At 42.3% G+C, this 120,977-nt stretch overlaps 1 protein-coding gene, 1 long non-coding RNA gene and 2 pseudogenes across 2 annotated transcripts; 1 reads left to right on the top strand and 3 right to left on the bottom strand.

Moving 5' to 3' along the window:
- The first annotated feature begins 6,636 nt into the window (after positions 1 to 6,636).
- On the top strand, positions 6,637 to 9,452 carry LOC132871419 (uncharacterized). The gene is made up of 2 exons (XR_009651287.1): positions 6,637 to 7,088; positions 7,213 to 9,452. It is a non-coding gene; the product is annotated as an uncharacterized LOC132871419 (long non-coding RNA).
- Positions 9,453 to 13,865: 4,413 nt separating this feature from the next.
- Positions 13,866 to 106,001, bottom strand: LOC132885507 (splicing factor 3B subunit 2-like; annotated as a pseudogene).
- LOC132890049 (uncharacterized) lies at positions 16,296 to 35,854 on the bottom strand (the record flags this gene model as incomplete). Its single annotated transcript, XM_060926852.1, has 3 exons — positions 16,296 to 16,656; positions 20,909 to 21,063; positions 35,300 to 35,854. Coding segments are annotated over 3 exons (1,071 nt in total), but the record flags the coding sequence as incomplete, so codon positions are not given.
- LOC132896997 (U1 spliceosomal RNA) lies at positions 52,913 to 53,067 on the bottom strand (annotated as a pseudogene).
- Positions 106,002 to 120,977: the final 14,976 nt, after the last annotated feature.

Genomic DNA, 120,977 nt, shown 5'->3' with positions numbered 1-120,977 from the left:
TTTACAAAATGGCTTTAAAGATTTTGGACAAAAAGCCAAGATATTATCATCATTGTGCTATTATATCAAAATACAACATGCTGTCCTTTGAGAGTTTTATTTGTTTTGCTAATATGTGTTTATTGTATAAACTTTTCCATGATCTTGCACCATCACCTCTTAGGCAGTGTATAGCACTGTGCAGAGACAATTTAAGAGTTTCAAGGTCCTCTGTGAGAGGTGATTGCTATGTGGGTTATAGGAAAACCTCCTTTGGTCAATCAGCTTTTTCTGTTAGTGCAGCTGAAAAATGGAATGCAATTCCAGTTCACATTAGAAACAGTGCAAGCTTTAGCCAGTTTAAATTATCATTAAAGGCATGGCTTAAGGCTAATCAAATATGTGATCATTAATCAGTGTGCTGTTTTATAGTAAGTATTGTGAAATGGTATGTGTATTGTTTTATATGACGATGTCTATTGTTGTATGTGTATTGTTTTTATGTGATGTGATAGTATATGTTTTTTATATGTTTTAGTATGATGCATGTTTTAGAATGTTGTTGCTATTTTAGTGTGTACTTCATATTGGCAACAGTAAGTCATGTGTGTATGTTTGTGTTTTTATAGCTCCCTGCCCAGGGACCACAGATGCAAATTAGCTTTCTAGCTAACTCTGGTACTAGCGATGTCTTGTACATGGTCCCTGTCAAATAAACTAAACTAAACTAAACTAAACTAAACTAAACTAAACTAAACTAAACTAACTCCGCCCTTCTGTCACAGACTGGCGCTTGACCACGCCCCCGCTGCCACAGGTCACTAACTTTGTTGAACATTGTAATGGTCCAAATTTAAATATTTTTCATTTCTTACTTGTACAAATAAGTACAAAAAATGTCAAACAAGGTTTTACTGTGGCTGAGAAAACCTGTTGAAAAAGCTGTGTTACTGTTCAGAGTGATTGTGTCTCATGTCAGTCATTTTATCGATGCTTCCCAAAACCCATTCACTTCGACCCCATCTCAGTTTGTACAGAAAGGAAAAATGTGTTGAAACTCAAGGAGCACCCAGTTGGTCCACCTTTCATCCACCCCAACACCACGTGCACGTCCATGATGAATGATTTAAAGTGCAGCTTAAAACAGCGCGTTGGTGAAGTCAAAAGCTGAAGTCATCAGTCAACCACAGCCTTTAATTTATCACAAAACAATTCCTATAAAACTCATTTATCATGTTGAAGAAGATATTAAGGTCAACTGAAAAACTACAGAACACTATTCCTGAGAATAATTTGTGGAGATAGAACTAAAAATGGAGGTTTGGCTCAGTCTCCTTTCACTAACATGGGAATGGGCGGGGTTAAAAACTGTACTGTAACCAGCGAACAGACCTCAGACACATTTGGGCTTCACTTTTGTTCCCCTGTTAGGACGTTCACTCAAATATACACTCACTGGTCTGGACACTGTGAAAGTGAAAAGTGGTCATGAGTGAGCCATGTGCTGTGGTTTATAGTTGTTCAGTTGCAGAGCATTCTGGGAAGTGTAGTTCTTGGTTCAGTGGTGTTCAGTGGTGCTGAGAGCCTCCTGACTTTGAGTGAACAGCTCACATCACAGCTGCTGTTTATACAAGTTGTGTATTGAACAATCAATCACTGAGCACCATTTTCCCCAACAATCAATCACTGAGCACCACTGTTCCCAACACCGCCCTTATCCAGAGCGACTTTCCTCTCATTTATACAACTGGGGCTATTTCAGAAAGCATATTTAACAAACTCTGAGCCGAACCCTGAACTCTGAGTTGATGAACCCTGAGATGGGAAACTCCATGTTTTTGGTTCCAGAACAGCTGATCTGAGTTTGTTCAGTCAACTCTTGAGTATGTTCAAGTGCATGCATGATGAATATAAAAAGCCATCATCAATGGTGCTTGGATACTATGAGTCACCATGGCAAGTAGTGAGAAAGTTCTTCCTACTTCCAGGTTTCCCAAAGTGTGGTACAGGTACACCAGGGGGAGCACAGACTGGCTCGAGGGGGTGCGCAAGGGAAAAAAATAGTAATGGCAGAAGTTAAAAATAATAATTTTAAAAATCCAAAATAAACTTGTTAAAGTGTTTTGTTGTTGTTGTTGTTGTTTTTTTAGTTTGCAACCATTTATTAATATAAAATTTCAGTATACTGTAGTCTAATCATTCGCATTTGGATCAGCAGTCCAAATGTCTTAACCACTGAGCTCCCACTGCTCAACAACTAATCACTGGCCACCATTGAGCCCACTGACCAATGACTGATCACCATTGTTTTGGCTCTTTGCACACTTTTTTGTACTTCATTTTCAATCACAGGTTCTCAACCTTGTGGTCACCTGAGATGTGGATTGGGTCGCAGAAAACTAGGCATGTCACCAAACCCTTATTATTAATAAATAATAAATTAGGGGATAAATTAAGGATAAAATTACATTCACACACACATTATCTCTAGCCGCTTTATCCTTCTACAGGGTCGCAGGCAAGCTGGAGCCTATCCCAGCTGACTACGGGCGAAAGGCGGGGTACACCCTGGACAAGTCGCCAGGTCATCACAGGGCTGACACATAGACACAGACAACCATTCACACTCACATTCACACCTACGGTCAATTTAGAGTCACCAGTTAACCTAACCTGCATGTCTTTGGACTGTGGGGGAAACCGGAGCACCCGGATGAAACCCATGCGGACACGGGGAGAACATGCAAACTCCACACAGAAGGGCCCTCGCCGGCCACGGGGCACGAACCCGGACCTTCTTGCTGTGAGGCGACAGCGCTAACCACTACACCATCGTGCCGCCCTGCTTCCACTCATCCCCCCTTTAAACATATTGTACTAGTGTCACCACCTATTGGTCTAACTCCAAATAAATACAGACCAAATCGAATTAAATGTGTAACAAATTACTCACCATTAAAAATGTCCCTTTCTGCACTTTCTGGATGCAAAATCATCAATAATATCATCATATGATATTTGCTTCCCCACATCATGGTTGATGCTCATGATGGCCAAACCACTCAGACGTTCCTGGCACATGGAAGATCTCAGGTAGTTTTTGATCATTTTTAACTTGCTGAAGCTCCTCTCAGCTGAGGCAATTGTCACAGGCAGAGTGACAGCAATTCTCAGGGCTCTCCAAAGGTTAGGATAGAGTTCCTCCAGATTTTTCTCACAAAGGAAAGAAAGCAGCTCAAAGGCAGTCATATTAGCTGATGGTAGGTCAGGTAAATTCTTGATTTTGTTTGCCAGATCCAACTCCACTGATTGAAGGTTGAAGGTCAGAGTTTTCTCAAGTTCCATACACTGAGCCTTTAAGGAGTCACTGGACATCTGACATGCAGTGCTGAAGTTCAGCACTACTCCATATTTAGTCTTCACCTGGTTCAGAGTTTCAAATTGTTCATCAATGGATGCTATTGTGGAGTCAACCACAATATTGAAGAAGTTGACCTCAAGATTCCGCAGTGCATCAGCTACTGGCTCATCAGGTGCTTCGGAGCTAAAATGCTTTTTGCTGGTTCTCAGCCTCTTGTCCTTCAAAACAGCTTCTACATTCATTTCCTCACAAATGCTTCTGGCTGTTGTCTGGGCATCTGAGAATCCAGTGTCCCGATATTGAGTGAGAGAGGCTTTTGCATTTGAGATTAACTGCACAGCTATGTCAAGCTGCATTGAAGCAGATTGGAGGAGCTTGTTCACTGTATTTGTTCTTGACAGTATCTCACACCACACTATACAGCAAATCAAGAAGCGGTAAGAACCAACTTCCTCTGCAAGTGACTGTGTCTCCATTTTCGCCACAGGATCATTAATCTTCTGTCTGGCTTCCAGTAAGGCTTCTCGAATCTCAGAGGCCTGATACCTGACTGCATGGACACTTTGAAGCCTGCTCTCCCATCTTGTGTCAGTCCATGGCTTCACTGTTATGTTCACATGTTGTTTCAAGATATTCCACCTTTGTGTGCCAGCAGAAAAAAAGGTGAACAGCTTTTGTACATAGCCAAAAAAAACCAACAGCATCTTTGGAGGATTTGGCAGCATCTGCAATGACAAGGTTTAATGTGTGTGCACCACATGGAACAAACACAGCTCTGGGATTCATTCTCAACAGTCTGGCTTGTACTCCTTGGTGTTTACCTTTCATATTGGCCCCATTGTCATAGGCTTGCCCTCTGCAATTGTCAAATGGAATTTTCAGATCAGTCAGCTTGTCCAAGATGACTGTAGACAGACTTAAGCCAGTTGTAGCCTCAACATTCACAAAGCCGAGGAAGTGCTCCTTTATCTCTGGCTGTCCCTTTAAAGCCACACTTCTGAGGATAATGGACATCTGCTCCTGGTGACTAATGCCAGGTGTACAGTCTAAGATAATGGAGAAGTATTTTGAATCTCTCACTTGAGTCACAATAGTTGTGAGAATCCTGTCACTCACAAGCTGTAGCAGCTCATTCTGTATGTCCTTACTAAGGTAATGAGCATGTGTCTCTCCATCTTTAATTCTGCTGACATTATTTTCCAAAACAGGGTCAAATTTAGCTAATAATTCAACCTATTTTAGAAAGTTTCCATTATCTGGTTGGAAGAGCTTATCTGATGAACCTCTGAATGCTAAGTTTCTTTCAGCTAGAGACTGTGTGATACTTATGAGGCGTGTAAGGACATCTCGCCATCTCTTTCTTTCAGCCTCCAAAGCTGTCATTTCTATGTGGTCAAGTGTTTTTCCACGACTTAAGCGCAGATCAAGTTCTCTCCACTTAATCATATTGCTTGTGTGTTCAGGACTACCCTCATGTTGCTTCAGAATGGCGTTGGTATTTGACCAGTCATTAACACCTTCTCCTATTATTTTGTGGGTTTTTTTGTGGAAAAGAGCTTACAGCAAAAACAATACACATCGTTGTTTTTCACTGAGTATGAAAGCCAGCTCCTGGTAATCTTTTCACCATTTGACAGCCGCCCCTGTAATAATCCTGGATGGAACCCTCTTCTGGACTTGTCTTTGGGGTAAGAAAAATCTACTCCTGGCTTGAATGGACCTCTGCGCACTAACTCAGTCCGCATACAGTCCGTTAAGACTGGGGGCCAGTCTGCTGGATCATTTGGTGGAGCAGAGACTGTTGCTTTAGGACCTTAGCTAGCTTCTGATGCTTGCTGTGTACACGTGGTTGTGTGAATAGTGGCTGAGGCTGCCTGTTCTTCCCCTGTATCTGTACTTGACAACGGTGGCTGTACTGGACCTGTGCTGCTGCTTGTACTGGCTGAGGCAGCTGCATATGACTCATCTGTGCCTGTCCTATCTGGTTCTGTCCCTCCACTGGCTGACTGGCTGGACTCTGTGCTGCTTGTTAGAAACTTAAGCATAGCACCTGTAAAATATAGATAAAGCTACTATTAATTCAGCTCCATCAAATTGGCTGCACTTGTTTTACCTTCAGATACTGTACTTAAAATGTAGGTGATTTAGATTATTATTTAGTCTATTTAGCACCATTTGTCATAATATTTCACGAGTTTTATTTATTCACTAATATATCTGCATCTATATTTGCCTGTGGGCTATCCAAGCAAACAAAATTCAATCTTAGTTAATATTTATCCATTACTTTCCATTTTGTATAAGTGCAGTTGTAACTACACTCAGAACGACTGATATAACACAAATTGTCGAAGCCAGCAAGACGCACACAGAGACCGTCCGGGGTTCACCCAGGGCTCACCGCCCTGTTATGTAGGTCAAACACCGACTAGCCCCGTCCTTCCCACTCTCCCACCCGGAGAGGAGACTTACCTGACTGCTGTTCCTGCTGTTCATTTTCATGCAGTTTCTTTTTCCTTTTTTCACTCCCTGAGGGATAACTCCGCTTCATCTTGCTAGGTTGATGCACATGCACTGGGAATCTGACATGCGCGAGCAGCGCAATGGACGGTCACGTCGTCACGGTTTTTTGTTCCCACGGGGCCCCTATGAGTTTGCGGGGCCCTACGCAACGTGCGTATTGGGTGAACTGGTACTGTGTCACTGGAGCACCAAATAATGTTAGTTGTTTGAACACAGCTTTTACCCTGGTATAAGGATACATCAGTTCCCATCTGATCCGGCTCTGAGACAAAAAAGGGTCAAATCTGTGCAGGGCATCTCCTGGCCTTTCGTGAACCTCTGAGCAAATATACTTCACTATACTCAGCACATTTCAAAGAGAGCTGATATGAAAAAAGGTATTCTGCCTTGATGGTTGGTGAAAATAAACTACAGGCCATTCTGCGAAATCATTAGTGAACGCCAAAAACGACGAGTAAGTTTATACACCAAAATGTTTTATTTTATGTAGATAGTGGGTGAACAATCTGCGTCGCATGATTTATTGTTCTTACTGTTCATTTCACAGATCTTCCTTACAGGTAAGACTATTAAGACCTATTCTTGTAGAGCTGGAATAATGAATAAACATTCAGGCTAGCCCATTTATTATTCATTATGCAAAAAAAAAAAAAAAATCTAGGTATTTTTTCGTAAAGAGCCTCATCTGTACCACTAAAAGTAAAATGGAAATGAAGGGCTGGGTTTCATGTTGTAGTTCATGCTGTTATGCCAGTGGTAATATGGCATAAACATTAAAATAAATGTAGCTTAATTTCACCAGAAAGACAAGTGAGAACAAAGCACTTTGTTTGCAATGAAATATAATTTTAAAACAATTTCTATGCACTTTTATTTAGCACAAGAGAGATACAGGATCTGGTCTGGTTGGTAACAAAAAGCAAAAATCTACTAAATTGTCAGTGACAGAATGGCCTGAAGATGAAACCAGCAGTAGCATTGACAAGGAAACGACATCAACACCTCCCCAACCATGTCCATCAACTACTCTTCCAGGAGATATCCCCTAAACATCAACACCAACAGAGACCCAAGCAACACCCACTGCCCTTGGAGAAGCCCTGACACCTTTGGGGCAAACACCACTTTCCAGCACAAGTGTTCGCACTCCGAGTCCATGGATGATGAATAAAGTATAACTGATGGGACAGAGAAGGAAAACTGAACTTGGAGACAACAATGTGAGGTAAGAATTTTGAATTTTGTTTGTTGGAGAAATTATTGTTTTTCTCATGCTCTTTAGCATAATAATAATAATAATAATAATAATAATAATAATAATCCAGTTTTTTCTTTTTTCTTTTTTTAAGGGTTGTTCCAACAATTCCAGAATGCAATGAGCCAAAGTTCAATGTACTTTATAGTTTGCTTTTTAGGGTGTTTTCTCTTTTCTGCTTCAATTGTAAAGAGGAAAAGCCCAAGGTGTGGATGAGGGAATGGAACGATGGTCATCGTTACACAACAGTGTACACATGGCACTGTCAGCTTTGTCTGGTAATCTCAGCCATTTGTCTTGGAGCGACATCCAGCTGGTAACATCATGCTAAGTTTTGCTGTGCTGAAGGCTGGAGAATCAATCAGCAAAGTTTTGTTGATATTTCCAAATAGGGGTCTTGCTGTGTATTCTGCTCGTCCATTCTTTGCTCACCAGAAACAACTTCTATTCCCATCTGTATTTCACTACTGGCAGACAGACAGAAAAAGTCTTGTGGACAATGTGAAGGGGATGAGTCGAGTGGTATGGTCTGGAGATGGCCATTTCATTTCCATGGGACACTCGGCAAAATATGATGTTTACACCAGGTATTGTCATCCATCAATGAAACTGTACATTTTGAACTTGTTCAGGTGAGTTTCCTGCTACTTGTGGAGTTAAAGTCAACCAGTAGATACCAAAACACACTATTTTTGGTTTATTTGTAACCACAGACCCTGTAATAAAAGCCCATCTAAAAAAAATTCATTTTTAAATACCCAAATCCCAGCTGACTGCAATATTCAGTTTCATAATATGATTTTCATTTGATCAAATCAGTGCTATAATGCCCCATTTATGTGCAACAACAAATAATTTATCATCTTCTTGAACATCTCATCTCATTATCTCTAGCTGTTTTATCCTGTTCTACAGGGTCGCAGGCAAGCTGGAGCCTATCCCAGCTGACTACGGGCAAAAGGCGGGGTACACCCTGGACAAGTTGCCAGGTCATCACAGGGCTGACACATAGACACAGACAACCATTCACACTCACATTCACACCTACGGTCAATTTAGAGTCACCAGTTAACCTAACCTGCATGTCTTTGGACTGTGGGGGAAACCGGAGCACCTGGAGGAAACCCACGCAGACGTGGGGAGAACATGCAAACTCCGCACAGAAAGGCCCTCGCCGGCTACGGGGCTCGATCCCAGGACCTTCTTGCTGTGAGGCGACAGCGCTAACCACTACACCACAATGCCGCCCCTTCTTGAACATTTTACAGGCAAATGAAACTGGTGGCAGTCAACAGACAGAACTGGAAGGAGCAAAAAGGTCTTTTGCATCACTAACTAATGATGAGGTGTCCATGAGGACATTTATATCAGACCGGCATCGAGGGCTTGAAAAGTGGATAAGTGAAGAATGCAAGGAGACCAATCATTTTTATGATTTTATGTGGCGAGATCAGTCACCAAGAAGCTCCTCCAAGCAAGCAAAGAAAAGAGGTGCCAAAACATTAGTGAGTGGATGAAGGGTATTCGCCGGCACATGTACTGGTGTGCAACATCTACAGCACCTGGGTTTGGTGCTCTTATCAAAGTAAAGTGGCTCACTTTCATGTAACATCTTGCAAACAAACACAACAATCACCCTGATCCCCTGTTTAAGAACTGTAATCATGGAGCTTCAACCAAGGAAATGGATTAAAACTGCTGTTTTTATTCTATTTTAACCCTCGTTTCTTCTTGTAAAACCAGTTTCCCATAATTTACAGGGTTCCTTAGCTGTTTTTAGTCCACACCAGGAACCCCTTTTTATTCATGAGCACATTTGTGGAGCTTTTTTCCCTCAGGAACACCTGCTTATGGCAAACTGAAGAGCAAATTAACAAAAACGACTCTCCTCAGTGATATTGAGAAACTTTCACCTGATGCACAGACAAGCTGCATTGAGGGCTTTCATGCCACCCTTAATCACTGGCACCCAAAGATGATTGGCTTTTCATGATAAGGGACATTTTGCAGGTCCAGTATGTATAATTTACTGAATTAAGAACTGAGATTGGTATCTCGACATACAATACCTATACTTTTAGATCATGAAAATCTCAGAATTACATTTCTATTATCTTTTAATAATCAACTTTTTAGACACGTGCTTGTAAGTCTCCGTTTTATTGAAAATGTGCACCAGGATTGTAAGTTATCTAAACAGGGGACAAAGTACTTCAGAGTGATGTTTCCCAAATCTTAACCTGGAGAGGAAGTGGTTCGAGAAGTGCCTGTACCACCTATTTATAGTAAGAATCAACTTGTTATCCAATAAACAGATGTGTGTTCAGTAGTAAATCTGTGTAAACATATCACTTATGGTTTGATTTGAACCTGTTGCCAACTCTTGTAATAATCTTTCTGTTCTTGTACAGATTTCATTGGACAAATTAAATACTAGAGGTTAAAAATTATGTGTTTAGACTATGTGGATTGCATAAAGACAACTTTTTAGTCCAGAACAAGCAGAGCTGGAAATGGTGTATCAGAAATATGATCACATCCACCCCAGCCACTGAACACTCAGTTCCCAGAACGAGTCACAAAGAATGCTGCTGTTCAGAGTGACATGGAGAGATGCCAAAGAAACAATGACAGCAGCTTTCACAACAAGTACGATTACTGCAGAACCTGTTTCACAGGTTGTTACTTTGAACTACTGTGTGGTGCAATTAGTTCCCTTTGTGCAGTCCATGTCATACTTCAACTTTTTTCTCCAACCCCAATTCCAAAAAAGTTGGGACACTGTGTAAACTGTAAAGGCCCGGTCCCACTGCACTTACGGATGCAAAGAGGATGTAAGAGTGATTCTTAGAATTTGTGCACTTTTAGAGTCTCTGGTCATATTTTTAAAAATAATAGCAATTTTGGACAAATTCCTCTTTCTATGTGAAAAAGATAATAAAAAACTCCTATAAAAAATTTACCACCTCTTAAATACAATTTTTTAATACTTTTCACCCTCCTGGAAGTTGCAAAATCACTGTTTTTCCCTTGTCACACCCCCAGAGTTTCCAACCTCAACAATGCAAAAAAAGGTTAAAAGTATCAGTTATATGAGAAATGTTGATGCAGTTAAATTAAGAAAGACTAAAATAAATAAAATATAGTGTAATATTTCATTTAAGTCCACTGTCAATATTATATTTTATACAAAATGTACCTGTCACACACCATTGGCATCATTTCCACCACAACGCCTACTTTCCCTTTAAAAAAGTTCTTGTGAAAGATTGTTTGGGTAGTTTCCATGGAAATGTGAAGTGACATCAGAGCACATGTTGGACATGGAGGCCAGTTAAATTTCCACCCACAACTATTGAAGAAAAATCAAGGTAAATATTGCTTGATCAGCAAATATATTTATTGTATGTCATTTCCAAACATGCTGTAGTTCCATTGTTGTTTTGAAAAAGATTGCAATTTTTGCATAAAAAGAATAATGTTGCATGCATGAAATGCTATCAATTCAAAGCTAATCAATGAAGCCATCATCCATTTTTCATGAAAAAAAGTAGAAATGTCATTTCCACCACACTGCCATCTGATGCGTATGGTGGCGCTCTAGTGAAAACTATGAGCCGAATTGGTGAAAATCGATTCTTTTGGCCCCTACGTGATATCATTTGGTATGAAACCATGAATGTCCTAGGCCTTATCCCTGAGCCTGTACCGGTCACTAAAAGGCACAAGGAAATTATTGTGCCCGTTTGGAAAGAAATCTGTGAGGCACTTCATAAAATGGAGCTCTGAACAGAGATAAAACACACTCTCTCTCTCTCTCTCTCTCTCTCCCTGTCTCACACAGACACTCACACTCAAACACACACATACTCATACACACAGTTGCAAAATACAGTAGTTTATACTGCAGTTAAAAGTTTTTTGTATTGTTAAGAATTAAGGTCAAGAGTTCATTGATTTCCTCAGTACACACACACACACACACACACACACACACACACACACAGATTGAGAACAAAAAAAAACAGTTGTCTATGACACTAAAGTTACTGAAATAATCTTTTATTTGAAGTACTGTTGCCAACCCCCTGTTTTTGGGTTATTTACAGCATGTACTGTTACGGTTCTGTGAAAGTTTGAAGATTTTTTGAACAAGCCATAATTTAAATGTTAACCGCAACACTGAAGTGGACAGGTGTGCTCAGTTTTTTCACATGGTGTTGTAAAACGAAGTTGAATGATTGACATTTTTTTCTAATAAATATATCTACGTGTTCTCTATGTGTTAAGTCATTGTCATTTCCACAACACCATGTCATTTCCATCACAGCTTGTCATTTCCATTACCACACATATTTTTCAGAAAATTTCCAAAAACTAGTCAGTTCATATTAAAATCACATATACATTTCTTGATGGTTTGCCTTACTTTATGTAACAAGACAGATTATTCATTATTTACAAGGACCTACTCAAAGTAATATTGAATTTCACGCTGTGGAAAATGTACCTTTCAGCATTTGATCCTTAGAACTGTTAATTTACATCATTCAGAAATTAATGATTGTTGTAAATACTGGTAACTGGTACAACTAGTTAAACTAATGGTCCTAGAAGGATCCTGGGATGTTTAAATTATTGCACTGTTTATTTATTTCTGTTAATTGAAATGTGGTGGAAATGACAGTTGTTTATTCCGGGTCAGGTAAAATGTGAAAAATAACAATTATTCTTGTAAATTTAGTTTGAAATCTTATGGATCTCAATACTATAATGGTTATTTAAACATATGAATCTGTGAGAGTTCAAATTGGATAGTCTTTTTTTCACTCAACTTCACAAGGCCAAAGGTGCACATAATCTAAGAATCACCCGTAAAACGTAAAAAAATCTTTGCCATCCGTTGGAAAACGCTATGCATCCGTTGTGTACTCATTGCATACGTGCTTCATACGCTCTATCCATCGAGCATCCGTCCACTGTGATTTCATCTGCGCAAAAAGTTTTGAGCTGCACAAAACTTTTAGAACGGATGAACTTTCCGCCGTGTACGATGTAAATCCGCGACATATACGAGCAACAAACGTTCTATGTCCGTTATCATCCGTTAAACGTCTCTGCATCCTCTGGGCATCCTCGCAACTCACATCCGCTGCAGCTGAAAACGGAAAGAGGGAGGAAAGATAAGGTACATGAAACGTCTATTCACTGTTAGTAGCACGGAAATAGAAAGGATGTAAGCGTATGCATCTCGTATATCAAGTATTCAAAACGGACAAAGCGTTTATATCTGGGATGTATCTCGTATATTTAGGATGTCTGGAGTATTGCTGCATTCATGTGCTATGGGAATTATGGTAAATACCAAACGCCGACATGGAAAGCACACATGAACGCCCCCTCTTGTGGTATTTTCCACTGGGCAACTCGTAGAAAGTTTTGATACACGAGTTGCCGAGATGAGATGAACTTTAACCTTTTCAACATGGCGGCGAGAGGTACAAGACTAGCTTATGAACCAAGAAAGAAGTGGTTTTCACCTACGGAAAGCTGACCCTCACCTTTTAAACGAGTCATGTTATGTATATTATATGATTATAATATGTATATTATAGCCTAATACAAAATATTCTGTGGCTGTCTAAAGAACGCCAACAATGATCTAGATACTGGCTACTCTCATTGTGGCTACAGCCAAATTTCCAAAAACTGCATGGCATTCAATGTGTTAAGAAAATCTCTACTTGTCATGATCAGGAAATATTCAGCATTATTTACCTTTTGATAACTCATATTCCTGCTGCAGCTGATGAACAAGGCAATCTATAATTGTTTTAGCCAAATAACAGGCCTGATTCTGAATCTGGTCCACCATCTTTAATTTGCCAACAACAACAAAAGCATGTGAATACAACACACTGGTAAATACCACTTCCCAACTGGAAAATATCATCTTCCCATAGCACATGAACGCAGCATATGTCTAGAGTATGTAGAAGGACACCTAGCGGACAATCGGTCTGCATCCAATATGCATCCGCGCAACATCCCCTTTGTTTCCGTTAGGCGTACGTGATGCATCCCCTTCATCCGCTATGCATCCGCTCTTTCTGCTATGCGTCCGCTTCTCAGTTATCACCGGTAACCCCTTTGGAGCTGTCATCCACTTCCATCCGCTAGGCTTCCTATGAACATGCGTTTAACATCCCCGCTATATACTACCCACGTCCGTTCTTTTCCGTTCTGTTTTCGCAAATTTTCGCCAATTTTGTCCATTTCTGGAGCGGATGAAAACGGATAGAGCCACCCCCGAAATTTTGCTCGTCCGCTGTGTCCTTTTTGCATACGTTTTGTGTCCATCGGCCAGTGGGACCGGGCCTTAAATAAAAACAGAATGCAATAATTTGCAAATCATGGAAACCTGATACTTCATTGAAAATGGTACAAAGACAACATATCAAATATTGAAACTGAGAAATTTTATTGTTTTTTGAAAACTATATGCTCCTTTTGAATTTGATGTCAGCAACATGTTTCAAAAGAGTTGGGACAGGGGCATGTTTACCACTGTGCAGCATCACTTCTACTTTTAATAACACTCTGTAAACATTTAGGAACTGAAGAGACCGACTGCTTCACAGTAGGGCTGCATGGAAAACAAAAACATGAGTGATAAAAACTGTCAGAGGAAAGAAGCTTTTTCAGACGTTTTCCAAAGACATTTCATGCAAAACTCCTCAATTCAGAGCCCTTCATCCACATCAGGTTTTACTGCAGTGATGACTTTGGTGATTCAGGTCCCTTTTCCATGGAAAGCTGTGAAAGTGAGAGCAAACACTGTTCTGTTATTTATATTCACACTGGAGTAATATCTGGAGGCTTGACACAGGACGTTTGACATCCTCTTGTCGGTTTATTCCATACTTTATTATGCTCCTCCGTGCAACACAATACAAGCCCACAAGGTTCCTACCCAGGTATTTTACCGAATACTACATCCCCCTTTCTAAATACAGGATCTTCCCTGGGAAGATGCATGAGTAGGCCTTAGTAAACAGTATGAAAACTGTAAATGGAGAAATATTCACTTTACAGATGTAACATATATGACAGTGTTTTAACTCAAGTATTAACCGGATCAATATTAATAAGAACACTTATGGCTTACCCTGCCTTTTACCATAATGTTTAGCTGTGAAACACTATTGCTAAGTCAACAACAAAACACTTTTCAGCCTGTGCTGATGTAAACATTTTAACTCCTTTCAGCATAAGTGCTTGGTAAGCAATGAAACATGTTTCAGTGTATACTTCAGTAAACACATCTAGCGTTTCTTTATAGGAGGTTCTTATTATAACAACAAAATAATGAAATAGTCTTTAAAAGGAGTCTTTTCAGCAATCAACTGTTCTTCTCCTCCTATCTACGAGGGATGGGGTGGATGACCCAAACCCTCCACTTGAGTGTGGGAATTATTCTGTCCCATCGCTCACTCAGATTCTAAATCTATGAACAAACAAAGTCTTTCAGGTACGCTGGAGACGCCCTGATTCTGGTAGGAAAGCATTGCTCACACACTGGAGTCTGCTGACTGCCATCTTGCTGGACCTCAGGTGTGACATGAGTAGTCACTGCATCAGGAGCAGTATTTTCAGGTGTTGTCTCAGGTAAGTTAGTCGGTGTTTCAGGCCCTCCAGGGGTTGGCGAGAGGTGGTATCTGTTTCTACACAAGGTGCCTCTAGGTGTCTCAATGAAGTAGGACCTTGGCGTGCCTGCCGTAGACAAAACTGTGCCTATTTCGAGCATATCTCTGACCCACACCTGATCTCCAGGTCGCAGGTGCGGCATGTCATGTGCTCGCTGTCTGCAATCTCAGTTTTGTTGCTGTTTTTGTCTGTATCTCTGTTCTGTTGTTTTCAGTTTTCCATGTCTGCACATCTTGGGTTGAGCTAGGATGGAATGACAGGAATAGTTGTTCTTATTCTCCTCCCCATGAGGAGTTCTGTGGGACTATATCCATTCGCCAGAGGTGCAGCACGGTAGGCCATAAGGCCGAGGTAAGGATCGCTGGATTTCTTGAGAAGACTTTTAATTGTCCTTAAAAGCGTGCTCAGCCTCCCCATTGCTCTATGGGAAATGGGGACTGGATGTCATATGTCTGAAGCTCCAATCCTGAGCAAACTTTCTGAAGGGCTCAGAAGCAAACTGTGGCCCGTTGTCCGAGCACACTTCTGGTATCCCGTGATGTGCAAAGATAGACTTGAAGCACTTGATCACTGCTTCTGACATTATGGATGTTAGTCTGGCCACTTCAAAGTATCTTGAGAAATAGTCTACAATGATGCTTGTTTCCTGTCTGAAACAGATCTGCTCCTACAGTGGACCACAGCCTTGATGGGAACTCTATAGGTAGCATCGTTTCTCTGAGATTTGTTCTCTCGCAGGCACATGTCACAATTCTTGATCATTTTTGTCAGTTCTCTGCTGAGGCCCAGTCACCACACCAAGTGCTTAGTTCTCTCCCTGCATTTGGTTATTCCCAGGTGACCCTCGTGCAGCTTGGACAGCACGTCTGCTCTGAGTCATGCTGGGATTACTATCCTGCTGTCATAGAGTAGCAGACCGTTATGGGCTGTGAGCTCACCTGAGAATGGCAGATAGAGCTGGAACACTCATTCAATAGAGAACTTATCTGGCCATCCCTCCACACAGAACTTCTTTAGCTGCTGGAGAATGGTGTCGTTGTCCTGATGTGTCTGTATTTCTCTGAGTCTCTCTTCTGTCGCTGGCAGGCTTGCAATGACAGAATCAACATACAGGTTGAGTTCTTCCTCTTGCAGACCGTCTGCCATGTTGCTGACAGGAGCTCTGGATAGCACATCTGCAGTTGCGATGTTTTTGCCAGCCACATGTGAGATGGTATAGGAGAACCTCATTAGTCTCATGCGCAGATGCTGTATGCGTGATGGGAGTTCATCTAAGCTCTTGGAGTCCAGCAGGGGAACTAGAGGTTTGTGGTCAGTCTCAATATGGAAGCTTTTCCCTATAAGGAACTCACCAAACCTCTCACAGGCCCATGTTGAGGTGAGTACCTCCTTCTCGATCTGGGCGTATTGCTGTTCGGTGCTGCTGAGGGCTCTCGAAACATATGCCACTGGTTTCCATCCTGTGTCTGCCTACTGCTGGAGAAGTACGGTGCCCAACCCAAATGAGGATGAATCGGCAGAGACGAGTGTTTCAGCATTCGGGTCATACAGTGTCCGCCCTGTAGGTGACGTCAGTTCTGCTTTGATGTGATCAAAAGCCTGCTGCTGCTGTGGCCCCCAGGCCCACATGTTGGACTTTTTCAGTAGGTCTCTGAGGGGACGTGTTTTCTCCACCAAGTGAAACAGGAACTTCCCAAGATGGTTTGTCATCCCCAGAAAGCATCTCACCTTGCTGATGTTGTTTGGCTCCTTCATGGCTCTGACAGTGTTCACCTCATCAGAGTCTGCGCTGACCCCTGATGCCTTAATGACCTGCCCCAGGAACTTTATCCTGCTCTTTGAGAACTCACTTGCCTTTTAGTGTGACTAAAAAGCCAGACAGACTAAAAAGCTTTGGAAACTCCTTTTTTACAGTCTCTTTAGAGCTCAGGCTGATGTTCTCCACTCTAGCGACCAGCTGCAATGCTGTGGCAGCTATTCGGCCTTGCAGTGGCGCGCTCAGCCCTTTCACAACATAGATGTCCTCTGTGGTGCTCTTACTGTTCTTCCTGAGAGTGGCTGTGAACATGTCTTTTACCTTGAGATGTGTGCCTCCTGGCCCCTGCAGAATTTTTGTAGGCTTCACCAGCCTGCTGAATTGGCCCTGGGTGGACAGAGTTTCTGGAACTGCTGTGACATCCGCTCCAGGGTAGATTTTAAACACTGCATTGTGGTTGTCCACCTTTCTGTCTGTCATACATGGACTGGCCTTTGCCTCAGCTGACAGTAAGCCCAGGAATGTGACTTCATCATCATCATCCTCAGTCTCAGTAGCAACACTCACTTCATACAGTTTTTTTTTGTTCTGCACACTCTCGGGTTATGTCCCTTTTTTCTGCAGTGATTACACACTGCTTCTCTTGCTGGGCATTGTTGCCAGCTGTGCCCTTTTGTAGCTCCACATCTTTTGCATCATGTCTGTCTGTCCTGCAGTGCTTTCTTGCCTGTCTGTCTGTATTGTGGCTTGGTTTGTTTTGGCTGCACATCTCCACATTAGCACACGTGCACATGGTCAAGCTGTGTGTTGGAGATTTCTGCTTTAACTCTTTACCCCTTAAAGCAGTTGCTACAGCCACCCTTGTATATGTTTCTACTGTTCCCCCTTAGAACATAATCCAGCCACTGGGGATGCATAAGCGTACGCTTGGTGCCGGTACCAAGCCAGGATAAATTGGAGAGGGTTGCGTCAGGAAGGGCATCAGGCGTAAAACTGTGCCAAATCAAACATGCAGATTGAAAACAGAAATGCCATACTGGATCGGTCGGGGCCCGGGTTAACAACGACCACCTCTGGTACTGTTGGTCAACAGGGTGCCAGTGGAAAGTGTGCTACTGTTGCCCCAAAACAGAGGAGAAAGAGAGGGGGAGGCGTGTTAGGAAACAGCATGAAAGATGGAAGGGAAGGAGCTTAGAATTGAGGGTAGGAACACTGCATGTGGGAACATTGACTGGCAGAGCGAGAGAGTTAGTAGGTATGATGGAAAGAAGGAAGTTGGACGTTTTGTGTGTGCAGGAGATGAGGTGGAAAGGAAGCAAGGCCAAGAACATTGGAGGTGGATGTAAGTTGTTTTATTCTGGAGTTGATGGAAAGAGAAATGGTGTTGGTATTGTTTTGAGGGGGGAGTTGGTCAACAGTGTGATTGATGTGAAGAGGGTGTCAGATAGAGTGATAGGCATGAAGTTGGAGATTCAAGGAGTGTTAGGTCAATGTTGTGTGTGCGTACGCCCCACAGGTTAGATGTGAGAATGAAGAGAAAGAGTCTTTCTGGGAAAAGATGGATGAAGTTGTAGAAAGTATACCGAGGGAGGAGCGCATGTTGATAGGAGCAGATTTCAACAGACATGTTGGCGATGGAAACAGAGGAGATGAGGACATGATGGGCAGATATGGTGTAAGAGAGAGAAATTTAGAAGGGCAAATGGTGGTTGATTTTTCAAAGAGGATGAATTTGGCAATAGTCAGTACATACTTTGAGAAGAAAGAGCAGCACAGGGTGACGTTTAAGAGTGGAGGAAGATCTACACAGGTGGACTACATACTCTGCAGAAGGGGTAACCTGAAGGAGATTAGAGACTGTAAAGTGATGGCAGGGGAGAGTGTAGCTAGACAACGTTAAGTGGTCGTGTGCAGGATGAGCTTGAAAGTGAAAAAGAGGAAGCGTGAAATAGTGGAGCCAAAGATTGAGTGGTGAAAACTAAGGGGTTGAACATCAGAAGGAGTTTAGGGAAGAAACGAGACAAGCATTGAGTGATCATGGAATCTGCCAGAAGATTGGAATACTACTGCTGTACTAGTAAGAGAGGCAGCAAGGAAGGTGCTAGGGTGGTCATCAGGAAGGAGGAAGGAAGACAAGGAGACATGGTGGTGGAACAAAGAAGTGCAGGAAATTATAAAAGAGAAGAGGCTAGCAAAGAAGAATTGGGATGATCAGAGAGATGAGGAAAGCAGGCGGTTATACAGAGAGACAAGACAGAAGGCAAAAAGAGCAGTAGTGAAGGCGAAAGCAGATGCATACCAGGAGTTGTACGAAAGACTGGAGACCAAAGAAGGAGAGAAAGACCTGTACAGACTAGCTTGGCAGAGAAACAGGGAAGCGAGGGATGTACAGCAGGTAAGAGTGATGAAAGATGCAAATGGAAATGTGCTGACAAACAAAGAGAGTGTATTAAGAAGGTGGAAAGAGTACTTTGAGGATTTATTAAATGAGGAGAATCCAAGAGAGGAAAGGTCAGATTCATTGGAGACAGCAAATCAGGAAGCAGAGTTGGTTAGTAAGGATGAGGTGAGGGCAGCCATGAAAAGAATGAAGACTGGGAAAGCAGTCGGACCAGATGGTATCCCGATTGAGACTTGGAGATGTTTGGGTGAGATGGCTGTGGAGTTCCTAACGAGATTGTTTAATAAGATCCTAGAGAATGAGAAAATGCCAAATGAATGGAGAAAGAGTGTGCTAGTCCCAATATACAAAAATAAGGGAGATGTACAGAGCTGCAGTAATTACAGAGGGATAAAATCGATGAGCCACACCATGAAGCTATGGGAAAGGGTATTGGAGGCGAGATTGAGAAGAGAGGTAGCAATCTGTGAACAGCAGTACGGGTGTATGCCAAGGAAGAGCACGTCGGATGCAATTTTTGCTTTAAGAATGTTAATGGAGAAGTACAGAGAAGGCCAGAGAAAGCTACATTGTGTGTTTGTAGTCCTGGAGAAGGCATACGATAGAGTGCCGAGAGATGAGTTATGGTATTGTATGAGAAAGAGTGGCGTGAATAAGAAGTATATTAGAGTGGTGCAAAACATGTACAACCCCGAGTCCAAAAAAGTTGGGACAAAGTACAAATTGTAAATAAAAACAGAATGCAATAATTTACAAATCTCAAAAACTGATATTGTATTCACAATAAAACATAGACATATGTTTCATACAAAACTTTCGACATATCAAATGTTGAAAGTGAGACATTTTGAAATTTCATGCCAAATATTGGCTCATTTGAAATTTCATGACAGCAACACATCTCAAAAAAGTTGGGTCAGGGGCAATAAGAGGCTGGAAAAGTTAAAGGTACAAAAAAGGAACAGCTGGAGGACCAAATTGCAACTCATTAGGTCAATTGGCAATAGGTCATTAACATGACTGGGTATAAAAAGAGCATCTTGGAGTGGCAGCGGCTTTCAGAAGTAAAGATGGGAAGAGGATCACCAATCCCCCTAATTCTGCGCTGACAAATAGTGGAGCAATATCAGAAAGGAGTTCGACAGTGTAAAATTGCAAAGAGCTTGAACATATCATCATCTACAGTGCATAATATCATCAAAAGATTCAGAGAATCTGGAAGAATCTCTGTGCGTAAGGGTCAAGGCCGGAAAACCATACTGGGTGCCCGTGATCTTCGGGACCTTAGACGGCACTGCATCACATCAAGGGAGTAACTTTGATTTTGACATTGGTGGGGACACAAAAGCGATCTAAGGCAGAGCTTCCGGAAGGTGGTTTTTTTTTCCATTAGCAATCATAATTTCATGTCATGCAGATCTTATAGGTTAATGAGGGCAGCTGTGGCCTAATAGTTAGGGAGTTGGTCTTTGGATCCCAGGGTTGCAGGTTCAAATCCCACCCTTACCTCTCCCTACATCGCCATCTATGGCTGAAGTGCCCTTGAGCAAGGCACCTAACCCAACATTGCTTCAGGGACTGTAACCAGTACCAAAATAGTAACATTAAGTTGCTTTGGATAAAAGCGTCAGCTAAATGTAATGAAAGTCAAGGAGGCAACTTCAGAGTTCTCAGCTTTACTCATGCAGGATGTTAAGGGGTGCAAAAGTGCAACATACTGTCAATTAACATACATCAAGAACATTGAAACACATAACTACAACATGTAAGTACACGTAAATGTGTTGGTTACTGATACTCAAACATGAAGCTCTGATTTTAAAGCCACATGGGTGAAGCATTGTTATTCAGATCAACATCACACTAACAAACATTTGCCACAGTGGGGCTGAATCTCATGACTGACATATCCATCATTAACCTCACCTGTGAATTTCCAACCTCTCTTTCTGCTTCTCCATCTCCTCCAGCTGTGGATTCCCCTCCTCTACCTCCTCCATCCTCCCCTTCAGCCTCTGCTCCTCTTTCTCTTCCTCTACCTTCTCTGCACTGTCTTTAATCTCCTCCAGCTTCTCTGCTGTCTGTCACCTTACAAAAATGTTGATGCATGACATATGAACAGATTAGGGGTAGAATGACTGTAGAGTTTAATGGTAAGGTTGTAGCCTCAGCAAAAAGGGCTAGCCAAAAAGGACAAAATTATTACATAGACTATAATTTATTCCCCACAAAAACATGGATGCATAATATCACATGATCTTCTAGAATCTGATGATTTATTACTTTTACACCACACAATTCCTAATTTGTGTTTAAGCAGTCGTTCTGTCTGTTCCACAGAAATACATGAAAATAAGACTTAAAAACTTTAAGCATTTTTAGCATTAAGTATTGGTTTTTTTTTTTAATTCAATATCTGTCTTGTTTGACATGGGGGGGGGGTGTCTCAAAATTCACTGACTGCCTTATTGAGACACTCATAAATAGGTGCTACTGGTGGCATTTTCTATTCTGTAATTAAGCTCAAATTTAGTTAAAATGATATGTGGATATATAATTTAGTGATTGCCTATTATAGCATGATTATGATTACATTAGTATTGCATTTGTAGTATACTCCCCATTTTTTTGTCTTTTTGTTGCCCCTCCATTTTCCATATTATGTCTTTTTGTTGCCTGTTTCTGTGTTCGTAACGTGTTATGATTTTCACTGCAGATGTGCTTGTGACTTTTTATGTTCATGCTGCAGTTACCAATATTCGTCTGTAGGTGGCAGTAAAGGACCATGGATTTGTTGTATCTAGCCTAGTAGTAGTAGAAAGATGTCTCTGTAAAACGGTGAACGCAGCAGACTCAGCGGCTGTCACGCTGTTGATTCTGAAATGCAAGTCGCACGTCTGCATGGCCATGCAGTAGCCTACATCTGACTACTTACATTCTGTAAAACCATTAGGTCTATAAATTTAACATTCATTCATCGAGGATATTATCTAACACCAAGTTACATTGCTCCAGCATTCCTTTTCTCTGCAGCTATGCAGTAGCCTAGCTCTGATGCGTCCTGTCACGTTGCTAAACCTGCCTAAGGAGCCGCAGCAATACTTTTATGAAGGGTTTCCATACATCAAAAGGATTTTGTTGAGTTTTTAAAGCTCGACGGAAACCCTGCACTTACATTCTTGACTTTGAAGAAGAATGAACGAATGTCTCGTTTCTTGTGAGGGGGGCCGTCATCCATGATACTCAAGTCAGCATGCGAGTCGTAGGGCAAGCATGCATGGACATCAAAGTCCAGCTCAATTTGTAGGCTGATGGAGAGTGGGGGGTGCGTGGGGTAGGTCAGGTGTGTACATGTGAGATACGGGGGGTTGATGGGCGGGTAGTCACGGCTGCTGTGGGAAGTGTGCTGCTTTTACAGTAGATGGAGTGACAGCTGAGATAGCCAACCATGTAAGTTAGCAAGAAACAGGTAGCTAATCAGAGAATGTATATCTACGTTAGAGGGGGGATTATTAGCAGTGTCATACATTTAACCCTTTGTGTGCCATATAATCATTGCTCAGGTTAGGACATCGGTTTTATTGATCGTGATTACACAGTAGCGGCTGAATATTGGTAGGGACACGTCCCTAGCGTCCCTACCCAAAATTACGCCCTAGCATCACATACTACAGGCATGCTTCTGTATTGGAAATCACAAAATGGGTTCAGTAATATTTCCAGAGAACATTATCTGTGAACACAATTCACCGTGCCATCCGCCGTTGCCAGCTAAAACTCTATAGTTCAAAGAAGGAGCCGTATCTAAACATGATCCAGAAGCGCAGACGACTTCTCTGGGCCAAGGCTCATTTAAAATGGACTGTGGCAAAGTGGAAAACTGTTCTGTAGTCAGACGAATCAAAATTTGAAGTTCTTTATGGAAATCAGGGACGCCGTGTCATTCGGACTAAAGAGGAGAAGGACGACCCAAGTTGTTATCAGCGCTCAGTTCAGAAGCCTGCATCTCTGATGGTATGGGGTTGCATTAGTGCGTGTGGCATGGGCAGCTTACACATCTGGAAAGACACCATCAATGCTGAAAGGTATATCCAGGTTCTAGAGCAACATATGCTCACATCCAGATGACGTCTCTTACAGGGAAGACCTTGCATTTTCCAACATGACAATGCCAAACCACATACTGCATCAATTACAGCATCATGGCTGTGTAGAAGAAGGGTCCGGGTACTGAACTGGCCAGCCTGCAGTCCAGATCTTTCACCCATAGAAAACATTTGGCGCATCATAAAACGGAAGATACGACAAAAAAGACCTAAGACAGTTGAGCAACTAGAATCCTACATTAGACAAGAATGGGTTAACATTCCTATCCCTAAACTTGAGCAACTTGTCTCCTCAGTCCCCAGATGTTTACAGACTGCTGTAAAGAGAAAAGGGGATGTCTCACAGTGGTAAACATGGCCTTGTCCCAACTTTTTTGAGATGTGTTCTCATCTCATTATCTCTAGCCGCTTTATCCTGTTCTACAGGGTCGCAGGCAAGCTGGAGCCTATCCCAGCTGACTACGGGCGAAAGGCGGGGTACACCCTGGACAAGTCGCCAGGTCATCACAGGGCTGACACAGAGACACAGACAACCATTTACACTCACATTCACACCTACGGTCAATTTAGAGTCACCAGTTAACCTAACCTGCATGTCTTTGGACTGTGGGGGAAACTGGAGCACCCGGAGGAAACCCACGCGGACATGGGGAGAACATGCAAACTCCGCACCGAAAGGCCCTCGCCAGCCACGGGGCTCGAACCCGGACCTTCTTGCTGTGAGGCGACAGCGCTAACCACTACACCACCGTGCCACCCCCTGAGATGTGTTATGAAATTTAAAAATCACTTAATTTTTCTCTTTAAATGATACATTTTCTCAGTTTAAACATTTGATATGTCATCTATGTTCTATTCTGAATAAAATATGGAATTTTGAAACTTCCACATCATTACATTCCGTTTTTATTTACAATTTGTACTTTGTCCCAACTTTTTTGGAATCGGGGTTGTATGAGAACAGTGATACAGCAGTGAGGTGTGCAGTTGGAACAACTGAATGGTTCAAGGTGAAGGTGGTACTCCATCAAGGATCTGCTTTGAGCCCTTTTTTGTTTGCCATAGTGATGGATAGCTTGACGGACAAAGTGAGGCAAGAGTCACCATGGAATATGATGTTTGCAGATGATATTGTGATATGTGGTGAAAGTAGAAAGGAGGTTGAATTGGGTTTGGAGAGATGGAGGGATGCATTGGAACGAAGAGGAATGAAGGTGAGCAGTAGCAAAACAGAATGCATGTGCATCAATGAGAATGGGGATGAGAGTGTAGTGAAGATGCAAGGAGTAGACGTAAAGAAAGTTGGTGAATTCAAGTACCTGGGGTCAACTGTGCAGGAAAATGGGGGCTGTGATAGTGAGGTGAGAAAGAGAGTCCAGGCAGGGTGGAGCAGTTGGAGAAGGATTTCGGGAGTCATTTGTGATAGGAAAGTCCCAGCAAAAGTAAAAGGTAAGATGTATGAGACAGTAATGAGACCAGCTGTGATGTATAGATTGGAGACCGTACCCTTAATGAAGAGACAGGAGGCAAAGTTGGAAGTGGCGGAGTTGAGGATGTTAAGGTTTGCGATGGGAGTGACAAGGTTGGACAGGATAAGGAACGAGCACATCAGAGGGACAGCACATGTGGAGAGCTTGGGAATTAAGCTAAGAGAGATGAGACTGAGATGGTATGGGCACATCCTGAGAAAAGATGCAGAGCATGTGGGAAGGAGAATGTTGAGGATGGAGCTGCCAGGCAAATGAAAACTAGGAAGGCCAAAGAGGAGATACATGGATGTGGTGAGAGAGGACATGAAAGTGGCAGGTGTGGTAGAGAAGGATGCGGAAGACAGGGAGCAATGGAGACGAAAGATCCGCTGTGGCGACCCCTAATCGGGAGCAGCCAAAAGAAGACTGCACTCTTTTTGTTACTGTCTGTTCCTGACTCTTTTCTATCTGTGAGCTGCTGGAACATGTCAATTTCCCCACCGAGGGATGGATAAATCTTAAGTTTTGAGACTCTCCACGACACTGTAAGATGAACTTTCTTATCAACACTCCTAAATAACATGAGAGTAAAATGAGTGAATAGTTTTCGGGCCAAGGTCACTCACAGGCGGACCGCGGATCGATAACCGATCAATTAGCTATTGAGAATTATTCCATTTTGACGGAGAGTTTTTATTTTAACTGGTGCAGCTTTTCTTGCCTTTACGGCACTGGTTTAGTTGCCCAGGAAACTCATAAACCAGTTACATATGTTGATAAATCATCTCACGTGATGCGATTCAGCCAATCAAATCTGTGCAGTTCTCGGGTCAAGGCTGCGAGTCAGTGGCTGAATTCCAAACCGCTGTGCTGAGCACAAAGTGCACTACATAGGGCATGCAAACCTGATCTTCGGAGTGCACTTATCTAGGGAGCATGAAGAAAAAAAAGAACCACGGCTCTTCTCCTACCCCAATTAAAAAAAAAAACCTCCTCAGCTTTCCAAAAGCATCTCAGGGAACACTATAGATGGGTTTCATGTGCCGTATGCACACTAAAAGAGGCGCGTGAAAAAAACAAATTCAGTGTTGTTTACATCCGGGTTGTTGAAGTTATTGTTCTGTTGGTGTTTATCATTTATTTTACCAGACGAGAAGTAAAACTAGAGCAGGGTGAACTGGACGAAAACGGTGGCGGCGGTTGGTGACAACTGGGCTGGGAATGGTCTGGAGTTAGGTAGTGACGTACTAGGAAGTGAGGGTGAGGGAATGGAGGAGTCAGGTAGGAGTGGGGAAACAGGTAGTGTGTTTTCTTTGGATGAAGTAGGGCTTGCGGCGAGGAGAAATCACAAACAAAAAAACCCAAGTTGTATGGAGGATAGTTATTGTGAGGAAGGAAAAAAAGCAAGAGTTGAGAGGAAAGGAGCCGAGTATAAAGTTTTGGTGAAACTGCTAAAAGAAGGGACGAACTTCGATGACTGGAGCCCGGCTCTGCTAACGGTAGCATTAAAGAAGGCGTTTGGTGAGGTGAGTGCCAAAAAGATTAGAAGTGGACTGTTGATGAAGTGCAAGGATGAGGAACAGCAAAAGCGCGCAATTAAGGTAAACAAATTAAATGGCTTTGAAGTCAAATGCACAGTGGCGTATGACAGGAGACTGGTGAGAGGGGTGATCTCTGGCATTCCACTATCTGAATCGGTAGATGTTGTGAAAGAAAGTATCACCAATGTTAGGGTGAAAGAAGCAAAGAGACTGAAAACCAAACGTGATGGGGTGTTAACCGACAGCCTTTCCATTATGCTTGCATTTGATGAACCTGAACTTCCCAGAAGAGTGCTGTTGGGATATATGAGCTATGATGTGAGGCTATACGTTCCCACTCTGCTTAGGTGCTATAAATGCCAAAGATTTAGCCATGTAGCAGCCGTCTGCAAGAGTAAACAAAGATGCAGTAAATGCAGTGAGGGAAACGAATATGGACAATGTGATAAGGATGCTAAATTGAAATGCTGTAATTGTGGGGGAGAACACAGTTCTGCATATAAAGGCTGTGAAGTGAGCTAAAGGATGCAGGAGGTGCAGCGGGTTAAAGCTACTCAAGGATTGACGTATGCAGAAGCAACGAAGTCGGTGAAAAGGGTGGTAACTAATTCAAACACACCAGAAGTCAGAGAGAGGAAACAGTGCAAAAAGTGTGAGGTCATTACTGAAGATACAATGATTGTTTCCAAGAGTGACTTTGTTTTGTTTATAGGTACAGCTATCAACTGCACTGCGCAAGTTGACAGCCGCACTGAAAAACTACAAATCATTGTCAAAGCAGCCAAGAGGTTTTTGAATATTAAAGAAGACATGCAATGGGAATCAGTCAGGGACGCCCTGAACCTGGCTGAAAGCATTAGTCAATATCAAGGATGTCGTGGTGGATCTGGATAATGGGATTGACCATATTGCAATGGAATGCCAGGAGCTTGATAGCAAATGGTCAAGAATTTAAAAATTATGTTGACTGTATCAAACCTGGTGTCATATGCATTCAGGAAACCTGGCTAATCCCAAAATTGGATTTTAGTATCAAAGGATACTCCTCAGTTAGGAGAGATAGGGAAAATGGCAGGGGCGGGGGAATTGTAACATTAGTACAAAAAGGTATCCAATTTAGGGAAATCAAAAGGGGGAAGGAGTTGGAATATTTAGTATTAGAGGTCTGGACGGGTAAAGAAAGTATGATGATTATACATTTCTACAACCCCTGTAGGCAGTTGGATTTGGGCCAGTTGGGAGAAATTTGGGAGGGCACAAAAGGCAGAGTAATGTGGTGTGGCGACTTTAACGCCCATAGTATACTGTGGGGAGATAGGACCGATGGAAATGGGGATGTACTGTTAGAATTTATGGATGGGGAAGGGGTAGTTTGCTTAAATGATGGGTCAGGGACTAGATATGATATGGCAGGAGGATCAGAGTCAGCGATTGACCTCACGTTAGCCACAGCAACATTGGCAGAAAAGTGTGAATGGGAGGTACTGAAGGATCACTGTGGGCAGTGATCATTTCCCGATACGGATTCAAATAGGTATTGAAGTAGCAGTTGAGCGAGAAACTTTAGCTGAAAAATGGGTCTTGCAGAAAGCTGAGTGGGAGAAATTTAGAGAGGTTAGTGATGATATGCTGGCAGATATAGATATAAGCACAGATGTTGAAACACTAAGCTTGAACATTACTGCTGGTATACTTAGTGCTGCAGTGTCCACCATTCCAAGGACTAAGCCTAGAGAACTAGGAAAGATAGTTCCTTGGTGGAATAATGAGTGCAGGCAAGTAGTAAAGGGACGAAACAAAGCATTTAAGGTACTGAAAAGAACGCATAATTTTCAGGACTTAATTGAGTATAAAAAAGCGCAAGCAACTGTGAGGAGGACTGTAAGAACGGCCAAGAGGGAATACTGGAGACAATTTTGTGATTCAGTGGGCTGTGACACCCCAGTGGAGAAAGTTTGGGGCATGATAAGGAAAATGAAAGGGAGTGGGAAAGAATATGGCTATCCTGGGCTGATGGATGGTCAAAATATTGTCACTACTAGTAGTGGTAAAGCAGAGGTAATAGCTAAGACACTGAGTATGGTACATAGCTCAGATAATCTTAGCCCAAGGGAAAAGGCAGCAAGAGCTGAAACAGTGAGGAAATTCCAAATTAATACAGAGAGTGTAGGTATACTTGAGCAGGAGCTGGATATGTTATTTACGATGACAGAGCTGAATAATGCACTTAGGAAGTTGGGCAAATCTTCTCCTGGAGGTGACAGGATTTGCTATGCTATGCTGGAGAATCTATCTGGCAAAGGGAAGGAAATACTTCTCTCTCTGTATAATAAGGTTTGGGAAGAAGGAAGAATTCCAAAAGGATGGAAGGAATCCATAATTGTCCCCATCAAGAAACCTGGCAAGGACTCGCAGATTCCAAGTAATTATAGACCCATAGCCCTTACCTCTCAAATGGGAAAGACTATGGAGAGAATGGTTAATGATAGACTAACATACATTGTTGAATCTGCAGGCTTACTCAAACACTATCAGAGTGGTTTTAGAAGGGCTAGGAGCACTGTGGATCCTCTAATCATGCTGGAGGATGCTGTGAGGAGAGCACAGGCGAATAAGGAATCCGTAGTGGCTGTCTTTTTTGACCTCGAAAAGGCATATGATTTAATGTGGAAGGACGGCCTACTGATTAAACTGCACCAAATGGGGCTCAGGGGCAGAGTGCATGCATGGGTTAAGGAGTTTCTGACTGACAGGAGAATAATGGTGAGGATAAATGGGGTAATGAGTAAGCAGTATATTACAGAGAATGGAATTCCACAAGGGAGCATTATTAGCCCATTATTGTTCTCATTAATGATTAATGGTATTTTCAAAGATGTGGAGGGTTTTGTTGAAGTTGCATTATTTGCAGATGATGGCGCCTTATGGAAGAGAGGGAGAAATGTGGATTTTGTGACGAGCAAGATCCAACAAGCAGTGCATCTAGTAGATGACTGGGCTACCCAGTGGGGATTCAGAATCTCCATTGACAAAACCAAAATAATGATCTTCTCAAGAAAGAATCGTATCAAGGATATTCCTGTTAAAATTTCTGGAAGGGAGCTGGAAAGAGTAAATTCATTCAAATACTTGGGTATTTGGTTTGATCAAAAGCTTACATGGATTCAACATATCCAAACAATAGTGGATAGAAGCAAAAAAGTGCTAAATGTGATGAGATGCTTGTGTGGAACGGAATGGGGAGCAAGCAGGCCTGCGCTGAGAACTATATATATTGGTTTAATCAGATCTATTTTTGATTATGGGAGTATGGTTTATGGGTCTGCATCCAAAACATTATTGAAAAAACTTGATGTTATACAGCATCAGGCATTAAGAATCTGCTGTGGAGCTATCAGAACCACGCCAGTTGCAGCCATCCAGGTGGAAATGGGGGAAGCACCTTTGTGTCTCAGAAGAGAACAGCTAGCTGTTGTATATTGGGCAAACTTGAGGGGGCATTGTGCCAATCACATGAGTCAGGCAGTTTTGCAGCAATGTCAGGAGCGGCGAAGCACTAAGATAGGGAGCTTTGGTTGGAGCATTAAGGATACAGTGACAAAAATGGGCCTCTCAGAACTAAAATTAAGTCCCGCAATACCACTTCCTGCTGTTCCGCCATGGACTTTTGAAGAACTTGATGTTGACTTGGGTATACTGGAAAATAAGAACCAAGATGATATTGACAAATATTGGGTGCAGAGTTATCTAATGGAGAGGTATGAGGATTGTCTGAAAATATTCACAGATGCATCGAAACAAACAGATAGTAGAGTTGGGGTGGGATATGTCATTCCTACATTGAAACATGTAGAAGGGAAAAGAATCACTGATGACCTGGCAGTATACTCAGGGGAATTGATAGCTGTGTGGCTGGCTTTACAGTGGGTTGAGGAGAAAAGACCAAGGAAGGTAGTGGTGGCGTCAGACATTCAGCGCTGATCACCATCAAAACTGGACAATCAGAAACCAGGCAAGATATTGTCCTGGAAATTGTACTTCTTGCAAGTAATCTAATGAAGTCAGGGGTTGGCATTACCTTTGTGTGGGTGCCAGCTCATATAGGAGTTTTGGGGAATGACAAGTGTGCAAAAAATTTTGGGGGCTGACAAGTGTGCAAAAAAAGCGACTGAACATCCAAGCATAGATATGGCAGTAAACTTCAGTAAAGCAGAAGTGAAAAGTATGGTGAAACGCAAAGTAAAAGGAGAGTGGCAAATGTTGTGGGAGGATGGGCTGACTGGCAGACAGTTTTATTACATTCACAAAAAAGTAGGAGTACTTAGGCCTACAAGCAGGAGCAGGAGAGAGGAGAATGTATTTTCAAGGATGAGATTTGGACATGCCAGTTTGAATAGTAATCTACATCGAATACAGAAACATGCTGATGGTAACTGTGTTTACTGTGGTTATCCAGAAACTGTAGATCATGTTTTTATACAATGCCCAAGGTATCAGGAAAACAGGCAAAGTCTAATAGAACAGTTAGAGAGAGAAAAGATTCAATTTAATTTGCAAGATATTTTACAAAGGAGTACTGGAGAGGTTTGTTTAAATTTTGTTTTTAGATTCCTGAAGAACACAGGACTGTTTCATAGAATTTAGAAGAACAATTTAATTTTTTTTTTCTTTTTCCTCATATTATTTTGTATTTCCTTGTTAGGGTTAGACTTCAGATTCATACCCCAGTCCAGCTGGTGGCGGTAATGCACCATTAACGTTAGTTTGCCAACCGCCATAAAACCTAAAGAAGAAGAAGAAAACTAGAGCAGTCTGAGTAATCTATCAAATCCCTGCAGGATCGCATCCTTTTCAGCAAAACTGGTACCGACTTTGGCTCCGTGCAATAAACCGGGAAAACTGGACCGAGACACAAATTAAAAATGCCCGTGTTTGCAGTATTTTATATCAAATCAAATCAAGTTTATTTGTACAGCGCTTTTAACAATAAACATTGTCGCAAAGCAGCTTTACAGAATTTGAACGACTTAAAACATGAGCTAATTTTATCCCTAATCTATCCCCAATGAGCAAGCCTGTGGCGACGGTGGCAAGGAAAAACTCCCTCAGATGACATGAGGAAGAAACCTCGAGAGGAACCAGACTCAAAAGGGAACCCATCCTCATTTGGGCAACAACAGACAGCCTGACTATAATATTAACAGTTTTAACAGGTATAACCCTCAACTGTCCTCATGGGGCCGTCCTTCACAGGAGTGGGGCGATAAAACTCCGACCAGACACAGGGCACCAGGATGGATCAAGCAGGTCCGAGGGGCAGAAGAGGCCAGCATCTCAATCCCAGGATCAACATGTAACTCAGAGGGACAGATGGGGGGGGGGGGAGAGAGAGAGAGAGAGAGAAAGAAAACACGTTGTTAGGTATGCCCTAAAAATGACAAGTATTAAATCTGTGTGGTAGGCTCGCAGAGACGAGAGTCTTTACATCAGGCATGACGCACAATGGCATGTTAATATGGTAAAAAATATATCATGACCTGCTCTGGCTGGATGCTTGATTGGGTGATGGGAGCACACTCCTCAGCAATGATGAGATGCAGATGGGACCCTTAGGCCTGGCCAAGACAATTCAGTTACATTTCACCGGGTCTGGGACATGCGACAGAATGTCTGACGGCCGATTCCCTGCAGGCTACGATAGCCAGTCGAGGTCCCCACCGTCTCCACCAAAAGATTTCCTGTTGACTCCATGTAACTCAGAGGGACAGATTTGGGGTGGGGGGGGGGGGGGGAGAGAAAGAAAACACAGGTGGTTAGGTATGCCCAATGTCACCTGAATAAGTAGGAACAGTATACATATTGCACCGAGTACAAGCAGGGACTCCGGCAACTAACTATGACAGCATAACTAAAAGGAGAGAGCCAGAAGGTAACACAGGCATGAGGGAGCCCCGGGACATAAAGCAGCCAGCCACTGCACCATCAACAAACTCGAGTGAGCAAGCAAGTGGGGACTGACAGCATCCATACATCCCAGTTTACCAAAACACTCTATGTCTGAGGACCCTCCAGATCTACTCCTTTACCTCATAAACACCATTAACAAAAGGCTTGACTAAACAGATATGTTTTCAGCCTAGACTTAAATGCTGAGACTGTGTCTGATTCCCGAACATTACTTGGAAGGCTGTTCCATAACAGTGGGGCTTTGTAAGAAAAGGCTCTGCCCCCTGATGTAGCCTTCACTATACGAGGTACCAGCAGATAGCCTGCACCTTTTGATCTAAGTAGGCGTGGCGGGTCATAGAGGAGCAGAAGTTCACTCAGGTACTGTGGTGCGAGACCATTTAGTGCTTTAAAGGTCAATAGTAGTATTTTATAATCAATACGAAATTTGATTGGGAGCCAATGCAGTGTGGATAAGACAGGCGTGATGTGGTCATATTTTCTAGTTCTAGTAAGGACTCTTGCTGCGGCATTTTGAACTAACTGGAGCTTGTTTATGCACTTATTGGAACATCCAGACAGTAAGGCATTACAATAATCCAACCTGGAGGTAACAAAAGCATGGACTAGTTTTTCTGCATCATGCAATGACATTAAATTTCTTATCTTTGCAATATTTCTGAGATGAAAGAAAGCTATCCGGGTGATGTTATCAATGTGAGTTTCGAATGAAAGACTGGGGTCAATAATCACTCCGAGGTCTTTTACTGCTGCACGTGAAGAAACAGAAAGGCCATCCAGAGTTACTGTGTAATCAGAAAACTTACTTCTAGCTGTATGTGGTCCTAGCACAAGTACTTCAGTCTTGTCAGAGTTAAGCAGAAGGAAATTTATAAGCATCCAGTGTCTAATGTCCTTAACACATTCCTCAATTTTATTAAGCTGGTGTCTCTCATCAGGTTTTGCAGAGACATACAACTGTGTGTCATCAGCATAACAGTGGAAACTAATACAATGTTTACGAATAATATCGCCCAGAGGTAACATATATAGAGAAAAAAGCAGTGGACCCAAGACAGAACCTTGTGGAACACCAAACTTTACCTCGGTACGTCTAGAAATATCACCATTTATATCGACATACTGATAACGATCAGTTAGATAAGACCTGAGCCAGGAGAGGGCCATTCCCTTAACTCCCACAACATTTTCTAGTCTATCCAGAAGAATGGAATGATCAATGGTATCAAATGCTGCACTAAGGTCAAGCAACACAAGTAGCGAGACACAGCCCTGATCAGACGCCAACAGTAGGTCGTTTACTACTTTAACCAGTGCTGTCTCTGTGCTATGATGAGGTCTAAATCCTGACTGATACATTTCATGGATGTTATTCCTATGTAAATATGAGCATAACTGCTGTGCCACAGCTTTTTCAAGGATCTTGGAGATAAAGGGGAGGTTTGATATTGGCCGATAATTGGACAGCTGACAGGGATCAAGGTCAGGTTTTTTAATCAGGGGTTTGATAACTGCTAGTTTAAAGGATTTGGGTACATAGCCAATCATAAGAGAAGAATTTATTATTTTTAGAAGCGGTTCAATTACTCCAGGCATTATCTGTTTGAATAGATGTGTCGGTAAGGGATCTAGTACGCAAGTTGAGGCTTTTGATGTAGAGATTAATGAAAGTAATTCAGTTTCTTTTAGGGGAGTAAAACATTCTAACTGATGATCTGATACAGTTATATTGTTAACTACAAGGTCACTTTCATTGTCTAACCTTAAATTAGTAGTTTGAATTTTTTGTCGGATATTCTCAATTTTGTCATTAAAAAAATTCATGAAGTCGTTGCTACTACATACTGCAGGTGTGCATGTGTTGATAGTGGACTTATTCCTGGTTAATTTTGCTACAGTATTAAATAGGAATCTAGGATTATTTTTGTTATCTTCTATTAGGGAGGAGAGATATGTTGATCTCGCAGCACTAAGAGCTTTTCTATACTTCAGGAAGCTCTCCTTCCACGCCAATTTGAACACTACCAATTTTGTTTGATGCCATTTACGTTCCAATTTTCGAGTGGTCTGTTTTAATGTGCGAGTGTCATCATTATACCAGGGTGCTAATTTTTTGTCTCTGACCATTTTCCTTTTTAGAGGAGCTACATTATCTAAAGTATGGCGGAATGTTGACTCTAAGCATTCAGTTGCCTGATCGAGTTCTGCAGGGGCTGACAGTGACCCAATCAAAGTTGACAGCTCTGGGAGATCATTTATAAAGCTCTGTGCAGTAGTTGACGTGAAAGTACGTTTAATACAGTAGCGTGGTGAGGTGCATATATTATTACTCAGACATATTTTGAATGAGATGAGACAATGATCTGAGATAACTTCAGACTGTGGAAGTATGACTATATTGTCTACGTTTAATCTGAATGTTAGTATTAGATCAAGGGTGTGACCACCATTATGGGTCGGTCCTATGACATTCTGCTTAATCCCGACTGAATCTAAGATGGACACAAACGCTGTTTTTAAAGGGTCTTCTGGGTTATCAAAGTGAATATTAAAATCTCCGACAACTAAAGCTTTGTCTAAGGAAATAACCAGATCTGAGATAAAATCTGCAAATTCAGAAAGAAACTCAGAATATGGCCCCGGGGGCCTGTAAATAATAAGCAATGGAATTAACTGGGTAGACTTATTTTTCGAGGCTACATACATTATATGAGTATGAAGAACTTCAAATGTATTAAATTTATAACCAGGTTTGTGTGTTACACCTAGATAATCGTTATAAATAACCGCGACGCCTCCTCCTCTGCCAGTTAGACGAGGCTGGTGTATATAACTGTATCCAGGAGGACTCGCTTCATTTAATGCTATATATTCATTTGGCTTAATCCATGTTTCTGTTAAACACAGTACATTAAACTCCTGATCAGTAATGAGTTCATTAACCATTAGCGCTTTAGATGTAAGAGATCTAATATTTAATAGCCCCACCTTTAGATCAAAGGTGCTGGCAGCAGCTGTACAGTCAGTCTGATCTAATTTTATATTGATTAGGTTACTGGAACAAACTCTCTGAAAATTTCTACCTTTTTGTTGAGCTCGGGGAACAGACACAGTCTCGATGTAGTGGGCCCTGAGTGACGACTCTGTGCAGCTAGCAGACAGTCGGTTTAGCCTGTTCGTCTGCTCCCTGGCCTTGGCTCTGGATTGTCAGAAATTAACTAGGCCTGTTCTGAGACTATGACCTATGCTGCAGGAAATGAGAGCAGCACCTTCCCGAGTGGGATGGATACCGTCCCGCCCTAACAGGCCAGCAGTGCCCTCAAAATTAGCCCAATTATCTATAAAGCCCACACTGTTTTCAGAGCACCACCTGGACAGCCAGCAGTTCAGCGACCATAACCTGCTGTAAGCTACATCGCCACGCCACATTGGGATGGGGCCAGAGCATACTACAGCATCGGACATCGCCTTCGCTAATTTTAACACCTCTACAAAGTTACTCTTAGTAACCTCAGACTGACGAAGGCGTATATCATTAGCTCCTGCATGGATAACTATCTTTGAGAACCTGTGCTTGCCTAGGACCCTAAGATTACCTGCTATGTCCGGCGCCCTGGCTCCCGGTATACACCTGACTAAAGCTGCTGGTGCCCCTAAAGGCTGAGCTAATTTCACGTGCCGTATGATAGAGTCCCCTATAACCAGAGCTCTTTCAGGTTTCTCAGTGGGTGCATCACTAAGGAGAGCAAACCTGTTCGACACGTGACGCGGAGAGGAGTGGTGCTCCCGTGGGCGAGCCTCAGCGGTAGCTTTGGCTCTACGCTTATGCCGCCGAGCCGTCACCCATTCGCCCCGCTGTAAGGGCTCTAATGCCGGAGTTGGGGGATTGCTAACTCCACCTAGGGCGTCCAGACTTTCCCTAACAGAAACTACACTGTTCTCACGCTCACTAACCTGCTCTAAAGCCTGGACACGCACTTCTAGCACTGAAATCTTCTCCGTCAGAGAGCTAACTAATCTGCACTTATCACAAGTAAAGCTAATAGAGCTATCGCTAGTGACGGAGGAAGAATGACTAAACATCCTGCACTCAGCACACTGAACAGGCTGAAGGGGTGCCATGATGAAAAGATTCACGTACCTTAAATGAAGATCTGTTGATATTAAAGCAGATCAGATGGCCTCCGCTTGTGGACTTTACACAGGAGGAGAAAAAAAGAAAGCTTCCGGTCTCGGCGTTCTTCCGAAAAAAGAAAGAGAAAAAACCGGAAAAAAAACCGGAAAAAGGAAAGCGAAAGTGAAAAGTACAAAAATGAAAGCGACAGTATAATAAAAATGAAGACGATACTGGAAATTTATTTATAGAAAAAAAGTTAAAAAAGGATTAGTAATTAACGCCGGCACTCGCGGGAAAAAGGACTCGGCGCGAACAACTCCGGTGTTATATCCGGTGAAGTTTTCAGTGTAGTTTAATACAGATCTAATAAGTAACAGTGAAGTTGTTGTGAATGTAGCGATGCCTCAGCTTTCAGTAAGAGAGAGAAATTCCGCCGAACCCCATCTGTTATTACAGCATTAATACAGACCTAAACCTGTGTAGGTGATATTAGAGGAATATTACAGGACCCTGGCTGTTAAAATGCTAAATTCCCTTGACTCCTGCTGGAACACTTCACAGACTGAACATGTCCATAAAGGACATAATTATATGCGTCCAAAGACTGAAGCTTTCTTTAGTAAAAGCGCTGGGTTTGTCAGTGAGCTGTGTGTATATTTGGCCACTTGCTAATATCACTAGAACACTTGGCATTAGCAGCTGTGTGCGGATCTGAAGCTGCTCACCTCAACTTAATGTCTTTAAATAAGCCGCAGTGGCAGGTGAAAGCCTGTTTAAGTACTTTAAACTATTTAAGGTACGATTCATTTTATTTACTCTTGCGTGAAAAATCAATGCAATGTCCGGTAAGTGCACAAGTAAACATGTCAAAACCGGAAGCTTCTTTTGCCTCCATGCTGTGCGCGCAACTGCGTGATTAAGGCAATGGGAGGCAACTGGTCTTTCCTCAAGAGCAGAAAAAGGAACAGAACGGACAAGGAGGATAACAGGAGCAAACGCAAGAACATTGTCATTCCCTACATTTCTGGTCTATCTGAGAAACTCAGGAGGATCTTCTACAAACACAGCATTCCGGTACATTTCAGACCCAGTAACACCCTGAAGCAGAAACTGGTCCACCCTAAGGACAGATTAGCCAGACACAAACAGGACAGCGTACTGTATGCCATTCAGTGCAGTGAGGAATGCAGGGAAGAATTACAAATAATGAAAGAAAATGCTGTTCCGAATGGTGATGATACACGGGGCAACTTTTTGGGCAATGTTGCCGAGCAAAGTTGCTGGCAACGGGCAACTAGGTGAGACACAGGGCAACTTTTCAGGGCAACAACAGTTAGCAACGGCAGTTTACAGTTAGCTAAAAAAAATCGATGTCTTAATTTTTGCTGTGACCATTTAATCAAGCTGTCTGTTGTTTTTTAGAGCTTTGGTGAGGTAAATTCCTCCATATAGAATATTAAAATAACAACTTACCGGCGTAAAAACAGATGAGGAGTCTCTTCACTCCACTGACACTGATGGTGATGATACACGGGGCAACTTTTTGGGCAATGTTGCCGAGCAATGTTGCTGGGCAATTGCGTTTTGACTCTTTTCTATTGAGATTGGGCAACATTGCTTCTTTCTGAATGGTTTTGATAATCTCTGGCAACTTTTTGAGATAAGCCAATCAGAATGCGAGTATCGAGTCATGTGACCTCCGGTGAGGTTCGGATCAGAAATTTCAAACAAATATGGCGGCCGCTCAGTGTCAGTGGAGTGAAGAGACTCCTCATCTGTTTTTACGCCGGTAAGTTGTTATTTTAATATTCTATATGGAGGAATTTACCTCACCAAAGCTCTAAAAAACAACAGACAGCTTGATTAAATGGTCACAGCAAAAATTAAGACATCGATTTTTTTTAGCTAACTGTAAACTGCCGTTGCTAACTGTTGTTGCCCTGAAAAGTTGCCCTGTGTCTCACCTAGTTGCCCGTTGCCAGCAACTTTGCTCGGCAACATTGCCCAAAAAGTTGCCCCGTGTATCATCACCATGAGCGGCCGCCATATTTGTTTGAAATGTCTGATCCGAACCTCACCGGAGGTCACATGACTCGATACTCGCATTCTGATTGGCTTATCTCAAAAAGTTGCCAGAGATTATCAAAACCATTCAGAAAGAAGCAATGTTGCCCAATCTCAATAGAAAAGAGTCAAAACGCAATTGCCCAGCAACATTGCTCGGCAACATTGCCCAAAAAGTTGCCCCGTGTATCATCACCATAAAAGCACTAAAGATGCTCCGAATTTGATCTAAAACTATTCAAAGGTAAGGTGGAGTTGTGATTTATCGATTTCAAAACAAAGTATTTTATGTGAGTCGGCGTAGATAAGTGACAAGTCTGCGCTGTGACTTTATTACATTTGCGTAACACTTTTGAAGATTGAAAGAAATAATTTTTAATATGATTTATTTTTTAGAATAATCACCTGTGTATTGATACTAAAACAATTATCTGTCTCAGGTTCAGTGGATATCGTGATTATTACACATATGGGCCACTTTTTCCACAGAATAAAAACATATATTCTATTCCCGTCTAGTGGGTTTATTGATGGCATGCAATATTATCATATCGCTTATCCTCCATGTATTATGCCACTCTACCCAATGGAGAATGAGCGTGTAATATTGTTATAATATTGCACGCTGTCAAGACAACATGATGTCACACATCAGAGCTCATGTGAAGATCCAATTACAAAACTTTCCTGCTGCACATGCGCACAACCATTTCTTTGTCAGCCATGAAAGAGAGAAGACGGGGTTAATTCAGTGCTCGGATTAAGCACTAAATAAATAAACTGAAACTAAAGACGTGCTGAACACCTGAGAGGCAACCAAAACTTCATTATATATTTTTTATGCATATTTACAAGAGAAAAACAGACCAACGGATATCAAAAAACTGGGAGAGAGAGCAATTGCGGAAATATTGTCAAAGTCCTACTTGGAGGTGAGGAAAAGTGACGGAGACTTTTGCAAGAGGACTTCACTCGTGGACTTCACTCAGTAAAGCCCTTTTGTTTTGAACAACTGCAATGTAACAATTAACTACGACCAAAAGTAACTGTGAACTTGAACCGTCAAGCTGTATATTGCTTATATATCAGTTGGGTTGTTGTTTAGGCTTTTTGGACTTGCACCATTTTTATTGTTACAGTAGAACTTTGACTTTGTACAATACATTGGATTGAAAGAATATTGAATTACATTCGATCAGACTCAGCACTCAATATTGGTAAGTTCCCCACCGGTTCTTAACTTTTTGTAAAATCTATAATTGTTCCATCAAATGTATATGTAGTATAATAATAATAATAATAATAATATTGGCTGGCTTTTTTCGTGGTATGTCAGATATATTCCATTCAGCTACTCATCTTCAACTCGTTCAATATCATGCTAGCTGAATGGAATATATCTGATATACCACGAAAAAGCCAGCCAGTACTATTTAAATGATAACCTCGACTTCATCTTATTATTCACCTCCCCTTCGGTGAATAATTGTTAAATAATTGAAAGAGGGTGTGTGTCCTTTCACTACATACTGTACATGTCAACCTATACGGAATGTCCGTATTTTATACAGATTTGATTCAATAAACATAGTATACGGGCGTATAAATAAAGTTATACGGATTCTTTAAAAAAAACTTCAATATTTATTTAGAGCTATAATCAATTCCCACGATGATAAAATAATGCATAACATTTACAAACGTACTGTACACCACAGACAGCCAGTAAAGAGTCTTATGAAATCGCGCGTTATCTTGTGGTAGCGGCACACTGCATTGCGAGAATCCCGCCAACCGTGAAGTTATAGACATATAAACATAGACGCCGCCTTCTGCGGAGAATCATACGTCATCCTCGCCGCCATATTGGATGTGGCAAAGTGGAGATTCTTCAACCGTCTCTGGTATAGCATCCAGACAGTAGCCGAGAATAAAGATGCCTCATTCATGTGCTGCGTTTAACTGTACCAACAGGTTTACCGTCCAAACGAGATCACATGGGATTACCTTTCACAGGGGAGACTGGAAAAATACTTTTCATTGTATTTGGTCATTATAACGTAATTTTACGAACAGATTTTTCTGACTTTGTGGCTAATATGAAGTCTCGCGCATAATAGCCGCTCGATGAAACCTGTCCCCAAACAACAAAATATTTCCTTCGTAACTACGCTGATAACACTTTGTGTTTTTGTCAAACATTGGAGCTTTGTATTCATTCTGAAGGTTTATTGTTATTAATATTGAATAAAAAGTAACTGGGTTATATCATTAATTATCATTCAAATTTTAGGTAAATTATTTTAATTTGCATCTTATACGGATTTTATAAGGGAAATACGGATTTTGGAGGTTGGTTATACAGGTTTGATTGACCAAAGGTTGACATGTATGTCACTAACAAACTAAACCTGTTAAATTCTTAGTGAGCAACCCAACACCACTGGTATGATAGTCAGCTCCTTAGCCAAGATTAGACATAAATCATATTTAGGCTCCTGAGACAACAAAACACAATGTCAAAACAAAAATTCCACACACAACTTAGTGGTCATTTCTAACAAATTTAAGTCCATAATAAATCTTTAATATTCAGTAGTTTATTTGCCATTTTCTCTGTAATAAATGTTTATGATTTGCAGTATAGTGATCAGTGATGGCTAACTGAGGCTCTGAAGTGTGTATGGAGTATAAAGGGGCATGGCAGATGAAGATTCATGACTTGAAATCTCACACGAGTGCACTAGCGATACCTACTGCTCAGAGACGTGTACAGCATGTTTCAATATCTACATCACAGCAGTGTTCTGACACGTCACATTATTATTTACATGGACTTTACACAATGTTCTGTTTGAAAATAACTTATTACACAAGTGTTTTATGTGCCTTTTATTTGGTCTCTATGCTTTTTATTCTCTCTCTGTCTCTCACACACTTTTTGTATGAATTTATGCTCCGAATAATTGTATCTGCACAATAAAAAGGTGTCCATAAACATAAAGAGGGTAATGTTTGTGTTTATTGTGTGTGTGATGGACTGTGAGTGCTCCATGCAGGATACATAGTCATATTTAGGGGAACCTTTATTGATTATGTTCTTTAAAAAAAATAAATAAATAAATAAAAGTAATTGTTTTACTGTATTTGGATTGAGGCGGTTCATTTCTTAGAAATTCCCTCCCCAGCCTCGGAGAACACCCTTTCACATGGTACTGAGGATACTGGTGAACATAAAAACTGAAGTGCCAGCTGGTAGTGGTGGGGGTAAACATGTTTTTGTGGACTCCAATATACAAGTGGATCTACAATTTTTGGAAGGTTGGCCTCGTCCAAGTAACGTTCCCCTTCTATTGTTGCATCAGCAGTGGCATTTGAGCTTCTTCTGCTCTGATTCACTGTGGGGTCCAGCAGATGGTACAAGAAAACTAAGGAAAATTTTATATAAAACACTTGAGTGGTTAAAATACTTCACATTACATTTTAAAATATCTTTAGCAGAATAATAACACAAATCAACAGAACCATTTTATACTTACTACAGCTGTTTGCATCCCAGCTGTTTCAGAGGAGGCTGGCTGCTGGATTAAGGGCTCACTCGATCTAGCAGATTCAGCAATTGTAATTCTATTGGCCCACTCTACTTTCAGTTGCTTTACTGCTTCATGCATCTTATTTTGGCGTAGGAACCCAGTGGCTTTAAACCTCGGGTCGAGCATGGTTGTCGTTGTCATCGCACTAAGTGACTCCATTGTAGACAGGTATTTGAAGCAGATACCCTTTTCTCCTCAGATAGTTCTACAGTAGCCTGATGGATTGGAGCCAGAATATGTAAAGTATCTCCAACAGCCTCATGTTCATGAGCATTAACTGGGGAGATGTTGGTCTTTAAAGATGCCAGGGCTGCTCCCACTGGTTCGGTCTCATTATAAAGGAGTTCCAGCATGTGGAAAGTGCTGTTCCAGCGTGTATCTACCTCTATTCAGAGTCTGCCTCCCCATTTGCTTCTGTACCTGGCACAGTCTCTCTTTTGCTGTAGGACTTGTCCAGAAAAACAGAGAAGATTTTTCTGGCTTTGGGATGCATGTCATTAAAGGTGGGGTACGAGATTTTGGAATAACGGTTCCTGCAAGCCATATTTTGAAAAGAAACACGCCCGCCCTCGCCATGCTCCCCCCCGCGTCTCCACCCCTCCTCCCCCTTAGAGCAGAGTGTAGAGAGCTTGGAAAAATATCTCAAACTTTCTCATTTAAACTGTGTTTTCAGCCCCAATTTTCACTCCACACACAATTTTCTCAAAAGTAGTAGCCACACTTGTCCTGATTCACACAATGTGTCTACCTACACGATAGGACTTGCAGTTTTTGAATGAGAAGCCTGAAAATGAGGAGAGCACAGCCACGCAGCTCATAGACTTCCATTATAAAACTTGCCAGAAAAGTCACTCGTTTTTAACTTGCTCTAGTGACCTCATTTTTTACACTACAGACAAAAAAATTACATCAGTGTGTTCAGGAAAGCCTTGTGGCACTCACTGTCAAAGAATTTTGTGAATATCTACTTCCGTTTTCGTGTAAATCCCCGTTGTTTGGAGGAAGCGCACTGAGAGAATCCTGTGCTTTCTGTGTGACACTGCTCGCGCTCTCTCTCTCTCTCTCACACACACACACACACAGAAGGGCCGGGCTGCTCGGGCTTCAGTCTGATTGACGTGTCAGTATCCAATCATTTTGAGGTGGTATCTCGATATGATTGGATGGCATTTTTCCTTTATTTTACACTGTAGACTGGATTAAAATATTTCGTTTTTGGGTCAAACCTTCTATTGTACTGCTTGCAACATGGGTGTGAGGAGCTTTTCAAGCAATATGGTAAAAAATACTCCTGAAAAAAATCTCATACTTCACCTTTAAGGGCTGGGACATGGTCAAATGACTTTTGCACTATTAAATTAAGTGTGTGTGATGCAAACAGAATGTCTCACAGGCAATGCCTTGGCACAAGCTTATCATATTTGGTGCAGCATCAGTGATGAGACACTTCACCTTTTCTTTTATGTCCCACTCCTCCATCAATTTTGCTTTTGCCAGAGCCATATTTTCTGCTGTGTGACGACTTGGAAAATGTTCTGCTCCAAGCAAAATTGTTCCAAGTCTGTCATTGTCATCAATGAAGTGGCAGGTTACTGGAAGGCAAGTCTCCATATTCATGGATGTCCAGATATCAGAGGTGAGGCTGACTGTCACTACATTCTGACATCTTCCTAGTAGGGAGAAGATCAGTGGGTTCCAGTATGTGCATGAGCTCCATCAAACCCACATCTTCCACCACTGACAATGGCTGGGTGTCTGGAATTATCATATTAACCAAGGCCTCATCCATCATTTGTTTTTCTGGAATCTATGACACAAAGATGATATATTTAAGTTAAACATAGTTTGATTTTGATGACACAACTGAAACAGAAAAAGATTCTTACTGTCGCTTGTGTCTGGTCTGTTGGCAGGCTGCTGATTCTCATGAAAAGCTCTATAATGCCTCAGCACTGATGATATATTCTTGTTCTACACTCGCTCCTTCTGGCACAGCAAGCACTTCACCTTAAACCATGAATATGCAATCTGAATATATTTGTGCATGATGGTGATATAATCACAATAATAATAATTTACAGTGACAAACCTCATTGGGAGGAACCATTTCAAAATGCTCCACATGGGTGAATATTTCCTCATGTGTAAGCTCCATTTTTTGAATAAAGACAAGAAAAGGGGGGGGGGGGGGGGAGTGGATATTACCACTATTACAATCAGGAGATGAATATTATTTGACAACACAATCACTACTACTTAATAATACAGATTCCAAATGTTGGAATGATATAAAAACTTTGATCAAAAAAGTTGAGAGAGAGGGAGATTCTCTCCAACCAAACAACCCACAAAGTGTCAGCTGTTTTGCTGGCTTTTATCTGGGAATGAACACTCAGGATGAAATGCTGATGCGAACCAAACAAACCGAGGCCTTGCCTGTCATCGGCCACATTGTTTTTTTTTCTAAACGATACACGCCTCAAAGTGGGGCTTCATCAACCCTTATACTCAATACGCGCTTTGGAGTGTCGGCTTCCGACGGTCCATCACTATCTGTACTCAGGCATGGTGGCCAAGTGGGAAGGTGTCGGTTTCGCAAACCGAAGATCATAGGCTCAATCCACATTCATGCCATGTAAAAAAAAAATAAAATACAAGGGAGTGAATTGGTGGCGGATGCTGACCAAGATAATGATGTGAGGGCACGCTTTATCTGGAGCCGTGCACCTGAGACGTTAGAGAACAAGTGAAACACTACTTTAACATCGTACAATTAGTAAGACAGTGCTATGAGCATTCTGAAGCAGTAACCTCACTTCAGTGGCAGCATTACCTTTATACACCTGCACCTACCTGAGTGGACTGGCTGTGCTAATAGCATTAGCACTGTTAGCTATGCAGCATAGAGGCACGAAAGAACCCGCTTATGAACAATTTACACAACTACTGTTTGGTAGACCAATTTGTGCTGGTGGTTGTGGATTCAGAGCTTTCTCCCTCACCTGTGACACTGAGCAAAACTCTGGTATCAAAGAAAAGTCAGTCACAACGCTCTTTGATATGGACAGCACAGACATTGTGCAGAAGCTCTCACTGGTGTTTAATTGTAGAATTGATACACTTGAGAAGAACATAGAGGAGCTGATAAAAGACAAGAGAATGAAGATTGAAGGACGAAAGAAAACAGTTGACTTTGCTTGAGCTGAGATCCGTGATGTGAAAGGGAAAGTGACACGTGTTGAAGAATGAACCTGCATAGTAGAGAAGAAACTACACCTGATGGAGCAATGGATAGCTGAGCTGGAGAGTTACTCACAGCATGGGAACTTGTGACTCTATGAAGTAGCCAAACACATGGATCAAAATGTACTTCAAGAGGTGATGCAGATCTGCCAGACAGTCTTACCTGAGTACCAGGCCAAGTTTCCTGAGGTTATCAACACAGTACATCGGCTCGGTCAGCCAATGGAAAGACGACTCCAAACCTCGAGCGATTATCCTCCAGTTCACCTCACACAGCTACCAGGATGCAGTCTGGAAAACAGGAAAAAAAAATCAACTCTCCTCCAAAACAACAAACTGTTTTGCTGAGGACCTGTCCCAGACTGCCAGAGAGAGAGACGATGGCAGCTCTGGCCCTTGGTGGCCAAGAGACACCAAGAAGGGAAACGGCATACTTCATTGGTGGTTGGGCCTTTGTCAACGGGACTGAACTGACTCCAGCTACCTGAGGCCTGATGAACATCTACCATGACTGTACAAGTCGCACTGACCATGATGCTTTAAATAGTTAATATACTGTTGAGTTTGTTTCTTTCATAGCATGGGTCACCACCCGGTAAGTCTGATCAGCACAAACTGCTCAGGTGAATTTATGTTGATTGAGCTGGGGGGTTTATTTTTTATTTTCTTCTTACACAAAGCCTCAGTTCAATGTCACTGACTTTGGTTAATTGTTTTGAGTGATTAATACCTGATGCAGGTTGGATTTGCAATAGAAAACTTAAGGAACTGTGGTTAATTCGTTTAACTAAGACACTTCATAAAAATTTGAATGGTGCGGCCCTTGACAGTGGGTTCCCATATTCTGTTTTCTTCTGAACTTATTCTGTTCTCATTTTATTATTGTTGTTGTTAATACGTTCTTGTCTGATATTACTCTCAATGCCAGGGAGTTAAGAAATATTGCAAAGCATAATGCAATTTTTTTTGTCTCAAAACAGCATAAAACTGACTTGTTTTATTCAAGTCACACTCAGTTTCCAGTAATGTAAGATTATGGAGGGCCCAGTGGGGTAACGATCTCTGGCTGGATCATGGACCTGAACACTCTGCTGGGGTTGACACGCTAAAAATATACTTTCTCTGGTAGTATTCTACAGACTGTGACACAGCAGGACATTTTCTTTACCAGGTTATTCGCATTGAAAGGTTTACTTTAATTGTGAATATTTTGGCTAAAACTCAAAATCTGAGAATAATAAGTTGCTTGAAGTGCAAGAGACTCACACTGAATATACTCTGAATAAGTTTCCAAACACTGGTATCGTAATCGGAGGAGACTTGAACATGATTCTGGATCACAATAATGTATTTGCTCCAAACTGAGCGAGTGTATTTAACTTGCAATTTCTGTTGTATGTTGGTTTATGGCAGTCAGAATCTTTCTTTAGTCCAATTCCTATAGAACAGGGAGGAAGTTCAGCCATTTCTAGATGTCTAAGAACAAACTCATTTATACTGATCTCAAATTGAAAGCAACTACAATTAAATTCCCTAGTCAACTATTCAAAATATCCAATCCTTGCAAAGAAACACATTCAGTTAATAACATTGGTAAATTTTCTCAGTGCTCTGTATTACAATGCATTTAATATAATCCAAGCAATATAATGTTATCTGAACAAGTATGCAGTTTACAGACTCTAAAACTAGGATATGAGCCACCTGTTCTGGTATCAAAGGTCACCTATTGTGCTGTGTTGATATTGATAAGGCTGGCTGTTGACTGGTACACAATAGCTGGTCATTGATTGCTAATGTTACACAGTCTTAGATTAAAATCAATTTACAAATAATACTGAGCATCAATTGAAATTTTATTTAAAATTGAGGAAGAAACATGTCTCCTAACCTACTTGAGCCTTATTGAAGCATTTATTAACCCTCAAATATCAGTTATATGAAAAAATATAAAAAATTCGAATTTGCCTGTATCTCTGAAACAGTTGGAGATAGGAAGCTCAAATTTTGGGGATTAACTTCTTTTAATAGTATCTCTGAGCCTTCCAAATTTCATTAAAATCTGAGATGGTCGAGCATAACCTCTGGTTGATTTGGCATGGAATGACCCTGCTGTGACGAAAACTATTTCATTCAAGCTGTTGAATATAGAAGGTTTTAAGACATGCGAAAATGCCATTCACAAGGTTACATCACATGCTACATCATTGTACTTTTGGATTTCACTGAGAACTACTCTTTCTTGGTACAGGATGCAGCGCAGGGGTACCACTGGAACAACAGCCAGTGCACCCTTCATCCATTTGCTGTTTACATGAAGAAGAGCAGAGATGATGGGACATATGAAACAACATTCATATCTACGTGTCATAAGTGACTGCCTGAAGCATGATACTGTAGCCATTCACACATTCTTAAAAGCAGTGATTCCATACATTCAACAACTCGGTCCCCAAATTTCTAAACTTGTATACTTTAGTGATGGATCAGCTGCCCAGTACAAAAACCACAAAAACTGTACAAATCTGTTGCATCACCAGGAAGACTTGGGTATGACAGCTGAATGGCACTTTTTTGCTACTCCCTATGGAAAATCACCTTGTGACAGGATAGGCGGCACCGTGAAGCGTTCTGCAGCTAGAGCCAGCTTACAGGCAGTTACTTCACAACACATACTGACACCACGAGATCTCTGTGTGGGCAGAAAAAAACAAACATCCATTTCATTTGGATTGAAAAGGGGGAAGTAACAAGCAATGGAAAAGTTCTTCAGAAGAGACTTTCAAAGTCCTCAACAATACCAGGAACAAGGGACAACCACTCATTTGTTCCTATCTCAGAGAGCCAGTTGCAGATCAGCAGAGTGTCTGGTGGACCAAGCTTCATTGTGGACATGAGTGGCACTCATCCCCAGGTTGTAGATGATGCTGTGAAAGAAGGTTACACCCTGTCAGACATGATCCCAGGAAAATATGTTGCATGTTTGTATGACCAGCAATGGTGGATTGGTAATATCTGTGCAATATCGGAGGAGGAACAGGTGGGCAAGTACAATTTATGCACCTTCATGGTCCTGCAAAGTCTTACAGTTGGCCCAGAAGAGAAGATATCTGTTGGGTTCCACTGATACACATCATAAAGATCATAGATGCACCAATCACATCAACTGGTAGACAATATGTAGTTCCGTCTGGTGTGGTGAAAGAAAATGACCAGTTATTCAAACGCTTCAAATAGACATGCTAAGTCTACATACATAGAATTAAATTTGTGTAATTGACTTTTGTGAGATTTGTAAATCATTTGTCATATTTACAAATATACTACATATATGTATAGTCAAGAGAATTTGAATTAATAATGATGTAGCATGTGATGTAACCTTGTGAATGGCATTTTCGCATGTCTTAAAACCTTCTAGATTCAACAGCTTGAATGAAATAGTTTTCTTCACAGTACCAACTTCATATTTGGTACATATATCAATTAGACCTTGCTCTTTTGACTGATCCAATTTGTTTTCTGGTAGACCTTGTCAGATTTTTGCTATAAGCATTCAAATTACAGATGCGACAAGCTTTTTTCCATTTTTAGGGGCCTGTATATGAGACAAATAATTTGTCACAGATATAACATGTTTTCCTGATAATACTATAACATCTCATATATTAAAAAGAATCAGACATCTGGTGTCATTAAAACTGGAGATACAGAGAGCCAAAAGTGCTACCATGGACAAATGTGCATTCCAGGAAGCCATATTTGGCACGCCATAAATCTGCAAATATGTCACATACAAAGCTCTCCTTCTGTGTACAGAGCTTTATTATATCAAAGAATCATGTGTGCAAATTTGAGCCATTTAGTGTGAACAGTTCAAAAGTTATTAGCCATCAAACTATGGATGTTTGATTGTAACACTTGTCTCGTCTCGATCTGCTTATCTGGGGCCGGGTTGCGGAGGCAGCAGTCTGAGCATGGAAGCTCAAACTTCCCTTTCCCCAGACACCTCGGCCGGCTCCTCGGGAAGAACACTGAGGCGTTCCCACGCCAGCCGAGAGACATAGTCCCTCCAGCGTGTCCTGGGTCTTCCCCGGGGCCTCCTCCCGGGGGGACATGCCTGGAACACCTCCCCAGGGAGGTGTTCACCAAAACCCTTATGGAGAATCAATCAAGGACTGCGACATCGCCCGGTATGGCGCAGCCGGGGCCCCACCCTGGAGCCAGGCCCGGGGTTGGGGCTCGTACGCGAGCGCTTGGTGGCCGGGCCTTTGCCCATGGGGCCCGGCCGGGCTCAGCCCGAAGCGGTGACGTGGGCCCGACCTTCTGTGGGTTCACCACCCACAGAGGTAACCGTAGGGAGCCGGTGCAGTGTGGATTGGGCGGCAGTCGAAGGCAGGGGCCTCGATGACCTGATCCCTGGACACAGCGGCTAGCTGTAACACTTGTTTTTATGCTAAATATGGGGCCACGCCCCCTTTTTGAAGGCTTAATATCTCAGAAACTAGTGGAGATGTTGGCCTAAAATTTTGCACAGCGGTTATTAGCAACAAGGACATTAAAATAAAAAAAAAAGAACAAAATCTGAGATGGTCAGTCGGGAACTTTCTCTAAAATTTGGTGATTTGGCATGGAATTACTCTCACGCGGAAATTAGAGTTTTAGTAGTTATGATCTGTACAAAATTCCTCGAAACAGTTGGAGTGACAATGTAGCTATATGGCCTAGTGTTACCTCCATAGATGTTGGAATGTACATTCTCACTGCATTTTCTCTGTTTTAATTTTTTTTAAAGGTCCCATGGCATGAAATTTTCACTTTGAGGTTTAACGTTAAAATGAGTTCCTCTGACCTTCTTAAGTCACCCCAGTGGCTAGAAATTTCATGTGTAAACCAAACTATGCCCAATATTTGAGAATGGCGCGTCAAAATGGCGCGTTGAGAAGCTCTTCCCTTGCCAACGTCAGCAAGGGAGATGATCCCCAGCCCCGGATTCCCACCCACCGTATGGATTGCCCGCTCAGTTGTAGTGAGGAGACCATAGAGGACACAACAACATGGCACCACCTAAGCAAGCGAAACATGGACGTTGTGCTGTACATGGATGTGACAACACAGAAAGGAGTCTGTTTTTACTGCCGATGGGAGAGCCCCTGAAGATGCAGTGGCTTAAGTTTATTTACTTCAATAATACGCCGTCGAGTCTACCTAAGACGGTGCATGTTTGTCGGAAGCATTTTACTGATGAATGTTTCCACAACTTGGGACAGGACCGGGCAGGTTTTGCACATCAACTGTTACTGAAGCCTGGGTCTGTGCCAAGCATCCCTGCCGCATCAGCCTCGAACACCGAACAAGTGTATAACTGGTCGTTTTGCCGTGTTTTAAAATCGGTGCCACGTTAGCCTAGCAATGGCTACATTAGCTGTGCAACTAACCGCTTCCTGCAGTTAGCCAGGTAATCTGCGCTACAAAACTAAAGAGCATGCAGCATCGCTCTGTTAAACTGAGTTTAGTCTGGAAATTGACTGTAACTTATGAGCTTATGTTTGACTATTGCTCCGCAATGCATGTCTTCTGTTGGATAAGCAATATGTTGCTGTAGTTGCTGCTTCTATCCTCTTTGGTTATGGAGTGTGTGTTCAAGCCTAGGGTATTATACGTTCGTAAACTACCACTCCGAACACTCTCACTCTGTTCTCTGTGTCACGTTGAGTTTACGAAAGGAGTCCGAGGGAGAACGGGGTTTTGTCTTAGCAGCGTGGCTACAGGTGCTGATAGCAGCGAGTACGTGTGTGCACGCAAACACTATAGTGTTGTACACACATTTTCCCACTCCCTTATTTAGACTTGTGAAGCAGTTTGTTCAACTGCTTGCGCTTCTGCTTCGGGGTCGGACTCCGGGTCAAAAGCGAAAGCTTGGACTGTTGCTTGACCTGCCATTGCTACTGTTCACACACAGCCAGCATGGCCACAGCTTGGTCAAGCACCTCCCCCCATGGCCCGCCCCCACCCTCTACCCTTCCCATTAGCAAAACGACGCACTGGGAAAAGTGCTGAAATGGGGCTTTCTCCCAGGAGGCTATATTTACGTGCCGAGGGTTCATTTCGAGAAAGGCTGCGGATATAACATCCGGAAGCCTCCACGAGCCCGTTTAAAGCATCAACAAACCACCATGCCATGGGACCTTTAAATTGTTGTTTGCTGGAAGAGAAGAGCAGGGACTATTGAGAATCGAGCGGCTGTGGTTTATTTACACTTGATATTAAAACTTGTAGCATCCTAGCAACCACCACAAAGACACTTACAAAAAGCCCAGAAATTCCTCCTTACCCTGGCATAAACGATACAGGATTTATCTTGGTGTCCTGATCACCAGATCTTTAACCCAGCCACATATAAAAAGTTGTTCTCCTCCATGCTCTTCCAGGTTTTCATCTATTTGTCCGTGTAGAACGATGTCTGCAGCACCAGGGTGTTTGAGATGTCAGGGAACTCAACGGATGGATAATTTTCCAATTCATAGGAAAAATCCTTCTTTACTAGCGAGTAAGGATCTATCCCATCGCAAAGAGCAACTTTCTGAAGGTATCCTGACTGTGTATTGGCCTCTAAACTGTGAAAATTGTCAGAGACGGTTTCACTTGCTCTTTACATGACAACAGCCAAAACAGTTTGTCTGAACACTACTTCATTCACCGGAAGTAAACTCACAAGCAAAAGTCATGTGACTGAATACAACCTATATTCTATTCCAGGTTAACCATTCGCAAAGAACGACTGAAAAATCTTCAACTCCGTGGACTGTCAGTGAGGAAATTGGCAGGATGGTGGCTGCACACTGACTGTATGGCAGGCCTCGGAGAGAGCTGTTCTCACACAGCATCGTTATTGTGGGCTTGAAGCTGGAGTGAAACAAAGGGATTCACTGACAGTGACAGATAAAAAGGCGGCCTGGGTTCTTCGTACTGCTGTGAAAAAAAGTCTCCTAGTCCCGGATCAGAGATATTTCCTTTCTAAAGAAATGCCCAAGTCAAGTTCCTCAGCCACAATCAGAAGTTCAAGACAAAGTTCTAGGGAAAGAAAAGAAAAGAAAGCAAGCACAACTTTATTCATCACACACTTGTGAAATTTCCTCTCTGCATTTAACCCATCTGGGGCAATGAACACACACACACACGAGCAATGAGCACACACACAGTGGGCAGCCATTCTACCAGCACCCGGGGAGCAGTTGGGAGTTAGGTGCCTCGCTCAAGGCTGTCCCATATTAACCTAACCGCATGTCTTTGGATTGTGGGGGAAACCAGAGCACCCAGAGGAAACCCACGCAGACACGGGGAGAACATGAAAACTCCAAACAGAAAGGCCCTTGCCGGCCGCTGGGTTCGAACCCAGAACCTTCTTGCTGTGAGGCGACCGTGCTCACCCCTACACCACCGTGCCGCCATTATGTGAAAGGGGAGAGCGCAAACGCAGTCCCCCACTACCAGAAATTCTCTCATCTCATTATCTCTAGCTGCTTTATCCTGTTCTACAGGGTCGCAGGCAAGCTGGAACCTATCCCAGCTGACTACGGGCGAAAGGCGGGGTACACCCTGGACAAGTCGCCAGGTCATCACAGGGCTGACACATAGACAACCATTCACACTCACATTCACACCTACGGTCAATTTAGAGTCACCAGTTAACCTAACCTGCATGTCTTTGGACTGTGGGGGAAACCGGAGCACCCGGAGGAAACCCACGCGGACACGGGGAGAACATGCAAACTCCGCACAGAAAGGCCCTCGCCGGCCACGGGGCTCGAACCCGGACCTTCTTGCTGTGAGGTGACAACGCTAACCACTACACCACCGTGCCGTCACCAGAAATTATGCAGTTGAGAATTCACAAAGGTCAGCACAGCCTGAGTGCAATGGCTGGGCCTCACCTTGAGCAAACCACCTTCTTGATCATGGTGTTGCCCCTGCCAGGGAGACGGTAATACTGTTTATCTTTTTCTCTGTTTGAACGATTGGAACCACAAACAGCGCAAACATGAACCATATTTAAGACAGATTAATCCTTGCTTACAGGAAAGACGATGTCTGGTTGTCCCCCAGTAGACGCCATCATGTGATGTGTGACGTCATGTGCAAGGAGTCTATAATATCAGCCAAATTCATCCAGATGACAGACAACTATGTGATCAAAATATGACCATCGAAGAAGTTTCTTATGCAATTGACCATCTGAGGCCCAATCCCAATTCTAATTTCTACCCCTACCCCTCCCCCTTCCCCTCCGCCTTCCCCTTGGCCCTTCCCCTTGAAACTGAGCTACAAGGGATAGGGCTTGAAATTCAACCCTTACGTATTGGGATAGCCCTTCAACGATCGCATACGTCATCGCATACCTCCGTCAGCGTTTACGTTAGCAAAACGCAACCAAATGCGTCATTGGCTGCGACCAGCCGCTACAGTCAGAGCCAGAAATCTCTGCTGGCAGGGTGTGATTTGTTAACTAACACCACTGAATGGGATATCTTTGGCGCTTCGTGCACCACATCCGACAGAATGAGGTGTCAGAACACTCATGTAAACAATAAAAGCGAGAATAACAGAACAAAACGTACGCAGTAAAGCAACCGAAAACAATACTCACTCCCAAAGCTTTTTAGCAGCAGCTTGGATTTCAGAAATCGCTGCTCATTCTCAGCTCGAAAGCGAATCAAGCGGCGTTTTTCCTCTGGATAACAACTTAAAACACGTAAATAATGGAGAAAATACATTTATGACAATCTTTCGCCGCGGGAACCGCCATCTTTATGAAATCCGCATGAAATCTCGCTGAAATCCGCATGGCATTGTGGGAAATCACTCAAACCCCTTCGTTCGGAGTCTGCTCCAGGAAAATCTCCGTTTGGAGGGGTACAGAAGCCCTCCGCCTTCCCCTACCCCTCCGCGTTAACTGGGATTGGGATACCCCTACCCCTTCACGTGAACGCGCAAAATGGAGGGGAAGGGCCAAGGGGTTGGTCCAAGGGGTGAAATGGGATTCGGCCTAAAGGTGAACAGATCTCCCAGTGCTGATGGTCCCTCTGCTGAATTTGAGGAGACCTTTCCAGAAGAGTTGGCCCCCTTTATAACTGAAGTCATATTAGAAAGTACTGAAGTAGACACTCTCCCCCCTTCAGTGACTCAGGGCTTGATTACTTTAATTCCCAAACCCAAAAATCATCTCATGTCTATTGATAACTGGCGACCTATTTTCATTCCTGAATAATGACAAGATTTCTGCCTCCATAAGTGCTAAACAAATTAAAAATGTATTAGATTCAGTTATTGATGAAGTTCAGTCAGGATTTTTAAGAAAAAAATACATATTTCTAATAATATCAGGTTTGTCCTTGATTTGACTGATTATTCCTTCTTCTGTCCTGATGACCGCTAGATCCTCTTTTTGGACTTCTATAAACAGGGATGTGATTGGCCAAGGACAAAAAAAAAAAAGCAGGAAAATATATAGACCCATAATGCGACACGGCAGCAGTGTGGTGTGGTATAGCGCGGCAACGACGCGGTGCAGCAACAGTGCAGCCACTACACACAGTAACCTCATTTTGACACTTTTAATGACAAGTGCAATACGCAAACATTTAGTGCCAATTTTCATCATTGGAAAACAATTATTTTGAGGGCAAACAACCTCAAACATCAAACAATAGGTGCAGATATTAGAACAGGTGATGAGCACACACACATTTTTTTCAAAATATGCACAATAACAATGTCAGTAAGTGTAGTATAAAGTCAAGAAGTGTAACAAAGTACAAAGTCAGGAAGTGTAACATGGACATACAAGTGAAAAAACACTAAACTCCCTCATCAACAGCTTTAATGTCAGGGCTGTTCACTGCAAGTCTGGCCATAAGTCCAAAGTATGCTAGAAAAGATATAATAAAATAAATTGTACAATTATGACACAATCCCCGCATATTTTAGCCAATAAACACAAACTGCAGTACACATGAACTTGGTCTATCACCAGTATACTGACATTGTTATTATGCAGCATGTATGATAATGTGCTATGCAGCCAAGATGGACTATAATAATAGTTCAAGTTTTTCATCAGCATCAACGTTGATGTTATGTTGCCTACACTGTTATGTTATTATGAACCACATTGAACATTCTGTAATTAAGCAATATAACAAGGGTGGGAGTGTGGCTGTTCCTGGATATCCTCACAGGTGTGGTTTAGCTGCAGGCATGAAGCCAGGGCTGAGAGTAATCAATGAGTATTGCTATCTTGGCAAGGCATTCCAATCATCTCTACCAACTCAACTACAGAACAGGGTATACTGTACAGCAATCCTTAAATTAAATACCGTTTTTTTTTTTTTTACTACCTTTAGATTTTTACACCATCATGACAGAGTTGCAAGTGTTAATCAGCGACCTTTTGTAATGTGTACACAGATTTTTAACATATATGCTATACATACTAGTGTTTCAAATGACAAACCACCAGTGAATTGCTATGACGTCGGCATCAAACTGTTGAGACCTCAGGTTTGAGACGATAATCTTGATAGGCTAAAACCCACCATTTAAACAAACTGATGCGAATTGTAGCAGACAGAATTTCAATCAAATTAGGACACCTCATAGTCAAAAAAATAATACCTCTACAACCAAATTCAACACTTAATTGCTTTGTTCACTTAACGCTAACATTCTAAAACCTTAGTAACATTAGGAAGCCATCTCATGCGAACGGCTTGGCAATTGCTAGGCAAACAATTTTGTTAGCTGTGGCAAATCATGTTGAATGCTGACACACGAAACTTTCCTTTCCCAAAAACAAAAAAAAGCCTTTTTCCAACTAGACAAGTAAATCATCTAAACACTTTCAAGAGGAGAAATGTTTACTCACTGATACCTGCCATTTTCATTTTTTTCAACCTCGCCTGGTAGCTACACATTGACCAACCTGGCTAGTACCATAACTGGCTAACTAAGAAACATTTGACTAACGTTAGCATTAATACCACCGTGGCAAATCTTGGACATTGAGATCAGTGAAAAACTATTAGATAATAGACATGCAAACAAATACATGAAAACAATATTAGCATGCTACGTCACACACGAGAGTAGGGTGACAGCTGCATCCATTCCAACAACAAACTGACTACTAACGTGCGTGCGTCTTACATTACTTGACTCGGGTCACAAAGGTTACTCTCGCGTTATGCATAATGCGCTTTTCTTTTTATTATTATTGGCACCGCTTAACCTAGGGTAGGTTATTATGCGCACGCGTGGCTCATTGGAGTTGCCTATGGATAATGTGGTCCTACCCTAGTAAACTAGACCCACCCGCCTAGCGGCCAAAAATATTTTTGCCTACGAGTGGGTCTAGCCTCGGACCAGATCAACAACACACCCCGGGCATCAAATCGTGCCCGCCAATCACAACGCAAGGTTTTTGTTTGGATTCTTTGGGCGGGCTTTTGCAGGAGTGACAAGGCTGCGCGATGCTGGAGAAAGCACTATTGAACAGCGCTCGTTTGACTCCGGTTTGGAACCAGTTTTAGAAGAATTAGACTTGGAGTTTTCGTTGAAACATGAGCAGGAAGAGGCTCTCCGCTCATTCCATGATCGCTGAAGCTTCACCAAAACACTCGACGCTCCAATGGTGTCCCTCTCCACATGCTGTTTGTTTACCCCATAGACATATAAACATGGACGCCGCATTGAGCTGGTGGCCCATTGCTGGGATTCGTCAGAGTGTCCGCCATATTGGATGTGGCAAATCTTCCCCGTAAACCAATGTAAGTAAATGGACTGAACTTCATAAAGCCCCTTTCTACAATAATATTTAACTCGATGCCTTTTATTCACCCATTAAGACACACACGTCTATATTTGGGAAACAAACAGGCATCAAAACAACATGTATAACTTTTAATGTGATGGTTATAAATAGTGTGCGAAATACCCTGTACACTGCAAACTAGCAACAGATACGCGATAGATAGCTCAGGTAAGCTAATCAGTCAGCATACCATAGCAAGCTACCAAAACCTGAGGCCACAACAACCAGCCTTAATATGATAAATGACTTAACCAGACTGAATATGATAAATGATGGAAATAGTGGAAAAACTGGAAATAGTGAATGAAAATAAAAATTGCCCGTTTTATTTATTGAGTCACCACACAGACCTACTCTCGTTGAATAAAGTGAGCTGAATGAGCGCCAAACTGAGTTCGGCCAGGTTCTAACGTCATACCAAAACAAAATACATCACTGATTCCTTCACATTCAGAAAGGTTAAAAACGTTCATCATAGTGTGGCACTGTATTATCTAATTCTCACTGCTTATAACTATACACCTCCCCGGTGGAGATGAGCTGGGAAACTGAAGACTGAAGGAACAGTATTGAAAAGTATTTTTCCAGTCTCACCTGTGAAAGGTAATCCCATGTGATCTCATTTGGACGGTAAACCTGTTGGTACAGTTAAACGCAGCACATGAATGAGGCATCTTTATTCTCGGCTACTGTCTAGACGCTATACCAGAGACGGTTGAAGAATCTCCACTTTGCCACATCCAATATGGCGGCGAGGATGACGTATGATTCTACGCAGAATGCGGCGTCTATGTTTATATGTCTATGGTTTACCCTCCCCCACTGCTTTCTGTCACTCTGACTACGTCACAGTCACTGTTGCGCCGACTGGTCAGAGCATTGGCCTATACGCACAGAGACAGTTTGAAAGACAACGGGTTGTTCCTACCCACACCCTTCGGAAACGTCTACGACCGAGACCAGACTAAATATTCACATTTAGTCTGGCTTGCCAGGCTAGTCCTACCCCCCCCCAAAAAAACCCACGTATTTGCATGATTGACGAGGGTCGCATTTTTATGCCTGAAAATCTGGAGGAATCACATCCTCGAACAATACTGCATGCCATCAATAAACCCGCTAGAAGGGAATAGAATACGAAAAAAAAAAGTGTCCTGTATGCATAATATTTAAATAATATTGGCTGGCATCGAGTGGTCTATCAAATATATTCCATTCAGCGAGCATGATACTGAACAAGTCAAAGACAAGTAGCTGAATGGAACATAGCTAATAGATCATGAAAAAAGCCAGCCAATATTATTATTAATGCACATTCAATGGAACAATTATAGATTTTACAAAAAGTTAAGAATGGGGGCCTTTCAGGTGTTCAGTGCAGCTTTCGCTTTCAAAATTCTCTCAAAATTTTCTGCCTTTAACGAAGCAAACCTGGCGGCCATGTTTGTTTACAAACTGTCCCAGTTGCTCACTTGTGCGGAAGTTTTACACGTAATACGCATCTTATTGCATTTTCAATTCACTGCAACAGGTTACTGCGGGCGCCGCTGGCAGAACAGAGAAATGCCGATACACTTCTCATTGAATATTCGCATCATGTTGTCTTGACAACCATGCAATGTCGTAAACCATATTCAACGTTCATTCTCCATTGGGTAGAGTGACATGATAGACGTAGGATAAGTGATACGCTAACAATATTGCATGCTATCAAATCAAATGAATGAAACCTGCTAGAAGGGAATAGAACACGTTTTTATTCCATTGAAAAAGTGTCCTGGAAGTATAATAATTCCCGATATTTCACTCCGATGAGGTCACTCCCAGTGATTTCCTGTTGACTGGATGCACGTTTGTCAACATGGTGAACTGGTTCAAAATTACGATTCTTCTGATTAACTTGAGGATTTTTTTTTTGTGTGTGGATGTATCGATATATTATAGGGTTCCCAAACTTTTCCATGCCAAGGCCCCCCAAACAGCATTAGCTTCTGGCCGGGGACCCCCTTTGCAAACCCACAGACAATGCTACAAAATATGTAAAAGAAACATCAACTTTTAGAATCTTTTCTCTTACTTTTATTCAATAGTCAATAATTGTTACATTTGTTTAGCATAAGAATATTATTAACTAACATGTTTTCAACACAAATATTTTCGCACTGAACAATAAACCGTATAACCTCCTGTAGTACCCGATTCAACTCGTTATCCATCCTTTTTGCGACCAGTGCCTCGCGATGGAGCATACAGTGTGTGGCCACTACATGCGGGGCCTTCTGCTTAATGAGTGCGGTCACTCCACTGATCTTCCCGGTCATTGCCGTGGCTCCGTCCCAACACACCCCCACACAACGGGTCCAGTCCAATCCGTTAGACTCGATGAAATCGTCCAAAACTTGAACAATGTCTTTCCCAGCAGTTAATAGTATTTCCTCCACAAATCTTTCCTGTGAAATAAATCTGATGTACACAAGCAGTTGGGCCTCATTGGATAAATCTGTGCTCTCATCCAGCTGAAGTGCGAAGTATTCGCTGGCTCTCACCTGCTCCAACAGCTGAGCAGATACGTCTTGAGCCATGTCACCAATCCGTCGGCTCACGGTGTTATCAGAGAGTGGGACAGCATTTTCGATTTTTTTTTTTGGCAGCATCCTCACCAAGCAATTCTCGGACAATGACTTTGGTGGCTGGTAAAATCAAATCTTCTCCAATTGAGTGAGGTTTTTTCGCACGAGCAATGTGGTACGAGGCTAAAAATGATGCCTTCAGGGCCCGCTCGGGGACAGTAGCTTGCTGGGTGAATGCAGCAGATTGCCTGACCAAACGCTCTTCTTTGCGTCTGAAGAAATCTACTGTTTTTTCGGCATCTGTCGGATGTTTTTGTACCAAGTGACGCTGAAGTTTCGAAGGTTTTAAGCACTCGTTTGACAGGGTCTCCAGACAGAGGACGCGTTTCGGGCAATCATGGCCATTTTTCTGTACTTAAATGTACGCTGCCTCATATTTTCGGATTTTAGTTGGCCAGGACTTCTTAGTTTTTTTCGCAGCAGTGTCCTCCACAGCAGGGCTGTTGGTTTGTTCCTTCGGTCTCTTCTTCAAAAACCTGTCCATTTTGCGCTAGCAATACGCTAGCTTGAGGAGCAAAGCAGCTTGATAAATGGCGCAAACCGCAACGTCACAGGCAATCGGAGAGATGAGCATGGCAAACAACGTTTCGATATGATGCATTATTAATAATTATTATGAGTAGTACGCTGTGTGAGCACAATCGCTATCAGGCACGTTAAAATGTAAATAACTTTTCTAGAATTTCACCAAAACTCATTGAATTTTCAGCATTGTAAGAGAACTCCCTAAAGTATTATTCAGCAAAACCCCAGAATGATAGCACAAATCTAGAATTTTTAACAGAATTTTAGTTCTTAAAATTTAACGTAATTATGGACGTCACGCGTAACATTTACACACGTGAAAAATCACTTTGAATGCTGTTTTGAAAGTTTTGATCAAATATTCTCTATAATAAAAAAAAACGCTTAAATATTATAAACAGTCTTAATCGATCAAAAAATAATTTTGATAAAGCAAGGAAATTCGCAAGAAAATTTGTTTTTTCTTTTGCTTGTTGTGCACATCACGCTACCAAAATCTAACTAACCGCTTCACGAACAGTTCCAACTTTCATGGACTTGTAGCGCGAATAAACCTTTCAAAAAAAATATAATACTTCTCACCCAGTAAATTAGAATCCTGGTGATTTATATCCTCATAGCTTCAGTAGATCTAGAGATTTAGTCGATTTAGTAAATCCCAAACGCTGTGAAACACGCCAGCCATCTATGGTGAGAAGTGCTGCTGTCGTTGAGAAACTCTCATTTCTCCCACTTCCAACTAACTCCGTAACCCATACCAAAATAACAATGTCACGCTCCTCACTTAAGGATGATTTATGCCAAGTTTCACGGAAAAATACAGCGAAATAAACTTGCTAGAAGCATTTTTCAAAATCCCAAACATTATGAAACATTTCTTGTAGGGTTTCAGGTTACAAATTTCGAGAATAGAGAAATTGCGGCGCAAAAGTTTGCCACTAAACTTGCAAAAATACTCCTTCCTAGCGAGTTTCACAACCGAACTAGGCTACGTGACAGTCCGTGACCACCCAGGAATGTTCTAGAAGGTACGCTTCTAGGCCCGTGCGATCGAGAAAGACGCCACGTGAAGGTAGTAAAGGTAGTATTTCCACTGTCTTATGACGTTTTTGCTTGTTTTAGCGCAATAAACAATGCATTATGGGTAGTCATTAAAATGCTGATTTCAAGGTTAAAATGGGTAAAAACAACTAATTTATATAGATATTGTAAAAATTGTGCCTAATAGTTATTTCAGTACATAAAATCAAAACCTGAATTTTTAATTTTCCCTATGTTACACCATTGTGCATCTATAGCATGCTACTCATCTATATTTTATAATAATGATTAAAAAACTAATTACAATATATTTATTTTAAAAAAGTATTTTTTTCTGCAATTTTTTTGTTATCGTCCCTCCAACTTTCTGAGGCCCCCCTAGCGCCCCCTGGCGGCCCCCACTTTGAAAACCACTGATAAAGAACATTACACAGAGGCACAAAGATATGAAATTTATCTTCTTGTGAATATGTTCACCACTCAAACTTCATATCTTCGTGCAACTGTATAATATCCTCTCTATATATTTTTATACATTACATATAATTTATAATAAATGTTTTAAACACACTTTGAAGCCTTGTACTCAGATGGGTAAGCTTGACAATGTCTCAAAAGCATTTCCTTGTTCAACAGCCTTCATCTCTGGATATTTCTGTCTCTCAATTCCCACAAGCACTCGACTCAATTATGTATTTACACAAACCTAAAAATATCTGGTCTCCAGCGCAGGTTTCCGAGTCCTACAGTAGGCCATATCCTGCACATCCAAGTGTTAAAAATCACCCAAATCAAGTCAGAACTGGTTGTTGATTAGATAATTCATTTAAGTAAGGGGGGAAAAAAAAAGGTTTCAAATGTGCAAGTCAGGAAATATTCCATGACGAGGACTGAACCTGTGGTCTCCAGAAACCGGAGCATTTTTCTTTCATGGAGCTGGTGGTGTTTGGATGCATTTGCCACACACTAACCTCAGGAATAGGGGCGTTGAGGCCAGGAATCTTGAGATTGGGGTAGGACGGGGGAGGACTGTATCTCTGCATCGCAATAAGCCATGGAGGAGGAACCTTATGGGAGTTCTACAGAGAGAGAGATCGTTATTCACAACATAGCTGTGTCAGAAATGGAGATCATCAGGGGAAGAAACGTATGACAAAAGTCTGCTCATGCATGCGCACGCAGTTTGAAAACAGCAGAACAAGCAGTTCTCCACATCTGCAGCACCCTCTGCTGGATAAAGTGCACCAAGTGTTGAAAAGGGTGGGTACAATGGAGAAAGGTACCATTTGTTTTTCTTCTCCGAACCAAATAACGGCACCAAAAACACAATGTTCAGTAGCGAGTTGGAGCATTTCATCTGAACAACTACACTCAGATTTAACTTAAACCCTTCACTGTCTGCTTAAAATATAAGCGGTTACCTAAAAATCAGGAAAAGCCTTGGTGTACAAAAACACACAAAGTTATTATTGTTCCATTTATTTCCCCAAACAGTGGAAATGATCACGTCCCATCACCTCCACTTATGTATAAATGTCATTTAATTTCACAGTAAAGATATTGTTCTTTCAGGATTTACTTTAAGGGGAACTGAAGTCATTTTTAAACTTGCTTTATTTCTTAATTAATGTGTTCAATTGCGTTTTCGGTTTTAGTAACCTTATATCGTGACTTGTATTGGCAACTAATTGCAATTAAATGTTATACTTATCGGCCAATTCGGTTTTTAGCCATGCTGAATTTAGTTCGTTTGGTCCACGGCAGGCGTCGCTTATCCGCGCGATCTTCACGAGACTTGTGCAAGACTTCGAAACGTGAAGCGTCAGCCAGGTGTCAGTGCCGCCGTTCAGAAAACAGTTTGCAAAATGAAGTATTGCACAAAAATGAGTTTAAATGACGATTACTGCCGACTTTTTTCAAACTTTCCTGATCGCTATCAAAACAAACAAAACTTCCGGCTTGATTGCGTCAGCATTCGAAAGAGGGCACGCGCGTCTTTTGACAACGTTGGCAGATGTCAGTCGCTTTGACTTCCGTTGTACGTTTTACTTCCGTGCTACGATGTCTCACACAGGTCTCAACCAATCTCGTTTACGCCCATCGCTTTGACATATGGACTGATATGTATTACAGAGCATATTTCAAACACTCAACTTGCTATAGCAGCGACAAAATAGTGATCAGAAATGCATTCCGATATTTAATAAAATGAGAGAAATAGAATTTTGATAAAAAAATTTTTTTTGCCTTCAGTTCTCCTTTGATATACACGGTTTGCTCTAGTTACCAGCAAATTTGACATTTGAAACAGCACAGTAATATTTCACAAATTATGAAATTGAGCTTTTTGGGACTGTGATAGGTGGTGTAGTGGTTAGCGCTGTCGCCTCACAGCAAGAAGGTCCGGGTTCGAGCCCCGTGGCCGGCGAGGGCCTTTCTGTGCGAAGTTTGCATGTTCTCCCTGTGTCCGCGTGGGTTTCCTCCGGGTGCTCCGGTTTCCCCCACAGTCCAAAGACATGCAGGTTAGGTTAACTGGTGACTCTAAATTGAGCGTAGGTGTGAATGTGAGTGTGAATGGTTGTCTGTGTCTATGTGTCAGCCCTGTGATGACCTGGCGACTTGTCCAGGGTGTACCCCGCCTTTCGCCCATAGTCAGCTGGGATAGGCTCCAGCTTGCCTGCGACCCTGTAGAACAGGATAAAGCGGCTAGAGATAATGAGATGAGACTGTGATAGTGGAGAGGCGGGGTCTCCTTCGACACCTGTGTACAAACGGTGCCTCAAGTTGTGTGATAGGCGGAGGCAATATCTACCCTGATGAAACATTAGACGCACATACATCCCAATTTGTACAGAGAATTCCAGGAACGGAAGCTGCGCATTATGATGGGTACTGAACTTCGTCCATGGTTGGCTTGTTCAGGAAATTTCCTGTCCTGAATCTAGCTAACAGTTTAGCTGCTCTAAAGTTACACAGGGCTAACTGGCAGCCAGCCACTGTGATGATCGCGCATTAATACGCTTTAATTTTAAAACGCATCACTTTCACTACATTCACACGCAGCGTCTGCATCACTGCGGAGTTTTCAAGCTCCGAAAATGGAGACTTGGGGGGGGAAATGCTCCTGGATATCATTTTAGTGTGGACAGGGAAAAACAGGACGTTTGGAAACAATGGACGCAGAGACCCACGTTCGCTTCCTGATTGGGTCCCAGTCATGACACATCTTTCCCCAGATTTGTCAGCCATCACATGACCCTTTCCCAGAAGAAAACAAACAAGATCAGCTGTTTATCCCGGCATGCCCAGTGTACATGAATGGTCATGTGGTGTGCGCGCGTGTTTGTATCAACAGAGATCATTTCTGATACGGAGCTAAACACACTCATCTGAACAAAGACTCTATTTAAAACGCTGTTTTAAAACATTAACGCAGATGGATCCTTAGTCGATTTCGCAGTCTGCTCCTTCCTTAATTAATTCACGAATGAAAGAATAACGAGGCTTTGGAAATAACCTTAGGTCAGATATTTGTAAAGTTAACCGACTTATAAATCCTTCTTTCTACACCTGTCACTCATTTAATGCAGTGTTTAAACAACACAAATTTTGAAGTTTATTAACTTAACAGTTTGTATGAATATTTATTACACTGGTAGCAAACTAGTACCGTTACCGTTCTACCACGCCAGGTACCGAGCCAACACTAATATGCACATGGGGAACAAACACACCACGCAAACGAGATCAACATGATGAAGAACTCACAGGGCCAGTGGGCATGCCCAGAGCGATCCTCAGCTCATCAGACAGATCTCCAGGTTTCTTCTCCTTCAGCCGCGTCTCAAACTCCTTCCCCTGAGAGACGGAGCGCAAAGCAGAACCATGAGGAGGAGTCACACAAAAGGCACGAGAGAGAGAGAGAGACAGAGAGCATGAATATACGAAATCCTTTTTCTGAAAACATGTTCCAGAGAAAGGTCAGTGCTACTCAAACAGTCGGCATTTTTTCACTCAGGGTACACATTTGGAGAAATAAGACATTATGCAGGTGTATTTAAAAAAAAAAAAAGTCATGTTTCTTGTATTAAACTTATGTTTACATCAGGGATGAGAATGAAAAATATTTTAAAAGTCTGAAAAAAACGGGACGGGGCCCATGGGGCTAATTATTTTTGGCTTTTTTTTTTTTTTTTACCCCAAAACCATTAATTTTATCAGCAAAAATTTGCAATTTATTTCCCTTCTTGGTGGACTCCCAGGTGAAAATGATTAATATGGTACAAGAGACTTGTTTTTAATCAATTCACATTTGATTATTTCAAAAAATCAATGCACCTTTTAATATAAACGAGCTCTACAGTATTATATTTCTGCATTTTTGTGATTCATCTTTGAATACTCCAATCCTTTAAAATGAAGTGCAAACCAGAAAAAAGTTCTATCATATAATTCTCTGAAGCTTTCTTCTGATGTTATCATGGTAGCAGGAGCTCTTGCATATTAAGCAGGCAACATTCAACATCACTTATCACTTCCCTTTCAACTGTTGTGTGTACTAACTAGGTTTTATCTGGACAGGATGTTGTGTAATGTAACACAGATACCATATGGTCAATCTGAAGATCAAGATGGTGATTTTGAATTAAAGAACAGGCATGTACAATGGGCATTACATATTGGACATTTTTTTTTTTTTTTAAATCAAAAACTATAAGTTCATCTCGGCCTAAAAAAATGTGGGCAGACGCTCCCGCGCGGCACATCCCAGCAATTCCGTCCCCCTATGAAATGAGCAATAAGTAGGAGAGTTATACACGGTATCATACCTAAAATTTTATCAGAAATATAGATACGATACTATGATTCTCCCCAACATGCTACATTAGATAAGCTAACCCCATTTATAAAAAGTTACACACTTATATATGACGTGTAATTGATATATATTTTTGGGGCGCGCGCTCTCTCTCTGCCATGCCGATCCTGTAGGCTGCACTGACTCAAACTCCAGTCCTCGAGAAAAGGGATAAAAGCCCGCCCACACTAAAAGCTGATTGGCTTATTTTGCTGAGTAACCCAATCAAGATGCTCCTTGTCTGGCATGCGCTACATGAACAGGCACACAGGCAGTGTTGCCAGATTGGGTGCTTTTAAGTGCATTTTGGCGGGTTTTGAATATATTTTGGGCTGGAAAACGTCAGCAATATCTGGCAACACTGCACACAGTCTCCCTCGCGCACCCCCTCACGCGCGCACATTCTAAGATGCGTGATGCAGACCTTAATGTTGCGCGCGCACGCTCTTGCTCGCTTCTAATAATATGCAGGAGACTCCCGGAACTTCCGGGAGACTTGGGATGTCTGCGTTATAAGGTGACCACAGATCGTTAATCATACAAAAAAAAAAAAATTATTTTCTCAACGGATTTACATCAATCTCAAAAACAATCATTTTGGTCTGAAAAAGTCGGAAATCCGCCATTCGGCGGAAAATTCTCATCCGTTACATTAGTGTCATCGGATCACCACAGAGAACAATTTTTAAATTTTGTTTCCATGTTGATTCATTTTTTAATGCCTTTTTGGTCCATTTTGGCATGTTCTACTGTACACTGAACTATAGATCATACAAAACCCCACATCTCTAGTGCATTTTGTGCTACAAGATTGATATGAAATGATAATGTAGCATCTCTGCTTCATTAAATATATGCATATAAAGGAGTCATTTATCACCTGGCAAAAATTTTGCAGTTCTTTAATAATGTGTCCGTCGTTATGCCAAATGACGTTTTTGGTCAGTGTTCTCAAAAAGGAACCCAAAAACTCAATCACGGATTCTTTTAATGCTATCCATTTTGGTAGTTTCAATCTCTATACACGTCAGAATAATGCACAGAAAAAAAATGTGTTGACTGTAAGGCACCGACACCTTTCAGCGTTGATTGAAAAGGTTCACTGGGATAATGGAAAAAGCAACGTAGTCTCCGTAGCCCTCTCTAAACTCGGGGTTTAATCAGGGTTAAAGAATTTCCCTTAATGTTTTTATAATTACCATGAGAAGTAAAGGTATAAAAATGCCTTTAGTCATTACAGACTTGAAGTAATTGCACTGAGTACTGGTTTAATTGAGAAATGTAGTCTCCGTAGCCCCCAATTCTTCGTTAGGCGTTTCTAACGAAGAAACGCCTTTGAGATTCTTTATTCATACAATTGTTCATTCAATAAAGAACTAGGTAAAATATCCAAATCACTTCTGTTAGCAGTATTTTTGTTTTATCGCATAATAAAATGTGAAAAAAAAAATTTGCTCTTAGCAATCAAAATTCAGGAGTGTCATTTCATAATATTTCCAATAAAATAAATGTTATTTCCCAGCTGGGAGGTCTGTATGGTGAAATACCGTGACCGAGGTCTTGAAAGTACTGAGCGACGCCCTCTGGGCCGAGGTCACGGTATTTCACCATACGGACCAACCTTAAGCTGGTAAATAATATTTATTTTTTTCTTTACCAAATTCTAACAGAAAACGAGAGCGCCCGAAAGGGAAAACCGAGCCGAGCCGCCATTTTGAATCCTCATTCACGGCTGTAATGCAAATGGCTTCCTCCTCGGTATACAAGTGCACTTCCATGGCAGGAAAAAAAAAAAAAAAAAAAACTACATTTTGCCGCCTATGTAGTCCCCTATTTATACAAATAGGAGTCATTCAGGATTCAGCCATGCTTTTGCTCAGCGTTAGCAACAGTTACAGGTTTTTAGCTTTCTCCTGAAATGTTTTCTTTTATTTCTTCTTCCTCAGGGCAGTAAAACTCACTTTCGCTGTTAACACGGTCATTATCGCTATCCATGCTGTAAAATTAATGCTATTCTCCTGAGAAATGCTGGCAAACATTTATAAGACTTTTGATAATCTTATAAATAAATCTTATTAAAAAAATGTTAACAAAAAAATGCTACTATGTTTGTTGTTGTTGTGAACAAGCGAGTCGACAGAGGTCCGTAACCGGGGTCCGCTCGCCAGCCAATCAAAGCGCAGGATTTGGACTGCAAAAAAAATAAATCTAGTTATACCATTAAAATTTATATAATTCACCGAAACGGTGGTCTTGATCAACAGGCCATAGCTTCTGAATCAGATGAGGAGACCTCATGAAATTTTCACACTGTAATATTAAGAAATGTGGAAACAAAATGCACCGACTAAAAATCTGAAAACCAAACTTGCAAAAAAAAAAAAAAGAACATTTTGGAACAGAAACGTGTACCCTGAGTGAAAAAATGCAGAGTTAAACATGAGAAAGGCCAGTGCATTACCTCGTAGTACAGGTCTCCATGGATGGTGAGCTTCGGCTTGATCTGCCACTTGAAGAAGGCGTCATGGAGCTTCTGGTAGTCAATGTCAATCTTTCCCATCTTTGGGCGAACTTTCTCTCGCATTTTGGTCTTCATAGTTTTTGCATCCTCCTGTTGAAAGGACAAACATTGAGCCGGTATAACCTTTCCTTTCCTCACATTTTGTTCAAAAGCACAGGGGTGAAGGTTACACTGGACTGCAACAGCATGGAATTCCAACGAAAGGAACGGCAAAGCTGATTACATGTGTGGAGCACAAACACCAACCGGTTTTCCTCTTCAGTTAGTGTTTGAATTTCACCAACCTCTCTTACAGCCTTTAAAACCGACAAAGATCCTTCAGGATTTTCTAGATCAGTAAATCATTTTGAACTGTTAAGCCAGTATCTCACTGGGCTGCGACAGCCTGCGACTACTGTAGTTGGAGACACAATTGCAATAAAATATGCAAATTTCCACTTGGAATCACACTGAATTGATATTCGCATATTTTACCGCAAGTGCTGTGTCTCCAACTAGTCGCAGGCTGTCGCAGCCCGGCTTTCCCTCGGCAGGCAGGGAAGTAGAGGAAGCCTCACAGAAACTGACTTGAGAAGGGTTCGCGACGGCTTTGCAGCTATTTTGAGAGAAATTTTGTCGCACGAATTTTTTGAACATGTTCAAAATTTCAGCGACGAAGGAGCGACACTTTGCGGCTCATGCGAGGAAATTGAGAAGCCCCGCCAATGTTTCAAGACACTTTTGAAACTCTCTCGCGAATGACGTTCGCAATTTGTTGCAGCCGAGTGAGATACTAGCCTTAGAGCGTTCCATCTGAGATGAAGATCATGACGAGAGCAGAAAGCATGTAGCAGCTCCACACACACACGGTGAAACTGCAGTATATTTGCACTGTAACAGGTCACAGGGATTATGGTCTGGCACTAGTGACGAGATACATCAGGCCACAATGTTAACTTTTTGAGGCCATTTGAGGTGTCAAAAGTTTTTACCCCCCTTGAATTTCCTTTTGCCCTAAAATTTTGCGGTATTTCGGCAAGTTTTCAAGTACACGGTTCAAGGCAATACTGATACGTTTTCTAGCGGTAGAATTGAGTTATCTAGACAAAAGTACATGTTTAAAAAAAATTTTTTTTTAGTTATTTTTAAGAACATTTATTTCTGCAACAGAACAAGACAAGCCCTGAAAACATGACACATCAATCAATATCATACTGTATGTCCAGTACTACTATGTAATACGTCTTTTTATATAGGAGTTTAGGACACAAACACACTGTTTTGCCGATAACAATGACGAGCAATCCTGCAAACATGAATTATAAAACAGGAGTCTGTCCTGCAGTACTGATTTGCCATTGCATTTAGAAGGCAATTAAACCACCCGTCCTCCTCATTTACTGTAGAGGGTGTGGTTTACTATTTGAGACACAAAAGCACGTCTTTCCGTTCATTGAATACTTACCACGAGCTTTTTACACACACACGCATGACTATTTACTCTTCAGCCTTTTAGCAGGATATATAGGTTAAAAAATAAAACATCAAAATGTAGAATTGAAAACTATTTGTTTCAACTGATCCTTCAGTTTCACAGAAACAGCAATAAAAAGATGACTTTTTTTTTTTTAGTAGCAATTGCAGAATTGCTTTATATTTATACTCAAGAATCATTCACGCACAGGACAGGCATTTTACAAGGAAATTTGGTACGTCGCAGCCGGGGCCTGAACCTGCGACCTCCTGCTCAGGGGGCAAACGCTCTACCACTGAACCGCCGCGGATTTTTAAGAATATAACCGGGAAAATTCTTGCGAATCAACATCTTTAACGCAACTTCTTATTCACATAACATCGAGACCGGCATAACACTTCCACTCGAGTTTTTTTTTTTTCACTGCTCAAAGCGAATAACTGAGCGGGTCCACATTAAACACGCAACTAAAGAGGGGGAAAAGGGTTTGGGACATTATTATCCACAGCAATGCTTTTATCCTGGGTATAACTGGACGAGGTGGACATAATTGTTCTCAAAGCTGTTCATGAGTCACACATTAATAGAGAACATCATCTACATCTGAGGTCACTGGTCAAATAAAACATTTACCCATAGTTTATCAAGACCAGAAGCTACACAATCCAAAGATGATTGTGAATATACAGTGGGGCAAAAAAGTATTTAGTCAGTCAGTCACCAATTGTGCAAGTTCTCCCACTTAAAAAGATGAGAGCGGCCTGTAATTTTCATCATAGGTGCACTTCAACTATGAGAGACAAAATGAGGGGGAAAAAAAAAAATCCAGAAAATCACATTGCCTGATTTTTAAAGAATTTATTTGCAAATTATGGTGGAAAATAAGTATTTGGTCAATAACAAAAGTTCATCTCAATACTTTGTTATATACCCTTTGTTGGCAATGACAGAGGTCAAACGTTTTCTGTAAGTCTTCACAAGGTTTTCACACTGTTGCTGGTATTTTGGCCCATTCCTCCATGCAGATCTCCTCTAGAGCAGTGATGTTTTGGGGCTGTCGCTGGGCAACACGGACTTTCAACTCCCTCCAAAGATTTTCTATGGGGTTGAGATCTGGAGACTGGCTAGGCCACTCCAGGACCTTGAAATGCTTCTTATGAAGCCACTCCTTTGTTGCCCGGGTGGTGTGTTTGGGATCATTGTCATGCTGAAAGACCCAGCCACGTTTCATCTTCAATGCCCTTGCTGATGGAAGGAGGTTTTCACTCAAAATCTCACGATACATGGCCCCATTCATTCTTTCCTTTACACGGATCAGTCGCCCTGGTCCCTTTGCAGAAAAACAGCTCCAAAGCATGATGTTTCCACCCCCATGCTTCACAGTAGGTATGGTGTTCTTTGGATGCAACTCAGCATTCTTTCTCCTCCAAACACGACAAGTTGAGTTTTTACCAAAAAGTTCTATTTTGGTTTCATCTGACCATATGACATTCTCCCAATCCTCTTCTGGATCATCCAAATGCTCTCTAGCAAACTTCAGACGGGCCTGGACATGTACTGGCTTAAGCAGGGGGACACGTCTGGCACTGCAGGATTTGAGTCCCTGGCGGCGTAGTGTGTTACTGATGGTAGCCTTTGTTACTTTGGTCCCAGCTCTCTGCAGGTCATTCACTAGGTCCCCCCTTGTGGTTCTGGGATTTTTGCTCACCGTTCTTGTGATCATTTTGACCCCACAGGGTGAGATCTTGCGTGGAGCCCCAGATCGAGGGAGATTATCAGTGGTCTTGTATGTCTTCCGTTTTCTAATAATTGCTCCCACAGTTGATTTCTTCACACCAAGCTGCTTACCTATTGCAGATTCAGTCTTCCCAGCCTGGTGCAGGTCTACAATTTTGTTTCTGGTGTCCTTTGACAGCTCTTTGGTCTTGGCCATAGTGGAGTTTGGAGTGTGACTGTTTGAGGTTGTGGACAGGTGTCTTTTATACTGATAAGTTCAAACAGGTGCCATTAATACAGGTAACGAGTGGAGGACAGAGGAGCCTCTTAAAGAAGAAGTTACAGGTCTGTGAGAGCCAGAAATCTTGCTTGTTTGTAGGCGACCAAATACTTATTTTACCGAGGAATTTACCAATTAATTCATTAAAAATCCTACAATGTGATTTCCTGGATTCTTTCCCCCCATTCTCTCTCTCATAGTTGAAGTGTACCTAAGGTGAAAATTACAGGCCTCTCTCATCTTAAGTGGGAGAACTTGCACAATTGGTGGCTGACTAAATACTTTTTTGCCCCACTGTATAGTAAATGCACACAAGTAACCGAGTGGTTCACCTTCTCCTGCAGGGCTTCTCTCATCTCCTGGATCCCGGTGCGTTTGATGAACTCGGGCAGCTCGAAGGGTGGTTTCTCGATACCCCTCTTCCCCTGCAAGCACCAGTGGCGTGGTACGGGTATGGTGTTCCTCGTGGCCTTCAGGTGCACCAGCAGCTTGGGCTCCTGCGCAGTCACGTCATGCATCTCCACCACATCTGGACGAGCCACCAGCTAGCAAACGAGAGGAAACGGTGATCAAAGATTACACATCGTGTATATATAGATAACGGAAAACTCAGGCTTTATATTTCTACATATACATCTTTGTGTGAGAAACCTGTTTGAGCTCCGCTACAGTCAACCTGTTCATCCTCCTCAGCTTCTTCTTGGAGGAGTTTCGGCACATCCTGTTTGGTTTCCTGTGAGAACAGGAAGAAGGGGAGATCTAGTTCAATACAGAACACACAAAATAGAACAGAACAGACCCAAACGTTCCAGGGACACGTCACCTCGTCACTGTCGTCGCTGTCTTTCTTTTCCTCTAAAAATTTCTTCTTATACGAGGTGATTTCCTGCCTCTCAGTCTTCTCCGGCTCTTTCTCCTTCTCTTTCTTCACCTCGGTCAACTGGGGGACACCACAGAAACCCATAAAAACCTGACAATAATATGTCTTAGCAATCAGAGCGCTTCTGTGCTGAAACGTGAGAAGCGCGTAACACCCGACTCTTGGTTTTCAGCGTTAGTTTGCACTCTCGACTTGGCAGGATGTAAACGCTCACCTTAAACGCTTCGAAGATCCTCTTGAAGAAAATGTAGTTGGGGTCGTAGATCTCCGGCTCCTCGGTGACGTACTAGATCTCCACTTCGTGATCTTTCTCTTTGTCCTTCTCAGCCTCGTTCTTTCTCGCCTCCACTTGATCATTCTTCTCCTGACTCCTCCTCTTCTTCTTCTTCCGGTTCCTGCGTCTGCGGCTTTTCTGGAGGTCACATTCAAGTTTTAATGGTCACTATCAATGAAGAAAGTGTTGCATTTTGCTGAACTAAAAGTCATTAATAGCAGTAAAAGGCGTGGGGATGCTGGGAGGTGTTTTTTTTTTTTTGGGGGGGGGGAATCATCTCCGCATCGCTCATCCTGTAGTTAATTAAGTTAAACGAATGGCTGCTAAAAGAAATGTAAGCCAGCTGATTGAATTATTGCCACAAACAGACTTGTAAACTTACTTCGAACATTAAAAGGAAGAGGAACTGATTGGAGAAGTAAAGAATAAATCTGTGTTATATTTTCCAAAAAAAAAAAAAAGGTTTTATCTTCCTCTCACTTTTTAAACAAACTTGTATCATGACTTTAATGATCAATTAGCAGCACACGTCAATTAGCTATGAACACATACAGTTAAGTCCATAAATATTTGGACAGAGACAACATTTTTCTAATTTTGGTTCTGTACATTACCACAATGAATTGTGAACAAAATTCAGATGCAGTTGAAGTTCAGACTTTCAGCTTTAATTCAGTGGGTTGAACAAAATGATTGCATACAAATGTGAGGAACTAAAGCATTTTTTAAACACAATCCATTTATTTCAGGGGCTCAAAAGTAATTGGACAAATTAAATAATTGTAAATAAAATGTTTATTCCGAATACTTGGTTGAAAACCCTTTGTTGGCAATGACTGCCTGAAGTCTTGAACTCATGGACATCAACAGACGCTGTGTTTCCTCCTTTTTAATGCTCTGCCAGGCCTTTACTGCAGCGGTTTTCAGTTGCTGTTTGTTTGTGGGCCTTTCTGTCTGAAGTTTAGTCTTTAACAAGTGAAATGCATGCTCAATTGGGTTGAGATCAGGTGACTGACTTGGCCATTCAAGAATATTCCACTTCTTTGCTTTAATAAACTCCTGGGTTGCTTTGGCTTTATGTTTTGGGCCATTGTCCATCTGTATTATGAAACGCCGACCAATCAGTTTGGCTGAATTTGAGCACACAGTATGTCTCTGAATACCTCAGAATTCATCCGGCTGCTTCTGTCCTGTGTCACATCATCAATAAGCACTAGCGACCCAGTGCCACTGGCCGCCATGCATGCCCAAGCCATCACACTGCCTCCGCCATGTTTTACAGATGATGTGGTATGCTTTGGATCATGAGCTGTACCACGCCTTCGCCATACTTTTTTCTTTCCATCATTCTGGTAGAAGTTGATCTTGGTTTCATCTGTCCAAAGAATGTTCTTCTAGAACTGTGCTGGCTTTTTTAGATGTTTTTTAGCAAAGTCCAATCTAGCCTTTTTATTCTTGAGGCTTATGAGTGGCTTGCACCGTGCAGTGAACCCTCTGTATTTACTTTCATGCAGTCTTCTCTTTGTGGTAGATTTGGATATTGATACGCCTACCTCCTGGAGAGTGTTGTTCACTTGGTTGGCTGTTGTGAAGGGGTTTCTCTTCACCATGGAAATTATTCTGCGATCATCCACCACTGTTGTCTTCTGTGGGCATCCAGGTCTTTTTGCATTGATGAGTTCACCAGTGCTTTCTTTCTTTCTCAGGATGTACCAAACTGTAGAGTTTGCCACTCCTAATATTGTAGCAATTTCTTGGATGGGTTTTTTCTGTTTTTGCAGCTTAAGGATGGCTTGTTTCACCTGCATGGACAGCACCTTTGACCGCATGTTTTCTTCAAAGCAAAATCTTCCAAATGCAAGCACCACACCTCAAATCAACTCCAGGCCTTTTATCTGCTTAATTGAGAATGACATAACGAAGGAATTACCCACACGTGCCCATGAAATAGCCTTTGAGTCAATTGTCCAATTACTTTTGGTCCCTTTAAAAACAGGGTGGCACATGTTAAGGATCTGAAACTCCTAAACCCTTCATCCAATTTTAATGTGGATATCCTCAAATGAAAGCTGAAAGTCTGGACTTTATGTCCATTATATAACTATAACTTGAATAGGTTTCAGTAAACAGGTAAAAAAACAATTTGTGTCAGTGTCCAAATATATATGGACCTAACTGTACAATAAACCTTTCTACTGACCACAGAAAATGAAACGAAAGACTGCTGGTAAAACTCACCTCCTTTTTAGAGAGTGCGCTTTCTTCTTCATCATCCGAGTACGGACGAGAGCTGTTCATGTCCACATCGGCCGTGTCGTCGTCTTCCTCTTCTGAGAACACACACACACACACACACACACACACACACACAGTGTTAACCCTTCCGTTTCCTGGAGCAGTTTGCTCGGCTCAAGGGCGTTCACTGCGTTCTCACCTGTAGGAGCGGCGGTGAGCTGCTCCTGTCGGATCTCCTTCAGCTGTAGGATCTTCTCCAGAGCCTGAGGGATCTTCGGCCCGACTCCCACATCATCACTCTGCCACGACTGATCACGCAACATACAAGAGATAAAATATCTGGATCAGCAAAGAACAAAGTAGTTATTTTTACATTAAGACCTGCGACTTTCATGTCATTTCCAAAAGTTAAGACCCAGAACGCTCATGAAATCCCATCATGCACTGCACTGGCTCATGTCAAGCTGCTGTAGTGTCATGCAAGCAGAACAGCCAGAACACACTGGTGCAGCGATGAAACCATTTTCGTGAAGCATAAAAGAGCAGGTCATACCTCTCTCACATCTTCTCCAGGTGGAGGTGGTACTCTCTGCCTCTGACTGCTCTGCGGTACGATGGAAACGCCTGGAGGGGGTGGGCCACTGGTTATCAAGGCTACAAGAAGAAGTGTTGAGATGGTGAGAGGTGAATGAAATTTATAGCTCAGCTCACTATTTCAAGCAAGTGGCTTTTTTTGTCCCGCTAGAAAAATTTACAAATTGAGAAGATTGTGTTTGCACCCATACATAATGTAAAAATAGCCTTTTGTTACTAGTTTTTTTTTTTTAAATTAGGTAAAGGTGTAGATCTGGAGGGTCTTCAGGCATAGTGTTTTGGTAAACTGGGATATATGGATGCTGTCACCCCCCCGCTATCACACATTCACTCGAGTTTGTTGACGGTATCGTGGCTGCTGCTTTATGTCCTGGGGCTCCCTCATGTCTGTGTTACCTTCTGGCTCTCCCTTTTAGTTATACCGTCATAGTTGTTGGCCGCTATGGCCTGATGGTTAGAGAAGTAGCTTTGGGACCAAAAGGTCACTAGTTCGATTCCCTGGACCAGCAGGACTGGCTGAAGTGCCCTTGAGTAAGGCACCTAAACCCCCCCCAAGTGCTCTGGCAAGAGTGCTGGCGTACCTCGTGTCCGATTAGCCAAAGAAAAGCTGATGACGTGATCATCAGCTCGGGTGGTTCCCGACTGTCATAATTAGCCTTGCCGGAGTCCTTGCTTACACTCAATGCAAAACGTATACTGTTTTTAACCATTCAGTGACACCGGGCATACCCAACAACTTGTGTTTTCACATTTCGATCTCCTGAGTTGGAGATGCTGACCTCTTCGGCTCCTCGGACCTGCCTGATCCATCCTGATGCCCTACTTCTGGTTGGAGTCTCATCACATCGCTCCTGTGGAGGACGGCCCCGCATGGACAGTCGAAAGTGGCACTTGCAAGATGCTCTGGACACTTACAGTTTTGCTATGATGGCTGAGGACTACAACTGACATGAGAACTTTAGGACTGCAGTCGTACTCAAGTCTCCAACAGTTGATAAATATGAAGTCTGTTTGAAGTTAACACTCTGAGGCTGCGGTCCCCCCGGGGGGACTTTTTGGACTGCTCCAAACACACGTCTGAAGCTCCGCGAGTTTTTGTGCTAGAAACATTCAAGTAACACCACTAGAAACCTTGAATCTTCTAGTACTCAAAAAAAAAAATTTATACATCAACAGCCTCTTAACGACACACCCTTCAGCTATTCACATGTTAAGCGCATGGAACATCAGTGTCGTCATTCGCTCATTGTGTAGCAAGGGGAGGTGAGAACACGCCCCCTTTCACCGGTATAAACAAGCGCACATGTTCACTTGTTTCCATACCAACTGAGAAACGTTGAGGAATGGCCAATGCAAGGAAGATGTCTCACTAGCAGGTGTTGTCATGCTTTTTCGGTTAGCGTATAGGGAGAACTACATTACATTTTGCAGACGCTTTTATCCAAAGCAACTTACAATTGAGAAAAACAAATCAAGCTACAGTAAAACACAGGAAATCATAGAGCAAGAAGAAGTGAGTGCATGTTAGATGGTTAGTAGGTTATGATAGGAGGTGCTCTTTGAAGAGAAAACTAGTTGATCGAAACGTGCCGTGTTATTTTCGTCAAGTTTTGAAAACATTTTTCTGTTGCCAAACTATGTTTCACTGATTTACAGTAATTAGTTACCTAAATCAACATGCCCTGCATAGTCATAGTTTATCTTCATTGCTAACTTTAGATTTATTATAGTCCGTGCATAAGATTATGAAATGTAGCTCTGGCTTTTAGGGCTTCTTTTCTTTGCAGTAACTTTCCAAGCAGAGAGGTGTGGGAGGGGGCAGGGAGGTACAGGGGCCAGGGGCTTTGACAAATGGACTATAGAGAGCGTGCACGTGACGTCACGAGGTCACGTGATATTTGTTTATCTGCCATCTTGGATGGCAAGGCCGTGCATAGAACTTAGACGAACCCGTTCTAATTATCAAGTGTGTGGTAGTAGATCTTTCGAGAATGGTTATATCTTGTTCAGCATTTGGTTGTACCAATAGACAGGGCCAAAAGGAGGGCCTGTCATTTTACAGATTCCCCGCAGACGAGGAGAGACACGCAAAATGGGTGTCCGCTGCACCACCTATCACCAAGTTGTGATAAAAAAAATATAACTGGTTTTCACATGGACGTGTAATATTAATGTTCTTAATAAAATATGTATACAAATGCATAACTTGTTTATAAAGTTCTTCCTATCAGATTGTGTAAAGTACTGAAAAAGAATATGCATGTTATTTTAGGCACATAGAGGTGCAAGAAAATTTTTTTTAATTTGTTTGAATATAGAAGCTGGACATATCTGTGACCCCTATACATTTATATCTGATATTGAATAATAATTCTGTACAGATAAAGATTGCAGTGATGTCATTTTTTTTCAGCAGGGATGCAAACGACGCGCCATGGTTGGCGGATGCTGCCTTTTTCACGGCTGAATCACGCAGATCCGATTTTTTTTTGGGGGGGGGGGGTTGGAGTGTCTGATTATAATTTCATCAAAGTAAATTCTGTATATAAGCAAATACCATTACAGTCCATGAAACATAGGAAGTATAAGCATGAGAAGAAAACAGTAAATCAGAAAGCTGCGCACTTTTGCGCAGCTTTCGCGCAAACGTGCGCAGCTTTCTGATTTACTGTTTTCTTCTCATGCTTATACTTCCTACTGTATGTTTCATGGACTGTAATGGCATTTGCTTATTTAGTAATTTTAATACAGAATTTACTTTGACATTATAATCAGACACTCCAACCCCCCCCCCCCCCCCCCAAAAAAAAAAATAAAAATAAAAAAAATCGGATCTGCGCGATTCAGCCGTGAAAAAGGCGGCATCCACCAAAAGGCGCGCCGTTTGCATCCCTGTTTCAGACAAAAACATACATATTTACAACCCTGTCATTATCTGGAACTGAGTTTAGATTTCGAACATTCTTACGATAAAACGTCCTGCATAGTCTATGATAAACGTCTTAATGCCACTTACCCGTGAGGTTATCAAGTAGACATTCTTCTTCAGAACCTTCCAGAGGTATAGTTGGGATACCCATCCCGCAACAAAATATTTATAAGCTTCCAGGCTCTTGTAAGCTTTGAGGGCTTTGCCAGTGTAACACGATTCACGATTAACAAGAAAATTGTAAATGTCGTGGTAGGCCAGATCGGGCAAATCGCCGGCACCGCAGCTCCGAATTACCCTGAACAAGGATTGCGGCAAGTTGTACGGATCTGCACTCCCCAACCTGGAACACTTTTCCATGTAACGCTGCCTCACGTCACCTTCAAGATGCTGAACAAACTTAGACAAGTGTGGCAGCGGGGGCGTGGTCAAGCACCGGTCTGTGACAGGAGGGCGGAGTCAGGGAAGGTAAGTGGCAGATTCACTTCACCTGAGAGCAATTAACCTGTTTGTGTGTCTTCCCAGGGACCGCGCCCTATTTAGGGAGGGAGAGCGAGAGCAGAGGAGATCTCTCCCGAACCAGACACCTGATGTGTGTGTGTGCGAGTGTCTGCGTTAAACCTATTGTGTTCCCTGAAAAGTGGAACAATAAAACTGTTTGTTGAACCTGATCTCTGTCCTGCCGTCCTCTGTGCTCCACCCACACCTAGGGAAAGCTACAGTGGTGCCGAAACCCGGGAAATGGAGCACCAACCCAGCAGCCCCATGGAATCCTCCCCGTTCACCGACCTGGTCCACGCCCTCGCCACGGCTCAGCAAAGCCAGCACCAGGCGCTCGTCACACTCCGAAAGGAACAAGAGCGGCGCTTCGATGCCCTGGTGCTGGCCCAGCAAGAAGATCGCAAGGCGTTCCGGCGTCTCCTCGCGTCGGCGGGGCCCACCAGCGCTCCGGCCGCGGGCCCGTCTCCCCTCACCTTAACTAAGATGGGCCCGCAGGATGACCCCGAGGCTTTCTTCACGTTATTCGAGCAGGTCGCTGAAGCCTCGGGGTGGCCGATGGAGCAGCGCGCGGCGCGCCTCCTCCCCCTCCTGACGGTAGAGGCGCAGCTGGCTGCACTACAGCTCCCCGCCGATCGCCGGCTGGCCTACGTCGACCTTCGCCGGGCTGTCCTTCAGCGCGTGGGGCGCACGCCGGAGCAGCAGCGCCAGCGCTTCCGCGCGCTGCGGATGGAGGAAGTCAGCAGCCCGTTCGCGTTCGGCCAGCAGCTCCGGGACGCCTGCTGGCGGTGGCTGAGGGCCGAAGATCGCGACGCCGAGGGAATCGTCGATCAGGTGGTACTGGAACAGTTCATCGCCCGCTTACCAGCAGGAGCCGCGGAGTGGGTCCAGTGCCACCGCCCGGCGTCGCTGGATCAGGCAGTCGAGCTGGCGGAGGATCATCTGGCGGCTGTCTCGGCGGCAGGACAGCAGATGTCGACATCTCTTCTCTCCTCTTTCTCTCTCTCTCTCCCCTCCTTCTGTGTCCCGTCCTCGCCCCATTCCCCCACCGCGGAGGCGGGGGCCGGCACCACCCCTGCCGGCCCGCCGCACCCGCGGTGCCCTCCCGTTTCTCCCTTCTGTGTCTGTCTCTCCCCCACCTCAGGTGAGTGAGCCCCAGAGCACCGGTGCAGAGGGGAAGCCCGGGCCGGTTTGCTGGCGCTGCGGGGAACCGGACCACCTTCAACAGCAGTGCACAGCAATGGAAGTGGGCGCGGTGGTTCGGATCCCCGACGCGCCAGAGGCCGCCCTCGATCGGGCCGGAGCGTATCGCATACCGGTGAGTATCCAAGGGGCTACATATCAGGCATTGGTGGATTCTGGTTGTAATCAGACCTCAATTCGCCAAAGTCTGGTTCAAAACGAGGCATTGGGGGGAGCACAAGGGGTGAAGGTTTTGTGTGTGCACGGGGATGTTCACAGCTACCCTTTGGTGTCGGTCCATATTATTTTCAGAAGGGAAAAATTTATAGTGAAGGCGGCGGTTAATCCTCGCCTTACCCACTCGTTTATTTTGGGGACTGATTGGCCAGGATTTCGGGGTTTAATGACGCGCCTAGTAGAGAGTGGGTCCTGCCAGTTGACAGGGAGAGGTCCCGGTGTCGTCTTGGCGGGAGCAGCTGTCGCGGAGCCGTCTACGTCATCTCCGCGTCAGGGTGAGGAGCCACCGGCTCCTCCTCTCTCTATTGGGGAATCCCTCGCGGATTTCCCATTAGAGCAGTCGCGAGACGAGACTCTGCGGCATGCGTTTGACCAAGTGAGAGTAATCGATGGTCAAACGCTCCCGCCGAACGCCACCCCGTCCTTCCCCTACTTCGCGATTATGAAGGATAGGTTATACCGAGTGACGCAGGACACTCAAACTAAAGAGCGAGTCACGCAGCTTTTGATTCCAAAGAGCCGCCGGGAATTGGTATTCCAGGCGGCTCACTTTAATCCCATGGCTGGACACTTAGGGCAGGATAAAACACTAGCCCGAATAATGGCCCGATTCTATTGGCCGGGGATTCGCGGCGATGTCCGTAGGTGGTGTACGGCATGCCGCGAATGCCAGTTAGTAAATCCAGCGGCCATTCCAAAAGCGCCATTGCGCCCTCTACCGTTAATCGAGACCCCGTTTGAAAGAATTGGGATGGATCTCGTCGGGCCATTAGATCGGTCAGCACGAGGGTACCGCTTTATATTAGTTCTAGTGGACTATGCAATGCGATACCCGGAAGCAGTGCCTCTGCGCAATATCTCAGCACGCAGTATTGCAGAGGCACTCTTCCGCGTCATCTCCCGAGTTGGAATCCCGAAAGAGATTCTGACTGATCAAGGCACTACGTTTATGTCACGAACACTACGCGAACTGTATGGGTTATTGGGGATTAAGCCGATCCGCACCAGTGTATATCACCCACAAACGGACGGTTTAGTAGAACGGTTCAACCGCACCCTCAAAAATATCATTAAAAAATTCGTAAGTGAGGACGCACGTAATTGGGATAAGTGGCTCGAACCCTTGCTGTTCTCAGTGCGAGAGGTCCCTCAAGCCTCCACGGGGTTCTCCCCGTTCGAATTATTATATGGGCGTAAGCCGCGCGGCATCCTGGACGTGCTGCGGGAAAATTGGGAGGAGGGACCTTCACAAAGTAAGAATGAAATTCAGTACGTTATGGACCTGCGCGCAAAACTCCACACGCTCACCCACCTAACTCAGGAGAATTTGCGGCAGGCCCAGGAACGGCAAGCCCGCCTGTACAACAAGGGTACGCGCCTTAGAGAGTTCACACCGGGAGATAAAGTACTCGTACTCTTGCCCACGTCGAGCTCCAAATTAATCGCCAAGTGGCAAGGACCCTTTGAGGTCACACGGCGAGTCGGGGACGTCGACTATGAGGTGAGGCGAACAGACAGGGGTGGGGCGCTACAGATTTACCACCTCAATCTGCTCAAACTCTGGAACGAGGAGGTCCCCGTGGCGTTGGTGTCGGTAGTTCCGGAGAAGGCGGAGCTGGGGCCGGAGGTTCAAAAAGGGAATTTGGCATCACGTACCTCTCCGGTCCCCTGTGGAGACCACCTCTCCCCGACCCAACTCACGGAGGTCGCCCAGTTGCAGGCCGAGTTTTCGGATGTGTTCTCGCCCCTGCCCGGTCGCACTAACCTCATAGAACACCACATAGAGACACCCCCGGGGGTGGTAGTGCGTAGCCGCCCTTATAGACTACCCGAACACAAAAAAAAGGTGGTTCGGGAAGAACTTCAGGCCATGCTCGAAATGGGCATCGTCGAGGAGTCCCACAGCGACTGGAGCAGCCCGGTGGTCTTGGTTCCCAAGGCCGACGGCTCGGTCCGGTTCTGTGTGGACTATAGAAAAGTCAACGCGGTGTCTAAATTCGACGCGTACCCAATGCCTCGTATTGATGAGCTGCTCAATCGACTAGGCACGGCTCGCTTTTACTCGACACTGGATTTAACGAAGGGATATTGGCAGATCCCCTTGACTCCATTATCCCGGGAGAAAACGGCCTTTTCCACACCGTTCGGCTTACACCAGTTCGTCACACTTCCGTTTGGGCTGTTTGGGGCGCCCGCTACGTTTCAGCGGCTGATGGACCGGGTCCTCCGGCCCCACGCCACCTATGCGGCCGCCTACCTGGACGACATTATCGTTTATAGTAACGACTGGCAGCGGCACCTGCAACACCTGAGGGCCGTCCTTAGGTCGCTGAGACGGGCGGGACTCACGGCCAACCCAAAGAAGTGTGCGATTGGGCGGGTGGAAGTACGGTATCTGGGCTTCCACTTGGGCAACGGGCAGGTGCGTCCCCAAATTAATAAGACAGCAGCGATTGCGGCCTGCCCGAGGCCCAAGACCAAAAAGGGGGTGAGACAGTTCCTGGGGCTGGCTGGCTACTATCGTAGGTTTATACCTAATTATTCGGACGTCACCAGCCCGCTGACTGACCTCACTAAAAAGGGGGCGCCAGATCCGGTCCAGTGGACGGAGCAGTGCCAGCGGGCTTTCTCTGAGGTAAAGGCTGCACTGTGTGGGGGGCCACTTTTACACTCCCCTGACTTCTCTCTCCCTTTTATGTTACAGACGGATGCGTCGGACAGAGGGCTGGGGGCCGTTTTGTCCCAGCAGGTGGAGGGGGAGGATCGCCCGGTCCTATACATCAGCCGGAAGCTGTCAGTGCGTGAGGGGCGCTACAGCACGACTGAGAAGGAGTGCCTGGCGATCAAATGGGCGGTCCTCGCCCTCCGGTACTACCTGCTGGGGCGCTCTTTCACCCTCTGTTCGGACCACGCGCCCCTCCAGTGGCTCCACCGCATGAAAGATGCCAACGCGCGGATCACCCGTTGGTATCTGGCGCTCCAACCCTTTAATTTCAAGGTGGTCCACAGGCCAGGGGCGCAGATGGTCGTGGCGGACTTCCTCTCCCGTCAAGGGGGGGGGGGGGGGGAGTCGGCTGCGGGCCGGACGGCTGCCCGGCCTGAGTCGGGCGGTGGGGGTATGTGGCAGCGGGGGCGTGGTCAAGCACCGGTCTGTGACAGGAGGGCGGAGTCAGGGAAGGTAAGTGGCAGATTCACTTCACCTGAGAGCAATTAACCTGTGTTTGTGTGTCTTCCCAGGGACCGCGCCCTATTTAGGGAGGGAGAGCGAGAGCAGAGGAGATCTCTCCCGAACCAGACACCTGATGTGTGTGTGTGCGCGCGAGTGTCTGCGTTAAACCTATTGTGTTCCCTGAAAAGTGGAACAATAAAACTGTTTGTTGAACCTGATCTCTGTCCTGCCGTCCTCTGTGCTCCACCCATACCTAGGGAAAGCTACAACAAGTTATCGCGCGATGTAGATGGGGTATTTTCTGAATTTTCTTGGGGATTACTCCCTGGATCCATTACGCTCGCGCAAGGTAAACAATCCTGAAGCTGTCCAATATGGCGGAGTAAACACGGACGGGTCACGTGACTGCACATCCTCTATTGACAGTGACTGGGGGGGGGGGGGGATTACAGGTGAATTACACCTACCTCATCAATATTCATTTGAAAGGCCAACTGGCTTTGAAGAAAACAGATAGTCTGAAGTTTCTACAATTAGTATTGAAATTACAGAAAATTTCTGAATGCTGTTACTTTTATGTAGCCAACACCGATGTTTACAAGGTTTAAACTTCAAAAGTCTTGGGCAGATATATTTAGTGTTTTTTTACAAGGTTAAGACTATGAAAATAGTTTTTTGTAAGGTTGTGTTTGCACTTAATTGAAATAAAAAACTTCATTGCATTCACTTACTCTCATATTATTGCTGAGGGCGTCCAGAATATAACCATGTGTGCCACTTTTGCATGGATGTTTTTAGTTGGATGAAATACTTAAAAATGTCAAGGTTTATCAGACTGCCACAGAGCGTCTGACAGGCCCAGGACCTCAGAGTGTTTTACTATAATTCATTTCCTGGTTACACAGTTGTACTTTGACTATATAGAACACCATTATAGAAGCTTTTTATTTATAAAATCGCGCCAGCTTATCACCCAGATGAGGATGGGTTCCCTTTTGAGTCTGGGTCCTCTCGAGGTTTCTTCCTCGTGTCATCTGAGGGAGTTTTTCCTAGCCACCATCGCCACAGGCTCGCTCATCAGGGATAAACAAATTTATTAGGGGCAAAATTAGCTGAGGTGTTTAAAGCCTTTAAATTTTCTGCAAAGCTGTTTTGCGACAATATTGTTAAAAGCGCTATACAAAGAAACTGACTTGACAATTCAAACTGGGGGAAAAAAAAAATCTATGCAGCCGCCTTCAATATGGCTACACTGATTTATGAACCTAGATCTGGTCTGAATTGAAAAGGAAAAGGTTGCTTTTAAAGACAATCAGCATACACTCTACTACTTACCAGAGAAAGCAAGTGAGAAATCTGCAATTCATCCCCGAGTCTTAAGCTGAACATTGACAGTTAATAAAAGCTCATCAGGAATAGGGATGTTAACCGATGACCGTTTGACCGATGGTTGATCGAATCAACGTCAACCGGTTAAGTTTTTTTTTGTCGGTTAAAAAAAACCAAAACAATCGTTTTGAAGCTGCCGATTTTTGAGCGGAGAACCTGGAATTCTGTGTTGTAAACGCTTGGGGCATGCCATGCGGTGTAAGGACGACAGCTGACAAATCAGAAACACCCAGTCATGTCCCGCCCTCCCGCCCCAGTTGAAGACAGCTGCCACTCGGCGAAAGAAAAGTCTCAGTGCTGGATTACATTTTACTACGATGTTAACCAGGTACGTAACATCAAGGAAAGTCTTGACTATCAAAGAAACAAGAACAGGGTGCATGAATGAAGTCGATGGTTGATTAGTCTGGTGAATATTAATGTCAACGTAATAATAATACACAAGATCTGAACTAAAACCTGGTTACTCACTGACGTTACTTAGCATCAGACAGTTGCTATATTAGCTTAGCGGCTAATCAGCTCAGCAGTAATGGCGTCTTGATATTGGTAACGGCGTTACAACGATTGTAGCTAATTAATTAGATTACCCGGCGTTATAACAGCCTTTATTTTAACGCCGTTATTCCCATCACTGAATGTTATGTACTTCTTCTAGCACTTGACTTTTTCAGCGCCATCATGGCCAACTGAAACTGTCTCTAAGCTGCAGCCATTTGTCCTCCGCTCCAATACAAACCCCTCGACATCAGTGCCGCATTTGACTAAATGTTTCGCGCTGTAGAAAAGGTAATGTGAGTGGAGGGCAGCGACTGGGACTGAATGTGCGGATGCTCGCGGTTAGATTTAGAATAGATTCTAATAATTCCAATTCTCGAATTTTAAACTCATACGTTAACCGACTTTAACCGGCTAATGAGGCTCGGTGGTCCCTCAAGATTTTTTTTTAGTTTTCGCCATCCCTAATCAGGAAATCTCCACAAAAGCACTGCCATGTGCAAAATTTGAGACACTGCAATGAAATACACGCGCAGCACGAAACCTGGTTATGCTAGAAAGGTAGCGGGGGCTAATGCTAACTAAAGAAGAAACCCGTAATGCTCGCGCTTCTGCTCCACTCAGGGCTGTTAAACCCAACATTTAACTGAACAACATCAGATCAGGAGTGAATTCAAGTTTAGAGAATCATGACTTATTGTTTTGTGGATCATATTATATGGCAATGTACTAAACATCAGATCATACCTGATATGCTACTGCACGGCTCGAAATTCGCGGTGGTCCGGTCGCCCGAGGCAACTTAATTTGTCATTTGGCGGGTAATTCCTGTCACTAGCCAGCCCAGCTGGCTAGTTGAAAAAAAAAAAAAAAAATTTATATATATATATATATATATATATATATATATATATATATATATATATATATATGAAGCGAAGATTCAGACACACCATCAACTAAAGCCACCACATATTAAGCGCGTGCCGTGTCTGTGTTCATCGATGTGTTTATCGGCAGGACGGAAAATACCGAAGAATTCCGAATTACATCGTGTATGAGTCAGGCTGTCGGTTTTTTCACTACTGCACATGCATATAACGCATTTCGTTGAATATCGCGGTAATGACTTTATCAAATTCAATAGATGTGGCCACATTATCGCCCATTTAAACACGCATTTTTGTTGTTTACATCTACCAAAGCTACGTTGCGATGTGGAATTTTCTGAAAGGTGTACAGAAACCGCCAGAGACGGGGACAAAGCGACCTCGGTCTGAAGAGGAGAAAAAGGCCACCGATAAAGCGTACGAGAAGGAGAAACGACAAAGGACTTATAAGCAAATGTGGGAGCAGGGTAGGCCTCGGCTGCGATACGATTTTTATGGGATAATTAATTTTTTTCAAGTTGATTCCTAGTCAATATGAAGCTCCTAATGCTTTCTCTCTCATAAATGGTTAAATACAGAAAGCATGTTGGACATATTTTGGGTGCTATAGTCATGATAGTAAGTATATTTATTTTCAATACTCATACACCAAGTTGCCAAGTTTTCCAATATATTATTATTTGTTGATATTATATTATGGTGCTCTGTGTTGTTCTCATTTATGTATTTAACAACAGTATCAAAATACTCGGGTCTTGAAATAAATGCACATTAGTCATGAACAATGGTAACTACTCTCTTTTGCGTTATTTATGACAGAAGTAAAATTCATACATGAACAAATTTTGGCTAGTTGATTTTCTGTTTGGCTGGTTACTGTGGAAGGTAACTAGTCCAGCTGGCTGGTGAAAAAATATGAGTTTCTATGCCTGTACTGGTACCGATACGCATAACGTTCAGTTATTCAGTCGGTTTAAAGGCAACGTGAGGCTCCTGTTTGAAAGCTACATCAGACCAATACATATAAACTACTTTACATAATAAGTGCTCTCTAACACACAGTTGAAGACTTGAATAAACACAGGATATGTCTGGCAGCCATCTTGGCTAGGTAATGTACAACAATGCAGTTAAAGGTGCTGACTGCAAAGTCATCTGAAATTAAAAAAAAAAAATGTAATTGGGCGTGACATTTTCCTGTCTCACATGTGGAGGAAACGATCATTTTGCTGTCCTGAGGGTCGCTTTCCTCTGTTCTGGGACTGAACATCCTGCCTTGAGATAAACAGTACGGCGCTACGGAAACAGCCGAACACGAGGAGCTTTAACTAATTAGCATAACTATGGAACTGAGTCACGCCAAGATGGCGACGTATGGAAAACATCGTGACTCTGCATCGACCTCGGAGAGTTTTCAGTCACAGGGATATAATTTATGGTTGACATTCGCGAACAAATCTGTGAAACAAAAGATGACTCTCTCTTTTCTCTGTTCCTGCTTTTGTGTTCTCGTTTCTTTCTCTGTAAGACCAAAACATTAGGTGTATAACTCCATACTTGCTACTGTGGAGTCGAGCCCATGCGCTCTAAGGCTAAGATCGCTAAGTGCTAGCTAGAATGATTTAGTTATCTGTCCAGAAAAATGACATCATCTAATCTTCCAGCTGCACTCACTAGTCAGGTTTTCCTTTTCTTTTCCGCTGGAGGGAGCGTCGAGTCCGCCATGTTTGCCCACACCGACTTGTTTTGGTTAACAGTAGGTCAGACGCCCCACGGTGGTCACATGATATTGTTGCTCACTTACTTCAGCAATCTCTGGAATCAAAAAGCGTCCCGCGTTTTACATCTCGGCAAAACATTTACACACAGGATACACGGTGTGTGCAGCAGCGAAACATCTCCAAACTCCAACAGCAACAAAACATTTTACCCAGAATTCAACTTTGCAGTCAGAAGCTTAAAAAGCAATTCTGACTCCGCTCTAACTGTGGAGTGGCGGAACAGACAGTCACCTCTGAGTGGAGGAATAGGGGGCAGCAGGTTGGGTGCAGGTCCTGCTTCTGGGGCCCGGGTGCCTGGTGGTCCCACCTGCTGCAGCTTAACCAGCTCCTGCTGCCTCTCGTGCTCCAGCAGCTGTGCAGCCTGGAGACAAACAGGAGAAGCTTAGTGGTGAAATGGGAACGAAACCCGCTGAACACGTTCAAATTAACTCACTTTTTTTTTTAGCCGAGTCTCAGAGTACCAAACTAAAACCTGTGTACATGAGTACAGTGGTTATAATGTTCTTACTCTCTTCTGTTGCTCGAGAAGCTCCTGCTCCTTCAGCTCCTCCTCCATCACTCTGGAATCACCCTGAAACACCACACACACACACACACACTAATCCATTTCACTTCCATCAGCAGGCACCCAAATTGTGGGTCATAAGAAGGAAACCATCTTAAACAGACAATATCACATCGACATTGTGATACATTACGCCACTAACTGCATTTCAGAGAGACACAGTTTGTGTCCAACACTGTTCCTTGTAGCAAGCAGCAGCAGTTTAACGACCAGGGCTGTGAAATAGAAATGACAAAATCCGAGGAAACAATTTTAGCAGGGGGTCTGGGAGGAGCAGCCCCCCAGGAGCCGGGGGCCCCAGAAGCTGAACAGATTGTGTGTATATTGATAGATTTGAAGCATCTCCTGAAAGCAAATATTTTCTCAACCATGCCATTTAATTTGAACTGTTTATTATTATTGTTATAAATTGAATATATAAAATGTGAACAAGATGGTCTACCTGGTAATCTATAGATCGACAGCTTCAATTTCACCAATTCCGCATGTTTTTTTCCTTTAACATGGTCAACCAAACGCGTTCTTCCACCAGAACCGTACTTCACATCCTGATGGCACAAGATGCGGTAAGCTTTCCCCGGTTCTTTTATCTTCCGTATGTGCTCATTCACTACTGACTTTAAACTCCAGCCATCGCCAATTCCATGGATTTTTGATGCCGTTTTCCTTGTCAAATGTTTTTGACATCGTCGGTCTTCCCGTCCTCCCTCTGAACGATGTCCCTCCGTGACACGGACATACCGCGAAATTCTCCTTTTCAAAACCGTTGATATTGAAAGCGTGTTTAAAGAGCACAAGATTCGTGCCATGGTTTGTAAGCATGGCGCAAATGCCGTAAACTGGTCTGTCATTGTTGCAAAAGAAACCCCCCCCCCCCCCCCCCCCCCATTTTTTATTGCAAAATTAGATGATTTACTAAAATTATATTTTTGGCGGACAAATTCGCGGAATTCTGCGGATTTTTCACAGCCCTGAAAGACTAAAACATACTTTTAGCTACATTTTGAGGTTTGCTTTGGTTAAACCAAAATACTGATACTTTTCATGCATTGTTGGAATGTTTTATGTACAGGATATTTTTCAAACACTCTGCCCACCAATTAATAAGTTGTCCATTCCTGGTATGATTTGTGGTTGCTGAGAAAAAGGGTGTTTCAAACAGACAGAGGTTTAAAAAAAAAAAACCCAACAGTCTTAGCCCCTCCGCAGATTCTTTCAAATCTATTTAAGCACAGCCTTATCATACCTGACCGGCCCTCTGAGCGATCTTCTGCGGGTCGTCCTGTGCCATGCCAGAGGAGATGCCCGGTGGCTCCATGCTCATGCGGATGCCAGGTGGAGGTGGTCCTCCCATTATGCCCATGGCCTGCAGCACGCCCATGCCTGGTGGCAGAGGCATAGACGGCATGGGAGGCAGACCTGGCATCTGACACAGTGAGAGAATTTGCATGAGACAAAAGGTACTCTTGTTGGACACCATAACTTTAAATCCCCCAAGTGTCCCATCACTCCAACATCGTGCTAAGCAAAACAGTGTTTGCTTTTCAACTGTTAGCTACCTTACAATGATCTGAAACAAGAGCCTGCAGAGATCCCTTACCGTCGTCATGGCCTTGTCATCTCCGCCGGGCAAGCTGGGTTTAGTCAACATCACACCGGTCTGAGGAAACAAATCACAATCTACAGCTCGTCATTGATGAAAACAAGACGCACATGGCTTTTACACCGTTCTGTCAGCATCACGCTTTAGACTGTCGCTGTGAACAATAACTCAAGCCACTGTCTGTGGTACAAGTAGCTTAGTAACAAGAAGACCCAAAATATATTTCACAAGAAACAATTTCGTCAGAAAATAAGAAAACGGTTCCTCTACACTCAGTCCGAGAGTGCAGACAGAAAGGGAACATCAAAAGACTACGGATTTAAAACCTTCCCGAGAACATACAGGGTGTCCAAAACCAACAGGACCTAAACTACAAGTTGTCGTACTTATTTATTTGCACTTATTTTCCCCCCATACAGGTGGCATTAAAATAAACTGGATGAAAAGGAAGAGCTCTTGCTTCTTCATCTTGGTTCCTGACTTTTCGGACACCCTGTACATCGCTTCGACAACTGAATGTTCATCCATCTAGAAAAGAGCGCCTCTGCATTTCATACTTGTCCACCAGATAGGCGCAAGAAACGTTATAAAGTGACCTGAATGCATTTATGAAAAACTGAAAGAACTTTAAATTGACTTTAAAGCATTGCTGCCGGTGTACAAATCTCTAAATGGTACAGGGCCCAATTACCTGTCTGATATGTTGCAGCGGCCTAACCCAATCAGATCTACCAGATCGCAACAGAAAAATTTACTGGTAAAACCTGTTGTTAAAACAAAGTGTGGTGAAGCAGCTTTTAGCTACTATGCAGTGCAGCTATGGAACCAACTCCCAGAGGACATCAAAAGATGCTTTCTGCTAACTGATAAATATCATCATCTTTACGTTTTAAACTTTACTTTACTTAACTTTTACAGTCTCTGCATGTTTTAAACTTTACTTAACTTTTATTCTGTTTTATTCTGCTGTTTTTTACTGAACTTTTACTTCATTTTATTATTTTATTTCTACTATTGTTTAATTCTTATTTCTCTCTTCTTCCCCCTTTATTTTATGTAATTTTATTTTCTATTGTTTACTGTTTTGCCTTTACCTCTGTAAAGCACATTGAACTGCCACTGTGTATGAAATGTGCTATATAAATAAACTTGCCTTGCCTTTAGTTGTATAGTTTCTGTATAGACTTCAAGTTTAATCTTGAATAATAAAAGATTGTGTTTAAACCTCGAAATGTGAGGTGTGTGAGGGACTAATTTCAGAGGATAAACTTCATATGCAAGTCTTAGGCACGTGCAAAGAATTTCTGTAGAGCAAAGAGGAGTTCAAAAATAATGAAACTGAATGCTTAAGATGTAAAGAAAAAAAAAAACTATAAAGAGCAGCAAACAGTAATAAATGAAACAGTCAGGTGTTGGGTGTGATGACCCTTTGCTTTAAAAAAAAAAAAAAAAAAAACTGAAAAAAAGTGTGCTCTGAGGGCACAATATCCCCCGCTGGCAACTCAGCCATAACTCTGGTAAAACGTGACTGAATTGAATGAAATTGCAATATGTGTATTACCGACATAACAAAGAAATCTGACAAGTTTCATGAAATTCCTCCAAAAACTGCGAGAGGAGTTGATTTCAGAAGGTGAGTACCGTTCCTGGGGCGGATGGATATCAGACATCGCCACGACATCATCCCCCTTCGGGCCTTTCAGCCAGCAGGAGACAATAAAAATTGTGAGGGAAGTTGATTTCAGAAAGCAAGCACACCTTGATGAAATTGCCAAAGTACAAGTTTGTTAATAATCAAGGGCATAACTCTGGTAAAAAATTTGCCCAAATTAAACGAAATTTCAATACGTGTATAACTGTAATAACAAACTCTTTTACCAAATTGGGTGAAATTCCTCCACAAATTGTGAGAGGAGTTGATTTCAGAAGAAAAACACACCCTCATGACATCGTCAATCAAGCGCTGTAACTCTGGTCAAATGTGACCCAATTTAACAAAATTATAATGTGTGTATTACTGACATCTAACAAAGAATCCTGCCAAGTTTCGTGACATTCCTCCACAAATTGTGAGAGGAGATGATTTCAGAAGGTGAGCACCCTTCCCGGGACAGACGGATGTCGCCATGACATCATCCCCCTTCGGGCCTTTCAGCGTCTCTCAGGTACAATTTGTGCAGTTTTATAAAAGTTTTATAACATACTCAAAGCAGCAGCCTTGAGTACGTTCTTTCGATGCAAACATTTTCCTCGAACATTTATTTCTGTGCTGGAAAACTAATGCACTAAGGTTTAGAAATCTAAAATGTTTTTGAAAAGCCACCTGTGTCACATGCACACTCAAGCACAGTGAAATTTATCCTCTGCATTTAACAGTGAGCAATGAGCGCGTGCACACTCGGAGCAGTGGGCGGCCATGCTACAGCGCCCGGGGAGCAGTTAGGTGCCTCGCTCAAGGGCGCTTCAGCTCATGGCTGCCTCATGTTAACCTCACCACATGTCTTTGAACTGACTCGATAATGTAGATATCAGAAAATAAAAGTCTATATCCGTAAGCCATAGCTGAATGGATAGAGAAGCAGCTTTGGGATCAAAAGGTTGCTGGTTCGAGTCCCTGGACCAGCAGGATGCTGAACATATCTGTTGAGTCAAGCCTTTTGTTAATGGTGTTTATGAGGTAAAGGTGTAGATCTGGAGGGTCCTCAGACAGAGAGTTTTGGTAAACTGGGATGTATGGATGCTGTCAGTCCCTGACTCGCTTGCTCACTCGAGTTTGTTGACGGTGTAGTGGCTGCTGCTTTATGTCCCAGGGCTCCCTCATGCCTGTGTTACCTTCTGGCTCTCCCCTTTTAGTTATGAAGTCATAGTTGCCAGAGTCCCTGCTTGTACACAGTGCAATATGTATACTGTTCCTACTTATTCAGGTGACATTGGGCATACCCAACTAACTGTGTTTTCTCTCCCCCCAAATCTGTCCCTCTGAGTTACATGTCAGTCCTGGGATCAAGATGCTGACCTCTTCTGCTCCTCGGACCTGCCTGATCCATCCTGGTGCCCTGTGTCTGGTTGGAGTCTCATCGCATTGCTCCTGAGGAGGATGGCCCCATGTGGACAGTTGGGGGTCGCACCTGGAGGACGCTCTGGACGCTTGCATACCCCTTTTCCACCAAATCAGTTCCAGGGCTGGTTCGGGGCCAGTGTTGGTGCTGGTTCACAACTCGTTCAACTTGCGAGTCAGCTGAGAACCAGTTTGCTTTTCCATAGCTCGGGGTCCTAAGGGGAGCCACGTCATTATGTCGCTGTATACGTCAGTTACGTCGCTGCATTTGCATAAACCTTGGCGCGAACATCGAAGCAACAACAACACGGAGAAGTAGCAGCAGCAGCAACAACAACTGATGACTTCGCGTTTGTACAGCTGCTGCTTCTCTCCGCTTAAAAATGGCAATCTTTCGCGGTCTTGCTATTGTTGGTCTTAACAACTCCGCCCCCCCGCTGACATAAGCGGTTCTTTCCTCTGGCCCAGCAAAGAGCTGGTGCTACCCTGGAACCGGTTTTTCTGGCCCCAGAGCCAGTTCTTTGTCAGTGGAAACAGAAAACCCGGTTCCAAACTAAGTACTGGCCCCGAACCAGCCCTGGAACTCCTTTGGTGGAAAAGGGGCAGCAGTGGTGCTTTTGTGGCTGGGGACTGCCGCTGACTTGCTGACTTTAGGACTGCGGTTGTCGTGAATGGTTTTGCGCTTGGGTTTCTGTCAGTGGGGGGTTTATAGCATCAACGAAGCTGACTTTATGTTAGGACTGTTAATGTTATAGTCATGTCTGTTGTTGCCCAAATGAGGATGGGTTCCCTTTTGAGTCTGGTTCCTCTCGAGTAGGGCTGCAGACCGGTACTGTGTACCGGTACTGTACCATGAAAATCGATTCAGTACAGGTCCAAAATACCGGATCATGAAGTACTGGTACTGTACCAATATAAATTTACACCAAGTATCTGCTTATTTTGTGACTGAAGATGTGTAAATCCTACGACAAAGACAAAAATTTAGCACTGGAAAAGACGTAAAATGCCGCGCTGAAATTTGAAATCAGCCATCTTTGATTTGAGATCCTCTCGCCACAGTCTCACGAGACATTGCGAGAGCTTGGCTGATCCAGCGTTCTGAATGGTCAAAAAGACTCAATCAGGTCAGCCATTTTTCCTTTGCTGGCATTGGCAGTCTTTGCTGCTTTGTGTAATTTTGCCGCGCAAGTTAAAGACTACGCGCAGTCCGCGGCCTATAGTACTCTAGTGTAGTCACTTCTCGCTGTGAGACAACTTATGACTTTTTGTCCCAAGTTAACTATAGTGCGAGACTGAAGTGAGGTAGGACCAACACCCGGGACACAAAAAGGGCACAGAGCATCATCAGGGACCAAACACTCCCACAACACAGACTATTCACACTCCTACCATCTGGCAGACGCTACAGGAGTGTGAAAGCAAGGACTACTAGACTGAAACAGTTTTTACCCCCAGGCCATCAAGCTTTTGAACCACGGATTATAATCACCATCTACCTCTATATTCCATCAGGCTTTGTGCCACGGATTATATTAGCAATTTTGCACAAGGCATTGCACAGTACATCTACCTCTATTCTTGCACATTGTTTGTTTGCCTCTCCCTTTTTTTTTTTTAAAGATATTGCACAGTATATCTACTAGGGCTGTAACAATATGCGTATCGAAATCGAAATACGCAGAGCCACGGTCCGTGTCGCGATACAAGGAGGCAGAATCACGGTACACCCTTTCAAACTTCTCCTCAGCCCAAAAACAGAGGTGCTTCCAAACTTCAATTTATGAATACTTTACTTTTTATTTAAATTACATTTTAAACTTACTTAAATTACTTTTATTTTTTTATATCTATTAGTAAGTCGTTTTTTCGCCGACCTGCGACAATCTTCTGCGAGTCACGCAACGTCCACACTCGCCACTGGCAGAGCATTCATTTCTTTTAAGCGGTCGCCATTCTGATTGCGACACGGGGAGCGAATCTGTAAACAAGCAGCTCATTGGCTGGCGAGGTGTGCCACAAACCAATCACAATCACTTGACCGGAAAGGCATGCAGTGTTGCCAGATTGGGCGGGTTTAGGTGCTTTTTGGCTGGTTTTGAACATATTTTGGGGTGGAAAACGTTAGCAGTATCTGGCAACACTGAAGGCATGTCTGCTTGGGCGGAAGCCTTCTGCGGCAGTTACATTTTGACACGCGAGCAATGTTTCACCATAAAAATTCCGTAATTTCCATCTGTTTTCCGCGATCACAGAAAATCATTGGCCCTGTGAGAGTGAGAGAGCCACCCCCCCCCCCCCCAAAAAAAAAAAATCTTAACGGATTTACACGATTTGGAAAAATAACTTTCAGAACCGAAAAAAACAGAGCTTCCGGCTCAACAGTATTATTTTGAGAAATAAAACAATCTTTGGATATACATTTTTGCATACATATTACTCATTCTCTGCAGTGGTCTGAATTATTTGTTATTAAATAGTTAATGTAAGTAAGTAAATGTTAATAAGTCAAATTTACTACTTTAAAAAAACATTTAAAAAAATTCGTGGGTGTATCGAATCGTGGGTCAAAAATCGCGATACGAATCGAATCGTGAGTTGGGTGTATCGTTACAGCCCTAATACCTACCTCTATGTTTGCACATTGTTTGCCTCTCCCTTTTTTTTTTTTAAATGTTATCATTTTTTCACTCTACCTTTATATTTTGCATTCCATATGCACTTAATATTTTATATATATATATCTTTTTATTTTGGTAAGCGTAGTTTGGTCGGGCAGTTGAAAAATAAGAATTTCATTACCCAATAATAAACCGCTGTGTCTGTTATTGTGTACATGACAAATACAAATCTTGAATCTTGAAACCTAGTTATGTTCGGTTTTCTTTGAATAAAGATACTGACAAGTTGTCAACAGTTTATTAATGATTCTGTCATTATTAAAGAAGTTCAGAAGAATTTGTCAAATTGTTCAGGTACAGGTCCGCACCTGTACCTAAACCTCTGTACCGGTACCTGATGTTACATTTAGGTACGCACAGGCCTGGCGCCGTGGGGGGGCGAAAGGGGGCGTTGCCCCCTCGTGGCTACAGCCCCGCCCCCTCAACAGAGACTCAGATCACTTAATTGTTTTCTTCTGAAAATATAATGTATTATAGACATATTAATAATTTGCATTTTTAAATACGAAATATTAAGTGGTTGCGCATTGCACAAAAATACATTTCACATAAATCACTACTAAAACTGGCACGGTAGAACAAATCTGACTGGTTATGATTCTTACGTTGCACATTGTTACTCTTTCATTGCTGACGCTGTACACGCAGGCAAAGGGTTTTGAGAGTGTTGGCGGTTAGCTCGTAGTTTGCTGCTGACCGTGTGTTAGATGGCATCAAAATGGATATAAGAAAATGGACTGTGTCAAAACACGTCACCCCCCATGCAGCGGGGGTGAAAATTCATCACTTCAGAGTGTTTAGTCCCCTACACGCCTAAACTGGGATCGCGGATTCGCGTTGACTCGGTGCGAGTCAGGAAGGCTATTACTGGTGCAGCCGCGGGGTCTGTTGATTTTTTAAAATTATGATTTTGGCCGCCGAGCCAAGTACCTTAGACTTGCATTGACGTTTTGTTTTCATGCCGCGGAGCTATTTGTATGTATTTTAAATGTAAAGGACTTGCCTGTAGGTTTGTGTGTGTTGTTTTATGTTTGGCATCTTTCCGGTTGTAACGCGTGTCTGTGAGAAAATTGGAGGGGAGGATTAACAGGTGGGCACGGGGGTTGATAAAGCGCAACTGCCCTGGTAATATGTCACATGATTTTCCCGGATTAACCTTTGGGGCCGTGGTGGTTTTGTGGTTGGCGCAGTTAATTGTTTGAAACACGTTGTCAGACCGCCATCACTACTACACACCATATGAAAAATATTTGCCCCCTTGCGATTTCTAATTGCCCCCTAATGCCGCTTTTCCACTACAAACGCGGCTGAGCCGTGCCGAGTTGGGCTGAGTCGAGCTGAGCAGGGCTGTTGGAGTTGCATTTCGACTACAACTGCGCTGAACCGTGCTGGCTGGAAGTGGGTGGACACATTGTGTGGAGTTAGTGAAAGTGGGTGGACGTCACGTGATGTCATTAAGCAGCGCAAACAGTGACATCAGTGAGCTTTTAAGCGGTAGTCTCACAACCTGAATAGTAAACAATAAACATGGAGTCGTTAGTGTTGCTGGTCTTGGTGCTGTGGCTTGTTGTCACCGACAACGCCAACAGATACTGGCAAGAGCGTATAGATGAGGTGAGGCGCATAAGGCTTCAGAAATTCTCGTAATTCTCCTTCTTCCGGGTTTGCGGTGTTTACAGATCCCAGCGTGCTCGCGGGGCGTGTGTGGGCATGTGAGGACACTCCTCCTCACCAATCAGTGCACAGGGGAGTGTCTGCTCACGCCCCCTAGCCCCACTCGGCTCGGTTTGGCTCGCTTCATCCCTACTCCAAAACCGTGCGAGTTTTAGGGGCTAAGCAGGGCTGAAGCGAGCCGAGTCGTGCTGTTCTGTGGTAGTCGAAACGCGAGCCGTGTCGGGCTGAAGTGAGCTGACAAAGGGTAGTGGAAAAGGGCCATTAGTAAACTGTTCCTGGCGCCGGGCCTGGGTACGCAGCCCTACTCTCGAGCTTTCTTCCTCATGTCGTCTGAGGGAGTTTTTCCTTGCCACCGGCTGCTCATTGCGGATAGATTAGGGATAAAATTAGCTCATGTTTTAAGTCGTTCAGATTCTGTAAAGCTGCTTTGCGACAGTGTTTATTGTTAAAAGCGCTATACAAATAAACTTGACTTGACCCGAACCCCAGGCTGCTATGTGGATGTGGATGAGAGCATCTGCTAACAGTGGCGGTTCTAGACCAAAATTACTAGGGGGGGCCGAGGTGGGGCCAGTGTTTTTTCAAGGGGGCACAAATGGACAAAACATGGCAATATTTAAGCGTTCAAAATGTTTTGTTTAGTTTATTTAAAACCAAAACAAAATACATTTAGCATAAATACAATGAGATAAACATTCTGTCTCAATAGCCTAAACGTAAAATAAATTGTGTTCAATAAATCTTAAAACCATGTTTCTCTTTTTTTTTTGTAAAATAAGATTTCTATTTTTGCATACAATGAATCTTTTCTTCAGATGTGGCTGCACTGGAGTGTCGTCCAAGCACTTGCTGATATCTGGAGAAAGATGAATACAGTAAATATGAGAGTGCTACTGAGAACAACATTTATCATTATTCATTTATTAATTTATTATTATATCTATTTTTATTTTATATTTATTAATTATTATTCAGACTTCACACTTTCAGGGTAGGCTATATCAATTGTAGGCCAACACTGCTCACACACATGCATTTGTTCAACATCACAAACCTGATGGTGCTGTACCTGATATGCATGGTGAATCTGGTTGTCCCAATAACTCGTTGGGTTGTCCCTCATTCTGTCCCTCAATCTGATCCTGAATGTCTTCATCCTCACTCTCAGATTGCCTTTCAGATTCCTCACTTTCCACCTCTGGCTCTCTCTCCACCTCTGGCTCTCTCTCCTCTTTCATAATCTTCATCTTCCTTACTCTCTCTATGTTGCTTTTTGCCAACAGGGGCAAAAAAGGACATAATGTCCTTCTTGCTCCTTTCCATGATGATAGCCTACAGTAGGCCTATACTAAAAAGTAAACGGAGAGGAATGTAGCCTCTACATATCACAAGGCCATTCAAGTTTTACAAGAAGGTTAAACACTGTCGGTTATTTTACCCATTTCCCAAAAATATTAAGTTAGGCTACTTATTGCTGTGCAACGCACTTTTAAGAAAGCGCAATAAAACGGATTTATTATTGTAGTGAACAACAACAGTAAAACACGGATATGTGCAAACACTGATGTTACAAAATTGAATAATTTTCCTTACCTTCGCCTCTTTGCAGTAGCCTAGTCCTTGCAGGGCTGCAGCTGTTATCTCTCACGTCCGAAGTTTACAATTCGCGCTGCTGCGGGTCTTTCTGCTGCAGGTAACAGTGTGCGTGTAGCGTTTTAAGGAGTCCGTGTAGAACACTCCGTCATGTCAGTTCCGATCTTTGAGCCAGCGCATGTCAAAATTAATAAAGCTTATTATCTGTTCAGCACAGGGGCCACAACAGGGGCCAGGAGCAATTTTACAGGGGCACTGGCCCCCCCCTGGCCCCCGTTTAAAACCGCCTATGTCTGCTAAATGCCATTAATGTAATATAACAAAGTTTGCACTAAAAAAAAAAAGTGCCCAAGACTTTTGCACAGTCCAAATGGTGGGAAGTGGGCTTTGTGAAATGTTACCTGCATCATGTAGGATTTCAGTCTGTCTATTAACTCTTCTCTCGGGCCTAAAGACAGAACAGAGCACAGCACACTTTCAGCATTTACACACTCAAAGCTTAAAAAGAAGAAAACTCCAGCGGAAATGAATATATTAGAAACGGAAGTGAGTGAAAAAGGGAGGTTTAAGCCTTGAGGGACTGAGTAAACTGTGCTGGAGCTCACCGTTAGCGCTTTTCCACACAAACATGGCGGACCGCCTCAATCATTTACACCAGGCTCAGCGCCATTAGGAATAAAACACGGCCTTACACAGGCGCACGCAATAAAATACAGAGAGAGACAAAACATTCTGCAACAAGGCAAGTTATGAAATCACACCAAGCTATAGCCGGTTTTGTTTTTCTAATGCTAACGCTAACATACAGCGCTGCCTGCCGTTAGCTGAGCTAGCTAACCGGCGCACTCACTCGGGGGTTGTTTGTTTGTTTGTTTGTTTATTTATTTATTTATTTATTTGTAGATGAGCTCGTTTTTCTCACCCATAACAGGCGCTCCGATCTCCGTCAGTTTGGTCTGTACTACTACTTCTTCTTTGGAGTTTTATGGCAGCCGGCATCCAAATAGTTGCATTGCTTCCATCTACAGGATTGATGCCTAATTAAGGCCCAATTACACTATATCCTACTATATAAACCAGTATCCAATAAAAACTTTAATAAAAATCGTCTTCCCTTTCCACTTGATCCTATTTCTAAAATGTTTTTCAACGTCACCTCTTCCAAACCAAGTCCACTGTGTGAGCAGTTCCTGTCTTTGACTGTCATAATTTTTGCAAAAGAGTATGACATGATGAACAGTCTCAGGTTCCTGACAATAACACAGACCATTCTGATGTTTTCCCAATAAAAACAAAGTGCTATTTAAAAATGTATGCCCAATTCTCAACCTTGTAAAAATAACTTCCTCCTTACGATTACTCCCTCTTTTACAACCAACTGAGTCAGTTACTCTACTAGAAATTGAGAATAGATGCCTTCCCTTTGTTTCTTGTTGCCAACTCTGTTGCCATTTTAAAATTGCTTCTTGCCACACAATACTTTTGCCCTCTGATTTTGATAACTTTATATTTACATCTATGGACTCTTTTTGACAAGCTTTCTTGGCTAATTTATCCACTTTTTCATTAGATGTGACACCTACATGAGCTGGGACCCATATAAACGACACCTCTATCCCTCTTTTCACCTCACTAATTATCAGTAAAATCTCATAAATGAGATCCTGTCTGCTTTTTGACGAACCTTTTCCAATGCACCTAATAGCTGACACAGAGTCACTACATATCAGTACTTTCTGACTCTGTATCTGTTCAAGCCACTGTATTGCCATTAGGATTGCATAGATCGCCACAGTAAATACACTTAAAAAATCTGAGGTTCTTTTAAAAGCTTGAAAATTAAAACTCTGAACAAAAAAGGCTGACCCTGTAGCTCCTGTTTCTTGATCTTTTGACCCATCAGTAAAAATTAATATATGGTTCTTATATCTTTCTCTTACATGACACTGAAATTCAAATGCCAAGTCTATCTCAGGATTTTCCATCTTAATTTCAAGCAACTTCAAGTCAGTCTCTGGAACCTCCAATTGCCATACAGGAATTAAAGGCCACATTACTGCTGAACAAAAGCTCTTATTAAGAATGTTCAATTCCTGTGCTACGATTTTTCCAGACCACCCAAAACTTGAGAGTCTTGCCACCTCCCTCTCCCATTATGGTTCAATTACACATTTTACAGGGTGATCACATCTCTGACCCATCAAATTGACCCAATAATTAGCTTGAAGCTGCCTTCTTAAACCGAGTGGCATTTAACCTGTTTCCACTTGTAGCGAACACACTGGAGAAGATCGTACAGCTCCAGTGCATATTCTCAACGCCTTAGCTTGAACTACATCTAATCCAGCTAAAACGGATTTGGCTGCAGACCCATACACTATACACCCATAGTCAATTCTTGACCTAATTAAATAAACATAAATCTGCTTCAAGGATGCTACATCTGCTCCCCATTCTGTTCCAGCAAGACATCTCATTAAGTTCATGACTCTTTTACTTTTGTCTATTATTTTTGAAATATGATCTCTCCAGGTAAGTCTTACATCAAAAATAACACCAAGAAATTTGAAACTCTTAACCCTTTCCAATGGTCTACCATACAGCTGTAGTTGCATATTTTCAGGTACCTTCTTTCTAGTAAAAAACATTACTTTAGTCTTTTCAATAGAGAATCTAAAACCCCATCTCTTACCCCAGTCTTCTACTAAGATTAAAGCTTCCTGAACCTTCTTCAGGGTGTACTTCACATTTTTTCCCCTTTTCCACAAGCTACTATCATCAGCAAATAGAGATCTCCCTATCCCTGGCTGAACATTAGAAAAAAAATTATGATTAATTAATTTAATATAATGATTAATTTGTCATTAATCATTATATTAAATAACAATGGACTAATAACACTTCCTTGTGGAGTTCCATTTTCAACCAAACATCTTCTTGACATATCTTTCCCTGTTTTCACCTGGATGCTTCTATTAGTTAAAAAGTCCATTACCCAATTAAACATGTTTCCCCCAATCCCTAATAAATGCATTTTAATTAAAAGTCCCTCCACCCAAAGCATATCATAGGCCTTTTCTACATCTAAAAACACTGCCACAACAGTTTCTTTCTTCACTTGTGCTTTCCTTATTTCATCCTCAAGACATACGATTGAGTCAACAGTACTTCTCCCCTTCCTAAAACCACTCTGACAGCTCACCATCAAACCCCTTTCTTCAATAAAGTGCATTAACCTACAGTTAACCATTCTTTCCATCAATTTACCTAAGTGAAAAGTTAAAACTATAGGCCTATAATTTGCCGGATTACTAGCATCTTTTCCTGGTTTTCTAATTGGAACAATAACAGCCTCCTTCCATCCTGCAGGAATCTTTCCTTGCTCCCAAACTTTATTAAACATTTTTAAAACAACCTCAATTCCCTTATCACTTAAATGTCTTAACATGATATAGCACACTTCATCTTTCCCAGGAGCCGAGTTCTTACACCCATCCAGGGCATTTCTTAACTCTCTTATTGTAAATGGAACATTATATTTATCCTCTAATTTTCCTTTCTTTTGTATAACCCCAGCATAAATACTCCTTGTTTGTTCCCTTCCCCTTCTTTCTTCTTCAGATAAATTAATAGAACTATGTATCTTACTCAGAGTATTAACCATCATTTCTGCTTTTTCCAGGTTTGATATAGCCAACTGAACTCCATCTGTAAGAACAAGATAATTCCACTCCCTCCTATTACCCTCCATTTTTTTAATCATTCCCCATACATCGTTAATACTAACATTACTTCCAATTGAACTACAATACTCTCTCCAATATATTCTTTTCCTCTGTCTTATCGTCCTTTTAACTACTGCCTGAGACTTCTTATACTGAATTACGTGCTGAAAGTTATGCGTTCTTTTTAACCTCCTGAAGGCTCTGTTCCTATCCCTCACAACCTCTTCACACTCAGCATTCCACCATGGAACTGCTCTTTTTATAAATTTTCCTGAGCTTTTTGGTATTGCAGTCACTGAAGCCATATAAATACTCTGACGCACCTCTATTTCATTCCTTTCTATATCATCTGTTAACTGGACTGAACTAATGTGCAAATCACTAGTTTCCATAAATTTCTCCCAGTTTGCCTTTTTAAAAATCCACCTCCCATGACTGTCGTCTGTACTCATCCTTACATCAATGTCTAGCTTACATATAATTGGGTAGTGATCACTTCCCATAGTACTTCCTCCATGTACTTCCCACTCACATTTTGATGCCAGTCTGCTAGATAAAATTGTCAGATCTAGTACTGACTCTTTCCCAGTTCTAATATCAAACCTAGTACCTTTACCATCATTCAGACAAACTAAATTTTTCTCATCCATTAACTCCTCAATCACCTGCCCATTATTATCTATCCTATCTCCCCCCACAATGTATTATGAGCATTAAAATCGCCACACCAAATAATATTATCTCTATCCTGCCCTTCTGTTTCTTCTAGCGCTTTTAACTGCATTTGCCTGCATGGGTTATAGTAATTAATTACTACTATTTTCTTATTATCTGCCCATATTTCAACTACCACATACTCTTGTTCCTTCCCTATACCCAACACCCTATATGGCATACCCTGTTTTACAAAGGTAATACAGCCCCCACCACTCCCTTCCTCTCTATCCCTCCTAATAGCTATATAGTTAGATATACCAAAATCAAACCTAGGTTTTAACCATGTTTCCTGGATACACATTATGTCTGGAACCACACTCCTGTTGTCTATAAACTGTTTAAACTCTTGGCCATTTGCTAACAAACTCCTTGCATTCCATTGTAAAAGTAACATAACCGGTATGGTCATCCCACACTACTTCCCTCCTGGCCTACCGATGCCACACTAAGGCCATCTCTGATCTCCTCCCATTTTAAACCCAACATACCCAGATGTTGAGTCGCTGCTTTGGCAATAATTTGAATTCTCTCTGTTTTGGACTTAACTTCAGCTGTTGCATTAATCACCCCTGCAATAAAGATAACTAGATCTCTCTTTTCCACCCATTCCTTTTTCTCCTTCTCTTTAACAATTTCTTGTCTCATCAACCATTCTTTATCTGAGGTTAATTCCCCTCTAATGCTTCTTCCATTAGTCCTTGACTGTTCCACCCTTTTAACTGCTTCTGCATAGGTAACTTTGCTTTTCATTTTCACATTCTGAATTTCTGTCTCCCTTCTCATTACTTCACACCCCCAATAAGCTGCACTATGACGTCCTCCACAATTACAACATTTAGTAGTTCCTTCAACACACTCTCCATAATCATGAGCCCCACCACATTTTGCACATCTTTTCTCCCCTTTACACATTTTAGCAACATGACCAAATTTTTGACACTTGAAGCATCTCATTGGCTTATGGATGTATTCTCTCACACTGTATCTCATGTATCCAAAATAAAGCTCTGTAGGCATCTCTTTAGTACTAAACTGAATTAAAATCGACTCAGTTTCTGCTTTCTCAAATCCCCTAGTTAACCGCTTTGCACTCTGAACAGTGCCACACCTTTCTTTTAGATGCCAAACTAGCTCCTTGATCTCCACTGACAAGGGAATCCCATAAATCACACCTTTACTCCCTTGATCACCAACTCTAGCCACCTTCACTACCTTTGCTTTTCCAATAGCTTGCAATTTTTCAGCCCTCCCAACTTGCTCTTCAGACGTACATCCTATTAATAAATTGCCATCATTTAGAATCCTAGCATATTTAACCTCTCCAACCTGATTCTTAATTATTTTTGTCAGCTTTATTGGATCCATGTTTTTAACTCCACCATCTTCAAACCTCACAATAACATTCCATCTCTCCTCAGACCCTTTAACTCTCAGTCGTTTGGCTTTATGCATTTTCCTTAATTGCCAACTACCACCATCCCCATCTAAATCATCCATGCTCCCGCAATCCTCCTCTTCCTGACTACACGCCATGGTAGAGAATATTGTGCAAGTGTATCGTCTACCGGACCTATACAGGCCGTCGGCCGATACTCCCGCAAAATACCCCCTCCACTCAAACTACTATAATCCTAATAAAAAAAAAAATCGATGCTGTTATGTAATACCACAAACTTTCCAAGAACTGCGATTAACACCAAGCCTGCCGGCCGCCACAAAACTCCTCCAACCGACCCTCCTTCCTCCACCGCTCTCAGTAGCCCAGCTCTCAACCCGTTTGGCCTGTAACTCGGGGCCGCTCCATAAGTTCAGGTCCGGGTTCGGCTCTGTGCCCGGGATTCCATCAGCCGCCATCTTTATTTTCTTTTTTTTTTTAATTTATTTTTATTGTCAGATAGCATTGCATACATTTTGTATAAAAAACATATATAACAGTCTGCCAGGGGTTATGGCATGGAAATAATAGTAAAAAAAAAAAAAACAAATAAACAGAAACAGGAAAATAAATAAATTTACATGAATGCATTGTACAGCACAAAAAGGGAATAAGACTTCACAGCTTTCTTATTAAGAGAGCAAGAGATGGACGCTATATAATGATTTACATAAATGGAGAATTCAATAAAGGTTGGCTTTACATTTTGAAATTTTGACTTGTGTATATAATGTTTGGCTAAAATGATAATGAGGTTAATTAAGTAAAACTCAGAAGTGGCATTCCTGTCTTGAGTAACAAAACCAAAGAGTACATTTTCCCACTTCAAAGCAAAATCAGGGTAGACAGAATCTATAATATATCTTGATAGTTTAGACCAAAATGTCTTTGTATGAGAGCATGACCAAAATAAGTGTACAAGTGTTTCTCTGTGATCCCTACAAAAGGTGCAGTTTACATCAATATCTTTTTTAAGTTTCTGTAAATAGTGGTTGGTTGGGTAAAACCTATGTATCAACTTAAAAGAAATCTCTCTGACCTTATTAGTCAAGCAGAATTTATGTGGTAGCAGCCACACTTTATCCCAGCAAATGTCCCCTACATAACTGGACCAGAATGATAAAGAAGGTGGCACGGTGGTGATTTCTTGTTGGAAAAGTTGACGGATTGTTTTGTTTGAATTCTTATGATTTGAAAAGCAACTTCTTCCAACATTAGTCTCAGCAACATCACGCACGACAGGGTCATATAACTGACCCTTAAGGCCTCTAAATAAAGAAATTATGCCCGCAGGGATGGCATCAAAAACAACAGAAAAGTCCTTCGGGGTGACAGGGATACCATATTTAAGAAGAAACTCAGAATAGGAATAAAGATGACCATCTTGATTGAAGAGTTGATTAACTAAAATGATATTGTTATCAAACCAATGCTTTAAAAAGAGTGATCTATTTTTAAATAAAATATGCTTATTGTTCCAAATATAAAATCTTTGTGGGCTAAAGTTGTGTTTATATATCAGTGACCAGGCCAACAGGATTTGTTTATGGTAAGAAGCAAGTTTTACAGGAATTTTATCAATATTATAATTGCACATTAGGACAAAGTTCAGACCCCCCAAAGAAGAAAAAATGTAATTGGGAATAAAGTTCCACAGTTATGTTGGATGCCTTAAAAAACGCTTAACCCAGTTTATTTTAAACGTGTAATTCAACGTGGAAAAATCTAGAAAGTTAAGGCCACCCTTACAGTATTCATTCATTATGACAGATTTTTTAACAAAGTGAGTACGGTTTTTCCAGACAAAGTCATATAAAATTTTGTCTATAGCTTTACATGTTTGTGTATCTACGCTCAAGGAGAGAGCAGCATACGTTAACCTGGAGATCCCCTCTGCTTTGGAAAGTAAAATTCTGCCACTTAAAGACAGATCACGAAGAAGCCATTGATTTAATCTTTTTTTTTGTTTTATCAATAATGGGAGAGAAATTAACTGAGCATCTATGAGAGTCTTGTTTGTCTATAGTGACACCCAAATAAACTACAGAGTTTTTAACAGGAATATTTGAAACAGAATCAACATCGCAGTCCTTGATAGCTAGTAGTTCACACTTTTTTAGATTTAAGTGAAGACCAGATGCCCTAGAAAACACATCCCTAAGGCTGATGGCTAAAGGGACTTGAGAACTGTTCTTTAGAAACAAAGTTGTATCATCAGCTAATTGACTGATGAAAATAGTCAAATCAGCTATGGTGATACCTTGTAGGTTGCTTGATTTAATATAAGTGCACAAAAGTTGAGCAGCAAGCAAAACTTTATTTTCTTATTTGCACACAGCGCGCTGCACACAGCACATTCACACAGATCTGGCGCAGAGGATCATGGGAACTTCTGCATACGTCCAGCCAACGCGAACGGGGCGCGCATGCGCATACACACAACAGTCCTCCTCAGAAATGTGAATGTGTTTGAGCAGATAGATTTCCTCAGAGGATATTCTGTGTAAATTATACCAATTCTTTATAATTTAGTCAGTAAATATACACGTACTGAAGTATCAGAAACATATTTTAAAATAAGTGTTGCCAGGCAAAACAAACCTCACCTGGGAGCACTTACTCATCATGAATATGAAGTGAGTAAGTAAAATGTATTTCTAAAGCACATTTAAACACAGTTTACACTGACCAAAGTGCTGTACAGAGTGTAAAAATAAATAGATATAAAATATATAAAGAAATAAAAACTACTGATTTAAACATCAGCAACAAAAGACAAACACTTAATTACTGACATGACAAAAGAAAAACAGTTAAAATGTAGGGAATGCTGATGCTAACTTGGTGTATGAGTACTGAAAACAAATATACTTACTATCATGACTATAGCACCCAAAATATGTCCAACATGCTTTCTGTATTTAACCATTTATGAGAGAGAAAGCAATTAGGAGCTTCATATTGACTAGGAATCAACTTGAAAAAAATTAATTATTCCATAAAAATCATATCACAGCCGAGGCCTACCCTGCTCCCACGTTTGCTTATAAGTCCTTTGTCGTTTCTCCTTCTCGTACGCTTTATCGGCGGCCTTTTTCTCCTCTTCAGACCGAGGTCACTTTGTTCCCGTCTCTGGTGGTTTCTGTACACCTTTCAGAAAATTCCACATAGCAATGTAGCTTTGGCAGATGTAGATGTAAACAACAACAAAAACGCGTGTTTAAATGGGCGATAATGTGGCCACATCTATTGAATTTGATAACGTCATTACCGCGATATTCAACGAGATGCGTTATATGCATGCGCAGTAGTGAAAAAACTGACAGTCTGACTCGTACACGATATGATTTGGAATTCTTCGGTATTTTCTGTCCTGCCGATAAACACATCGATGAACACAGACACGCCACGCGCTTAATGGTGATGATACACGGGGCAACTTTTTGGGCAATGTTGCCGAGCAATGTTGCTGGGCAATTGCGTTTTGACTCTTTTCTATTGAGATTGGGCAACATTGCTTCTTTCTGAATGGTTTTGATAATCTCTGGCAACTTTTTGAGATAAGCCAATCAGAATGCGAGTATCGAGTCATGTGACCTCCGGTGAGGTTCGGATCAGAAATTTCAAACAAATATGGCGGCTGCAGTGTCAGTGGAGTGAAGAGATGGAGAGACTCCCCATCTGTTTTTACGCCGGTAAGTTGTTATTTTAATATTCTATATGGAGGAATTTACCTCACCAAAGCTCTAAAAAACAACAGACAGCTTGATTAAATGGTCACAGCAAAAATTAAGACATCGATTTTTTTTTATAGCTAACTGTAAACTGCCATTGCTAACTGTTGTTGTCCTGAAAAGTTGCCCTGTGTCTCACCTAGTTGCCCGTTGCCAGCAACTTTGCTCGGCAACATTGCCCAAAAAGTTGCCCCGTGTATCACCACCATAATATGCGGTGGCTTTAGTTGACGGTGTGTCTGAATCTTCGCTTCATATATATTTTTTATTTTCAACTAGCCAGCCGGGCTGGCTAGTGACAGGAATTACCCGCCAAATGACAAATTAGGTTGCCTCGGGCGACCAGACCACCGCGAATTTCGAGCCATGTAAAGGCATGGATGACTTTTTCCAGGTCATTGTATGACAGAACAGATTTAAGTTTTGCAATGATCCTTAATTGGTAGAAACTAGTCTTAACAACAGAAGAGATTTGTTTGTCAAGGCTGAGTTGGGAGTCTAGAATAACACCCAGGTTTCTTGCATGGGTTTTGACAAATGGAGAGAGCCAAGGTTGCCAGAGATGGAATTTCTGGATTTTGGGGGACCGAAGATTATGACCTCAGTTTTGTCTTCATTTAACTGGAGGAAGTTATTGGCCATCCAGTTTTGAATTTCTTTAAGGCAGTCCAGAAGAGGCTACAAGGAATTTCCAGATTTTAGAGGGAGGTACAATTGGGAATCGTCAGCATAAAAGTGGAATGTAATATTAAATTTTCTAATGATGTTACCCAGTGGGAGCATATATAGGCAAAAAAAACCAGGACCCAGGATGGACCCCTGGGGGACACCGCAAGACGCAGGGGGTGAGGAGTATTGGCCTATGGACACTGAAAAGGTTCTTTGCTGGAGGTATGAGTGGAACCATTTTAGAGCAGAACCCCTAATCCCAACCCACTGTTCAAGCCGGGCCAGCAGTGTTGTGTGGTCTACAGTGTCAAATGCAGCACTAAGGTCCAGTGGGATAAGAATGGCATTAGATACAACAGAAGAAAACTGTGCCCTAATGTGGTCAATTTTCTCAATGAAAAACTTCAGGAATTTCTCACAGCAGTTGGTGGATGCCTCGACCTCTGGGGACACTTGAGGGTTAATAATTGAGTTGATGCAACTAAATAAAATCTTTGGCCGATGGGAATGTTTTTCTATGATGTCAGAGTAATGCTTATTTATAAGCTTTGCCACAAAGGCAGGGCGACCCCACAGAGCATAGCTCCACTACGGGGACTCAATCTAAAAAAAAAAAAAATGATAATAGTAATTGACAACAATGATGATAATAATAATAGAAAATTTACAACAAAAGTAAAAGAAAATAATAATGATTACAACAAGGCAATAGTAATACTAATAATTAACAACAAAAACGATAGTAATAATAGTAATTAACAACAAAGACGATTGTAATTGTAGTAATTAACAACAAAGACGATAGTAATAGTAATAATTAACAACAAAGGCAATCACTAATTTGACGACACGTGTGACACTTAATACATATAGATTTAAAGGATTGAGGGATGTTTACATTGTAAAATTGTTCAGCAATATTCATATCGTACTCGTATAGTTCCTTCTTGAACTGGCTTAGTTTGATTATAGTTCTAATATGTGCAGGTAAGATGTTCCATACTCTTGCAACTCTGATGTAGTAACTGTTTTGAAACGTTACAGTTCGTGATGTAGGAACATTTAACAAAGGTCCTTTGACAGTATTCCTTGTTGTCCTTCTAGAGATGTTAATGGAGATGTTAGGGTCGCTGTCAACTGCTAGACGTTTGAAAAGATAAACTAGATCCAAATACTCGAGCTAATAAGTTATTGGAAGTAGTCCAAGCTTGAGGAGTCGATGTTTACAGCTGACCTCCGTTCTAAAAGGCAGGGATAGGATGTATTTGGTTGCCCGTCATTGAACTCTTTCCATGGTGGTGATGAGCGAGACAGTTTGAAGGGCCCAGACTTGAGAACAATAAGCAAATGTGCTCCAGATCAGGGTGGTGTAGAGGATAAAACGAACAAAAGAGTCGTGGATACCAATTGATGATCTTCTTACAAACCCGAGCATTTTATTTGCTTTGGCAGTTACTGTGCGTACATGGGTTGTCCACTTGAGGTCAGATGACACAAGGATCCCAAGGTCCTTATGAGCATTTATAGATTTTACCTGATCATCATTTAGACGATAAGATGAATTGACAGGCTCAGTGTTCCTTGTAATGGAAAGAAGGCAACACTTAGAGATATTTAAATCCATACGCCACTGTTTGCACCACTCACATATACAATCGAGGTCCCGCTGAAGGATCACTTCATGTTCTAAGGTCTTAATGGCCCGATAGCACTTGGTGTCGTCGGCAAACAATGCAACAGATGTTGAGGAGACAACTTGAGGAAGGTCATTAACGTAGACGAGGAAGAGGAGAGGCCCAAGTATTGAGCCTTGAGGAACTCCAGATGCGACTTTAAGTGGTGGAGATGTAACACCAAGAACTGTAACCCTTTGGTAACGATCTGAGAGATAGTTCTCAAACCACTTCAGAAGATTACCACAGATCCCAAAACGTTGGAGTTTCCAAAGAAGTAGATGGTGGTCTACCCTGTCGAAGGCCTGGGCAAAGTCAAGATAGATGGCATCAGTCTGCACTCTTTTGTCAAGCAATTTGCCAATTTCATGCAGAACTGAGAGAAGCTGAGTTGTCGTGGATTTCCACTTTAGGGTCATTCCATGTCAATTCACACACCCTCCCCAGTGACACATCTTCAATTTGCCTGATATTTATTTTATTAGTGCCTTATGATGTCAAAAGAAAGAATCCAAAATTTTAGCTTCCTAGCTGGAACGGTTTTTGAATTTTGGCCCTTCAAAGTTTGGGTGCCACGCCCACTTTTGGGGTACGGGAATTGTACACTTAATTTGCAAGCATTTTTGGAGGCCCATATTTTTGTTCTAAGGGGAATATAAACCTGTAAATTGCTATATCTATGTATTCTGGCCCTGTCTGTCAGATTCTGCACCTAAAAATAGCACAAGTTTACTAACTTGAGATATTAATCCCTTAAAAGTGGATTTTTTTAATGACAATTTTTTTTTTTTGACATTTCAGGGGTCCATATCTTGGAAAGTTTTTGTGTTGATAGGGTTTAAACTGATTTATCATCATATTTGGGAACTCTACTGTGTACTTAGAGAGTTTCAGGGCACTCAGAGCTTTGGTGGGGGTACAGGAGGGCCCCAAATATGGCTTCGGGACAAAATTACCATTTGGTGCGTCCTACTTCAGGCCATTAGTTGGCCATGTGGGCACATGGTGACTGGAATGAGCCTTTAACCCTATCAACAGACACCTTTTATCAAACTTTTAAGCCAATAAAAACTTTGATTATCCAACTCCTTCAATATAAACTAAGCATTTGTATATGGTACTATTTTTGCATATTTTCTGAAAAATCCTAAGTCCGGAAAGTAGGTCAACTGTTGTTTTGACTGCCTGTTCATGTTTAAGGTAGTAAAAGCACACCCATATAGTGATTTTAATCTATGGGAAGATTATTTATACCCAATACCCCATTAGTTATATTGACAATTACAAGGGATAAGCCCTTTCCCGGCTGTTTCACGATGCTGTTTTTTTTTTTTTTTTACATTTGACACCTTTCCCTGTATCCAGCCAAACTCTGACCACTATACACTTAATACTTAAATGCATCTTTCAAACAGGAAAGGGAAAGATGCAAACAAGGGGATGATCCCAAGAAAAACATCCTGGTTGCTTTACTACATTTGTTCTGACATCCGATCTGGAAGTTAAACCTAGACTCATCAGGTTTTTTGTTTTTTTTTCAAGAAAAGGGGAAGGGGCCCCGAGCCACTCATGTGGGGAAAATTAGCATATCAATTAGTACTGTATTTCCCCTTTTTACGAATTGATATGCTAATTTTCCCCACATGAGTGGCTAGGGGCCCCTTCCCCTTTTCTTGAAAAAAAACACCTGATGAGTCTAGGTTTAACTTCCAGATCGGATGTCAGAACAAATGTAGTAAAGCAACCAGGATGTTTTTCTTGGGATCATCCCCTTGTTTGCATCTTTCCCTTTCCTGTTTGAAAGATGCATTTAACTATTAAGTGTATAGTGGTCAGAGTTTGGTTGGATACAGGGAAAGGTGTCAAATGTAAAAAAAAAAAACAGCATCGTGAAACAGCCAGGAAAGGGTTTATCCCTTGTAATTGTCAATATAACTAATGGGGTATTGGGTATAAATAATCTTCCCATAGATTAAAATCACTATATGGGTGTGCTTTTACTACCTTAAACATGAACAGGCAGTCAAAACAACAGTTGACCTACTTTCCAGACTAAGGATTTTTCAGAAAATATGCAAAAATAGTACCATATACAAATGCTTAGTTTATATTGAAGGAGTTGGATAATCAAAGTTTTTATTGGCTTAAAAGTTTGATAAAAGGTGTCTGTTGATAGAGTTAAAGGCTCATTCCAGTCATCACGTGCCCACATGGCCAACTAATGGCCTGAAGTAGGGCGTACCAAATGGTAATTTTGTCCCGAAGCCATATTTGGGGCCCTCCTGTACCCCCACCAAAGCTCTGAGTGCCCTGAAACTCTCTAAGTACACAGTAGAGTTCCCAAATATGATGATAAATCAGTTTAAACCCTATCAACACAAACTTTCCAAGATATGGACCCCTGAAATGTCAAAAAAAAATTGTCATTAAAAAAAATCCACTTTTAAGGGGTTAATATCTCAAGTTAGTAAACTTGTGCTATTTTTAGGTGCAGAATCAGATAGACAGGGCCAGAATACGTAGATATAGCAATTTACAGGTCTATATTCCCCTTAGAACAAAAGATATGGGCCTCCAAAAATGCTTGCAAATTAAGTGTACAATTCCCGTACCCCAAAAGTGGGCGTGGCACCCAAACTTTGAAGGGCCATAACTCAAAAAACGTTCGAGCTAGGAAGCTAAAATTTTGGATTCTTTAATTTGACATCATAAGGCACTAAGAAAATTAAGATAAGGCAAATTGAAGAGGTGTCACTGGGGAGGTTTTGGGCATTTGTGTGAATTGACATGGAATGACCCTTTAAGAATCCATGTTGGAGTTGATGTAGCTTAAAAGAGATATGATCGATGATTCTGTTGTAAACACAGCGTTCCATTACCTTTGAGACAAGCGGTAGTAAGGAAATTGGCCTGTAGTTAGAGACTTCATTAGCTGGGCCATTCTTTAATATTGGGACGATGTTCGAAAGTTTCCATTCGGCTGGTAACTTGCCTAATGTTAGGCATTTATTGAAGAGGGAACATAGTGATGTACATATGTATAGTGCACAACTCCTCAACAATCGAGCTGGTATCTTGTCAGGATCAGTAGCTTTTGTTACATTTAGCGATAGTAGGGTGTCTTTTACATCATTTGAAGAAAGTTGTAGATCATCTATAGTGTCAACCAAAGGAGTTTTTACAGCTTCAGATGGTGTATGGCTTTGATAATCTTCAGGATTCAGCGGAGGCTTGAGTGTAGAATAGAAGTAGTTGTTGAACAAATTAGCCACTTCAATAGGATTATTAGCAGCTTCTTTGACTGTTCCGTCGTCGCTTTTCAAGACCATTTTGCAAGGTATGCTTGACTGCTTAGGTGTTGATTTAAAGATAGACCAGAACTTCTTAGTGCTTGATTTTAACAGAGTTGGTAGAGTTTCAAAGAATTCCTTACGCTTAAGGATAAGTGCCTTAGATTGTCGACGTAGTGTGCAAAATCTTTCACGTAGGTTAGTGAAACGTAGTTTTAGCTTTGGCTTTTCTCCTAGCAGTCTCTTTTTTTCTTTAATAGATGCTTGACTTCACTGTCGATCCACGGGGGAGAGCAGCACCTTTTGATCGTCTTCGATGGAATGTATTCTGAAGCAGCAGCTAAAAAGATATCACTCCAGCATTGCCAATCTGAGTCAATGTCGATATTAGATGTCGGTGATGGCGAAAGATCAGCGAATGTTAAAGAAGCAGAGAGACTGTCCCAGTCAACGTTTTTATAGTCAAAAACAGTTCTTGAATCGCGTGAAGAAATAGTCGCGTGTGTTGTGAGGTCAAAGAACAATAGGGAATGATCAGTGAAGATACCCATTGTTCCAGGTTCAATGCATGTTATGTTTGAAACCATCTCTGGGGAGTTGACAAAAATGAGATCTAAAATGTTATCTTGTCTTGTTGGATGCATATTTAATTGCTGTAAAAAAAAAGTCAAAAGTCAGTTCATGAAAATCCAAAGAACCAGAAGAGATATTCCTCCCAATAGATGTTGAAATAAAATCAGAGTTCCAAGTTAAGTCAGGAAAATTAAAGTCACCAGTAATCAGTATTTTATCGTACTTTGAAGTGAGTTTGAGTAGCAAAGTAAACAGTGACAGCCATTCATTAAGATCACAATTCGGAGGCCGGTAGCAAACGCAGAGAAGACAGTTTTTAGATTTAAAACATTCAAGTTCAATAGCAATGATCTCCAAATGGTTAGACCAGTCCCCTAAAACGATTCCATTGAAAATTAAGGTATCCTTTAGGGCTAAAAGTACACCTCCTCCTCGCTTATCAGCCGCGTGATCTTTTCGAATTATGTTATATCCAGTTGGAATGATTTCAATGTCAGAGATACTGTCGTTAAGCCATGATTCAGAGGCTGTCCACACGGCAACGGATTCAGGTGAATCTGATAAAATTGTTTATCGTTTCGGCCTGGTGTCCACACGGCACCGGCGTTTTGGGTGCCCCAAAACGATATTTTTTGAGAACGGGTTCCAGAGTGGAAAAATCTGGCAACGGCGCCATTGCGAAGTCGTCTGGATGAGTAGAACGGATTTGTTTACGATGATGTCACAACCACATGACTAGAACAAGCAGCACTCTCGCCGTTTTGTATGAACCACTGCATTGCATTCACTTTTGTATACAGCTTTTCTTTTAAATAAACAAGTAACTGAACCATTTCTTGAATTTCTTTTTTTTATTGGATAAGACTGCTTTTCAAAATGTTCACACACAATATAAAAAGTTATATATATATATATATATATATATAGGGCGGCACGGTGGTGTAGTGGTTAGCGCTGTCGCCTCACAGCAAGAAGGTCCGGGTTCGAGCCCCGTGGCCGGCGAGGGCCTTTCTGTGTGGAGTTTGCATGTTCTCCCCGTGTCCGCGTGGGTTTCCTCCGGGTGCTCCGGTTTCCCCCCACAGTCCAAAGACATGCAGGTTAGGTTAACTGGTGACTCTAAATTGACCGTAGGTGTGAATGTGAGTGTGAATGGTTGTCTGTGTCTATGTGTCAGCCCTGTGATGACCTGGCGACTTGTCCAGGGTGTACCCCGCCTTTCGCCCGTAGTCAGCTGGGATAGGCTCCAGCTCGCCTGCGACCCTGTAGAACAGGATAAAGCGGCTAGAGATAATGAGATGAGATAAATTATATAAAAATGCTTTTCAAAATGTTCACACACAATAAGAAAATTAAGTTTTATAAAACTATGCACACTAATAAAACTAATTTGTACACACAGAAGGCACGATTTCCTCGCGTAGTCGCAGCCATCTTCTTCTTCTTGTGTATTTTCACGCCGGGTAGAAGAAGGGGTTTATGCGCATGCATTCTACTTCTTCTATTGTTCTGGTGTCTCCGATGGGACCGTCTTACAGCGCACCTAGAGGTGTGGCATGTGTATTGCACAGTTTTCAGCAAGCGTTGCGTTGCCATATGTACCTGATATTTTACTGATCCATTGCCCATGTGGACGCAATATTTTTTTTAATAAAATCTCGTTGCCGTTGTCGTGTGGATGTAGCCTCAGTGATGGCAGTGATGTCCAGCTCTTCTGCATAAACCAGATCTTGAAAGGCTTTCAGATTGCTGATTTGAGTCCCGTCAGATGACTTATTTAAGCTGCGAAGACTCTGAGCGTTAAATGACAAGCAGCAAAAATTTGATGCGACAATAACGTTCCTGGGTGTTGTATCTGAAGCTTGTCTTGGACATGAAACAAATTTGCTAGCCATAAGTAGGAAAATTATGTTAAAAACCATAAAAATATTAGAGACACAAAAGCACACAAACACATCCGGAACATGAACGTGCGCGTAACCCGGTGAGGACGTGCACGTAACCCGGCGAGGCTCTAGCTTTCTTAGCAGCAGCCTGGAAATTTGACAGAGAAGTTCAGAACATTTCTAGGGACACCATGAGGTGGTCCTTCTTCCATTTCCGCTCGGCTCTACGACAGACCTGCCTGAGGAGGCGGGTAGACTCATCAAGCCACTGTTGGGATTTAAAATTGGGACGTCTGAATTTAAGAGGAGCCAAGGTGTCTAAGATGGCAACACAGGAGGTACTGAAAAGGAGCATTAAAAGGATAGTTCGGGATTTTTGACATGAATCTGTATGGCATCCCCATCAATAGTGTCGTGCAAACACACTGACTTACCCCTGACAGCATCCTGTGAGTCCAGTTCTTGTCCAGTTTTGGTCCAGACGAAAGTAGTCCGGCAAGTTTGTTGGGGTCACGAAAGTAAAACGTTTTTCGTCTCAAAACAGTAGGGGAGAGCGGGGTAAGATGAGCCAGGGGGTAAGATGAGCCACCCCCTGTTTCTAAGAAACAGTAAACAAATGTGACCATGTGACCACATTCAAAGGGGGGCGGGACCATTTACTTACACTTGTGGAGAGGAGCACCACATGTCAAACTAGGTGAGGGAGATATTTATAAAAATGTGTTTTTGTGCTTTCTAAGTCAATTCCATGTTTGTCCACAGTGAAGGTGATTTAGAGAAGACAAAAGTAGAATAATATTTAGACACATTAGGGTTAAGTTAGTGGCTTTCTAAGCTATGATATGAATGCTAATAAAAATAATTTTGATTAGCCTAATCCCCTTTATTAGCATTTTTCTACAAAATGGTGGCCACGGGGTAAGATGAGCCATTAGATGTGGGGCAAGTTGAGCCACTGGCTCAACTTACACCATTGGTGGCTGAGCTTACCCAATATGGATGACACTTAAGTTTTCACATTTACTGGTCATATATGACAATAACAACAAATAAACAAACAAATAAATAACATGTTAATATAAATAATATGTTTAAAAGGTTTTTAATAAATAAAATAATGCCCTCTGTTATTACAGGTGTGCATGATGCCACACTCATACAAAAGAAAAACAGACAGGGCCGCACAGTCCCGTGCAGTTTTGGAGAGAGCCGCAGAGGAAGTCAGGAAAGGCAGGCCTATTCGGGCTGTGGCGAGGGATATGCATTTGGACAGGATGACTCTGACTAGGTTCATTGAAAAGATAAAGAATGGAGAGGTAGAGACAGGTTATACCAAGTTGGTGAAAGTGCATTTCTTCATTGGCCAGATAATCAAATTGGATGTCTTCGAAATAGAGGCAAGATTTCTCAAAAGAAGCCGGTCATGCCATGGCTCTGCAAGAAAGCCAACCTTTGTCTTCAAAGAGAAAGATGAGGCTGTCCTGTCAAGACAGGATATTGTGAAAAAATTGCCCCGCCCCTTTACTGTTGGGGGGACAGCACGGAGGGACAGGCAAATGGTGTTCCCTTGCAATTTGAACGCTTGGAACATTGAATAATGATGAAATGATTGATGGAATGATTGCTGCATGTTTTAGCAATGTTTTAACCTACTGAAAGAAATAAGATTTTTTGGCACTGCTCTACTGTTTTAGTAATTTCTATAATATAGTATATCTCTCATTCCCTCTCTAACTATCCCTCTTTCTATCTATCTACGCATATCTCTCTCTATCCATCTATCAATCCCTCCCTATCCCATCTCGTTCTATCACCTCTCTCTTCATCTCCCCTTCTCTATGCAACGGCCCTATCCCCCACTTGATTGACTTGATTCATTGATTGCATTTCTAATAATAAAAGTTGTTTACTTTGTTAACCTAACATGTTTTGTGTTGGCTCAATTTACCCCACACAGTGGCTCATCTTACCCCGTGCATGGGGTAAGTTGAGCCACTTGACATTTTTTTTTCAAGAGGTAATATCACTCTAACCATAAGAGCTTATCAATTATTTTTTGCTCAGATAGTAACAGTACACTTTGAAATTTGGTATGGTGTGTAGACTGGAAGCAAAAATGGCTTTAACATGTAGTTATGATGAAAAATGTAAAAAGTGGCTCATCTTACCCCGCTCTCCCCTATGTGTTCAAAAGAGTGATATATTTGCATCACAAAACCGTTGCCAAATAAAAAGTCAGACCTTGAAATCGCTTGGCACTATTTTCTCTCCCTTCTTATCACTGCGCGCTGCCGCCAGGTGACAGCCACGGCTGTTTCATTCATTGTTTTAGTGATGGGAATTTCGGCAGCCGGCTCTTTTGGCTCTTCTTACTATAAGGAGCCGGCTCTTTCGGCTCCCAAACGGCTCCTGAGATTTTATTTTTGATTTAATTGCTGCAGGCGGCACGGTGGTGTAGTGGTTAGCGCTGTCGCCTCACAGCAAGAAGGTCCTGGGTTCGAGCCCCGGGGCCGGCGAGGGCCTTTCTGTGCGGAGTTTGCATGTTCTCCCCGTGTCTGCATGGGTTTCCTCCGGGTGCTCCGGTTTCCCCCACAGTCCAAAGACATGCAGGTTAGGTTAACTGGTGACTCTAAATTGACCGTAGGTGTGAATGTGAATGGTTGTCTGTGTCTATGTGTCAGCCCTGTGATGACCTGGCGACTTGTCCAGGGTGTACCCCGCCTTTCGCCTGTAGTCAGCTGGGATAGGCTCCAGCTCGCCTGCGACCCTGTAGAACAGGATAAAGCGGCTAGAGATAATGAGATGAGATGAGATTTAATTGCTGCAATTAACTAGTTAATTAATTACATTATTATTTATATTTTATCAATAGGATGTTTTCCATTTTATTTTTTAGTTTTTGTAGCCATTGTAAAGCTTTGTAAAGTATAGCAGTGTAACAATGTTCTAGCTATAGAAATAAAACTTACTTACCAATTAATAAATTATTTTCTCACAAACATAATGCAAAACTGTGTTATATTACCAATATAAAATACACAGAAGACATCAACTGTTTATCCTTTATGGCTTTATTTCACACTCGACCTTGAACAAAATGCCACAAAATAAATTATGAAGTATAAATCAGGCCTAAGAAACTATGAAGCAAAGTTGGAAATTATTTTAACAAACACAGAACAATGTGCAACAAAATATGTGGCACCTTGAGCGCATGTAAAAAGAGAAAAAAGTGCTGCACTCTGCTCCACCAGTAATGAGAAGCCGCTGGAACAGCAAATATGCTCCTGTTATAATGACTGCTGTCTCGTTGTATACCGCAGATTAATCTGGCCATGCCAAGGCAGTTGCCGACCGAACCTGTCAATTTATGAGCGACAATTTATATCATGAGCTTTAGGAATTCATGGCAACAAAACAATGATCGTGGTTGTCAAATAGACAATCATCCTTCAGCTGAGCTGAACTCTCTCTCTCTCTCTCTCTCTCTCTGAGGCACCTAAGGACAAAAAACTAATTCAGCTCCCCAACTCGGCTCCCACCGAAGAGCCGGCTCTTTGAACCGGCTCGTTC

This window comes from Neoarius graeffei, chromosome 1 (assembly GCF_027579695.1).
Source record: "Neoarius graeffei isolate fNeoGra1 chromosome 1, fNeoGra1.pri, whole genome shotgun sequence".
Lineage (NCBI taxonomy): Eukaryota > Metazoa > Chordata > Actinopteri > Siluriformes > Ariidae > Neoarius > Neoarius graeffei.
This window is presented reverse-complemented; position numbering and strand designations above follow the sequence as displayed.